This window comes from Taudactylus pleione, unplaced genomic scaffold (genome assembly GCF_031769625.1).
Source record: "Taudactylus pleione unplaced genomic scaffold, aTauple2 ptg000707l, whole genome shotgun sequence".
Taxonomy (NCBI): domain Eukaryota; kingdom Metazoa; phylum Chordata; class Amphibia; order Anura; family Myobatrachidae; genus Taudactylus; species Taudactylus pleione.
Genome location: NW_028285109.1, coordinates 15,973,522 through 16,117,700, shown reverse-complemented (window position 1 = coordinate 16,117,700; position 144,179 = coordinate 15,973,522). Strand labels below are relative to the sequence as shown.

General features: G+C 42.5%; 2 protein-coding genes and 1 pseudogene across 2 annotated transcripts; all 3 read left to right on the top strand.

Moving 5' to 3' along the window:
• The first annotated feature begins 24,969 nt into the window (after positions 1-24,969).
• On the top strand, positions 24,970-68,382 carry SLC39A9 (solute carrier family 39 member 9). The gene is made up of 8 exons (XM_088456573.1): positions 24,970-25,173; positions 31,884-32,007; positions 36,581-36,689; positions 38,446-38,631; positions 38,705-38,773; positions 38,885-38,970; positions 62,918-63,052; positions 65,940-68,382. The coding sequence occupies exons 2-8, from the start codon at positions 31,912-31,914 to the stop codon at positions 66,168-66,170; spliced, it is 912 nt and encodes a 303-aa protein (XP_088312699.1). The 5' UTR covers positions 24,970-25,173; positions 31,884-31,911; the 3' UTR covers positions 66,171-68,382.
• Positions 48,558-48,733, top strand: LOC148477592 (U2 spliceosomal RNA; annotated as a pseudogene).
• Positions 68,383-76,550: 8,168 nt separating the features above from the next.
• PLEKHD1 (pleckstrin homology and coiled-coil domain containing D1) lies at positions 76,551-122,010 on the top strand. Its single transcript, XM_088456489.1, has 13 exons — positions 76,551-77,318; positions 77,484-77,577; positions 79,626-79,715; positions 80,441-80,517; positions 82,052-82,143; positions 83,476-83,528; positions 86,041-86,135; positions 86,683-86,776; positions 88,813-88,985; positions 91,521-91,653; positions 92,847-92,991; positions 105,785-105,928; positions 121,341-122,010. Exons 1-13 carry the CDS (start codon positions 77,170-77,172, stop codon positions 121,496-121,498), a joined length of 1,497 nt encoding a protein of 498 aa, XP_088312615.1. The 5' UTR covers positions 76,551-77,169; the 3' UTR covers positions 121,499-122,010.
• Positions 122,011-144,179: the final 22,169 nt, after the last annotated feature.

Genomic DNA, 144,179 nt, shown 5'->3' with positions numbered 1-144,179 from the left:
TGCAATTTAATTTCAAAGTTACTGAGTCTGGGCACTGTACCTGAGGTGCGTCTCAGAGCCGGAGGCCGTCCCCTTCTTTCTCACTGGTCATCAGCATTGATAGGGCCCAGGGTATCTTCCAGCTCCGCCTCCTCAGTTGGATGACACTAGCCAGATATCTCTGTCCAAAACCTGTCACTCTTCAGGGGGAGATTTAATAAAGCATGGAGAGAGATAAAATTGGAGATAAATAGCACCAACCAATCAGCTCCCAATGTCACGTTACAGGCTGTGTTTGAAAAATGACAGTTATGAGCTGATTGGTTGGTGCTATTTATCTCCAATTTTATCTATCTCCAAGCTTTATTAAATCTCCCCCTCTGGCTCCACCTCAACTCCCGCTCTCACACCTCCATTGGAACAGGGCTTCACAGGAGCGACACGCCAGGCACAGCCTCTCCTGCAGGTAACCTCAGGAAAAAGACACTCAGGGTCCCAGCACATGCAGCTTCCAACTGCCACTTCCAACTGCCGCCCGTGCGCTGACAGCCCCATCTCCCACAGCTGCTGCATTGTTTGCAAAATAGTTTAAAAACATTACCGTTACCAGTGTGGGGCAGCTGTCATATCCATATGAGCCCCTTTTCAGTACTATCGTGTTATACTGTATACAGGGCTGCCAACAGAAATCTTGGGCCTCGGTACAGTCACTTCCCTCGGAGGGAGTGTGGCTACAGCATGTTGGGAGTGTGGCAGCACTGTGGCAAAATGTATAATATATAAATATGCATTATATATATAATATATACATATCTATATATCAATATATATATATATAAAATAAAATACTGGAACAGGCGTCACTCGCAGCGTCTAAGATAATCAAACTTCACATGCTCGTTGTGTAAATCATTGATTTACACAACGAGCATGTGAAGTTTGATTATCTTAGACGCCACGAGTGACTCCTGTTCCAGTATTTTGTATTTTCCTCTCCAAACTGGGAGAGGTAATAAGGAAGGCACCGGGCCCAGTATTTCATCTTGTACAGAGGAGTGCCGGCAAGACTGCATATTAATATATATATATTAGGGGTGTGCACCGGGCACTTTTCGTGTTTTGTGTTTTGGTTTTGGATCTGGATCTTTCTTCGTGTTTTGGATCTGGATTGGTTTTGCCAAAACCACCCTTCCGTGTTTTGGGTTCTGGGTTTTGTGTTCTGGATCTGTATTTTTTTTAAAAAAAAGCATAAAAACAGCTAAAATCACAGAATTTGTTGGTTTCTCTGCTCCTATGCTATTATTAACCTCAATAACCTTAATTTCCACTCATTTCCAGTCTATTCTGAACACCTCACACCTCACAATAGTGTTTTCATGTCCAAAAGGTTGCACCGAGGTAGCTGGATGACTATGCTAAGCGACACGAGTGGGCGGCACAAACACGTGACCCATCTAGGAGTGACACTGCAGTGGCAGACAGGATGGCAGTTAGAAAAACTAGGCCCCAAACTGTACATAATGCAAAGAAAAAAAAGAAGTGCAAGATGGAATTGTCCTTGGGCCCTCCCACCCACCCTTATGTTGTATAAACAGGACATGCACACTTTAACAAATCAATCATTTCAGCGCCAGGGTCTGCCACACAACTGTGGCTGAAATGATTGGTTCGTTTGGGCCCCCACAAAACAAGCTGGCAATTAATGTGTCCCTGCACAAACTGGCTCTACGGAGGCAAGATGTCATCCTCATCCTCCTCATCCACCGATTCCTCACCCTCTTCAGTGTGTACATCCTCATCCTCACAGAGTATTAATTCGTCCCTGCTGGAACCACAGGTCCCTCTGTACGTTCTGGAGGCTGGTCTCCCTGGAAGAGTTGATAATTCATTTTATGAACATCATCTTCTCCACATTTTGTGGAAGCAACCTCCTACGCCTTTCGCTGACAAGGTTCCCGGCTGCACTAAACACTCTTTCAGCGTACACACTGGAGGGGGGGCAACTCAGGTAAAATAGAGCCAGTTTGTACAGGGACCTCCAAATTGCTTCTTTTTCCTGCCAGTACAGGTACGGACTGTCTGACATGCCTACTTGGATGCTGTCACCGATGTAATCCTTTAACAGACAGACGCACGCTTGTCGCTGCTGCTTTGAGGATTCAAGTGCGGCTACAGCCCACACAATTCACAAAGACAGAAAAAAAAAAAGAATATTTTTATTGTTTGTGGAGCACACTTTGAGGGTTACACCACCCTTTAACAGACAGACGCACGCTTGTCGCTGCTGCTTTGAGGATGCAAGTGCGGCTACAGCCCACACAATTCACAAAGACAGAAAAAAGAAGAAGAATATTTTAATTGTTTGTGTAGAACACTTTGAGGTGTCACCACCCTTTAACAGACAGACGCACGCTTGTCGCTGCTGCTTTAAGGATGCAGGTGCGGCTACAGCCCACACATTTCACAAAGACCGAAAAAAAAAGAACAATATTTTAATTGTTTGTGTAGAACACTTTGAGGTGTCACCACCCTTTAACAGACAGACGCACGCTTGTCGCTGCTGCTTTAAGGATGCAGGTGCGGCTACAGCCCACACAATTCACATAGACAGAAAAAAAAAGAACAATATTTTAATTGTTTCTGTAGCACACTTTGAGGGTGTCACCACCCTTTAACAGACAGACGCACGCTTGTTGCTGCTGCTTTGAGGATGCAAGTGTGGCTACATCGCACACAAGTCACAAACACATTAAAAAAATAGTTTTTTATTTTTTGGAACACTTTGAGAGTTACACCACCCTTTAACAGACAGACGCACGCTTGTCGCTGCTGCTTTAAGGATGCAGGTGTGGCTACAGCCCACACATTTCACAAAGACCGAAAAAAAAAGAACAATATTTTAATTGTTTGTGTAGAACACTTTGAGGGTGTCACCACCCTTTAACAGACAGACGCACGCTTGTCGCTGCTGCTTTAAGGATGCAGGTGCGGCTACAGCCCACACAATTCACATAGACAGAAAAAAGAAGAAGAATATTTTTATTGTTTGTGTAGCACACTTTGAGGGTGTCACCACCCTTTAACAGACAGACGCACGCTTGTCGCTGCTGCTTTAAGGATGCAGGTGCGGCTACATCGCACACAAGTCACAAACACATTAAAAAAATAGTTTTTTATTTTTTGGAGCACTTTGAGAGTTACACCACCCTTTAACAGACAGACGCACGCTTGTCGCTGCTGCTTTAAGGATGCAGGTGCGGCTACAGCCCACACATTTCACAAAGACCAAAAAAAAAAGAACAATATTTTAATTGTTTGTGTAGCACACTTTGAGGGTGTCACCACCCTTTAACAGACAGACGCACGCTTGTCGCTGCTGCTTTGAGGATGCAAGTGTGGCTACATTGCACACAAGTCACAAACACATTAAAAAAATAGTTTTTTATTTTTTGGAACACTTTGAGAGTTACACCACCCTTTAACAGACAGACGCACGCTTGTCGCTGCTGCTTTAAGGATGCAGGTGCGGCTACAGCCCACACATTTCACAAAGACCGAAAAAAAAAGAACAATATTTTAATTGTTTGTGTAGAACACTTTGAGGGTGTCACCACCCTTTAACAGACAGACGCACGCTTGTCGCTGCTGCTTTAAGGATGCAGGTGCGGCTACAGCCCACACATTTCACAAAGACCAAAAAAAAAAGAACAATATTTTAATTGTTTGTGTAGCACACTTTGAGGGTGTCACCACCCTTTAACAGACAGACGCACGCTTGTCGCTGCTGCTTTAAGGATGCAGGTGCGGCTACAGCCCACACAATTCACAAAGACAGAAAAAAGAACAATATTTTAATTGTTTGTGTAGCACACTTTGAGGGTGTCACCACCCTTTAACAGACAGACGCACGCTTGTCGCTGCTGCTTTAAGGATGCAGGTGCGGCTACAGCCCACACAATTCACAAAGACAGAAAAAAAAAGAACAATATTTTAATTTTGTGTAGCACACTTTGAGGGTGTCACCACCCTTTAACAGACAGACGCACGCTTGTCGCTGCTGCTTTGAGGATGCAGGTGGAATCTAGATGGGATTTGGAACCGAGGACACACTACCTCCATCAATTGTCTAAATCCCACTGCACTAATGTCGGATACCGGACGCACGTCTAACACCAACATAGCAGTCAAGGCCTCAGTTATACGTTTTGCTTCAGGATGACTGCTGTCGTACTTCATCCTCATCGCTAGGGACTGTTGGAGGGTCAATTGTTTAGTAAAAGTAGTGATGTTCCTACTTCCTCTCTGGGATGATGAACAACTCCCAGCAGCAGCAACAGCACTAGGAGGAAGAGGTTCTTGATCTTTCCCTATTTTATTTTTATCGGAGAAAGTTTGGTCCTCCATTTATGTTATATTGATATATATACGTGCGGCTAAAGCGCACACAAACACAGAAAATATTATTTTATTTTTGCTGGAGAGTAGTGCACTTTGTGGGTTACACCACCCTTTAAGAAATGAGCCAGCCGGCTCTTTACTTATGGGACACAGGCGCACGCTTGGCGCTGCTCCTTTGTTGATGCACGTGCAGCCACAGTGCACACAATTCACAAACACAGAAAATAATTTTTTTTTTGGTTTGGACTGGAGTGTACTTTCGGGGGTTACAGCACCCTTAACGGTCAAGCCAGCCGGCCCTTTACTTATGACACAGGCGCACGCTTGGCACTACTTTGTTGATGCACGTGCGGCTACTGCGCACACAATTCACAAACACAGAAAATAATTTTTTTTTAGGTTTGGACTGGAGTGTACTTTCGGGGGTTACAGCACCCTTAACGGTCAAGCCAGCCGGCCCTTTACTTATGACACAGGCGCACGCTTGGCACTACTTTGTTGATGCACGTGCGGCTACTGCGCACACAATTCACAAACACAGAAAATAATTTTTTTTTGGTTTGGACTGGAGTGTACTTTCGGGGGTTACAGCACCCTTTAACGGTCAAGCCAGCCGGCCCTTTACTTATGACACAGGCGCACGCTTGGCACTACTTTGTTGATGCACGTGCGGCTACTGCGCACACAATTCACAAACACAGAAAATAATTTTTTTTTAGGTTTGGACTGGAGTGTACTTTGGGGGTTACAGCACCCTTTAACGGTCAAGCCAGCCGGCCCTTTACTTATGACACAGGCGCACGCTTGGCACTACTTTGTTGATGCACGTGCGGCTACTGCGCACACAATTCACAAACACAGAAAATAATTTTTTTTTTGGTTTGGACTGGAGTGTACTTTCGGGGGTTACAGCACCCTTAACGGTCAAGCCAGCCGGCCCTTTACTTATGACACAGGCGCACGCTTGGCACTACTTTGTTGATGCACGTGCGGCTACTGCGCACACAATTCACAAACACAGAAAATAATTTTTTTTTTGGTTTGGACTGGAGTGTACTTTCGGGGGTTACAGCACCCTTAACGGTCAAGCCAGCCGGCCCTTTACTTATGACACAGGCGCACGCTTGGCACTACTTTGTTGATGCACGTGCGGCTACTGCGCACACAATTCACAAACACAGAAAATAATTTTTTTTTTGGTTTGGACTGGAGTGTACTTTCGGGGGTTACAGCACCCTTAACGGTCAAGCCAGCCGGCCCTTCACTTATGACACAGGCGCACGCTTGGCACTACTTTGTTGATGCACGTGCGGCTACTGCGCACACAATTCACAAACACAGAAAATAAATTTTTTTTGGTTTGGACTGGAGTGTACTTTCGGGGGTTACAGCACCCTTTAACGGTCAAGCCAGCCGGCCCTTTACTTATGACACAGGCGCACGCTTGGCACTACTTTGTTGATGCACGTGCGGCTACTGCGCACACAATTCACAAACACAGAAAATATATTATTTTTTTAGCACTTGGGGGGAGCACCCCTGATGGACAGAGCACCCCCTGGACAACACTACAGCACTCCTTTAGGACTGGGACACTGCACAGGACTTTGGAGTGGACACAGCCCCTATGGAGAACTGACTGCACAACACAGTCCAGCCAGCCCCTATGGACTTTGAAGTAGTGGACACAGCCCCTATTAACAACAGCAGCACAGCACAACACAGCCAGCCCCTATGGACTTTGAAGTAGTGGACAACAGCAGCACTACACTACACTACACTACACAGCCCTAACTCCCACCCTCCCTCTTCACTGTCCACAGCCGAGTGAGAAAATGGCGCCGACGCGGGTACCTTATATAGGATCCAAAACCCGCGAGACTCGGAAGGCGGGATGATGACGTTTTGCCTCGATTTCAGATCCGAGTCAGGCGGGAAAAGTCGAGCCTGACTCGGATCGGACTCGGATCGGGGGGGCTCGGGGGGGTTCGGATTTCAGAAATCCGAACCCGCTCACCCCTAATATATATATATATATATATATATATATATATATATAAAATATATTTTATATATATAATTGGATATATATATATATATATATATATATATATACAGTAATATGTATATACTATATATGACACACACACACCACATCACATATATATACTCACAATGTCCATAAGGTGTATTGCACCGGTGCCCTCCACATTCCTGGCTCGCTGGCGTCAGGGAATAATGTGGAGGGCACTCGTGGCGACTTGTTTAAGATAGACACTTCAATCTCTTATTATATCAACGTTTCATGAATTTACCTCATTTCATCAGGATGATGACGAAATGAAGTAAATTCATGAAAGGTTGATATAATAAGAGATTGAAGTGTCTATCTTAAACAAGTCGCCTTGAGTGCCGCCACCCCCGCTATCACACATATATATATATATATATATATATATATATATATATATATATATATACAAATACACACACATAAATAACTCACAGGGGCGGCACTCAGAGAGCCTCCACAAGGTGCAAAAACTCTGTATTTTGCATCCTGAAGAAGGGACGTGTGGTCCCGAAACATTGATGTATCTGCAGTAAATGACTGTAATTTTTTTTGCACCTTTTGGAAGTTCTCTGAGAGCCGCCTCTGTGAGTTATATATGGTGGGGACGCCGTTTCCTGTAAGGAGGGCACTGGAGCAAGGATTTGTGGTTTTTCACACAGTGATTTCCGGATCACTTGTGTATCGCCACACACACACACACACACACACACACACATATACATACACACACATATATATATATACATATATACATACACACACTCACACACTCACGTTACTTTCTTTTTCTTTTGAAACTGCATTTTATTACTAATAAACTATAAACAAATGTATATTTTATAATATTAAGATTAGATAATTGAATCTTTTTCAAGGTTTAGGGATGTAAAAAGTGGAGAGAGGAAGGGCAATGCAATATAGAGGAAAGGATTGGTGGGTACGTAGGAAGCAGGCACATTTAAGGGTATGCAGTCATAACGTTGCCCATTAAAATATAGACATTCACAATGTCGACCGCAGGGGTCAACATTGGTAATGTAGGCATGGTTAACATGTCATCATTAATGTTGACACCTGCAAAATGTTGACATTGTCATAATATGAAAATTTCCATTACGGTTACTATTAGGGTTAGCATATGTTAAGCCTGTATTGTCCCGCAACCACCTTGAGGGCTGGTATAATCTTGGCTTGATGCGGCCGTGTAGCAGCGTTAACCGCTGAGATGTTTAGAATAGCTGAAGCCTGGACCAGTGCAGTGAGATGCGGCCTTTGGGCCAGTAGCAGCCTTGAGGGCTGGAACTGCCTTGGCTGGTTGTGGCCTGAAGTTGTGCCGACAGGTTGACACAAGCGCGAGTACACTGGCTTGTGTACAAAAGATGCTGGATTGCGGCCTGTGCTGCCGGGTTGACACAAGTGCGAGTACACTGGCTTGTGTACTGAGGACGCAGGAGACAATGCCAGAACCGGAAACACGTGAAACGCTATCACTGGCATCAGAGCAGCGTTCACAGCAAAAGGACATGGCGCAGGAGCCAATCCGGATCGAACCCAGAATGATGGACAGGAGGTAGGCGGAGTTTCAGCGAACGCTGGCCTGGTGTTTGCTTTGCACAGCATTGGCAGTGCGGCGGCTTGTGACAGCATTAAGCTGAGCACACCCTACACAATATATTGAACAATCATCCAATCCTCAACCAATCTGCACAACCATCTTATACTACATGCACTCAATAGTGTAAACACTCCTCTGGTTGCATCGTCCCATCGGATGTGCTGCACATTCCAATGGGAAGATGATGTGCTGTACAGTATTGTGTAACAATAGTAGTGTGTACACACAACCACGCAATATGTTGGACAATCAATCCTTTTGAGATGTCATGTGAACTGATTAAGTGCTAACGGTCCTGGGGCACTGTAATTGTGTGATTACAACAATTATTGTGGAGTGTGTAGGCTCAAAGTTGTGTGTTCTGGGATCGTATCATTGTTAGAGAAATTGGAAGGACTGTCGCATTATTTGTAAAATTGCTCAGGTGTCTACCCAGCCTTAGACTAAAAACACATGGCCAACATTATGAGTGTTGGCATTGTAAATGTCGACGGTTGACGTTTTCAATGTCGACATTAGGATTCAATGACGACAAAATATACCTCACCGTATTTAAGAACTGATCCAAATCCATTTTTTGGCTCATTTGTTTTCCAGATAAGGTGATAATTTGGGGCATTATGCTTATTTAAGGGACCATTAAAATATATCCATAAAAATAAACTATTATGCACAATAGGTACGGTGCCATCTCTTTTATATAACTCTAAATGTTGTCACCATGAGAAGTGGAATAGTGATGGGAAATCTAGTTAATTCTGGTGATTAGTTAATTATGATCTAGTTCACTCAAAAGATTAGTTCATGTAGTTCATTTAGTTCATTATTTCACTGGCTCTGAAACACTGCTGAAATACTAATGATGTATTGGAAACATAAAACTAGTCTATTACACATACAGTAGGCATTTCTACTACTAGCTCATTGGATGAGTTAGTCTTGTTGAAATGATCAGATATGTTTAATATGTCTGATCTTTTACTATTTTAAAAAAGCAATCACTTATACAATGAACTAGTAGGAATATGTTTAGCTCTGGAATGTTAATTAAATTTTTGTTATTTACTTCCATAGTAGGCAAGTAAGAAAGACCTAATTTCAGAATATCGTAACATGTCACTTTTTATTTGCTCTTAAAACACAGTAATTAGAAAAAACAACTTACCTTTGGGGCAGATGGGACTACATTTTCAGGCCTCCACATTAAAATAGGCCTATCATTACAAAATGATGATGCCCAGCTGCCTCGCTGGCACACAGTCTGCTCTAAATCAAAAGAATTAAAATTGCGTTAAAGCAGCACCCTCTGAATTGAGTTGACTAAATTCTGTTGATTCTTACAACACATGGTTGAAATCCATGAGAAATACTAATTTTGTTAAAATATAAGGTTAAGCCACTGTAGGTAATTTTATTGCAGCAAATTAATTCTTTCACTGTAATGTACTTTTTGACATATATCAAAATAGTGGTAAATTTTGTAGATTTTATCTGCAAGTTTGGAAGAGGATTATTGACAAACTTTCTTAACAGTTATATAACTTTTAGAAGTATTTGCTCCTTTTATTACTTTTCAGAAAATAAAATGTCTCAGCTATGATGTCATTATCCTCGTCTAGTATCTCACAGGTGTATGACTCCTGGTGGAAGGATCGAGTAGGTCAATTGCAATGTGCAAGTCTTCTGTATAGATATTGGTGAAATAGCTAGAGGACCATATTCAATTAGAGGCGAAATTGGCCGTTTTCACCGTCGTTTGCAAATCGTCCGTCCAATCATCCACGATCAGACGATTTGCGGACGATTTCGCCAATGATGAAAACTTTTCTCCAGCCTAGGGCAGGTGAAAAAATTTACAAAATCCCTATTTTTGGGTAAAAATGTGGGGATTTCTTACAGAACTCTTTGGACAGCCCCTCTAATGATACTTTATTGGAATAAAAAATCGTAAGTTGCGTACTTTGGCGAAAAGCGGGCTCTGAAAGTTTGGTCCAAATTTTTTTTTCCCATGAAAAATGCGTTTAACATATTGGGTCTGGTACTTCAGGGGCCCATAAGAATGCACCAAGTGTTTTAAACATTGCACGTGGCTGGCACAGGTGGTTTTTTAAAACCGCTAAAAAACGCCTGCGCCATGTGCGATATTTAAAACACTTGGCGTATCTTTATGTCCCTCCAAAATACCAGCCCCAAAACAATAAATGCATTCTTCACGGAAAAAAAAAATTCTGACCAAAATTTCAGCGGTCGTTTTTTGTCAAAAAATTTACGATTTTTATTTCCGCTAAAGTATCATTAGGGGAGTTGTCCAAAGGGTTCTGTAAGAATTCCCCACATTTTAACACAAAAATAGGGATTTTGCACATTTTCCCCCTTTTTTACATGAAAAATTGGAGATAAATTATCGCCGGTGCGATACTATCGCCGAAAAATACGGCCCTGAGTCGGTTACCCTAATCTAGAAGTGAGAAGGTCAGAGACCACATTACCAAACAGAATAAAAAGGAATGACATCTGTTAGAAGCAAATCTGGATGACAGGTTAAAATCTGCACCTGGACAAACCATGATGTGCAGAAAGGGGGCAAAGTATTATTTTTTCCCCATGTAGGGAACTGCTGGCTGCTTTTGTATGTATAACATGAGTACTGATGAGCTTTATTTTTACACTGCGATTTTGAGTATATATTTGTTCAAATTCTAAATCTGTCCATACATTTTACATTTGTATCAATCCCACCAGTGCCGTAAACAGGGTTGTGTGAGCGTTGCCGCCACACAGAGCGCAGGGCCACTCACCCACAACCCATGCATCTGTCTAACAGTGTGCCAGGAATGGTACCCTGCAGCTAGAATCGCTACTGCAGTGCCACCAGGGCATCTTCTGAACGCTCCAGGCCCACCCCCTCCGCATGACATCAGGCTCTCCGAGGGCATGGGCAGCACAGGATGTAGAAAAACCTGTTGCGATATATACTAGCAAACGGTATAGTCTCTGCTGCGATATATACTAGCATACAGTATAGTCTCTTCTGCTATATATACTAGCATACGGTATGTCTCTGCTGCTATATATACTAACATATGGTATAGTCTCTGCTGCTATATATACTAGCATATGGTATAGTCTCTGCTGCTATATATACTAGCATATAGTATAGTCTCTTTTGCTAGATATACTAGCATACGGTATGTCTCTGCTGTTATATATACTAGCATAATGGTATAGTCTCTGCTGCTATAGATACTAGCATATGGTATTGTCTCTGCTGCGATATATACTAGCATACGGTATGTCTCTGCTGCTATATATACTAACATATGGTATTGTCTCTGCTGCTATATATACTACCATATCGTATTGTCTCTGCTGTGATATATACTAGCATATGGTATTGTCTCTGCTGCTATATATACTAACATATGGTATAGTCTCTGCTGCTATAGATACTAGCATATGGTATTGTCTCTGCTGCGATATATACTAGCATACGGTATGTCTCTGCTGCGATATATACTAACATATGGTATTGTCTCTGCTGCTATATATACTGCCATATGGTATTGTCTCTGCTGTGATATATACTAACATGTGGTATTGTCTCTGCTGCGATATATACTAACATATGGTATTGTCTCTGCTGCGATATATATACTAGCATATGGGTATAGTCTCTGCTGCTATATATACTACCATACGGTATGTATCTGCTGCTATATATATTAGCATACGGTATAGTCTCTGCTGCTATATATATTAGCATACGGTATAGTCTCTTCTGCTATATATACTAGCATATGGTATGTCTCTGCTGCTATATATACTAGCATACGGTATAGTCTCTTCTGCTATATATACTAGCATATGGTATTGTCTCTGCTGCGATATATACTAGCATACGATATGTCTCTGCTGCTATATATACTACCATATAGTATTGTCTCTGCTGTGATATATACTAGCATATGGTATTGTCTCTGCTGCGATAAATACTAGCATATGGGTATAGTCTCTGCTGCTATATATACTAGCATACGATATACTCTCTGCTGCGATATATACTAGCATATGGTATTGTCTCTGCTGCGATATATACTAGCATATGGTATTGTCTCTGCTGCGATACATACTAGCATATGCTATAGTCTCTGCTGCTATATTAACATATGATATTGTCTCTGCTGCTATATACACTAGTATATGGTATAGTCTCTGCTGCGATACATACTAGCATATGCTATAGTCTCTGCTGCTATATTAGCATATGATATTGTCTCTGCTGCTATATATACTACCGTGTTTCCCCGATAATAAGACACTGTCTTATTTATTTTTTTGGTTCCAAAAAACACCATAGGGCTTATTTTCGGGGTAGGTCTTATTTTAACAAAATTTTACAGCAGTGCCCCTTATGCAGGCCCCCCCTGTAGCAGTGCCCCTTATGCAGCCTCCCTTGTGTAGCAGTGTCCCTTATGCAGCCCCCCCCTGTAGCAGTGCCCCTTATGCAGCCTCCCTTGTGTAGCAGTGCCCCTTATGCAGCCCTCCCCCCCCTGTAGCAGTGTCCTTTATGCAGGCCCCCTTATTGCAGTGCAAGTACGGTACTTACCTGAGTCACCGCCGTCCGGGATGTCCCTCTCACTTGCGCTCTGACTGGATCTAATATGATCCAGCAGGCGTGGTCGCACAGGATCCTCAGCGCGCGGGTGACGTCATGACGTCACCCGCGCACTGCATGACTGGGAACGCTGGTCTCTGCAGCGTTCCCAGCTCAAAAAGAAAAAAAGGTAGGTCTTATTTTCGGGGTAGGGCTTATTTTAGACCGGGCTACAAAAGTAAGGGTAGGGCTTATTTTCAGGGTAGGTCTTATTATCGGGGAAACACGGTAGTATATGGTATATATATTAGCATATGGTATTGTCTCTGCTGCGATATATACTAGCATATGGGTATAGTCTCTGCTGCTATATATACTAGCATACGATATAGTCTCTGCTGCGATATATACTAGCATATGGTATTGTCTCTGCTGCGATATATACTAGCATATGGTATTGTCTCTGCTGCGATATATACTAGCATATGGTATTGTCTCTGCTGCGATATATACTAGCATATGGTATTGTCTCTGCTGCGATATATACTAGCATATGGTATTGTCTCTGCTGCGATATATACTAGCATATGGTATTGTCTCTGCTGTGATATATACTAGCATACGGTATACTCTCTGCTGCTATATATACTAGCATATGGGCATAGTCTCTGCTGCTATATATATTAGCATATGGTATTGTCTCTGCTGCGATATATACTAGCATACAGTATACTCTCTGCTGCTATATATACTAGCATATGGGTATAGTCTCTGCAGCTATATTAAAATATGATATTGTCTCTGCTGCTATATATACTAGCATACGGTATACTCTCTGCTGCTATATATACTAGCATATGGGTATAGTCTCTGCTGTTATATATATTAGCATACGATATTGTCTCTTCTGCTCTATATGCTAGCATACGGTATACTCTCTGCTGCTATATATACTAGCATATGGTATACTCTCTGCTGCTATACTGTATATACTAGCATATGGTATAGTCTTTGCTGCTATATGTACTAGCATATGGTATAGTCTCTGCTGCTCTTTATACTAGCATATGGGTTGTCAAAGCTGGATAATTGGCTGAGACAAGATCAGTTTAAAATTGAAGCGTGCGCGACGCCATCTTGCGAATGGCAGCTAGACTCCATTTTACAAACAAGAATCTGCAAGACGCCATTTTGCGACCAGCGTCACTTTAAGTTACAACTCACGAGCTAAGAACAGATGGCAATGTTTTTGATAATCTACCAAGGGCAACTAGAAGAACAGCCTCATGCGAAAAAGTAAATAGAATAGACAATGCACCAGAAACTGTGAGTGTTTTACATACAAATTGGGAATCCCTGAATGCAGACAAGTATAGTTGTGGCAATTGTAATATAATCCAGGCATTGATCTACACAATTGAATGTGTCTGAATCCTAAACAGGTTTTAGGATGGACTTAACATATATATATATAGTTCGGGTTGGTCCACACTCACGTCCTCATAGTTAAATTGCTGGGGTAGCTTACCCAAAAGGAAGTCCAAAAACCACCCATAAAGAACAAAAATATGCAAAAAATGGGGTGCACTCACCAGTCTTCCAATAAAATCCTTTATTTAAATGTTACATAGCAGCAGGTATCATAGTATGTCGACGTTTCGGTCCCAAGTGTGGACCTTTGTCTTGACAAAGGTCCACACTTGGGACTGAAACGTCGACATACTATGATACCTGCTGCTATGTAACATTTAAATAAAGGATTTTATTGGAAGACTGGTGAGTGCACCCCATTTTTTGCATATTTTTATATATATATGTTAAGTCCATCATAGATGGGATCTCATGCATAAACACCGCACATTACGCACAATTGAGCTGCTAACATGATGCCCAGTAGCGAATGCACAATTATTAGCATCATGCGATTGCATCTTTCACCATTTCACATACACACATTATGCTTAAGACCCCGAATGAAAACACCATTTAGTAGCTAAATGCGCACGCATCTGTCCCCAGTTAACTAGCGTCTTCATATCAAACCCCGTACTCTCACACATTATATATTCACTTACAAGGTTCCATTAGAGTTAAGGTATAAGATTTAACTTTGTTCAGTTAATATAAACGCTGTGAAATAAAGATATTTGGTAACTAAGGTATTATACATGCTAAACAAGCCGTGTTTGGTTTTGTACTGATGCGTACTCTTTCCACAGTATTCCAGTGTAATCGGTGGGGAGATCGCATCATGCATTCTCGAGTTACGGACCGCAGAGACTTCAAGCAACAAAATGTATTAACTGTTATGATGTTGCAGGGGGCGGGTGGGCAGAGATCACCAGCTGTTAGAGGCTGGGTGAGTCTATTTGAACCAGCCTGTTAAATGCTCTGTAACAGATGCTTCTCCCCTGGGAACCAATGATATCAGCAACAAACGTCTCTATTGTCCTGTCTATTCTGGTGGGTATAAACATGTGTGCTCAAACATTGGGTCTTTTAGTCTTCTTGCTGAATGCTGACTGAGGGTTTTTTTTTGCTGATGCCTAACATCTGGTACCAGAAGCGCTGCGTATGTATACTGTACTTGGGTCTGTATAATTCCTTTGTGCCTAAATTGTGTCTGGATCAATTGCGTGTAACTGGCTGTACTTTTACTTGAATAATACTTTGTGCTTTGGAACCACAGATTCCAGGTCTAAGTCTTTATGTACTGTATGACTGCGTACGCAAATTAGCGTCATCCTTAGAAGGTATAGGCAGGATATTAGAAGGTATAGGCAGGATATTAGAAGGTATAGGAAGGTGTGTATAGAGGTTCTGTTCCAATATCGTCAGATGAGGGCTCATCGAGTGAAGTCACTTACCTACTCACACGGCACATACGGCTATCGATATCTCAGCAAAGGGTGGAGTGGCCACATGCAGGGTTTTCCTGCAACCGCTTTGTGCTGAAAAATCGCTATCCGTTTTCGTGTGAGCAAAGGAAGCTGACTAGAATCCAGGGACAAGAGAGGAAAAAGTTTGTTTTCCTTTGTTGATAGAACCTAGCGTTTAAAGGGGTGCCGCAGTACTGAGTACATGGCTAAGTTGCAGGTTTACGCATAGCAAAGCTGCACTTTTGTGTACGCAGCTAATGGTTGTCATACGGTTGTGTGGTAGTCGCATTATTGTGTATGCGACTGGTCGCACAATAGCGTATACGTACTTCCGGATGTGCTGCCACGTGTTTGAACAAAGCCATTGAGGTTTCCATTTTTTTAATTATTACCAATATCTGGGTTAACGTGTATTTTTCTGTACAGGAAAAGTGTAACAGTGAATATTTGTTGGACAAAGTTAAGGGTATCTTATGATCCTTAAGGGCTAGGTGCAAGGTTTAGTCTAGCCGCTCGGTAAGTAGCTTTACCGTTCTATACACAGTAGCAGGTGTACATGTTGTCTTTGTTGTAGAGATGTGCGTGTGAGTGGCCGACATATAAACTCCCATAGGTGTGGAAGTTGCCTTACTAAATCTTATCCGGGTGTGGAAGTTGCCTTTTTCAAATCTTATCCAGGTGTGTGGGTGCCGCCGACTTAAATCGTCCACAGGTAAGTGAAAGTATCTTGATTGTGTTTCACCAGTTTAAATCTTTATTGAAAAGCATAGGATTTTGTCTCAGAATGGGAGCCATGCAAACAGTAGAGATGTTAGACAATGATGTTCTGCTAATGGAGGCGCCGATCGGATCGGCCCGTCGTATTATGCATACTAAGTATGGTACTTATGCAATAAGGTATTGTGATGTATGGTTTAAAATGACGATGAAGAGTGTTAGACCGTTTCCCAGAATTGGTAGTTTTGATAGAAATGTGTTAGATAATATCCGGGATCACATCAGTCTGATGCGCTCCCGAGAGAAAAAGGTTAAATATTTTGAATGTTTAAAACTGTGGCAGCATGAAGGGGATGCGTGGCTTAAGAATGTGCAAACGACGCAAACTAGCGTCGCGAGCGCATTGCCAGAAAATACATCCGCGACCTTAAATTGCAATATGGGCGAGCCGCAAAATGGCGCGAACGTGCGACAAGGTAGCAGTGTGGAGAGTATTGCCAGCAGCTCACGCTCACCTCCCCCACCTTATGTGGATGGAGGTGCAAGTACAGTTACCAAAAATACCCATAAAAATGTAACAAGCAATTTGTACCCTCTCTTAAGTAACCATAAGGAAAATGTTTATGATGTGGATGATGAGCCTATTGTAATGTCTGCCATTTCCCATGCTGTGCAAATGATAAATGCTGCATCACCACAATCACGGGTGGTGCCGCCATCTCCATCGGTAACAGCAAGGGAAGTGTTAACACCCTCTGCACCCGTAGAGGAAGTTGTTCATACCATAAGTAGCAGCAGCAGATTAAACCCCCAGCTAGGTAACCAGGTCAGAGGTAGCAACGCTACCGGTCTGCATCCCATTCGGACGATAACTGTTCCGAATGGAAATGCAGATGCGGACGGTGTAGTGCCCACGAGGGAAGTGGTAATGCATTGTCCCTGGACAAGAGCAGAACTAAATTCCATCATAAATTATTTCCCCGATCCCAAAAAGGAACTAGCCAAATGTCAAAGATTTTTGAGAAATTTGGGTAGTTCTCATGAGCCAACTAATAAAGATTGGCGTGTAGTGTTAAGGGCCTGTCTGCCACGTAATACAGACGTGACAAAATTTATCACGGATTGTGTATTGGATGGTGACGTTCCCTTAACAGACCAAGTAAACCAAGGTAACATTTCCCGCATTGTAACTCAATTGGGTATATATTTTCCAGTAGTAGTTAACTGGAACAAAATTTTCACAATTAAGCAAAAGGAGAGTGAAACTGCAGAAGATTATTGCGACCAGGCTCTGCAGGCTATCACCCAGTACACTGGGTTAGAAGATATTAAAGATAGCACTCACCACAGGGGAATGATAGTCATGGTACTCATGGACGGTCTGAAAGACGACTTAAAGACTCGGGTTCAGACCTCACAACCTGGCTGGAGGGGAGTCACAATAGATACACTCATAGAATCTGCCATAGAGCATGATAAAAATATCACAAAGAAGAGAGAGACCCAGAGTGAAAAACTAATGGCTGTCAGTATCCAAGCTCTGGAAGGAATGACAATAACATCACAGCCAACAGACACACCTGCACCCACACACACACCTGCACCTAAACAGTTACACGTCCTCACCAATCCCACACCACAGCAAATACATCCTTACCCCAGATATCATACACCACAGGCCTCATACTACCCACAAACTTCATACCTCCCACAATACCCTTATCCTTCACATCCTTACCCATACCCACAATCTTTTCCTCTTGCTCAACTCCCACAACAATTCTTTCATCCAACCCGTTCAAAAATATGTTTTAACTGTCACCAAGTGGGACACGTAAGTAAGAACTGCAAAATGAAGAACACCACACAGGAACACGAGTTTCCCATGGGTTCATAGGTAACCCCAGTATCTTCTCCCAGGCCTTATATGACTGTTTGCAATCTTTTCAACCTATCAATGGATCTCTTCTAATGTAAAATGTGGACGATTTATTGTTGTATTTTAGGTCATGTTTAAATTATATTAAACTGTTGTGCTTTATCTCCCACTCATAGGACACAAGGTTGCTAAGGATAACCGGCAGCCATGCCAGGCTGATGTCGACTACTCGGAATACTATCCAACCCAGTGGCCCAGGCATTATTTAGAGCAGTAGCTATTAATAACAAGATTTAATTGCAGGAACCTGTGTGCAGATACTATAGCCCTAGAATTATTAAAAATGATGGGGGGACTTATGTTACAGGTGACGTTTCCAAGAACATGTGTAAGGTGATGGGTAACAACACAAAGATTATCCCAGACTGTCTTTTCCTTTATTTGCCCACCTTGGAGATACTGTTCAAACAGGCAGCCTCATGTGAAAATATGATAATGAGGTTACTGTGCAGGGTCTCACGAAGATGAATGCGAATAACAGAAATTGAAAGTGTTATTAACTAACATATTTAATGCAAGCTGTCATGATGTCAAACCTGGAGAATTTGTTAAGATCCAAATTTTTTTCTTAGCTCAGATTGTTTGACTGATCGGTGGAAAGGTCCGTATCTTACTATACAACATCCTCAAAGGGTGGCCGAGGAAGATACGTGGGTCCATTCCACTCACTATAGGGAGGTTAACCAACCGGTGGAGATACAAGGCAGAGACAAGGCCGATATCGTGGACCTGTTGATTGCGAGCTTGTGCCGGAAGGATTAAAAAGGTGACGGTGAGATATCTGAGATAAAGAAATGTGTAGATCAGTGCTTCCAGCAATGGAGTGGTCTGCTGTGGTCATCCTAGTTCTTTCCAGAGTTTTTGTCGTGATGATCTGTTTGGGGATACTCAGTGTCTGTGATGGAGGACCGATTGAGGAAATGGGAGCTGATGGCAGTGCTCATGGAGTGGAGTCAGGAAGAGTGCAATGCCAATCAGGGGAGTGATTGACCAATTTTAGTATTGTAATTGTTATGTTATTTGGGAAGAATACTTTCAGAAGCTATGACCCTCACACATGTTGAAATGCTTAGTATACATAAAAACATACCATCACCATATCTTCACACGCAATATGAACACAGAGGCAAAAGAAACATGATACCTGGTGATGTGCATAAAGCCACTCAGTTAATCAGTGAGACAACTGGCTTTCAAGTTTTAGTGGCACTGGATTCCACCAGGATCGCTCGGGAACACTAAATTTTAGATATATTCAGGAACTTGCTAAATTGATAGATAATATCACCGAGATGTATGATGACACATTCAGGTATACAGGGAGAGAATTGCAATCGTACAAGAAAGAACTGGTGCAGCACAGACTAGTGCTGAATTTTTTAACTGCTGTTACTGGAGGGTATTGCGTAACGTTAGCCACCCAGTTTGGAGTAAAATGTTGCACCTATGTCACCAATGATACAAGCGACCCCAAGGAGGTGATAGACCGTAAGAAGGATGAAATTCTGCAGCTAAAATGGGAGTTTCGTAAGAACCATAACGCTTCAGTGGCTGAAGTAGGAGAAAAAATAGAAGGATGGGTTTCTTGGCTGAACCCAGTGAAATGGTTCTCAGGTCTAGGGGAATGGGTCCAGGAAGTGATCGCATAGGCAAATTCTTGATCCTTATACTTATTGTCATCATAGTAATTTGCATATGTGTCCGGTGTGTTCCTATTGTGTTGAAGTGTGGAAAATGTAAAAATAGAGTAAAACAAAAGAATGAAATTATGATGGTGGCCAGTATGAATACTAAGGTAAATACAGAACTGCATTACAACCCTGAGCTAGGAAACACCATCATTTAATGTATTATATTTAGCCATGCATAGAATGTATTATTGAAATGCTATTTTTAAAACACCTCAGATAATGTAAAGTCTAAATTCCCCTTCAAGACTGCTTTTATAAGACTGGTGCATTCCCACACCTTTCACATGATCTTCCAAGATCCATGGTGTGCGTATAATAGTAGTTTTATGTCCCCATCCAGAGACACATTATTGATGGATTAAGAACCACCTTGTGCCATCCCACAATAACACTAAATAATATGTAAATGTAAGCCTAAATTAAATTCTAATAGCAGATTGTGATAGCATGTTGTTCGCTATCAAAGGGTGGACTGTCAAAGCTGGATAATTGGCTTAGACAAGATCAGTTTAAAATTGAAGCGTTCGCGACGCCATCTTGCGAATGGCAGCTAGACTCCATTTTAGAAACAAGAATCTGCAAGATGCCATTTTGCGATCAGCGTCACTTTAAGTTACAACTCACGAGCTAAGAACAGATGGCAATGTTTTTGATAATCTACCAAGGGCAACTAGAAGAACAGCCTCATGTGAAAAAGTAAATAGAATAGACAATGCACCAGAAACTGTGAGTGTTTTACATACAAATTGGGAATCCCTGAATGCAGACAAGTATAGTTGTGGCAATTGTAATATAATCCAGATATTGATCTACACTCCTTCTCTCCCCCTGGCGCCAGCGGCAGCCGATTGACGGAGCTCACTCCTGAGCTCCGGCTTCCGGATCCCGCAATGCACTATGGGAGTGACGTCATGACGTTGTTTTTTTTTTTTTTTTTTCCTTCTATTTCTTCTTTGATGTTTTTTTTTCTGGAGTGTATTTTTGCTCTGCTAGTGAATTATCTGCCTCATCCTATAAATTTTATTTATGGTTAATCTTTTTTCATTGAATGTAAAAGGGTTAAACTCCCCTAATAAACAATGTTTGGCTTTAAGTACTTTTTCTGCCCATAAGGCTGATGTGGTGGCTTTACAAGAAACACATTTCTCTGCCCTCTATCCCTATCCTGTTTGCTACACAGCCAATGGGCCATTTAAAAGAAATGGAGTTGCTATTAAATTTCACGCTAACTCCCCCTTCACCCTCTCTAACAAAATTGCTGGCAAAAATGGGAGGTATCTCATACTAGTGGGAACTCTTCACAATACACAGGTCAGCTTGGTTTTCCTATATGCTCCAAATTCCCAGCAGGTCTCTTTTGTGCGAGAGGTCTTTATTGAGATTCAAAGAGTTCAGAAAGGTTCCCTTATGATGTGTGGAGATTTTAATATTGCCCCTGATCCCTGTATTGATAGATCTAGTGCTTCTGGATTTGGTGACCGCCCTGGGGATTTGGGTCTGTCAAAGGCCTTTAAAAAATAGCTTGCTGAATTTGATATATATGATGTATGGCGGACCGAAAACCCTGAGGTGCGAGATTATACTTTCTTTTCTAATGTTCATAATACATACTTACGTATAGACTTTATTCTAGCTGATAAGTGGACCCTCCAGCTTACTCACTATAAAAATTCTACCCATTACTTGGTCAGATCATGCCCCCTTATTATGGATATGGAACTTATCCGCATCTGGCTCCTCAATTCGGCAATGGAGGTTATCTGATCACCTCCTTCAGTCCCCTGAAGTAGTCCAGGTACTTTTAGCCTCCCTTTCTCTGACACTAATTATCCTGAGGACACTTCTGTTTTTACCTACTGGTGTGCTTTAAAAGCTATGATGTGGGGTACAGCCATTCAATACGGGGCCCGTTTAAAGAAACAATATCTATGTTTACAGACAGATTTAAAATCCCAACTTGTTAGATCAAAGCTGCAGAAACTCTTTATGGATCGTATGCAGGCACCTCTTATGAAAAAGTAGGCATAAATTCTATACAGCAGGTAATAAAGCAGGTAGAATGTTAGCTCGCAGGTTACGTGGCCAACGGGCAGGAAATAGAATCCATTGCTTGATTGATGGCCAGAATAAAAAGACATTTAATCCCCAACATATTTACAACCTCTTTGCACAATATTATGCTGCTCTTTATGATTTACTTTCTGACACTGTAACCCCACAACCTACTAGAGATACTATTTCCTCTTTCTTTTCTAGTTTGAAATTACCATCTCTGTCTAGGGAAGATTTAGCCTCAGTAAATGCCCCTTGTACTCTTGGGGTTGAGCATGTTATTAAAAATCTCCCTAAGGCAGTGTTGGCTAACCTTGACACTCCAGCTGTTATGGAACTACATAACCCAGCATGCACTGCTACAGTTTTGCTATTAGGGCATGCTAAAACTGTGGCAGGGCATGCTGGAATATATAGTTCCACAACAGCTGGAGTGTCAAGGTTAGCCAACACTGCCCTAAGGGCAAAGCTCCAGGCCCCGTTGGCTTTATTAACACCTTTTATACTACTTTTTCTGCTGTTCTAGCTCCTATCCTAGTTAACCTGTTTAACGACACTACTAAACTATGCCGACTCCCTGTTGAACTTTTGGAATCCCAAATAGTTACTATCCCTAAACTGGGTAAAGATTTTTCAGATGTTAAGAACTATAGATCAATAGCGTTATAAAATACGGATGTCAAAGTATTTGCCCGGCTTATAGCAAATCAAATTTCCCCCCTTCTCCCACAGTTTATTCATCTCAATCAGGTTGGTTTTGTCTTGGATCGACAAGCCTCTGATAATACCCACAGAGTGTTTACTATAATTCAATTACTGTCTCAGCCCCAGGAACAATTCATCCTGCTTTCTTTAGATGCTGAGAAAGCCTTTGACAGACTTAATTGGGATTATATGAAGTATACACTGTCTCTTTTTGGTTTTGGCGGCGCCATTCTAGATTCAATAATGGCTTTGTACCAACACCCCTCTGCTCGGGTCTTTAGCAATGGCTTTCTTTCCAACACTTTTCCCATCTTTAAGGGCACTAGGCAGGGTTGTCTGCTTTCCCCTCTCATTTTTGTTCTTGCTATGGAACCCCTAGCTCAAAAAATTAGGGACTCTACAGAATTTCCTGGTTTCACCACTCAGAATGGTCCTCACAAACTTTGTCTTTGCTGACGATGTCCTTCTGTTTGTTACCAAACCTTTAACTTCTATACCTATTTTGAATCATTTTAGTGCAGCTTCTTTTTACAAACTAAATAATCTAAATCCGATGCCCTTCCAATCAATATTTCCCCGTCTGTACTATCCCTCCTCAAACTGAATTAAAAGTGAAATAATTATAACCACCTGTGGATCTTTTAAAATGTGTCAGTAAGTAATGACTACACCTGTGCACCTGCTGGGTGATTTGGAAAACGTGACCTGTGTGGGGTCCTGAGGACCAAATTTGAGAAACACTCGTTTTCTCACTGTACACATCTTCTATAATATCCAAATCTACCTCTCATTTCCTGACTTCTCACCTTCTCTACTGTTTTGTGTGGGCAACTATTTTTCTACACTGTTTTAACAGATTGCGTACGCAGCAGTTATTAGAAAATATGCAAATGTCACAGCCACTGGGACGCCGGAGCATTAACCACTGGCAGCGACACAACCCCAAAATGGTCGCGACATGACTGCATTTTTAGTCATTACTCCCCCGTTACGTTTCCACAAATTCACTGTCTGTCAATCACTCTGTGTCCTAATCCACAGTAGGACCACCATTGGAGCACGTACGCAGTGCGACTCTGACAGATGTGGACTGAAAACATTGTCCGCTTGCAACTGAAATCGACACTGCGTCCACCTCTGAATCGCATAAAATTTAACAAGTACCAATCTGGGGTGCTTTGTAAATGAGCTCATGTTGTTGGGGCATGCAAGGTCATCTCACAGGAAACATGACACAGCAATAAGATAACACTTTTATTTTCCTAGCTAGCAATGGAATATTTATTTATAAACATTTAGTTATATAGCACCAGCATATTCCATTGTGCTTTACAATTGGGAACACGATAGTAATAAAACAAGACTGGGTAATAATAACAGAGACAAAGATATGGGTGGCCCGGCTCGCAGGCCTCCAAGTACTTTACCTATTTTACCCGAAAATATCGGTCAATTATACTATGATCGTCAATAAATGTTATGCATACAAATATGAGCCAGCAAATGAAAAATATAAAAAATCTGCCCTTTGCATGATAGCTGGAGAAGAGCCAGGAGTTGTCTCACTGCAATTAGCACTGATTCACTACGGAACGCAACTGCGAATGCAATAGCAATTGCGCACGCAGTTCAACTACGATCGTATGCTAATTCATTGAAATCGCAATACCGCCGCTGCACTATATAAGGACGCCCACTTTACCTTACACACATCCATGTTTAGCAAGACTGCGAAAACAGCGGTACAATCGAGTACCATCGCAGCCTCACGCACACTTGTACAAGCCCTGACCTCAGAAATTGCCATCCTCATCGCTCGCAATGGGAGCTCAAGCTGCGTAGGGCATCGCAGTGGCTAATTTATGCACGCCCCTGCAACTGCGTTCAAACGTACTGTCACGCCAGCATTCGGCCGACCACCCCCTATTACCACCCACAAACGCCACTTCCTGTCAATCACTCTGCGATGGGTCTGCGTAGTCACTGCGATCAGTGGCTGGTTCGCGCATGCGCACTGCAATGCATACGCAGAACGCAACAATCGGCTGATTGTGTGATTATTAGCAATGGAGTTCCATGCTGAATGGGGCCCTGAATGCATTAGCAACTTCCAATGTACTTGACTGTGTTATATTATATAAAATAAATACAATATTTACATGAAGAATGCTGAAGTGTTTATGTAAGGAAAGTGCAGGAGCCGGACTGTTCTTTTAGTGCATAGCAAATTAAAGTGTAATGCTTGCCACGGCACCAGGGGCATATACGAGCATGCACTGTAGTAGTAGTGTCTGTAAAGCTGTAGGGTTACGTCAGCAGTAGCAGCAGCGATGTGACCCGGAAGAGCTGTGAGCGAGCGGTGACACCATGGCAGCAGCAGGCAGCAGCTAGAGAACCGGAGAAAGCAAGATGGCCGCCTGTCTGTGTGTGACCCGCTAAGGCCTGAGACAGCCGTGCTACCGCCGCCGGCGCCCATTAGGTCCCTGCGGGACGCAGACCGCATCGTCTCAGGACGAAAACCGTGAGCCCTGTAAGTGCCCTATAGCAGCTTGTCATTTCCCTCCCTGGCTTCTCCTGCCTCCATATTACCCGGGGCTGCTGTATCTGTCATTGTGCTGCCCCTGTCAGTGTAGCAGTGAGTGCCTAGTGTCAGCCGCCGCGGCGTGCTGCACACTGCTGTGTACTCCTCCCTGCTATAGTGACAGCAGTGCCTAGTAGAGTAGTGGAATATATCATGAGATCAGTTTGTTTCTGTAGTGTGTGAGATGTAGTTGGGGCCACACCATCAGCTGCTCCCCCTCCAAGCCTTGGAGCTTAAACAAATACTAAAGTAATAAAAAAAAATCTATATTTTTTTATTGATGTTTGCCTTGGCACCCTTTCCTAGGGCTAGCCATGTACATCTAAGCACCTATGAAATGCACAGATTTTTGATACTTCTACAAAAGTTGATTATGGCGGTGGTTGTCTCTGTTTTTACATTTATTTATTATTAAATGACTATATTTTGAACACTAGTTATAGCATGGGCCTACTTTACCTGTCTGCGTTTTGACGTCATGGTTCTGCTATGTACATAATAAACATAACCACTGTCTAGATTAGTGATGGTCAATAGGTGACCCTCCGAGCCGTCATTTGCTGTCTCCAGCTTCTTCCTACTTTGCTGTCATATTTATTTGTTTATAGCTGGTAATGTTTGTTTAGATGCCTGCTGATATGTTATTACAAGTAGGTGTGTCTTTCATTGATTATATTTGTTAATGTAACTTTTTGCTTTTGAGCAGTACGCAGCACTTTTGAAGGTTAGAGGGCCTCACGCTGCGGCCCCAGAAGTGTGTGAGGTTGCCTATCATTGGTCAGATGGTTGTACGTTTCTTGCAAAACTACAGGAAAACATCCACAGGAAGATAATTCTTTATATATATATATATATATATATATATATATATATATATATAAATGCAATACTTTTAAAAGAACTGCGCTATGTCGACCATAAGATAAAGCGCAGACAAAATTCCAAGAAATGGTACAATTTATTAAAATATTTACTTAATAGAATAACACTAAAGTATGGGTCCCAGCATATTAATAAAAATTCATTGAAAATTACATGAAATATATATTTATTTGCGCTTCAGGAGGAACTCATCAGGATGACTTTTAATAAATACACAAAGACTGCAAAGCTTAGAATGGACTTTTCAATGCTCACACCATTTTCTTCAGGAATGGGATTGAAATGCTGGCGGCTAATCATGACAGCGGATACCCGACAGGATCAAGATCCCGACAGGGGCAGGGAAGTACCCTAACCCCCGTGTCACACACACCCTCCCCCCTTAGTGGTGCCTAACCCTAATCCCCCTTCCCCCTTTCTGCTCCCTAAGCCTAACCCTCCCGGGGGGGTGCCTAACCCTAATCTCCCCCTAACCCTGGAAGACTCCGTCTCCCCCCCCCCCCCTCCCGCGACTAACGCTAAAGGCGCCCCGGACTTGCCTTCGTTTGCGATGGCGTTCCGGCGTCGGGATTATTATAGGTGTCGGTATGTCGATGCCTATCATAAATCCCTAACCGGCATTCCGCTATCAGGATTGCAAGGCCGCCGGTTACATGACTACATCCCTATATATACAAATAGTGGTATTCCAATATTATCAGCGGAGGATCCTAACTCAAATCCAGTTTGTTAGCTTGGAGAGTATGGTAGTATTGGTGTCCTATACTGTAGATGTCAGAGTTTTAAAAATAATGTTCCTGTATAAGCATGCCACAAAGTTCCAAGTAGTGGATATAATTGTTATAAAGTCATTGAAGGTCAATAAAAATGTCTCTTTGGATTGGTAACTGTGTCTCCAATAGATTGCAACAAAGTGATCACATAGCTTCCATAGAATTAATATGCGCTATTTGTAGCTAGATATTTGTGGCATACTTATACATTATCATTATTTTTAAAACTCTGACATCTACAGGACACCAGTACTACCATACTCTCCAAGCTAACAAATTGGACTTGAGTTAGGGTCCTTGTTGATAATATTGGAATACTACTATTTGATATATACACACAGAGAGAGAGAGAGATATACAATTTTTTTTTTTTTTCATGTCATTTTCAATGAATTTTTATTAATATGCTGGGACCAAGCAAGACAAACAGTTCCAGAGATCTAAAGGAGTGAGATGCCATATCACAAGTGATTACATTCTATCCACTAAGTGATTACATCCTATTGGTTGTGAGCATTCTTCCACCACTTAAAATCAGTGGGTGTGATCACCTGACAACTAAGCTGTGATACGTTTTGGTTATAAGCTATGACTGATGGTTCAGTATTATGTTGATGTACCCCTGATGAAGTCCTTTTTAGGATGAAACGCATTGGGTTTTCATCAATTTATATGAACTGACACTTAATGTAAGCAATATCTGACAGTTTTTTACTGTGTTTTATAAAATAAATATTGTGTTTTAAATACTACTTGTGCTTTCAAGGAAGTTTTATTAATTGTGGCCCTTGTGGCCCATTATGTCCGGGTGTATTTTGGTGTAAGCGTATTTTTCAGTGAGACCACAAAGATTAAGTGGACATCTCGAGTACATTTATAGCCACCATCTTTAATGGTAGTTTAAAGCACAGGTTCTCAAACTCGATCCTCAGGACCCCAAACAGTGCATGTTTTCCATGTCTCCACACTGAATCAAGTGAAATAATTAGCTCCACCTGTGGACCTTTTAATATGTCATTGATTAATGATTACACCTGTGCACCTGTTGGGTGACCTGCAAAACGTGAACTGTGTGGGGTCCTGAGGACCGAGTTTGAGAACCACTGGTTTAAAGGACCAACTCAAATGAAACATTAAGAAGTCTCTTGAAGAAAAATTCCACCATCTATTCTTCCATTTGGGACTGATTGACTAGGCACTAAGATTGCTTTTTATCTATATCTATTGTATTGTATGTCTGTCAGTATTCTTATTTTATAAATATTTATAAGGCGTCTATTTATGTGAGCGCCCTTTCACCCCACTTTTTTTGTTACTATCTATTATATATCTGCCTAAAGCTAGCCATCCACTATACAATTTTCTGTCAGATATCTGTCCAATCTGGCTGGTTGGAATGAAAACCCGGTAATGTCTGGGAGCAAATGACAATCGTCCATTTGCTCACAAACACTGGAAAATAGCCAAAAATGATTGTTCAGACAAACTGGTTAAAACACACAAATTTAACCAATTTGAACAATTTTTCTGTCCTTTTTTTTTTCAGTGTTTAAAACCATATGATCGACTGTCATTTGCTCCCATACATTACCAGGTTTTCATTCCAACCAGCCAGATTGGACAGATATCTGACAGAAAATTGTATAGTGGATGGCTAGCTTAACAGAGATATTTAGTGAGAGGAGCAGCCATTCAATATTAATTTGGGTATATTTTGGTTTTTATTATTCAAAATATCATTAAGTGCACAGGGGGGGCACCTGTTGGCCATATATAGATATAGATGTATATAATTTTTTTAAAAAAAATTTCATATGTCATTTTCAATGAATTTTTATTAATATGATGGGACCAATACATTAGTGTTATTCTATTAAGTAAATATTTTAATAAATTGTTCTATATCTTTGAATTTTGTCTGCACTGTATCAAATGGTCGACATGGCGCAGTTCTTTTAAAAGTGTTGTATATTGCCTTGTGGTTCATGTGGATCTGCAGAGTTCCATGATAGAACAGCTGCTGAGCCGACCTTAATGAAATAGTTTTCTCTAGTTAGTGATTATCGCCGACTGGTTTTCTGTTTGTGTGATTTATAAAAATGTAATTACCTCTTTTTACTAGCAAATGAATGTTCATCATTCACTAGTTATGTAGTTTCCTATATATGCATACCATGATTGAGAATGCTGTAATGTAAGCAATATATTTTTAAAGGGATATGTCTTGGCTTCCTTATTTTTGACTAGACTTAAGGCGGGTATCCACTTATAGATATACAAACGATAGCACGATTACTACATTGTTGTTGTGCTCTCGTTTGTATATCTAGTGATGTGCCTAGACTGAAGTTCACTTGTTCAGTCCAGGCACGTTCCTCATCCCCGCACATGCTGAACCTGACGAGATCGTCAGGTTGACCAGCATGTACGGGCGATGTCGGAAGCGACCAGCAGCCACGCGCATAGCTGGTCGCTTCCGACCAAAACATGCCCGATGCATGCGCGATTTGCAAGCGATTGCACGATAACGGCGTCTGATACTTCTTCTGTACTTTTTTTTTTTTTCTCTATATTTTATTCTTTTGTTATTCACTATAGTTATTGTTTTTTATATGAGTTTTATACTGGTTGACAATTGACATACATTTTGACATGGATTTACTAGTTTTTCATGATTCTGTATATCTACGTTTTCTTTTTGGAACCCTTAATAAACAGATTGCTCAAAGAAATATTTTTAAAGGTTTGTTTTTTCACTTTACCTTTTATGTTTCTTTGCGTTTGGTGATTTGAGAAGCTGGACATTGGGTTCATAGTCTCCAATGGAACATAACTCACTATGGCAACATAATCATGAAGCATTGCATAATGCTTGGATGACATTACCAAGTAACCTTTGAGCTTTTTTTTTTTAGCAAAATGGTTTATAGACGTGTGACTACCCTTAGTTTACTTTTGCAATTCAATTTCCGGTTAATAAGAACTGATTTACTGTTTTTGGAGCCTGTGCTGCTTATTGTTAGTAAGGTGCAGGTATACTCATTGTTTTAATCCACTTTCAATAAATACTGATAAGATGAGCACATATTGTTATTTATTCTGCTGCTCTAAGCAGGAAAAAAAACATTGACACTTGCAAGCACTCCCATCAGCACTAATGGGTACCTGTTGTTATTTTCGTGGCGTGTACAGTTTCCCAAAGATGAAAATTGCCAATCATGCCAGGATCCTATGCAGCTCTCATCTTGTGAGTAGGGCCGTTAGGGTGGTGTGAGTGCTCAGACTTTTAATATAACTGTTGGCCTATCTTTCCACCAGAAGACCACTGTTATAAGATGGAAGGATCCCTTTTATCTAGGCTGGGGAATCAATCAATGGACATCTCTATGGATAACATAATTTAGGTCAAGAGTATTAAGTGTAATTCTGTGATATTGTCATATTCTTCTAAGGCCTGTTTGTTCCCAAACCTCACTTGAGTAGACTAACTCAAATTGGTCATGTGGAGTGAAATGTATGTGGTCTTGAAGGGGTTAATCTCAAAGAAAACTATGGCATTATATTCATCTTAGGACAGAATTGCAAAGCTGCACGCTAGCCGCTTTGCAATTCCGTCCTTGCTATTATGGTAATGCAACAGGACATCACGCCTCCTGCATGCATTACTTATCCGAGCTGTGTTCTACAACACGGCATCGGATAATCTGTGAGAACATTAGCCGGCTAAGTGACACATGGGGTCAGCCAACAGAGATCCTGGCCTCTTCCCTCCACCTCCAACGGCGGCAACACGCCTGCAATTGGGGAAACGGAGGCCATCACCGTCCCCTCCCTGCCCACAATTGCAGCAGACCGTCAATCACCGACAGTCTGCTGCCGATCTATGTGCAATCACGCAGGACCCGCACTGCACATGCGCAGTACGGATCAGATGCCTGCACAGATTCCTGACCATCGTTCAGTGCACTGATGAATCAGGCCCATGGAGCGATAGAATGACAGCTGTTCTCATGATAATGTACTTTTGTGCTTTCTGAATGAGATGCATTTTTAATTTGCAATTTCTACTACAATCTCATGATGGTTGTAGCATTGATGTCTATTTAGTTTTATAAGCCATATGTCATCTTCATCATAGTTTATAAGGCACCACAATACTCTGCAGCGACAGTCATTATGACATCCTACAATAACAAATCTTGCCTTGCAAGAGAGCAGGACATAAGAGGTTGATGGAGAAAGTGCAGATATGAGATCTGGTAGAGCATGCAATAAATGTATTGTGCATACAGGGCAAGGAGCACAATACTTTCCATTTACCCTTTCTTTACATAGTTGATGACTTGCTGGTTGACAAACCTTGAAATTATTAGCGGCTTGTTGTAAAGAATGACTATATGCTCACAGGGACCGGCAAAGACTGTGCTGAACTACGGAAAGTTACGAGACATTATTCTATTTATATAAATCCATATGTAGTCCGCTTATGCACCAACGCTGATATTGTTGTTTATGTTACTATGTTGTTCAGTTTTCATTATTGTATCTAATTGAAACATTACTTCTTTTATGAACATTAAAGTGAAATGTTGTATTAAATGTTTCTGCCAAGTTAAAAATGATCCACCTATGTTGTAATCAGTGTAAAGTTTAAGGGGTTTATTTACTAAGTCGTGAACGGAGATAAAGTCCCAACCAATCAGCTCCTAACTGTCATTTTTCAAACACAGCCTGTGACATGGCAATTATGAGCTGACTGATTTGGACTTTATCTCTGTTCACTTTATTTCAATCCAAGGCTTAGTAAATAGACTCCTACATTTCCACTATTCTCCTGTGAGTCAGCACCTGATGAAGAGTCCACTGCCGCCGAAACGTTGGTGCCTCTACCCCCCGGAATAAACACTCCCCCCACTGTAGGATGTTGTACTGCTGTCTGTGTTTTTGTTAGTTTCCATGTAATCTGCTGCATGATGATATAAATGTTACTTAATTTTGTTTCAGAGTGGACAATTGAAGGACAACAGCAGCCATGGATGACTTCACCTCTATCAGCCTGTTGTCACTGGCTATGTTGGTGGGCTGTTACGTTTCTGGGATAATTCCACTAGCAGTCAATTTTTCAGAGGTATGAAAATCTGTTTCCATGCATGTAGCACTCGCCATGTTTCCAGTTTAGTGCTCATACCACTTGTAACCCTGGCAGAACCTGAGCTTTGTCATTCCTAGAACAGGAATGTGATTTGCTAAACTTTGTATTTATTTATTTAGGCAACAGAAAAAGTAAGACCTACCTATTTTATATGTAAACATACATTTGTATATATATATTTGTGAATATGTTTTGTAGCTATTTTTCATAAGATAATTTATTTTAGATACAGGTTTAATTCTTCTTTTTGAAGCAGGCATGTCGGTTTGAAATAAAAACGAAAGGGAATGTCTTGCTTTATATAGCAAAGGAGCACACATTTTCTATTATGCATATTAAAGTTTCCTATATAAGCAATGCCTAGTATTCTTTTATATATTACTAAAGATAAGGGTAGGAGATCCGTTTTGTGTTTTTTTTTTTATGTTTTTTTTTTTATTGTAATATATAGGCACTTGTTGCAACCCAGCTTTGGTTGAATGGTTTTAGTTTACCCTTCTTTATTACTAGATTGAGATGAAACTCGACAATATAGACAGGTTATGCAAGTAATGCATGCAAATCCAACCATAAAGTCATGTACTGATTCCCTAATATTCTACTTCATGTGGTATTACTCAGCTCCCCTTTACTCCAGGGTAGGGAGTCCTAAGCTGTATTCTTCGCTGCAGGAGAGTATTTATCGGAGTCCCAATACAGTTCAGTTACCTATATATTATTGCTGGTAGTAATTCGCAAGTAACCAATATGATAGGAAATTTTCCACCTAATAGGCTATTAAGGCTGAAAATGTTCCACCTTCATAGCCTATCTCCGGTATATGTATACGCCATGCAGCGTGACTTGCCTGGGGTGAGTGAACTGCCAGGTATCTTCCAAATCTGCTAGCGTTTAGCATCTTTTTTTTTTTTTTTTTTACTGAAAGTGTCTAAGTCGCAATGAGATGCGTCTAGGACCCTCCAGCAGACTGTGCTGATTAATCTGATACACGACACTTGTATATCTGTGCACCTGAGTCTGTATATGAAGCACAGCAGAACTTGTAATGAAAAAAGCTGCGGCCGTTACATCGTAGCACTTCATATACAGGTTCAAGGACTCTCACACAGATATACAATCTCTCGGGACCTGCTGCGACGAAAAGGGCTTTTTGGCACGACTGAAGCAAAGAAGTGTAAGGATGCATCTGTGTGTGTATGTATATAATTTGTCTTCATTCTAGCACTCTGCATATGTCACAGCACATGCAGTTCCTCTGTCCTGCCTGGGGTGTCGTTCTGTGCTCTGGTGTTTTTAGCACACTCAGCTGATACAACAAACTGCCGACGTTCACCGACTTATCACGATGAATGCTGACGTTCACTGACATATCGCGATGAATGCTGACGTTCACCAACATATTGCGGGTACACACTGGCCAACGGCCGGCAGATATATTGGCCGATCAATTGATCGGCCAATGTATCTGTCAGTGTGTACCCAGCCTAAGAGAATTGGTTCAAGGGGCACAAAGTTCAGCCATGTAGAAAAGCTAGAGATGTGTTGATATTGCTTCACCTCCATCTATAAACATAATTACCACCTTCTAGAATTAAGCTGTAGAAAGTAAACACTGCTGCGTTGACATTTCAGTGATTTAGTAATCCCCTTTCTGTGAAACAAACCCAAGCCCTAAATTACGGTGTGAGATTGACCTTTGAAATTATATTATTTGATCCTAATGTGTACAAAATAATATAGAATTTAGGATCCAGTCGGTCCAATCTAGAAGACAACAGGAACTTTTAAGAAGCCAGGGAATGTTTATATCAATAAAAATGGCTTCCAAATAGCCTTTCAGGTGCACTTTACCTGGCTCCCGGGATGTGCCTAGCGCTGGTTTTATTGGTCATGCAAGAACTCTTAATTTGTAAAGTGCACTTGAATTTAAGGATATTTAAACTTGTGTATTTCTATTTTGTGAACATTTTCATGTCATCATAAGTAACGCCTTTTGTCCAGAAAAGCACAGCTGTTATTTAACCTCATTCTTTTAATACATATATTTTGAGTACTGCAAATTATTACTTTTCAGTAGAGATCTAAGTAGTTAGGAATGATTTAAAGATCAATGGTCATGCATACAGTTGAGGCGGTCATCTTGTGGACTGACCTAATATTCACGCGAATGCAGTTAATTAATTCTTTAGGAACCTGTGTCATCACAGAATAAAATTCACAATGTCTGATTAAGATTCATCAATTACTGGGTTCCATGTGATTTGAAAGGCTGCTTTATCATGAATATTTGTTCAATGGCTGCTTCCTATTTATTAATTCAACAGATAACAATAGCAATGCTGTAGTACAAAATATTATACCTGTATAAAATAGAATTACATTTGTACAAATTTGGACAAGAAATGTAGGGACATCTGTCTGTTTTAATCTTTACATTTCGTGGTATATAAGCATTCTATTGGTAATTTGCACAAAATCTGGCACAGAGACAAAATGAATGTTACTCTGTACAGGTTCCCGAACAATTCCGTCCAGGCAGCGTATTGCTGTAGGTACAGGATAGACACCCGTTTGTTTGCCATCTTGCTTGCACAGTATTTTTCTGCAGGCAGCAAGCCACGAGCAGCCTCTATGATCTTCTGCAGCATGCCTGTATATCCCATGAAATAGTGCGCACCCCTGACCAATCATGTGACCTAATGCGCTTCTCCATGTCTCTTCATCTTTACAGTTATAGAGAGAGACTGACTGAGAGGTCCTTAATCATGAACCAAATTCCGCACTTGTCCTAATTTTAAGGTTGAGCGCTCTCTGATCAAAAAGAAGTTGCTGATCTTGCACTTAAATTATTTAATAGATCAATCAGGCTGGAGAGTTTTTTTCTTTCTTTCAAACTTACATTAAAGGGCATACTTTCCAAGAGGTCAACTTTTTTTTTTTATTCATTTTATTTTTATTCCTTGGAGGCATTTAAAAATTCAGGCGGTGTTTATATTTGTTTCCCTTGATTATGATACAGGTCAAGTGAGCTTTATGCATTGGTTTGTCCCCACAAAGCAGTTATTTAACTTGACTGCCCTAGGGAAAGAACTGTCTAGATAAGTGATGGGTAAAAGGTGGTCCAGTAAGCCTTTACTCGCGACCCCCAACTCTGTGACTATTCTCTGCTTAGTTATAGAGCGGAGAATAATACTGAATAGCAGCATCTAGCTTCCACGTCATATGACCTCCTCTACAACATGCAGGGAGGTCACACAGTGCAACCAATCAGAGCAGGTGGAGCCTGTGCAGTGCATTTTGCCTCACTTGCAAGTAATTTTCGGCACGTGGCAGGAGGTCTGTGGGTCATCGAAGCTCCGTGGTCTGGTGTTTTGGTAACTAAGAATTCTGAGGGGAATTCAATTAGAGGCGAAAAGCCAAATTCGCCTGTTTTTTTGTGAAAAATTTGCCTAAAAAAAAAATCGCCAAATTCAATTCCAGGACAATTTCGCCTAAGTGGAAACAATTCTCCAAAAATGATTCTCCAATCAATAGCTGGTGAAAAGAAATGCAAAATCTTTATTTTGGGGTGCAAACGTGGGGAAACAGCCCCCCAAAGGACAAATCTGCAAAAAAAATCAGAAACAAAAACCTAAGAACACCCCAAAAAAGACATGTCATTTTTGGGGTGAAAATTTAAAAAGTGGGGGGATAAACATAAAAGTAGCAAAATAGACTTCTTGGGGGTCCCCAAGTATGGGTCAGGTGTTTTTGGGATTGCAGGTGCATGCAGCAGGTGGATTTTTCATGTTTTTTAAAAGTTCACTTTAGAGACATAAAAACACCCATTTTCAAGCACCCCAAATTTGACAGGAATACTTATTTTCACCAAAAAATACTGCTTTATGTCATTCTTCACCAATTTTACAAAGACGCTAATAGCAAGCAATTTACACAACTTAAGTACCCAGAATAGTCTTATTAGGGCTATTAGTACATATCTATATTGATTCCCTAAGTTAGAGCATCTTTTTCTGGGGTACAGACTGATTTCCCCAATTCTTTCAGTACTTTTCGCCTGTTCCGCATTCGCCTATTTCCGTTTTCGCCTGTTTTGCAATTGAATTAGGCGAAAAGCGGGGACGAGCACGGAATAAATTCGCCTCTGAAACAGGTGAATGAAGCGAACAGTTGGACAGGCGAAAACTTCGCCTCTAATTGAATATGGCTCTCTGAGTGGAATTTTGGAGCAAGTAACAGGCATGTGAAGGCATTTTGGGATGAACAAAGTGATGATGCCGAGGTAGTTTTGGGTCTGTTATTGTTTTCAGTTGTAAAATTAAAGGTAATGGCCAGCACTTTGGAAGGATCTAGAATAGCACATGTGGCTTTAGAAGTAAATTGGGTTGCCCAACACTGGAATAGAAGATCTAAAGTATCTTGTGTAAAATTTAGAGGGTATCCAGAAAAATAGTTTATGTCCAAACCAATCAATTATTATTTCCTGTATATGGAAAGCAAGTAATGCATTCACTCAGACTCACTTTCTGTCATATCCTGGTCTCTGTAGGAACGTTTAAAGCTGGTGACCGTGCTTGGTGCAGGACTGCTTTGCGGAACTGCGCTGGCAGTCATTGTACCTGAAGGTGTCCACGCTCTCTATGAAGAAATACTGGAAGGTAAATGTAATTTTATATCATCCCAGATGTCTTGTGTAATTATGGCTTATAATGCAGTTTGTTGCCCAGATACATACAGTTGAATATTGCGATTAATTACTACATGTTTTCACTATAAACCAATATATTTTATTAAGCTTTGGTTTTGTGAATTTAGGGCGCATAGAAAGAGGGAAATGAGGGATTTATTATTTTAAGGATTAGTAAATGGCGTACAAAAGCTTAACATTTAAATAAAAATAAAAATAACACCTGGTTTATAATTTGGTAATCATGTCGGGCAGAACGACTCCTCTATATAGCTCTTGACTGATTAAAACAAGTTTCACACAGTTTTGTTGTAAGAATATGATTTTCAATTTGTTTGCCAAGTTGGAGACTTCTAATAATAAATAAACTTGAAAGAAAGTTTCTTCAGGAAAAAATTATAAAAAAACATGGCATAGAGCAACAGTAATCCAAGTTAATAATATATGTGATATGTAGTGTGACCGATTCGGGTGAAGGTCCCACAAAGTACTTTGTTTGACCTAGTACAGCAAATCTCCAGTAAACATTATGATAAAAGACAGTTAATTGATGTGATTAAAAGGCAGTTATATATGCACAAATTGGTACAGGGATGGAAGATCTACAGTGTCTAGATACAGGGCCTGTTTCAGCAAAGGACGGAATTGCCCCCCCCCCCCCCCCGCGCGCGCCAACACGTCTCTGTTTTGATTAACTGAGGCTGTCGTCACCCCCTCCTCGTCCACATATGGCAGCAGACTGTCAATCCTTGCCAGTCTGCTGCTACTCTGCATATAATCACACAGGACAGGACACAGGACTGCATGCGCAGTTCCACGTCGACCATGTAACAGTCAACCTTTTGATCTTGTTAACCATTTGACCATGTCTACGTCTTGCCTGTATCTTTTGACTGTCTATCTAAATAATTTAGATCTTGCTATCCACACCTGCATAAATCCTAATTCTGTTAACTCTTCAAATTTAATTTGTAATGTGTGTTGGACTGTTCTTGGTCTTCTATATGACCATTATGTGGGCTTCTCATCCATCCTCTGTGGGTGTAAGTGTATTTCTGCCGTGGAAGAGCATCATTTAGCATATCACACTGCACTGCTTTATAAGACACCTGTGTCCTCTTTGTTAACGTTATTCCAAGCATAAAAGAGGGTCATAATTAGTAGAGTTCTATGGAATGCAGTGAGCTATGGTCACCAGAACGCTGAATAGTGACTGCCTGACACACAGTTACACAGGTAGGGCTATCACACAAGATAGTATAAACTGCCATTATGATCTGCATCTTTTACACGGGAGGGGGGAATATTTAGTAGTCAGTGGCTTGGCAAAGCTAAATCTGGCTTGCTTAGCAATTATTTATGTTGCCATTGTAAATCAAATGTGCTGATGATAGGTGGCTTTGACAACACGCAGGTTAGTAAATATACCCATGGTATTCTTGTCTAACACGCAATTTAGGTACATAAATGTGGTTTTTTCTGCCTATAGGGGTACAAAGGAGACAAATTTCCAGTACATTAAGATTATATAAATATAGGGCGGTATAATGTCTGTTCCATATGTCTACTGGTCTTTTAGTAAAAGCATTTTCTGACATTGAGCGTCCTCTACTACCACCAATTTATGACCATGTTCCTTTGTTCTGCTGAACCTCATTGAACTTTGCAAGCCCTTTTGTACCCCAATTTTAGTTGTGCTGAATTGTAATATGTTCTGTTCTGTTCAGCGAAACACCATGAAGTAGGGGAAAGCCAGAAAGTGAAGGAAGCAGAGACTGGGCCCGAGTTATCAGAAGTACATGAGCACGACCATTCTAGACTACATGCTTACATTGGTGTCTCTCTGGTACTTGGCTTTGTCTTCATGCTCCTGGTGGATCAGATTGGAAGCTCTCACATGCACTCCACAGAGGGTAAGTGTGGATGGGCCGGGTGTGCATTCTGCCATCCTTGTCCTGTGCATATGACTGATTTGCCCTTTCTCAGACCCAGAAGCAGCTCGGGCAGCCAGTTCAAAGATCACCACAACACTGGGCCTGGTAGTGCACGCTGCAGGTGAGTGGGACCATAGTAATCTCTTTATTGTAGCATAATCAAGGCCGTTAACATACAAAAAGTATGCAATTTTCAGCGTTGCTCAGCTAAAGTGTCTCATTTGCTTTATAGCTGATGGAGTCGCTCTAGGGGCTGCTGCTTCTACATCCCAGACTAGCGTTCAGCTTATTGTATTTGTGGCCATCATGCTGCACAAGGTAAGAACACCAAAATATTCCTCCCTAACAGATATACAATGTCTACCTGAAAACACAGAATCATTTGCATGTAGCTCAGCAAGGTTTAGCTCCACCATAGCAGGCTTAAGCAACCTGTGGATCTGATAGTGGTGTAGCAATAGTGGGTAGTAGATGTGGCAACCACTGCTGGGCACACAGGATCTGTGGACCAAGAACTGTGTATTTTCTGCTATTTCCTAGTGTCTTCAGCATTGTATTTTTAGCATTTATCGGAGACTACTGTTCTAATATCTGAGTTAGAACAGCAGTTTGAGAGCCTGCTGTTATCTTACATCTGCATTATACCATTCACAGTGTTCGATAATGCTACAGTATGTATGTTTGTTTGTGTTGTCCTGAAAGCGTGTTGTTGGGGCTGAGCAAGGACTAGAGTTGGGTCACGCTAGAATTTAGTCGTTGTTAGTGACCACTTTTTTGTCAAGTGTTATCATATTAATTTCCATAATAGAATAATTTAAAAATTTTATACAGGAAACCATCTTGTTCCTTTGGGTTAGGCTGATTCGCTAAAGTACAGATTACATTATTACCCATAAGAGCATTAGATCTAGAACTGTAGACCATTACATTGTCAATGCTGCAAAATAGTTTATACAGCAACTACTGACTGCATTTCTTTAGAAGTATTTAAAGGGCAATGCCAGGCAGAAACCTAAAGCCACCACCACCTTTTCCCTGGCTAGTAGGATACTGCCAGTCCCGCATTTCTCAAGATATTGACCACCACCACTAACGCCTCTAATGGATTATTCTCCAGGCATGACAGCCTGGAAACCTTTGAATGCATTGGGGCTGATTTAGTGTTGCAATGCATGTTTTGCACACTGATCTTGCATTTTTTTAGCACTGCACATGCTCCTTGTACACAACTATGAGCAACTGCGGGCAGTTCAGAGATGCACACATCTCCGTCGTATTTCTAATTGCAGCTGAATGGGTATAAGTGGGCTGCAAAGGGACATGCGCACGTAGGCTAAGGGCTCTGAGAGGATCATTGAGGGCTACACTGAGTTGAATGTACGCAGAGATCAGTTTGATTTCGGATGGATCTCTTACACTTGGCATTAATAGTGATGACTGCTACTTTCACAAGCAGATGGATGGAAGCTCTATGGCAGCATAGATGCGTGCAACGCTGCATACAGGCGAATATATGCATTTATTATGCGTGCAAGTCTGATTCAGCCACTATATGAGGAATGCAGGGTGGTGTCCTGGTTTTCAGAGAGAAGCTGTTTTATAGAGTGCAGGACACTACTGGCATGTGAAATGTGGGGAGATTTCCTATATGGTTGTCTATTATTGTATGCATTATAGAGATTGTTGGTACAGAGCATTATCTGTGTAACATCAGGGATCCAGTTCATGTTATGTGGCTTTCAAACATTATTGTTCTTATGAGTTTAGTCATGACATTATGAAACACTTTTTTCTTTTCTCCTTCATCTACTAGGGGACACTGGAGTATACACAATGGGGTATAGACAGGTGATGAGTGGAGCCCGGCACTTTAAATTTCTTCAGAATTGTAGCTGGCTTTCCCCCCTGTATACCCCACTCGAACTAGATTAAGTGCCGAGGGAGCCGGATGCAATTCCAGGGCTGTCCTCAGCCAATTTTTTCCTGGGGCCACTTGGTCAACGGACCCTGGGAAGATCTGCCACAGCTGCCTGCGACTTGTGTCCTGGTCCCCACATACCCACCGCGCACCGGCCAGCTATCGCAGTGTTAAGTAGCAGGCGGGTGGGTGCACTGTAAGTCGCGGATTCTACAGAAGCGGACTCCCAGCTTATCCTATGTGATGCAGCGCTCCTGACTGGCTGCACAGGGTCTCGCGGCTGACAGAAGATGAGCGCAGTGCTTAGTTTGAGGCTTCTTCTTCAGAAGTGAATCAGCGCCTCTGTTCTGGCAGAGCTTATAGAATGCTCTGCCCGGAACAAGATTTAGTACAGCCTTGTCCAGAATGCGGCTGGGTCCGCTACACTGCTCTCCTGACCAGCGGCCCCATAAGAAATTAATTGGCTCCTGCGTGCCTGGTGGAGAGCGCCGCGTGCTCCCGTAGCTCGCAATAAACTGGCCCCACCACCCGCAGCACGCCAGAAAAAAGGCGCAAACCAGCAGAGATAACAGCTGAGATAATATACTGACGGTGGGACCCCGCCGCCGCTTCTTGAGGCGCGCATCCCGGTCCCTGACCTCAGCACAATTCAGCCTCACCGGAGGGTGCGGAGTGCGCTGGGGACCCGCCGCGGATGGGTCTAGGTCTGCCGCGCACCAGCGGCATGGTGGGGTAAGTTGAGCCAGCCTTACCTACTAGCAGGGAGAAGGCTGCTTTACTATGAACCATGGCTCTGCGAGCACAGCACTAGCACAGATATATATAATAATGTGCCCGGCTAGTTTGTTGTTCATGGCGTGCCTTTCAGGGCTCTGTGTCGCGCCATGGAACGTTACGTGATGGCTGGACTTGTGGCGTACAGTGGTATTCTTCATCGAGGCATACGCTACGGCATGTAATACAGCGCTTAACCGCTGGGTGGTGAATGCTCTACTGTTGTAATTTGTACTGAATACCATACTGTTAAATTGGATGGATATCACATTCACGCACTGTACAGTATTTGCATGTTTGCACAACCAATATTTTTAATATCACATACAGTAAGCTCTTAGAAGGGGACGCAAATCAGTACACATATTGTACATAACTGTATAGTAGTGTAGTTGCCCGAGTTATCACGGTACAACTGATACTGTAGATTAATGAGATGCACGCACAGCTTTCAATGAGATGGGGTGAATTATTCTCTAAATGTGGGGTACTGTGTATATACAGCGTGTGCTAGTACTGTATAATATCTGGAAAGGAAGACAACTTTTTTTATTATTAAAAACAGCAGCGGGTGAGTGGAGTGCACAAGGATGAGCCCGCTACAGTATGTGCGGTTCTTCATATACTGTAGCTGGCTTGTGGGTTAGTGGTTAGGTGATCGCTTTGCAACAATGATTTTCCCGGGTTCGAGCCCTGCAAAATAATAATTTTTTTTCGGCACTGTCGGCTCTGGACACTATAGTGAAACTACTGTAGTAGTGGGCTGTTTAAAAGTAAGGCATTACAAACTGTGCGTTTAAAAGTGCAAACTTGCGTCAATGTCTGCGCTGTGGTAGCTGTCAACTCCGAGGGTTTACAATGGGATCTCTGGCGCATGTCCAGTGGAGGGGTTACAATGGAATCTGTGGCGCATTCCCAGTGGAGCCAAGCCATACGCCATGTAGCGCTATGCCATGGCATATGGAAGATCATTGCACTGCACATGCCCAGTTGTCTGTATTACTGTTGAATTTTCACACTTGCGCCACTCTCTGTGCTGTCCCAGACTTGTACACTATAGTGATTTCATGACTTCAGTAACTGGTAGTGGGCTCTGGGCCTGATTCTGACCCGCTCGCGAGCGCTGGACGCTTGCAAGCGGGTCGATGGTGCCTAATTGCGCATGCGCACGACAGAGGGAGCGCCGTCGTGCGCATGTGCGAGACCCGGCGAGCGACGGGGAATCCATCGCTCGTGGTCTCACACCAAAGGGGGCGTGCTGTCGATGGTGAGTGACAGCACGCCCCCTTTGGTGGCCTTGCCGGGGGCGTGGCTGCCAGACAGAGGCGTTCCCATGGGAAAGCCTACCGTCTGAGTCCGGCCCCACTGATATAACTAGTGATGTCAGTGGGAGTGATTTTGGCTCTGATAGAGCCAAAATCACTCCAGGGCTTGCGGCAGCGAGACCCTACCGCAGGGTCTCGTCGCAAGCCCGATGGTCGCGATGGTCTTGACCATCGCGACCATCATCATGGACGCTCGCTATAGCTGTGGGTGGTAACCCACAGCTATGCGAGCGTCCATGAGGCCGCTCCAAAATGAGGTAGGAGGGCCCTGATTCAGAGCGAGCGCTCTGGTCAGAGCGTCCGGCTCTGAATCAGGCCCTCTGTTTGAGAGAGAGGTCTCTGTATTACAAACTGTGCGTTTAAAGCGCAAACTTGCGTCAATGTCGGCGCTGTCCCAGACTAGAACACTGTAGTGCTTTCTCATGACTTCAGCAACTGGTAGTGGGCTCTGTTTGAGAGAGAGCTCTCTGTATTACAAACTGACTGTGCGTTTAAAGCGCAAACTTGCGTCAATGTCTGCACGGTTGGCTTTGAGGTGGCTGTGACCTCCGAGGGGTTACAAATGGGATCTCTGGCACATGCCCAGTGGAGGGGTTGCAATGGGATTTCTGGCGCAGCCCAGTGGAGCCAAGCCATACGCCATGTAGCGCTATGCCATGGCGTATGGAAGATCACAGCACTGCGCATGCACAGTGGGTCGGGAGTCACACACCATGCATCAGGTCCCTTCCCCCAAAGCAAACAAGAGACTTTCATAATAAAGGACGCTCTGTTAGCCATTTACTGTAAGCAGTCAGCTCTGCCCTTGTGTCCTGAAAAGGCTACGAATGGTGACCATTGCCAAGGACACCATCCCCCATCTGCTAGGACAACTAGTGTGCCAGTATGAATGTGTCTGTACTGTATATTAAAAACTGACTATGCAGTTGAAGTTGCACACTTGCGCCACTGTCAGCGCTGTCCCAGACTTGGACACTATAGTGATTTCATTACTTCAGAAACTGGTAATGAGTGGCCGCTGCTTGAGAGAGGTCTCTGTATTACAAACTGACTGTGCGTTTAAAGCGCAAACTTGTGTCAATTTCCGCACGATTGGCACTGTGGTGGCTGTCAGCCAGCTCCGAGGGGTTACAAATTGGATCATGCCCAGTGGAGCCGCTCCGTAGCTGTGGCGTAAGGAGTCTCATACAGTAGTAATGCGCATGCCCAGTGGGTCAGGAGTCACACACAGTGCATCAGGTCCCTTCCCCCAAAGCAAGCAAGAGCCTTTCATTACCATAATAAAGGACGCTCTGTTAATCCATTTACTATAAGCAGTCAGTTCAAGGTCTGCCCTTACCTGTACGTCGCTGCATTTTGTACAATACAAACAATACAATGTGTAGTGCATTGTGGTTTCATGTAAAGTACAGCTGGGTGGCATAGAGTAGCATACAGTAGAAATGGCAGGTGGTGGGAAGTTGAGGAGAGTCTACTGTACTGGATTAAACTTAATATTGAACTTCAAATGCTCTATATTTCTTCAATGTTGTTTGTGCGTCGATACCTGTATGTGTTGGTATAAATGACAGAATTCACACACCACCAAGTGATTTCTGTGTAATCCTGTTGTGAAGATTCAAATAAAAATAATAAAAAGATGAAAAATTGTAGCCTTCCAGGCTTCGATCCCGGGATGCAGACACTGCTTTGCATTCTAACCACTACACCACAGATGTCTGCCATAACGAGTGACGCACCTGTGTGTAATGAATGCGTTGTGCATCGTACTGTACGTGTGTGTGTTTAAGATAGCAACAAGAAGAGAGGAAGTTTTCTCCAGGCGAGCTCTTTCTCTTGGTGAAGTGGAGAGACCAACCATTCACCAACCAAGAGAAAGCACTCACGTATAGGAGAGCAAGAAGGGTGATTTTTGAAAAATATGGGCGCCGCCGGACCATCAGGGCCCTCCAACCGCGGTGGTCCGACTTGCTGCGCAGGGATGCGCCTCGGCTCCGTCGCATCAGGAGGCACCTCCTGCATAGTAAGTACACCATTGCTGTACAATTACATGAATTACAGTATACAGTACAATGATAAATACAATGCACTACTGTGACATACAGTACACTGCACTGTAGGGTGTTGGATATCTGACGATGACTGACAGTTGTTGCCACACACTCACATGACTGGCAGAGATTTGATTGACAGGGTCATTAAATCTTCATGGACTAAAGGGCGACACACTATTGATCGACATGGCTTGTTTGTATAGTAAACTTACAGTAACACAAGGCAAGTTGATCCACCATACTATATTTGGTTGTCAAAAATATTTTGGCAACATTTCATCCATTATTATCTATTGCCATGATGGCAAATACTGTGTGTGATTGAGTCACAGTCAACCATTTTTCCTGGTCGACCTAATGCCTGTCAACCAAATTAATGTCGACCTATACACTATTTATCTGTGCTACCCTTGCCCCCTTTAAGTCTGATATTATTACGTCACGGACAGATTCCAGGGGTCTATTTATTAAGCATGTTAGGAGACAGAGTGAAAAGTGATAAGAAAGTGATAAGGTGCCAGCCAATCAGCTCCCAATTGCCATCTCACAGGCTGTGTTTGAAAAATGACAGTTGGGAGCTGATTGGCTGGCACCTTATCACTTTCTTATCACTTTTCACTCTGTCTCCTAACACTGCTTAGTAAATAGACCCCCTAAATAATTTTAAACGCCAGAGTGTGCCTATAGCGTCCAAAGTATGCAAAGGGCAGCAATTCTGGCAGCAGGGTGCCGATCCTGGCACCCTGCAAAGCAAAAGTACAGCTTGTGGGGTGGCAACAGTGCGCTTATTTGCATATAGAGTTTCTATCACACACCGTATACCGCTGATCGTTTCCTAGCCTCCCGCTGCCCCTTTTAGTCTTCCCCCCACTGCCCCTTTTAGTCTCCCGTGGCCGTCTTGTCCTAGCGGCCATCTTGTGTTTGCTCAGTGGGCATCTTGTTTTAGTCGCAATACTGCTGTCTAATGTCCCGCTGCCACAGTATGTCTCGTCCTTTGCCCGTAGATGCTTATTTGCGTGTAGAGTTTCTATCACACACCGTATACCGCTGATCGTTTGCTAGCCTCCTGCTGCCCCTTTACAGTCTCTCATGGCCGTCTTCTCTTCGTGGCCATCTTGTTTTAGTCGCAATACTGCTGTGTCTAATGTGCTGTATAATGTCTCCTTCGTAGACTCATCTTTGCATATTAAGAGGCATATGTATCAAAGCTTGATGTGAGATAAAATTGGGAAATATATATCACCAACCAACCAATCAGCTCCAAACTATCATTTATTAAACACAGCCTGCAAAATGTAAGTTACAAGCTGATTGGTTGGTGATACATATCTCACAATGTTATCTCACATCAAGCTTTGATACATACTGTTTGCCCCTTAGTTTCCATCAAGTAGGCCACATTTCACATTATCTGCTGGTGTAAATGTGATGAAATTTAATGTGTAATACTTTTTAGCCTTTACTGTACAGTATGTTCAGCCCTGGTCCATACAGTATGCCTGGTTCACCTAACCTCTTGCCCACCAGCCTGTCCTAAATAATTTTAAACGCCAGAGTGTGCCTATAGCGTCCAAAGTATGCAAAGGGCAGCAATTCTGGCAGCAGGGTGCCGATCCTGGCACCCTGCAAAGCAAAAGTACAGCTTGTGGGGTGGCAACAGTGCGCTTATTTGCATATAGAGTTTCTATCACACACCGTATACCGCTGATCGTTTCCTAGCCTCCCGCTGCCCCTTTTAGTCTTCCCCCCCACTGCCCCTTTTAGTCTCCCGTGGCCGTCTTGTCCTAGCGGCCATCTTGTGTTTGCTCAGTGGGCATCTTGTTTTAGTCGCAATACTGCTGTCTAATGTCCCGCTGCCACAGTATGTCTCGTCCTTTGCCCGTAGATGCTTATTTGCGTGTAGAGTTTCTATCACACACCGTATACCGCTGATCGTTTGCTAGCCTCCTGCTGCCCCTTTACAGTCTCTCATGGCCGTCTTCTCTTCGTGGCCATCTTGTGTTTGCTCAGTGGCCATCTTGTTTTAGTTGCAATACTGCTGTGTCTAATGTGCTGTATAATGTCTCCTTCGTAGACTCATCTTTGCATATTAAGAGGCATATGTATCAAAGCTTGATGTGAGATGAAATTGGGAAATATATATCACCAACCAACCAATCAGCTCCAAACTATCATTTATTAAACACAGCCTGCAAAATGTAAGTTACAAGCTGATTGGTTGGTGATACATATCTCACAATGTTATCTCACATCAAGCTTTGATACATACTGTTTGCCCCTTAGTTTCCATCAAGTAGGCCACATTTCACATTATCTGCTGGTGTAAATGTGATGAAATTTAATGTGTAATACTTTTTAGCCTTTACTGTACAGTATGTTCAGCCCTGGTCCATACAGTATGCCTGGTTCACCTAACCTCTTGCCCACCAGCCTGTCCTAGCAAGAACTGCATCTGTCGTGTATGTGATGTGATGGCTGCGAATTACAGTACGTGTACTGTGAGCCTCCTTGTAGCTCGACTGGAGTATGGAGTGGCTCCATTGTGTGTGACTCCCGACACACTGGGCATGTGCATTACTACTGTATGAGCCTCCTTATGCCACAGCTAAGGAGCAGCTCCACTGGGCATGCGCCATAAATTCCATTGCAACCCCTCCACTGGGCATGCACCAGAGATCCAATTTGTAACCCCTCTGAGCGGGCTGACTGCCACCACAGCGCCAACCGTGCAGACATTGATGCAAGTTTGCGCTTTAAACGCACAGTCAGTATGTACTGTAATACAGACATCCCACTTTCTCTGTGTTTGACTCCCACACTGGGCATGCGCAGTAGAAATAGACTTGAAATGCCATACTGTAGCACGACTAGCTTTGTGCTACGTGGGAACTGTATTGGAGTGCCATACATCCCTTTCTTGAACACACAATGGTATAAAGTAGCATAGAAATGCCAGGTGGTGGGAAGTTGTGGATAATGTATTGAATACTGAATAAGGGAAGAAAAAAAAAACAATTCTATATTTTCAAGGTCTCAAACCCACGGGACAAGCAGATGGGAGAAGCAGTGAGACTATAGGCATTAGCCCACTAGGCCACATAACTCATCCCATTACTACAGTAGTTCCTAAAGTAATGAAATCACTACAATGTCTAAGCCTGGGAAAGTGCCGACAGTACTTACATTGGCACAAGTGTGCAATTTCAACCGCACAGTAAGTGTGTAATACAGAGCTTAATGATTTCAAACTTTATTGGACATTCTTCTACAGCTTTATTATACATTCCTGATTCCATGTGGAAAACGCAGTACTACTGTATAGTGTACCGAATCACTGCTTCTGTCAGCCAATCATCGGGTGGTGATACAGAACATGCATTGGAAATCAAACGCATGCTCTGTGTAGTTTAGGAAAAGTGACACCTGGTGGACAAAAAGTTGTATTACACTTTATGACTTTATTCCAGCGCTACGCTACATATTACGAAACTTTCTATGTAGCGCGACTCATGGCATGGTGTGTGGCACGCCTTGTGTGGCGTGCTACATAGCGTATGGAGCAACAAGCTAGCTGGGCACATCTGTGTGTGTGTATGTATATGTGTGTATGTGTGTGTGTGTGTGTGTGTATATATATATATATGTGTGTACTCCAGGTGCTCACTGTTCAGTAGGGCAGCGCAGCATTCGGGCCGTGGGTTTTTCCCACCTCGACCCTGGCTGTGTGGATTTTGTGTGTTCTCCCTGTGCTTGGGTGGGGGGGGGTTTCCTCTGGGTGACCAGGTTTCCTTCCACAACACAAGAGATTGTAATGGTAGAAATTCTGCCTCATAGATCGATTCTCGACCTTTTGGCTAAGAGCAAGTGTAATATCTGTTATTATCAGTTATTATCTGATACTCTCTCTTCTAGAAAGTAGGCAGGAAACTCATGTTAGTATGCAGTATTATAAGACAACCAGGTCCCTCAATACATACATGATCGGGAGACCGCCTTGTCGTGTGTGTGTGTGTGTGTGTGTGTGTGTATATATATATATATATATATATATATATATATATATTGTGTGTGTGTACATATCCATATATCTGTAATTGTACATCCCCTATAGAGGACTCTCAGGTTATGGAGCTGTGAAGCCTGGACCTTCCCTCTAATCCAGTTTATTTAGCCTGAGAGTTCTTTTTGCCTCTTTTGGGACTCTCTCATTGCACTGTAGTGATTCTGAGAGTTGTGGACTGTGGCCCCTACTTCGGACCATTAATGTCTCCACCAACAGCTCTGCTAGTCTTTTCACACAGGGTGCAACTTTACAGAAGTAGTACCAGTCTCCAGGACCAAGAGGTAGAGGGTAGAGTCTCACACCAGCTATGGAACTTATTGGCAGTCTACCTGCAGGGGGGTGTTAGTGTCTGCGACGTTGATGAGAGGTCAGTAGAATCCACAATGGGACCGTAGGACTCCAGGTCGCTCGCAGGTAAGGAGCTTGTTCCGCAGTCTTAGGCTGGCAAGTTTGACACTGATCCCTTTACAAGGGTATCAAGCTCACAGTGGGACATCGCACACATATCATAGCACCTAAACGGCTGTAAAAGCAGCCTTCTGTCCCTATAGGTACCTCCTTTCTCATCTGTTCCTGCATTCTATATAGCCTTATACTTTGATGTTTGCCCTGTTTTGGCGACCAGTACCTACTGCATCCGGTTACTCAGCAAATTTGCTATTCCCTGGTCAAACTAGCTAACGATTTTCAATTTTTGTCTCTGTTATATATCTCCTTATGGTATTGTATCCATTTTTGGATAGAGTATGATTATCCATATTATTAGACTCGCATCTCTTGGAAGATAGGTCTTCTCTATGGTACATATGCGTCCATGGTTCCTATTTTGGTCGTGCACTGTGTGTTTTGGATCATTCTGCCAGCGTTCAACTGGACGGCTCCCTTTAGGGTGCAGGTGGCACATGATTGCTGGGTCAGCCATGGTATCAAGTTCCAGTATCCTTGCTTAGCCTCATCCTTTTCTCAAGGGTGTCATTCTCCACCTGTCAATAATCATTCCTTCTGTTCTGCAGTAATGTGCTAAGGTGTCTAAATAATGCACCTATGTGGCAGGACAGTTCTACTCTCTTCTTGGTGAAGTGAGCACAAAGTGTTGATTCTAGGTGGCGGCAGCTGATTACTGTCTGTTCCTTTTTTCATCTAATTCAATGAAATTGGAGAAGTGGGTTTTATTCAGAGCCCTGGGTTGCTCTGGTTTGTATCTATTACTCTAGGGGTCGTTCAGTTCCTTACTTGGGGCATTACTGAATGCGCTCTATATTATTCCAGGCTTAGTTTCCCTCTGGTTGGCTGTTCCAAATATGAAGGAAAATTAAGGATCTTGGGGTTTCATGTACTATCTGGCCTGCTCGGAGTTCTCTTCAGGTCACACCTGGGGCATATTATTGCTACCTGACCTTGTTATCGTTTGACTTTGATGTTTTCATCCACTTCTTGGTCCCCTCTGGGGACAGGTGTATGATCCTAGATAGCAGGTGTCACCATCTTCAGTCCATCTATAGGACATGTGATCCTAGTTTGTGAGTTCTAGTTGGTGTTTACCACTTAGTCAATGTCTTTTCCCAGTTTTCTGCTAACTCGGGCCTCTTCAGTGCTTCTCTATGTCAGTCTTCTTAGTGACTCCGGTTTGAACTCGCTGAGTGTGGTGCTTACTTTCCGGTTGTCTTCCAAGCAACCCGTGACTGTTATATGATGGCCGGACCATCTTCTCCAGGTTTGGTGTATATTCCTTGCACTACTGCTCTTTGGTTACCAGTGAGGCTGTTGCAGCCGTGGTTGTGAGGAGTTAGGGTAGCCTGATATAGGTTTTTCCTCCTTGTCTTGGGCCAGGAATTGCTGTCGCTTACAAGTGTCCAACTCATTGTAGGTCTCCTGTCATTGTTTTGTCACAACGTGGTTCGGTTGTTTTGGCTTTGTCGTTTGCTTCCTGATCTACAATACTTTTGCAGGAAGTTCTTCAGTCCATTTATATTTTATTCTCCTCTTATGTGTGGACATTTCAGCCTGGTGGTATTTTCTGATTCAACCTGATTTCTTCTAGCTTAGGTGGATCTCTAGATGAGTTTCACCGACAGTTCCGCGGTTTGCTCTTGCCTTCATTTGGTAAGGTCAGAGGTTGAGGTCCGGTCCTTCACTATCCATACTTGTTCCTAGCAATCAGGCTATGCTTGGCTCAAAGCCGGTCTTCTTGTATTGGGATGGCCTTCCACGATGGTTTGTCCTTGTGGTTTTTCTTGGTCGACTGCAGCTACATCTTCTGGATGTGGTTCCATTTTTTCTTGTTCTTATATTGCTTACAGAATAAGACTGAGTCTTGTTGGTGCTCACTGAGACTGTTTTCAGTGGGGTTCTCAGGGGCAGTAAGACAACGTGTTTCTGCTTGTTGGCTTGCCATGTGGCTGTTTTGTGCACAGTTCTTGATTTTGTTCTGAGATAACGTTTGTCTTGGTGAACCCTATTTTCTGTTGGTCGCAAAGTTCTGCAAGTTTCTCAGCGCCTTCCAGCTGGGTCCGTTTTGCTACGTCCCCATCGTGTATACTCCAGTTTCCCCTAGCAGATGGAGAAAATAGGATATTGGTACTTACCGATAAATCCCTTTCCTCAAATCCATAGGGGACACTGGATGCCCTCCCGGCGCTGTTCCTTGTTAAAGTGCTCCTCTGGTGAGTTTTTTTTTTTTTCCAAGCTGCATATAGTTTGTCTGCAGTGTGTATTTCAGGTCGATGTGTTCACCGTTTTGGTCTTTGACATTTTTAGTTGGTTCCTCCTTGTCTCTCCTCTTATGTTGCTCTTCTATCAGTCTTCACTCGGACTTGGTTAATCTTAACTAAGTTCAGGTGGGGTATAGAGGGGAAGGAGCCAGCTACAATTCTGAAGAAATTTAAAGTGCCGGGCTCCACTCATCAACCGTCTATACCCCATCGTGTATACTCCAGTGTCCCCTATGGATTCGGGGAAAGGGATTTATCAGCAAGTACCAAAATCCTATTTTCTGTAAATGGTCATATATTGAGGATATAAACATTTGAATGTTGGATTTTTATTGTTTGTTTAACCAATAAAAGAAATGTCAATCAATATCTAATGTTAAACAATGATGGCAAATACGTGCCATAGCGCGTATTTTACCCAGTAATGAGGACCAGGGACTCTGTTATAAAATGGCTGGGTCCCCGGGGACGCGCTCTGCTGCGGCCAATCTTTGACAGCTGCCTACAACCCTTGAGACAGACAGACAGCGCTGTAATTCAAATAGGTGCCGGTCACTAGCCAATTGGAGCTTGCGGACTGGCAGCCAAGCGGCAGCGGCTGTCTGGTTGCGAGCTCCAACTGGCTCGCGACCAGCGACAGATTCAAATGACGGCAGCTGCCTGCCGGTGCTAGCCTGCGCACCATATCCAGCTCAAAGGCTGCTAGAAGGACACAGCGGGAGCTGGCATAATGTATAAGGGGCACTACTACTGCGTGGCATAATGTGTTATATGGAGCACTACTGTGGTGTAACGTACATAAAGGGCACTACTGTGTGAAATAATGTGAATAAAGGACACTACTGTGTGACACGACATCTACTCACACTGCGGGGAGAGCTTGGGGGCAACCCAAGATCTCCGGGAGTGCTGGGCACACCCCCCCACAGTGATGAAAAAGTGGAGCGTCTCAAGGACACGCACCCTTTTCAGAGTGGATGCACCCCTTTCTTGGGCGTGCGCTGAAGTGCTTTTTTTTTTTTTTACAGGCACCCTGTCCCCCACCTGCCCTAACATGAAGACTAGGGGATTGTAGCAGATATCTCAAATATACTGTAGATCCTAATAGTCTTTAATATTCCTCTTTCATCCAATCTGGGAAGCATTGACGCTGGGATATGAGGGAGGGGCAGAGGAGTAGGCACTAAAAATAGACTGACTGAAACACCCCCTCCCTTATATACCCTGCCCTTTCTCTAGCTCTCCAGTTATTTTTTTTTAGTGCCAGCAGGGGCAGGCACAAAGAAGTATAGGGCTTTGTTTGTTTCTAGCCTAATTTTTTTTTTACCCTAAAGGAATCTTAGAGCCTGAATCCCCTTATGGGATCAAGGCTGGAGGAGTGGGAATTAGGAACAGTGCTGATAGTCAGTATCTGCTCACCCCCTGCTGCATCCCGCTCCGGGCCCCAGAAGAGGGTCACCGGGCACCAATGGGTGTGCTGGGATCCTAGGATATTAATAAAATACCCTCATAGTAGCCGTTTACCAGGAGGCTGCAGCTGTCACCGGCTGCCACAGTTTACTTGGAGACTAATGCTGGGCAGCTAAACGACAAACTAAGTGCATGGGCAGGGTCTGATTCACTCTATGTGAGCTTCGGTTTTCTTTAAAGGGAGCACAGGAGGCACTGTAAAGGCCTGGAGAATACTAGGTGCTGTAGTTTAAAGGAAAAAAAATGTGCTTACTAGGGATTACAGAGGCACCATCTGGTAAGGCAATGTCTAAATCCCCTTCTCTGAGAGGACCCTGACGTCATCAGCCAGTGTTCAGCGTCATTCCCTACCATCCAAGTGGGCATAGAGGGGGAATATAACCATGTGGCGAGAATAGCGAGCCCGTGAGGGGATAACTTTTCCTCTTTAGGTGGGGACAACTAGGTGCCCTAATGGGCATGGAACTGCACTTCCGCCCTCACTCACGTCACTTTCAGGTCCCTAGCATGAAGGGGAAATAAGCTCTACCTGTCTGGTAATGGTGGATGTCTTCTTGCCCACACTCCTAGAAAGCCTGTGGGAGCTCCTTCCAGATCGGGTGATTTCCTGCTACTTCTTGGAGGACTGAATAAAAAAGTAAAGACACCTGCTGCTAATGAGTCTGGAGGCTGGGGAGTGTGGTATAGTACAAACTGAAAAGTGAAATTGTTTTTCTCTTTGCCTTTTAAAATTGCTAGAGTAGAGGAGTTAGGTTAGTTTTTTTTGTTGAATAAAAAGAATCCTCTGGCACTTTCTATAGGCCCCGTAAAAACAAATAATGCAGAATCAAGTATATAGAATATATAAAAATAATGTGATTTTTTGGATAGATAAAATACACTAGTGATCGTATTAAAATGGACGTACTGACTTTCAACATTTAACAAAAAAAAAAAAAACAAACATGCAAGTATATGAAGGAGATAGACACGCTATTGAGCGTATTACTCTATTCTCCTATATTGATCTAATATGGTGGTGAATTACTAATTCTCCTTTGATGGGGGATTCCTCTTGTGGATATAATTCCAAATCAATAGGTAGGTGAATCACCATATGTGGGGAAATGTCGCCAAATAAAATCCAATACAAAGTATGGTCAGTAGGATGGTTTGCCAGCAAACTTAAGGGTACCTTATACACTGCAGATGTACACACAGGTCCCCCTCCACTGTCAACGCGTTTCGCCTGTAGTTAGGCTTCCTCAGGATGGTATGTGGCTCTCACTCCTACTGCCTTATATACTCTGCTTCCTGTCCCGCCATGCTGAGTGTACTTCCGGTCCGCGCGGCGTCATCGTCACTTCTGCTTTCCGCTTGACTGCTCTCCACTCACTTCCGGTCAGCGGAGTCCGGGTCCTAACGTGACTTCCGTTGTAGTCCGAGATGCGGCGATCACCTGCTTTGTTCTCATCTGGCATCGTCATATCCTGTAAGGGATTGCCAGGAGATGGGATGGCTGCACATGATCGCTACCTGTCCCATCTTTTCAGGTCATCCTATATGGTTGATAGCGCTGTAACTTTCATTCGCTCCTTTTCATAAAGGTGCCCATATCTCATTATTGGTGAAGCCGTAATAGTCATTAACCAATATATGTATTGGTCCAGAAATAATATATAATTAAAAAGGGGAATATTTAAATATGTACAAAGACTACATAAAACATATACAAACAACAAACATGACAAACTAACATTCAATAAAAATTAAAATAGTTATCTATCAGGGCAATATATATCGTTTCTGAAAGGAGAAAGGGAATGGGATACCAAATGATCTCCATAGCGATATTATAGCTAGATCTTTACATCTTCAAAAAGGGTGCTAACTCAAAATCAATGTTGAGGCCCTTGGGTTGTAATGTTCCTAATTCAAACATTATCCTGGTCTCTTCTTTTAGTAAATTATCATTGAGATTCCCTCCTCTCCATGGTACTGTTACTTGTTTTAACCCTACAAAAAATTATTTTGAGGGATCGCTGTTATGTTTATCCTGAAAATGTTTGGATACACTATGGTTCTCCTTATTATTCTTAATATTGTTTAGTTGCTCATTTACACGTATAGATAACTTCCGTATCATCTTCCCTATGTATTGATATCCACAAGGGCATGATAATAAATAGATGATTCCTTTTGAATCACATGTCATTTTATATTTGATCTTAAAGTATTTTTTTGTGGTGTAGGATATAACATTCTGAATAGGTTTAGTAGTGTGGCTCTTGGGCTTTTTACATGCACTACATCTTCCACATTTATAGAATCCTGGGACATTCCCCTGTAGCCATGCATTGCTTTCTTCCTTTTCCTTATGGATGTGGCTCTTAACCAGAGTGTTTCTTATAGTTGGAGCCCTCCTATATATAATCCTTGGTAGAAATGGACTCAGTTCTTCATCTGCTTTCAGTACATGCCAGTGTTTTCTGAGAGACTTTTCTAGAAGTTTACTCTGTCCTGAAAAATCCGTAATGAACATAACATATTCTTCCTTAGTTGTCTGTTTTTTCTCTTTATATTGTAAAAGAGTATTTCTCTCTAGTTGGTGAACTTCTTCTCGGTCTTTCTCCAATTTCTCTCTGTCATAATTTTTGTCTTCGAATTGTTGGATGAGAAGTTTTGACTGTTCGTCCCAATCTTCTGTTCTCGAGCAATTTCTTCTTACTCTCTTTAATTGTCCTTTTGGGATGTTGCTTATCCATTTGCGATGATGGTTACTGTTAGCATTGAGGTAACTGTTGCAGTCCACCGGTTTTGAGAAATCTTAGATTCAATATTGTTATTTTCAATGAAGATGGTGAGATCCAAGAAGTTGATATCCGTTTTACTGATTTCGCTGGTAAATTCTAAATTGTCATTGTTCTGATTGATGGTGGAGATAAACTTTTCCAATAATGTTCTTTCTCAATTCCTATAATGGTAATGTCATCAATATAACGTGCCCACAAAATAAGATTTTTATGGCAGATGTTATTCGTCCAGATTGCTTCCTTCTCCCACTTCGCCAGAAAAAGATTAGCATATGATGGCGCAAAAACAGTCCCCATCGCTGTTCCTCTCTTTTGAATATAAAATCTGTAGTTAAACCAAAAGAAATTGCGTGAGGATGAATAGTATTCCCTCCAAAATGTATTCAATTTGTTGTGCATTTAACTCTGAATCATCTTCTAGGATCTTCCTCACGTTTCTATCAGATCATACAGACTATCGAGTGGCAGGAGTCATATTCTAGCTACATGTGATGTCAAGTCCCTCTACACGTGTATAGGACACGATAAAGTCTTTAGAAACGTGAGGAAGATCCTAGAAGATGATTCAGAGTTAAATGCACAACAAATTGAATACATTTTGGAGGGAATACTATTCATCCTCACACATAACTTCTTTTGGTTTAACTAAAGATTTTATATTCAAAAAAGAGGAACAGCGATGGGGACTGTTTTTGCGCCATCATATGCTAATCTTTTTCTGGCGAAGTGGGAGAAGGAAGCAATCTGGACGAATAACATCTACCATAAAAATCTTATTTTGTGGGCACGTTATATTGATGACATTATCATTATATGGGATGGAGAAAGAACATTATTGGAAAAGTTTATATCCACCATCAATCAGAACAATGACAATTTAGAATTTACCAGCGAAATCAGTAAAACGGATATCAACTTCTTGGATCTCACCATCTTCATTGAAAATAACAATATTGAAACTAAGACTTTCTCAAAACCGGTGGACTGCAACAGTTACCTCAATGCTAACAGTAACCATCATCGCAAATGGATAACCAACATCCCAAAAGGACAATTAAAGAGAGTAAGAAGAAATTGCTCGAGAAAAGAAGATTGGGACGAACAGTCAAAACTTCTCATCCAACAATTCGAAGACAAAAATTATGACAGAGAGAAATTGGAGAAAGACCGAGAAGAAGTTCACCAACTAGAGAGAAATACTCTTTTACAATATAAAGAGAAAAAACAGACAACTAAGGAAGAATATGTTATGTTCATTACGGATTTTTCAGGACAGAGTAAACTTCTAGAAAAGTCTCTCAGAAAACACTGGCATGTACTGAAAGCAGATGAAGAACTGAGTCCATTTCTACCAAGGATTATATATAGGAGGGCTCCAACTATAAGAAACACTCTGTTTAAGAGCCACATCCATAAGGAAAAGGAAGAAAGCAATACATGGCTACAGGGGAATGTCCCAGGATTCTATAAATGTGGAAGATGTAGTGCATGTAAAAAGCCCAAGAGCCACACTACTAAACCTATTCAGAATGTTATATCCTACACCACAAAAAAAGACTTTAAGATCAAACATAAAATGACATGTGATTCAAAAGGAATCATCTATTTATTATCATGCCCTTGTGGATATCAATACATAGGGAAGATGATACGGAAGTTATCTATACGTGTAAATGAGCATCTAAACAATATTAAGAATAATAAGGAGAACCATAGTGTATCCAAACACTTTCAGGATAAACATAACAGCGATCCCCGAAATAATTTTTTGTAGGGTTAAAACAAGTAACAGTACCATGGAGAGGAGGGAATCTCAATGATAATTTACTAAAAGAAGAGACCAGAATAATGTTCGAATTAGGAACATTACAACCCAAGGGCCTCAACATTGATTTTGAGTTAGCACCCTTTTTGAAGATGTAAAGATCTAGCTATAATATCGCTATGGAGATCATTTGGTATCCCATTCCCTTGCTCCTTCCAGAAATGATATATTGCCCTGATAGATAACTATTTTAATTTTTATTGAATGTTAGTTTGTCATGTTTGTTGTTTGTATATGTTTTATGTAGTCTTTGTACATATTTAAATATTCCCCTTTTTAATTATATATTATTTCTGGACCAATACATATATTGGTTAATGACTATTATGGCCTCACCAATAACGAGATATGGGCCCCTTTATGAAAAGGAGCGAATGAAAGTTACAGCGCTATCAACCATATAGGATGAACTGAAAAGATGGACAGGTAGCGATCATGCGCGGCCATCCCATCTTCTGGCAATCCCTTACAGGATGTGACGATGCCAGATGAGAACAAAGCAGGTGATCGCCGCATCTCGGAATACAACGGAAGTGACATTAGGACCCGGACTCCGCCAACCGGAAGTGAGTGGAGAGCGGTCAAGCGGAAGTGACGATGACGCTGTGCGGACCGGAAGTACACTCAGCATGGCGGGACAGGAAGCAGAGTATATAAGGCAGTAGGAGTGAGAGCCACATACCATCCTGAGGAAGCCTAACTACAGGCGAAACGCGTTGACGACAGTGGAGGGGGACCTGGGTGTACATCTGCAGTGTATAAGGTACCCTTAAGTTTGCCGGCAAACCATCCTACTGACTATACTTTGCATTGGATTTTATTTGGAGACATTTCCCCACATATGGTGATTCACCTACCTATTGATTTGGAATTATATCCACAAGGGGAATCCCCCATCAAAGGAGAATTAGTAATTCACCACCATATTAGATCAATATAGGAGAATAGAGTAATACGCTCAATAGCGTGTCTATCTCCTTCATATACTTGCATGTTTGTTTTGTTTTTCTTTGTTAAATGTTGTAAGTCAGTACGTCCATTTTAATATGATCACTAGTGTATTTTTATCTATCCAATAAATCACATTATTTTTATATATTCTATATACTTGATTCTGCATTATTTGTTTTTACGGGGCCTATAGGAGGCGCCAGAGGATTCTTTTTATTCTACATAGGCTATTAGGAAGGTGAGCCCCTATTCTTTTTCCTCTAGACGCAGCCATCCTTTTAGGATCTCTAAATACGAGCGCTACCTTCACCCCTCCTTTATTCTATAGTTTTTTTTGTTGTTTGCTTATTTGTTTCATTAGATTAGTTAATTTATATTAATTTCTTTTTTGTTTTATTTAAAAAATATATATTTTCTTTTTTGTTCTTTTTTTTGAGTTGCCGTTGGTGGTAACAGCCTGCAAAGGAGGACCAACCTCCCAAGCATAAGCAGGGTGCTGTATTACATTATACATGTTTTATATGTGCAGCCAAGCTCCCTCAGGGGAGTAGAATGCAGGGAGCCCTGTGTGTCGACTTTTGAGGTTAAGATGCCCGTGCTATGCTTATTTATGGACGCTCCGTCAGAGGAGGTGTTACCGGTACGGGCAAAGGTTATGGCTCAGTCCATTGCAGATCTGGCTAAGGAGCTATAGTTCCTGGCCAGGCTAATGTTAGTGCATCAGCCTCTATACCTATGCAACAGGTTCCACCATCATAGATTCCTTCCCCTAAGTTAGCTAGCACCCCAGTGAATAGAGAGATATCTATTCAGATGGATAGGCCATTCTAGTTGGGAAGACAGTTCTCCCGTTAGTATGGGTGTTACTGAGCTTATCCATTCGCCAGTCTTTGAAAATTGAAAACGAGGAACCCTATGATGAAGCAGCTTCTGCAGCGTTTAAAAAAACATGTTTTGAATTTTCTTTATTTTATGCATTTTTCTGATGTGCGGGGGGAATCCTGGGCTAAGTCAGATAAACGTGTTAAGCTTCCAGGAGGATTTAAGTTTTACTTATCCTTTTGCTGAGAAATATATGGCTCCATGGGAGGTACCTCCAGCAGTGGATGCACTGATTGCCCATTTAGCAAAGTCTATGGTTCATCCAATGGTTACTGCCGCCACACTGAAGGATGCTACGGATCTTAAGTGTGAGCATCTGCTCAAATCCTTGTTCTCTTTAACAGGTACTACCCTGTGTCCGGTGTTGTTGGCAGGGGCCTGGAATACCAAGGTCATGGAAACCTGGTCAGACCAATTAGCAGAAGCTATTCAGTCAGGTGCAGATTCTTCGGATATCCTTACCCTGGTGGACAACCTGAAACAGACTTCAATTTATGTGAGTCATGCGTCTTTAGACACTGTTTCTCTTCTGGTAGGTATATCAACCTTATCTGTTTCGGCCAGAAGAACGTTGTGGTTACGTTCTTGGCAAGCGGATAGTGATTTCAAGAAAATTTTGGAGGGAGTTCCCTTTACTCTGTTTGGTCAAGAGCTGGAACGAATTATCGCTCAGGTGAATGGCGGAAAAAGACAGTTTCTTCCAGTTCTTACTTTCCGCTGTAGGTTTTCTAGGTTTCGGCCCTTTCGGTACTCTGGTAGGTCCCGGCCTCTACCTACCAGAGGCACGACAGGAGGTCAGAGAGCAGATCCGTTCAGAGGACGTATGGCCATGCGGTCCCGTCGCCCGGGCACCCGTAGGGGTGACAGATCCTTCCAATAACTTGTGTCAGCAAGATTTCTAGCCCATTGATATAGGCGTCCATCTGATCTCTTTCAGGGAGGCCTGGTTTCGGTCAACCACAGACCTTTGGGTCAGAGGAGTCCTCTCCAGAGGTTACATATTGGATCTGGAGGGACCCCGTCCACATCGGGGTTTTTTTTAGAAGCCCTCTTCCTCGGGATCAGCTCAGAAGAGGGGCATTAAGGGGGGAAATTCTCTTCCTTTTTAGATTCAGGGGTAGTGGTCCCTGTTCCGATACATTATCCGGGGCTAGGTTTTTATTCAAATCTGTTTCTGGTAAAAAGCCAGATGGTTCTTTTCGCCCCATTTTGAATATAAGTAGTCTCAACCTGCACGTAATGGTGAGAAGGTTCAGGATGGAATCCTTATGTTCAGGAATTGCGTCAGAACTTTCATGCAAGCAGTATGGCATGTCCAGCCCCCTTATATTTCACCAGTCCCGCCTTGGGACCTTCATTTAGTTTTGGCTGCTCTTCAGCGGGCTCCTTTTGAGCCACTTGAGAAGGTGGAATTAAGGTGGTTAACTTGGAAAGTAGCTTTTCTTTTGGCAATCGCCTTAGCTTGCAGAGTTTCGGAGTTGGCGGCTTTGTCAGCTAGCTTTCCCCTTTTGATTTTCATAAGGACTGAGCGGTTCTCCGCACTCGGTCATCCTTTTTTCCTTAGGTGATTTCAAGATTTCACCTAATCAGGAGATTGTGGTTCCAGTATTACATTCATCTGATCCAGAGAGTCCTGTCCGGTTTCTGGATGTGGTACGAGCACTCAGAATATATGTGGATAGGACTTCTGCCTTGCGTAAGACAGACAGCCTGTTAGTACTTTATGACGTCCATAAAAGAGGCTGGCCAGCTTCTAAGCAATCTATTGCTCGTTGGATTACTTCCGCTATCAAGCAGGCCTATATAGCCTTAGGCGATTGAGTACCTGATCCCATTCGCGCAAATTCGACTTGGGCTGTGAGTGCTTCTTGGGCAGCTAGGCAGGGTGCCTCCATTGAACAGTTTTGCAGGGCGGCCACCTGGTCCTCAGTGCACACATTTACCACATTTTATTGGTTCCACACATTTGTGGCTAAAGATGCAAGTTTTGTTTGCAAGGTTTTGCGTACAGCATTGCATGTGCGTAATCCCCCTCCCTCTTAAGGCTTGCTTGGGGAAGTCCCAGCGTCAGTGCTTCCAAGATTGGATGAAAGAGGAAACAAGATTCTGGGTTACTCATCGTAGAATCAATTCCTCTGAGTCCATCTGGGAATCACTGAGTTCCTTCCCTGATATGTGTGATGGATTCTTAGGTTCATCTCTTATTCTTCTCCTTTTGGCTTTGCTAGTCCGATAACTGGAGAGCTAGATAAAGGAGAGGATATATAAGGGAGGGGGAGTCAATTTTTTTTAGTGCCTACTTCTCGGCCCCTCCCTCATATCCCAGCATCAGTGATTCCCAGATGGACTCAGAGGAATTGATTCTACGGTGAGTAACCCAGAATATTGTTCTACGTACCACCTCCGAAAACGGTGGTTTTCTGGGATATACTACACACTTTCTTTGATAAATATGCCTCTTATTACCTAATGTCTTTTTCACTACGAGTTTTGTGCACAGACAAGTCATATCACAGGATCATGGCGTCATTAAACATGCAATTAAGGGGCATGTGGAAAGGTCTGATGCTGTTGAGGGTATCAGATGGGCATTCTAGGGGTATGTGGGGATGTGTGGTGGCATGTGGGGAGGTCTTAGAAGCATATGGAGAGCTCCAAAGCATAAACATTTTATTATTTTTTTTAAAGTGTAGGGACCCACATATTATGCCACTCAGCGCGATCACTGGTTAAACCTTCTACCACCAACCTAGTAGAATGGCAGTGGTAGGCTTTCCCACTATTTGTGAAATCCCCCACCCACAGCGCTCCAGTCAATTCTTTGGACATGAGGTATGCCCTTATGTGTCAGAGGCTCTGATGCAGAATTGCTCTGCTCACCGTGGCTGGAGAATGAGCTGTTACAGGGAAGTCAGGAGGGCGAGCTTTCCCAGATTGTCGAACCACTGCTATTCTCCAAGTTAGCTGGAGTTAGGTCTTAACAATAAATGCCTAATGTGGGAGGACCACCCATTTTTAGCAGTGCATCTTCTGTGCCAGTAATGGAAAGACTAAAGCTGCATACACACACACAACGATTTTGTAAATGAACGATTTTATTAAACGATTTTCGTAAATTTTTTCAAGGGAAAAATTAACGAAAATCGTGTACTAAAATCGTTCATTTACTAAATGTAATGAACGATTTTTTTAACTACAAACGATTTTTGCATATTCCCTTAATGAAAATCGTTGAGTTGGTCAGTCTGACTGAACTACAAACTACAAACCATAATCGTTCATCGTTTTAACTTGGAAAGTGAACGATTTTTTGAACGATGATATAGTTTATCGATAATCGTTAAAAAAATCGAGTGTGTGTGCACCTTAACTGTTGTTGCAATAAATAAAAATAGGACACTTAATTTAACAGTAAGTGTGACCTAATAATCCAAGTTATATTTATATCCTATTATGTATTGGGACATAAAAGCAACATTTGTTTTTTTATTCTCTTACAGGCTCCTGCAGCATTCGGCCTGGTGTCTTTCCTAATGCATGCCGGGCTGGAGCGTAACCGCATACGGAAGCATTTACTTGTATTTGCTCTGGCTGCTCCTGTCCTGTCAATGCTGACGTACGTGGGACTAAGCCAGGTTAGACAAGTGTGTGTGTGTGTGTGTGTGTGTGTGTGTGTGTGTGTGTGTGTGTGTAAATTTAGCAAATTAATTATAATCAAGAGGCTGTTTGGCATGAAATCTATATGATTTAATTACATTGATGCACAGGTTAAAGTGCTTTGCAGAGCAAAGTGTAAGTGCTCACAGTGATACATATGTACACACACAGACCCCTACAGAGTGATACACAGAATTAAGCCCAACTCTTCCAAGGAAAATGGCAAGGAACAGGTTACACTGGTTTTACAGTTCTTCTCCAAAATTGAATGAATGGTGTCACTTCTGTAGAGTTGGCACTTTCCTCTGTGCTTTGCTCTACTGCCTCTTACGGCATGGGACAAGCCTTATGAAGCTGCAGAGGATGACTGGGCCTCTACTTTCATCACTCCCAATAAATTTAGAATGGTGAGGAACGATTGTTCTCCACAATCGGGTATATCTACCTTGATAAGAAATATGGTATACATATAATATACATATAATTTGAAATTAAAATATATCTTCAATAAAAAAAAAATCATTATTTTAATAATATTATTACAAACCCCAAGCGGGCGCTGATAGTTAATTATGTTCTAACAATAACAAAGCTTCAGTGTTATAGAATATGCTAAGGGATCGCAAAATCATATAGAAGACATTCAGCAACTATAAGGAAAGTACTGTAGGTTCCTAACCACTTAACTGTTAATTTATTTTTTTCCCCAAAAAAAAAAATCTTGTTTTTTTTTTATAATTTAATAAAGATTAAAGTATTTTTTTAAATATCTCCACCACCTTCCTCGTGTCCATAGGCCCCAATTATAAAATAACCTTCCACTACCCCTTGGCAATAGACCCCCAGTGGTCCTAAATCCTTATAATAGTACACCCTTACACCCCCTTTTAGTAAAAAAAAAACAATTTTATAAACCCCTGTAAAAACAAATAAATACCTGGATTTTGCAATTCCCCCAACCCCCCCCCCCCCCTCTACTCTCTGATCTGAGCAATGTCTTTTTTTTATTTATTTATATATATATATATATATATATATATATATACTCTTTTCCATACTCCAGCCTCATAGTTCTTTATACTAAACCACCCCTACTGATTCTAGATCCCCTCCCTTCCCCCCAAATCAAGGGCGTGGTGGTGCGTGCCTAGGAGGACTGATGATCAGTCCCCCCTGCTGCGGCTTGTCTATGCACTTGCAGAGATCAGTCAAATAGTGCTTCGAGGAACCAAGTTCCCCTCCTCATACTGTGATCCCCAGCACATGTTCGCACGGCATTCTGGGGTGCGAATCTCGAAGTGATGTAGGTGGTCACAGACTGTTGCATCACTTCCTGGGAGTCAGAGGAGATTTATTCTGCATTTGTGCAGAACGTATCTTCTTTTCTAAAGCCGTGGGGACACAGCGTGGCTGCTTGATCGCATTTGATGCAGCCTAGCCAGCTGAAGCACTACTGGCTGCGGTTGCATCATATGCGACATCACCAGGTAAGTTGTTAAAAGGTGTCAAATGGATTTTTTTTATTCGTAATGGCGGAAAAGCAATAGTGAGCAGGTGTTTTTCAGAAAGTTGAAGTCTTTCCAGCTTTTTGGGAGTACAAATAAATATCTGGAAAGTTAGTTTTTCAGTGTTTCAATGTAACATCCAATATAACTGTTTCACATCATTTGCACCCCTTTTTTTTTTCTTTTCTTTTTTTTTAAGCTTTTTAAAGAAATTATGCTATTTAAACCAGAGGCTCTGCCCTGTGTCCTGAGATTTTTACCTTAAAATAAAGATTTTTTTTTTTTATACCTTTTTATCTGTTCAAGGGGGTATTTGCTGTGAAAATGGATTGCAAGCTTCCAGGGCCCAACTCACTCCTAATTGAATTGACCCCTAAATGCATACTTCAGAACTCTTGTTTAAATACTTATCTGAATAATCTTTGTGGGATCTTCCTGGTGAGATTTATGTTGGCTTCTCCTCCTGATTGAAGCTTGATTGAGTTTAATTGGTACTGCAAATACACCCTCATACATAATGCACCAGACAGAGCAACCAATGGAAGTACTAATAATGTAGTATGGCTAAACTCTTTGTTCACATCACACCACTTAATATATGCTTACTTAAAGTTTTCTTGACTTGCTTCTCTAAATAGACTTGGATCCTCACATGGGGTTATTCATACAAATGCACCTCAGTCGTGTCTTTCAAGTCCTGCAGAAACACCCTTGCACCAAGAGCACCCAACAAAAAAGGCTGGAGGTCATTCATTGCGTAGCATAACAGTTTAATAAAAAAATGTAAAAAAAATGGATTATCCTTACGTAAAATCATCAATTCCATAGCATGTAACCAGCAGTCCTACCTCACACAAGGAATGGGAGTGCGCTCACAGGGAGATGCAATGATCTCCTCTGTAGACCAGTAAAGTTCAGCCACCTGAAGGCTTAGGTGCAATTGGATACATAACCCTATGTTAGGGTCCACCTCTATTCACGCAAGTCATCAAGCAAACCTTAAGTTCATGTGTGCTGGGAAAATTCAACAGTTTGTCCTTTCTAGTGCATTTAGTAAAACAGTGTATTTGTAGGAGTAATTAAACTCAATTAAGATGCAATCAGGAGGAGGAGCCCACAAGGAGGATCCAATGAAAAGATTATTCATATAAGTAAATAAGAGCGTTTTGAAGTACATGTTGATACTAAGTTGCTATAACATACTACACTGTCTGTGTTTGTATTGCATGTGATTTCTTCTAGATCTTTTCTGTCAGGGATCTGGTCTTGAAATAGATTATTATATTGATATATATATATATATATATATATATGTGTGTATATGAGCAATACTTATAGTTTTCTTTGTCTTCACCCACAGAGCAGTAAGGAAGCGCTCTCGGAGGTCAATGCCACTGGCATCGCAATGCTTTTCTCTGCGGGGACATTCCTTTATGTAGCCACAGTCCATGTACTCCCAGAAGTCGGTGGGATGGGACACAACCACAAGGCAGACTCGGGTGCTGCTAAAGGACTGAGCCGCACAGAGGTGGTGGCCTTGGTTATGGGCTGTTTAATACCTCTGGTATTATCCATAGGACATCAACACTGAAATGTGGAAAGAAGTCAAAATCTGTTTGCTCAGAAACTAATAACACTGGACACATCCAGGGACACTTTCATGAGAATGCCTGTGTCTCTTAAAGTTAGGTCTTGTGTTGTCAGAAATGGACTTGATGGAATTGGAATATCCTGCTGGGGTGGTTTTAATAGTCTTACAATTCAGTGACAGCCAGACTTTCAACCTGTACATATGTTTTATGGGCTTTTTTTGTTTTGTTTTTGTTAAATCATTGGTTTGCTGTTATTTAGGATACTATGGATTCAGAAAATTAGAATGACAACATTTGGGAAAAGGGTAAACTTTTTTTTTCCCCCTCTTCTGGCTATACTGGAGGAGCTCTGTGCCCACAATAACCAAGTTAGCATTCCTCTTTGTCTGCTTGAGGTTTCATGATGGTACTAAGAGATATCTTTCTACTATTACAGGAGAGCTGTGAGCTTTATGCAGCTGCTAAGTGAAGACTTACCAGCATGCTCAGTGTAGCTTGCTACGGCCACCTCCATGCTATGTTCTGCTGTCAACTAGAATATAGGTATATATAAAGGATTAATGGCCTAGATTAACTAATTGGCTGCAGCACATCAGTAGCTCTTGATGTACAGATATATTCATGTGAAATAAGATTGCTACTGCAGCAACTTCACTTCACTTTGGAAGTGGACTCACTGATACATTGCTAATTTTGTGATTATAATTTTTGTAGGAACGTGTCTTGTAGGTAGCTGATGGAAAGAAAATGCTGGTGTTATTCCAGTCGTTATCATGTAAAATAAACCTCAACTAATTATTTTGTTAGATTAACTGTAACCTTGTCTTTAGCACGTCTGATGTAGACTGATTATTACAATTTCTCTATGTGCCAATGTTCTCATGTCTGATCAGTCTCTGGACTTTAGTATCATTACAGTTACTCTGAAGATCAGTTTTAAGTGCAGAAAATAAAAGTGATGCTTTGACATGTTCCCAGTTAAGCATCTCCATAATGGACTTGTAACTGTGCAGTGTTTGATCATTGTCTGCCTTGGCCAAAATTCAATATCCGTTTGCTTGCGAGGAACAATATAGTGTTTTCAGGACAGATATTATTTAGCTTTGTTTTATGGCAGATATTTTGCACTGCAGCTGTGCTCTTCCCATGATTTTCATACAATGGCTGTTATAATTGATTTGGTTTCCTAACATATCTGTTCCAGAATGGGCACCCAGTTACTGCGATGTGGCCTATGTTCCAATGATGGATGCAAACAGGAAGGGTATTGGTTACTAATCCAAACAAAAAAGAACGGTGTCTACATTCCGTATATGTATCTGCTTAATTTTTTTTGTTTGAATAGCTCTTTGGCTGGTCTCTGGGAGCCCATGAAATGCGATTAGGCCATGTGATTTGAGTAAACAGGATTGCAGCTCTTTTCCTGAGAGTGTCTTTAGAAGTAAATGGATAACACAGTGGGAGCAGCCATTTTTTGAGCTGATGTGTTATGCAGCCTGTCAAGTCACTGAAGCCTGAGGTTTGATGAATTGACAGGCTGAAGAAGTGGCTGCCATCACTATGGATAATTCAGAGGTACATTTTAATAACATCACTATCTGCCTTAATCTGGTCATAGTGGTTTCCAGGCACAATCCTTTTTCTGCTCTGTGACCTAACAATTACTCCATTTTTACTTTTGATCAACTATCTTGATTGTCAAAATAGCAGTTTTATTGTTTTATAACTGTTCATGGGTATAAGATGTGTCCTGTGATATGCTGTACTTCTGTCTGCCTGCGTCACACGCGTTTCACCTCATCGAAAGCAGGACCCGGAATAGAATGCATGAAGTAAAAGAAGACATCTTTAAATGGTCTCTGTCTGCGTGCATTGCATTTCTGGATTCTATTGACTTACTAATGTGCAATATTGACTGGCTGTTTCTGATGCTTGTCACTCGGGCCCTGAGGATGGAAGTGAACTCTTGTTGTGAGCTGCTATCTAGAAGGACAAATGTGCTTTGAAAGTTGTAAAACTCCCTTGGATTGGGCTGGCTATTTCCAGTCAGAAACTCAATATTTTACGTACATGAAATCATTCCAACATTAACTGCCTTATTTCTTTTTTTCACTTTGATTGTGAAAAGTAAATTGATTTTTTTTTTTTAACTATACATTTTATGTATGTTCTTTTAATTGATTAAATGTTAAATCAAATCATCTGAATAAAGACCATTTATTTACTTTTTTGGGTACGGGATGATGAGAAAACATCAGGTATGTGTGTTAGCTGAAATTTGAGGTCTAATTATTTAAAGTTAATAGCTTGACTCAGAATTAAGGGGAGATTCAATTAATGTGTGGCTGCGCACATTGCAGGTAATGACTGGAGGAAAGCATGGCCTTATTCTCCTTGCACCGCCATGAAATGTAAAAACAAACAAGATTTTCCTGCTGTATAACTCGTGTTTTATTAACGCATCATGATCCGAAGGACCTTCACTGCTCCAGTGTAGTCCGTTCTAAATATAGCCCATCAACACAGGAGGAATGGCAATAACCCCTTCTTAGCCTGTTTCCAGCATACTTGCTTAGTATGAGAGGAGATTGTAGATACACGATTACAAAGCATTCCGTCATCATCTGTTTCAGGCTGAGAAGCTGCTTTCAGGGTCCTATTAAAAGGTTTACAGACGAGAACCCTGACGAGCAGGCTTGCCTCAATCACTGTATATTTTATTCTGATCACTCAAAACTTTAATATATATATATTTGTAAATACTACTTTTATTTCCAGTTTAGCCATTCTTTTTGCGGTGGGCACAATTACTTTTTCTGTTAAAAAGCCGTCATTTGCTGATTGCTGGGAAACAACTGTCTGTTTTGGTTTTTTTTATTCAATATTGAAAGAATTGTTGTGAAAGGAACATCGCTCCCATAACAATATTATAAACTATTTAAGGTTAATTGAATTATTCATATTAATGGATAAACTTCCCAAGGCAATGGGATAGAGTAGCTGGAGTGATTGCTGATCTATTTATACAGGAGAACAGTATATTCATTGCAGAGCATTTTGTTCTAAAGAGCATTAACTAGAGCCACAGAGAGCCTGCACAGGATGCATTCAGGAAGCTGACGGTCGAAATGCCGGCAGGGGTCTAATGACAGAAGTTGAAATCCTGACTCCTGGCATTTTACTTACGCCGGGAACCTGACACCCGGCTTAAAGATTTAAGGTAAGCCCGGTGGTGGGTGCGGACAGCTGCAGGTTTAGGTAAGGGGCTCCCAGGGGGGACATGGAGTTATGGGGTTAGGCACGCCCCGGGAGGGTTAGGCTAGGGGAAGGGGGGGTTAGGGTCAGGCACCCCTGGGGGGAGGTTAGGCACCCCCCCGGGAGACTTGGCTTTAGGCTGTGGGGAAGGGGGGGTTAGGTTTAGGCACTTGGGGTCGAGGTTAGAGTTAGGCACCCCTAAGGGAGGGTTTTAGGTTAGTAAATATAGAAAATACTTACCTGTCGGGATCTTCACTGCCGATGTTCCAGCGTTGGTCCCTCCTGCACCTGCTTTAGCCCAGGCTTACCAGAGCAGTACGTTTTAAACTAGTATCTGAAGTGCCACATAAATCACAGGTCTACAGAACGCAGGGTTTGACCTGCTTATAAATTGTTTTCTGAGGCATATTCTCCAATTCACTGACTTTCTCATTTTACTGTAAGAGTTTAAGGATAGCCCTCAATTTACAGTGATGCAATTTGGCATTAGTGCTAGCAGTACATGATTCTCCAGTTATATAGTCGGTTGTCATTTCATGTTCGCGATAATGTAGGAATTGTAAATGTTTTGCAAGTGGTACCTGGAATCCTGTATAGATATGCAGAGAGCCATTTCAAAGACCTGTATTCTACATATATATATTTTGAGAACCCCGTCATGAAAAGTTAATTTGTAGGAGTCAGACACACGTGCCGAGCTTTTAGGCAGATTTAAAGATGTACAAAGAAAATAAATTATATATATATATATATATATATATATATATATCTTTGCAATATACTATTATCTGATGAATCACGATTTTAGGCAATGTTATGAAATAGGCAGTAATGCCGTTCACAAATAAATTGGGAAAGTTAACACCTTTTATAGCTGAATATTTTTTTCCAATTAGAATGATTATTATGTATGCATTTACACACTGCTCAGGGTATGGCATGAAAAGAATGTGTCATAATAAGTACAAATGTCATATGGCTGCTGCATGGCCATGTAGCCTGGCAGTTATATTTTTCACTATGAGGATAAAATTACTGTATATACTGTAAAGTGCCGGTTTGCTAGTACTCTGTCTTTCTGGATATAGACTTGTGATGGATTTACTTCCGGTTGGGCGTGATTTTATGATGGTACGTAGACCGTAACGATAGCCATAGAAAATGAGAAGATGAGACTTGATATATCTCAGAATGAAAACCAGATATCAGGCCTAGGCAGTATGTTTCACTCCATACCTTGATAGATCTTGGGATTTCATTGTGCCCTGTACAGATTTAAGGTAGCCCCTTTCAGACCCAGCAAAGCAGCACTATAACATAACCGAGCCCCCTCCATGTGTCACAGAAGGTAAGGTGCTCTTTTCTTTGAGGCTTAATTTCTTCACAGAGTTTACCCTGTCCAAGGACATTCTCCCATATGCAATATTTGGACAAGGCACAATGCCTGTGTGTATATATATGTGTGTGTGTGTGTGTGTGTGTGTGTATATATATATATATATATATATATATATATATATATATATATGAAAAAAAAAATATCATACAAACTCGGCACTCACATGCTTTTCAAGCTGCAACTCCTTTGAACATAGGGAATGTTGGTTCCAAAATATTGCAATAATTTGTTAAGCTGGCCACCGCTTCACGGTCATTCCCATCTAGCCAGTCCCTACACTGATTCTCAGATAAATGAACTTGATCTGCCATCTTGGCCTCAAGCTTGCATACATTTTAAACAGAAAACTGGGTCCTGCCTTAAAGAGACAGGACCACACCCAGGGCTATCAGTTAATAAGCACCTGGAAAAAGAAAAAAGTTTGTCTTACAGTTATTTATATATAAATATTATAATTTATTTAGCAAATTCCAGTCTGGCTTTATGATTTATCAGAAGTGAAGTCCTCCTTGGTCTTCTTCAATGGAGCCCACTGTCAGACAGACGTACCTTGACTTTGAAGTCCAACTTGTATTTATTTTGGCTACAGTCCCATGGACTTTCAACTACTTAATATTTGCAACTGTAGTCACAGAAGAGTCAAGCTGCTTGGATATGTTCTTATAGCCTATACCTTTAACATGCTTGTCTATAATTTTCTTTCTGATCTCCTAAGACCACTTTCTCCTGTGTTTTCTCTGGTCCAGGTTCAGTGTAGTACGCACGATGATGCCAAACAGTCATTTCTTTTCTCCATTTACATAGGTTGAATGTCTGATTAGAAGATGCCAAAGCTGGATAATTGGCTGAGACAAGATCAGTTTAAAATTGAAGCGTGCGCGATGCCATCTTGCGAATGGCAGCTAGACTCAATTTTAGAAACAAGAATCTGCAAGACGCCATTTTGCGACCAGCGTCACTTTAAGCTACAACTCACGAGCTAAGAACAGATGGCAATGTTTTTGATAATCTAAATAGAATAGACAATGCACCAGAAACTGTGAGTGACTTACATACAAATTGGGAATCCCTGTTGGCAATTGTAATATAATCCAGGCATTGATCTACACAATTGGATTTGTCTGAATCCAAACAGGTTTTAGTTTCATACCCAGACAGGATGGTTTAGTTTCACAGCTGGAAGTCACATTTGCATTGCAGTCGTCTGAAACTGTGAGTGAGGAATGATATGTGTGTGTATGTATATGTGTGTATGTATATATGTGTATGTATATATATATATATATATATATATATATATGTTAAGTCCATCATAGATGGAATCTCATGCATACACACTGCACATTACGCACAATTGAGCTGCTAACATGACGCCCAGTAGCGAATGCACAATTATTAGCATCATGCGATTGCATCTTTCACCATTTCACATACACACATTATGCTTAAGACCCCGAATGGAAATACCGTTTAGTAGCTAAATGCGCACGCATCTGTCCCCAGTTAACTAGCATCTTCATATCAAACCCCGTACACTCACACATTACATATTCACTTACAAGGTTCCATTAGCTTTAAGATATAAGATTTAAGTTTATTCAGTTAATATAAACGCTGTGAAATAGAGATATTTGATAACTAAGGTTTTATACATGCTAAACAAGTCGTGTTTGGTTTTGTACTGATGCATACTCTTTTTACACTATTCCGATGTTATCGGTGGGGAGGTCGCATCATGCATTCTCGAGTTATGGATCGCAGAGGCTACAAGCAATAAAATGTATATTTCATGAACAACTGTTAGGATGTTACAGGGGGCTGGAAGGGAAAGACACCCAGCTGTTAGAGGCAGGGAGAGTCTATTTGAACCAGCCTGTTAAATGCTTTGTAACAGATGCTTCTCCCCTGGGAACCAATGACATCAGCAGCAAACTTCTCTATTGTCCTGTCTATTCTGGGGGGGTATAAATATGTGTGCTCCAACACTGGGTCTTTAGTCTTCTTGCTGAATGCTGACTGAGGGGTTTCTTGCTGATGCCTAACATCTGGTCCGGAAGCGCTGTGTATGTATACTGTACTTGGGTCTTTATAATTCCTTTTGCGCCTAAATTGTGTCTGGATCAATTGTGTGTAACTGTCTGAACTTTTACTTGAATAACACTTGTGCTTTGGAACCACAGATTCCAGGTCTAAGTCTTTATTTACTGTATGACTGTGTACGCAAATTAGCGTCATCCTTCGAGATTTATAGGAAGGATTTTAGAAGGTACAGGCAGGGGAATATAGAGGTTCTTTTTAATATCATCAAAGACGTGTGATGCTAATTCAAGAAAGCAATTAGTTTGAAATATTACTATAATAAACTTATCTTTTCTAATGCTGGGCACACACTGGCAGATATATTGAGCCAGTGTGTATCAGCGATATGTCTGTGTACGACATCGTTCAGACATATCGCGTCGGGTGTGCTACACAGCCGATGCTCAATATATCGGTTCATCGTGCGGTGTGTACAGACGGTCAGCTGACCACTCGCAACAGAGGCCACGGGGAGAGGGGCGCAATGTGCCCCCATGCCTGTGGGACCCGCGGCCAATGACAGATGTTTGTTCAGTGTGTATGAACAATAATCATCTGCAGGTCACTCGATCTGCAGATATCTGTTGGTTGTGTACCCAGCTTAAGTGGTACCAACAAATCTGTCCAGGCCATTTTAGAATATTTTCGATGAATAAGCAATTTTTTATCTCTTCAGTTTCTTTGCTTTATTCTATGACCTAGCAAAAGCATGCAGGTATACACGAGACAGTAGCTTTTATTTAATCACATTTTGGGAGGAATGAGCAATGTTTTATTAAGCTGTAAGGGTACCAACATTTTTGTCCACGTCTATGTTATCCTGTACCAGAGTGTGGACGACACTGAAGTTAAATTCTTCTTTATAGTGCAGTCTTAGGGGATATATTTACTAAAGATCGTTTTTTCAAAGTCACTGAGAATCTTTGGCTTTAAGTGCTGGATTTAAAAAAGAAATAGTAATACACACAAAATGAGCCTGATTGTGCATGTATTACTATTGCCCTTTTACATCATGCATAGCTGCTGAGAATCGTCTGGTTTGCAAAACCAATCTTCAGTAAATATATTTCCTCAGTGTCTGTAGTGGGGAGTAAGGCATCCTAATATAGGATTGCCCAACCCAAACCCAGCAGCTAAACTTTTCTATTATGCTGGTATTAACGTGTCCAAACTCAAGTCTAAATTGAAGTGCAAAAATAAAGTGGTCTAGCAGTTGTGGGCTACATGCAAAAGCAGCCAGTGTTTACCATGCTTGCAAAACAATAAATGTTTTTGTACTCCTTGCAGTGCAACATGGTTTGTCCAGGTGCACAGTTACTTGCTCTTTTTTGCTTTACAGAATCAGCCTCATTGGGTGCTATAGTGTACATCAGGACTATAGTATCTACAAAAGTATGTATTTGGCATAAATTGCTCTGTGTGGTCTAAGGGCCTGATTCACTACGGAACACAGTTGTTAATATGCACTCCAGCAATTGTTGCGTTCCATAATCAGCCGAAGCACTGACAACGTGTGTGGATGTTACCAATTTCTGAGTGAGGTCAGGACTTGTGCAAGTGTGTATATGGGTCCGATGTTAACGATTGTTTTTCTATGTTGCCCTAGTATACGGATGTGAGTAAGGAGAAGTGGGCGTCCTTATGTATGACTGCGTTCGCAATGTGAATGCAAGCAGTTAAATAGCAACTCTGATATTAGCAACTGCGGTGCCTGCGTATAAGCAGAATTGCGTTCCGTAGTGAATCTGGCCCGAAGACGAGCACACAGAGCAAATATGCCTGAAGTACAATAACAAGCTAAATTAGTTAGCAGCACAAGGTGTGCAGCAATGGAATTCCTAATTATCATTCACTTTGTCAGGAACTAATGCTGTCCATTGTTCCACTAGAATTAATGATGTTAAATCTCTAAGTATTATGAAGCTGGTGTATACTTTGGAGATAAATCCATGCGCTCTAGGAAGCCTAGCAAAGGGTACTCGGGGTGTCTAGGTGGCTTAGCCTCCAACTGAACAGATATCCCATATCCCAATTAGAGATTAAAAACAACAAAGTATTAGAAGCACAAATTCAATATGCTGTTATTGAAACTTCCTGCAATTGGCCATAGTAATACTCTGTTTTGATTAATAAGACCAGATCTGTTTCTTTATAGTAATGTGTACAGTGGTATGCGGTAATGGTTATAGAATATCTTGGTTATTTTTAATATTGATCTAATAAAGTTAGAATGAATTTGCCATGAATAACTGGGATGTTGTTATGACAGAGTTTACCCTAAAGGTGAACATCTATATAATAATCTCCTAAATAATTTCCCGTCTCCAACAGGCAAGCACAGCGGGAGCGGGGGTATGAGCAACAGGACAGACCTTAGAAGACTGCTCTGTATCAGGAAGGGGGAAGTGCGGAGCAGTGGGCATACTGCAGTGACCTGGCATACGCCGGATCCCTTTACTAGTTATGTGATGGTGCTGACAGGAAGGTTGCTCTGTTTGATGTTGGCCAGTTTTAGCCTTGCCAATAATGAGAAATACTGATTTGTGGGGGATGTTCTGTGGTATAGCTTTTTTTCTTGGTATGGCTTTTTGTGAAATAGCATTGCTGATTTCATGTGCAATGCACCAGTTAAGAGGAATTAAGGTTTGGGATCAAGAGAGCCAGGCTCATGACATGAAAATTTGCTGAGGGAATGGAAACAGATTCTAAGACATCTAAGGGCTAACCCTAAGTCCCCCCAGGGGTGCCTAAACCTAACCCCTCCCTGCGGCTAACGGCTACACTGAACGGACTTAACTCGTTCGGGATTCCAGTTAGATGGATTCCGGTGTAAGGATTAAGATAGGCGTCGGTATTTCGACTCCTATCTTAAGACCTGTGCCGGACTTTTAGACCGGAGGCATTCAGTCTGCCGGTCACCTAACTACATCCCATTTGAATCATATTGAAATGCAGCTTTCAGGTGGAAATCTTGGGGGCCCTACTCCCACTTCTCCCTCACCTCTGCTCAGATAGGGGTTTACTTGGCATAAATATACCATGTATAGATTGTTAGATTATCCACACCCCTGAGCGGTTATGCCTATTTCCATGTTGAATTGTTAATGTGCAGAGTTGTAAAGTGGTATCTCCAACCCTATGTACAATATTTATTCCTCCACTTCCCTGTCTGCATGTTTTGCATCTATTTGTGTCATTCCATGTCAAGTTGATGTTTACTTTAGATGTTTGTCTTTTCTTTAGCTTGTTTACCTTTCCTCTCTCTTTTCTTTTCTGTACCCCTTTTTAAAATCAATAAAAATTGCTGAAAATTTTAAAATTGATTAAAATTAGCATCTCATAGAGTGCCTGCAGTTGATTGGCTGCCCTTTTCCTACTTTCCAAACTTGACTTAAGGTTTCGGTTATTGTATTCTCAGGGCAAATCCAAATTGCTGTATAACTTGTTTTTTTGTTTAGACATTTTATAATCCCTCTGCACACACAAACTATGCAGGAAACAAAATAGAAAATAACTTCTGTGCCCTGTGCTGCAATAGCATCTCCGATTACAGAAGCAAGCTCCAATAAACTTTAGGTACGTCTCTAAATGAAGTATTGTGTCTGCTGAAGGAAATAGTGTGCTCAGTGACTATCCCCAGCATACTGTTCCCTTGCCCTCTGCAGCCTGGGAGAGGCAAGTCATAGTAAGATTTGAAGGCTGCTGCTTTACAATTCTTGTGAATGGACCCTGGTGAGAAAACAGGAGATAAGCAGTCTATTTCATAGTGTGCAAAGAAGACGACTGAAAGGATGCTGGAGGTCTGGACAAGCAATCAAGAGGAAACTTGCATGTAGCAACCACTGTGCTTTAGAGCTGTAGATTGCAGTGCCAAAACTGAGTGCGCCCCTCCCAGCTGGCTGCTCGCTCCTGCCTTTATGTGTCATTAGACAAATGATCAGAGATGGCCATGAACTTTCATTACTGAGGCATGTATTGACTCAGCAGAGCAGATATTGATTGGAGTAGAACCTTCCCATTGCTCTATTCTAGCCACCGCTCTCCTCTCTCCAGTCTATTCCAGTGATTGTTCTCTTACAGTAACACCCTTATGCTTCCAGCCTTTGTGTTTCCCTTCTTTCATCTCTTCCTCCTGTCCTTTTCCCAGTGCTTTTATATATTATTTGTATTCCTCCCCTTCCCTCTGTGCCGGTCTCATCTTACCCCTCACTGTCAGGCCATCGCATCCGGCTGGCAGCATCTGTTAGGACCACGCCTGGAATAAGATGTTCACATCCAAATCAAGCTCCGTTTCCCCCTCTCCATCTATGGAGCAGACAGACACAGATAATCTGGACATTAGAACCAAGGTGCAGTTGCAGGGGGTGCTGTGGAAAAGACCCTTTGGAAGGCAATCAGCGAAATGGTCCAAGAGGTAAGAGAAGTTGCTGGATACAGTGTTTTCCATGATAACCCAATACGTCTATTACAGCGGTTTGTTAGCAGAATCTGATTGTTGTCTACAGTATCATATAATATATAAATCCCTAATAATTTACCATGCCAGGATCAGTAAAATGCACATTTTTACTCTTTACAGGTTCTTTATAATAAAGGACAGCTTTTTGCTTTATTATGCAGAGAATGAAAAGAGAAACTTTGAGAGCAATAGATATTTTAATATACACCCCAAGGTGAGTTTTACGCAGCTGTCAAAATATTCATATCCACCACCACAACCAGAAATCTCATGGTTAATAATAGTGATCTGAAAATGTTATTTGAGGATACTCCGTTTCTGAGATTTGGAGAATAATGCCTACTACAAAGACAGGCAAATCTTGGCTAATGTTTAACAGCAACTCCTAAGATCTTCAGCCATCTAACCCTAGGAGCTCTAGTCCCAACAGTGCTGATCATACCTAGCTCTGCCCAGAGCATGCAAAAGTCAGAGGGGGAGACGTACTAAGCCCTGGAAAGTGATAAAGTGGAGAGAGTTAAAGTACCAATCAATCAGCTCCTAACTCATGTTACAGGCTGTGGGGCAGATGTACGAAGTTCTGGAAAGTGATAAATTGAAGAGTGATAAACTACCAGTCACTCAGCTCCTAACCATCATTTTTCAAGCACAGTCTGTAACATGAGAGGAGCTGATTGGTTCGTACTTTGGCCCCTATTTAACAACAATGGTAAACACCAGCAGAATTTTTCGTTTAGTATGACTGTGATACTAACAAAAAAATCCACTTGTATTTACCAATACTTACCCCTCCGGCGAGGTCCTCCTCCTCTGCGAGGTCCTCCACTGGGATGCTGGCAGCCTAACGCTGCCAGCGCCGGTATAATGTGCATGACACGGGCACCCGACAGTGCCTGCAAGGCTTCACTGAAGCCGGAAAGCCACCTCTGGGTCTCCATTGCCGGCAATGGGGACCGCTTCGAGCTCGCTATCTAAAAGATGGTGAGAGCAATGCTGTGACAAACAGCGGTAATCTTAGATTACCGCTGTTTGGTAAATCCAGAAAGGGTGGCATAATTCCTGTAGCGAGAACTAAAGGGGTTATGCATCGTTGTTAAATAGGGGCCTTTATCTCTCTGCACTTTATCACTCTACAAGGCTTAGTACATAAATAAATTATGTTAGATCAACTAACATAATTTATTTTATAAATAAAATGTTGACTTTATTCTGTAGGTGTTTATAGTTGTAATGTTTACGTGCAATTCTAGCCTCTGTTTATCACTAAGTAAATATCAGTTCACATTAGGATTACAGTTACCTGAGTTATGCAAGGATGATTACTATGCATAGTGGGGTTGGGTACAGGGTGCCGGCGGTGAAAATCCCGACGCCAGGCATCCCGACCGGGTTAGAATACATACACTTGCTGGTCAGTATCCTAACTCTCTCCCTACCCCTAACTCTCCCTCCCCGGTACCTAACCCTAACCTCCCCCCCTATCACCTAAACCAGAGGTTCCCAAACGCAGTCTCCAAGGCACCCCAATAGTTCAGGTTGTAGAGATATCCATGGTTGAGCACAAGTGACTTAATTAGTACCTCAGTCAATTTGATTTAACCACCTCTGCTCAACCATGGATACCACTAAACTCTGAACTGTTGGGGAGCTTTGGGGATCGCGTTTGGGAACCTCTAGCCTAAACCTAACCTTCCCCTCCCCGCACCCTAAACCTAACCCTCCCCTATTAGTGCCTAACCATCCCCCTAAACCCGCTATTTAACTTCGGAGAGCCTGCGGGCGGGATTCTGACAAGTGCCAGAATGCCGGTGCCGGTGTTCTAAGCACCAGCATCCCTGTACGTCGGGATTTTGACCGCATCCTGTATAATGCTATTACTTTATTTTTTCACTTGTTTCTTTGTTTTCTTTTATCTAAGCCAGTGTTTATCAAATCCGGTCCTCATGGAACCCTTACAGTGCATGTTTTCCAGATCATGTAGCTGGAGCACAGGTGTGTTAATTGACTAACACAATAGTTCTACAGGTGCTACTGATTATTCCTGAGGATACCTTGAAATCATGCACTGTTAAGGTTCCATGAGAATCAAGTTTGAGAAACACTGTCATCTTTTACTTTTGAGGTCACTGTTATTAAATAATTTAGAATAAATCTGTAGCTTTCCAGAGGGCCACACAAAACATTAAACTGTCTCAGAATAATTATTTTTTCATATTAAATGTCTGCAACTTATTTCTCATGTTTAACGTGGCCTTTCCTCAGGGAGTGATACCACTTGGTGGCTGCCGGGTAGATGCTAAAGAAGAGCCTGGTATGCCTTATGCCATTAAGATCTCGCATGAAGATTTCCATGTATGTATTTAGCCCAGTTTGATCATTTACCCCCACTATAGTGGTTTCTGGTATTAGGTACCTCGCCGATGTTTCCGGTCATTGTACTGCAGTCTTATTTTCAGCAATCATCCGCGCTGAGAACACACAAGCAGAAAGGTAGTGACCCCAATGTAGCTGGGTTGAAACTAAGTAACCTCTGTGAGGCTAGACAGAAGGATTGTTGGGTTCACAAACATGAACAGAACATTCTCAGCTTTACTATGAGCAATCTAACTATTGCCTGAAAAGCCCTTATGCTAAATGTCCTAGGATCCCGGCGGAGAATTATACAAGTAATCTACTTGCCAATCTCTTGGGGGGGCATAACCTATCATGTACTACCGTTCCCTGGCACTTATAATGCCCTTTTATGTTCCTAATAGTGTATATGTTCTAAGATTGTAGTCCCATGATGGTCTTCTCTTTTTCTATGCTTCATGTGTGCTCTACATTTAATGCTAGATGCAGAACCATCCACAAGTAGCCAGCAAGTCCCAGGAACTAATGTAGTTCTCATAAAACATTCTTCCAGGTGCCCATGGAATAGTCAATAGAACTTATATATATTTACGGACCGTGCTTGCCCTGTAACAATGGATTGATGTTCAGTCTGAGCCCAGAGGTTTCTTGCTAGAACATCGCCATCACATAACGCTGTATATTACCCGGCCTCATAGGACTGCAGCTCTCTTTCCACTCTGCAGGGGAACATCTTGCTGGCAGCAGAGTCCGAGATTGAGCAAAGTCAGTGGCTGGAAATGCTGCATGAATCTGGCAAAGTGTAAGTACGAGAGTATGCATTCTGCCAAATGGAAATTGTGAAAGGAGTAGAATCACGGGGACATATCCTACCGAGTATGCAATGACGTGGAAACCAGTGCTAATTAGTAAATTATAATACATTATTAGAAACGGATGTGTCACAGAATAATGATATCACATTTATTACATTAAAATTGATATGAAAAAACTGAGCTTATATGTGAACATCTGTATATAGATCTCAAAAACGTTAAATGACCCTCCTATGGGACAGTTGTTATAATTAGGACTTATTTATTGCCAGTTATTTATATAGCGCTTTACAGAGAATATTTGGCCATTCACATTAGTCCCTGCCCCAGTGGAGCTTACACTCTATTCCCTATCACATGCTTACACACACACTAGGGTTAATTTGTGTTGGGAGTCAATTAACCTACCAGTATATTTTTGGATTGTGGGGAGAAACCCACGCAAGCACAAATGTTCAAGTTTTCGCATGTGTAAACCGTTTGCCCGAATCTGCCTCTTTTCGCACGTAGGTGCACTCCAGTTATTTGCACTATTCTGTTGCAAAAGACGCCATGCGGTTTTCGTGTGAAAATTCCCCATGCTGTCAGCAGCGAAAAAAAAGGCCAACTAATCCTGGGTAACAGGATAGAAGTCTGTTAATGAACATAATCAAAGGGTTTAGGGTTCTTACATTGTGGCAAGTGGCTGTTATATAGTATGCATTTTTCTGTAACAGTGAAAAAATGATAGAAAGCTATTGGGGGTACATTAAAATGGGGGTACATATATTTGTTTGTATCATAAAACTGCATATTTAAAAAATGTTAAAAATACACTGTCAGACAGTCCTAAAAACACCTGTCCCAGTCATAGACCCCCCAAATACCAATCCCACTACTTTAGACCCATTTTACATTTTAACCCCAAAATTACATCTCATTATTGGCCGAATTAAGCCAATTAAATAATTATATTTGCCTAATTAGTCATTAAGGGGTGTGTCCAAGGGGTTCTAAACCCAGTCCCCACTTTTTTTAGCCAAAAATAAGGGTTGTGCACAACATATCTCCTGCTCTGAGATAGTGAAAACGTCTCGCAGCTTTTGATTATGGACCCGTGCGAAAAGCTGTGGCTAATAGCATCGGTAAAAACTTTTTGCAGCGAATTGAATGTGGCCCTAAATGAGATACAGAAAACTGAGGGATGTTTGGCAAATTGTTGTCTGACCTGATCATACAATGTTTCTATGATCTGCCACTTTGTATTGACATTGATTTTTTAATAGTTACAGCACTAATGATTAATCATTTGATCTGAAACTACAAGCTGCACATTTTTATATATATATTTGCTTTCCATATTAAAAAAAGGCAAACCTAAAAAAAATTCTAAAAAATTACATATACAAGAGAGAATGTCCTTTATCACTGATTATTACATCGCCTCCGCTGTATACGTTGCCTGACAGCAGTTACATTAATGTGAATGGAGGAGTGGCCGAAACAATGTTCTAATTGTATTATGTATTCCTTCACCCCCAGGACATGGCAGAATGCCCAGCTGGGAGAGGCTATGATCGGGAGTCTGGAGGCCCAGGGTCTGCAGCTAGCTAAGGAGAGGCAGGAATATTTTGGTTAGTGTCTTTCTAACAATTAGAGGGTGTTCTCTTCTGTATATAATACAATGTACAATAAACCACAACATACATCATTTACCATGATATGTGGATCACATTATGTATATTCTTTGCATGTTAAATAGTAACATAAAATAAATGTCTACTTATTCTGGGCATAATCTATATCCGCCCGGGCCAGATAATTGCACAGTGTATACAGGGGAATCAATAAGAACATATTGATCAGTCGGGCATGCCGGATGTCCAGCATGCCCGTTCCATCTGATATTTTCAAAGTGAAAGTTGGCCGCATTGGAAAGTGTATGCCCAGTCGCAGCTGACTGACGGACATTTCCTTGTTCCTTCACATGGAAGAAATGGGGATATGTCTCCTCCCCTGGGGATGAGTGCAAATTCCTGGCCCATACACTGTGAGTTATCTCACGATATCAGGCTGTCAGATAAAACGCTTGTCGGTCCGAGATAAAAGGGAGGAGATGGTGTATTTTCAGATGTGTCCCTTACCATGCAGGGTTATTCCTACTCCGCAAAAATGATTAGGTATTAAATAGCTATTATGCTCCCCCACTGCAAAAGCTCAGGTAGTCCCAGTGCAAGACAACCTGGGCTGGATTGCATGATAACAGAGAGCACTATGTTACCACCAGGCTATATAGCAAAATCTGTGGCTGTGGCGCAGTCCATCCTCCCAGGGCCTTATATATTGTGTGCATTTTGGGGGCCAGCGCATGCACAGTGAAGACACTCAGCATAAGTTTCTGCAATAAGGAACAAGACTGCATTAACATTTAAGTTAGGGTTGTTCAATTCATAGCCCGGGAGGCAAGTTGTAGCCCTCCAAGGCTCTGTTTGATAAGAGTAATATGTCGTACCGCACATGCTAACAAATAATGTGTACGCCTACTGTATGTCCAGGTGCAGATTCACTTTGCAATTCCTTCCACAGGATGTAGAGGGATGGACAAGTACGTGCAGACAGTGTACAGCAAAAGCATGTACACACAATAGCGGCCAGCCCAGTTCTAATCAATACCGAACGACTCCCCCCTGAGTGGTCAGAGTGTGGGAAAGTTGCTCTGCAATAATTTTTTTTAGAACATTTATTTTTATTTTTAAACTACATTTAAAAACCAGCCTCCATCATCAAAATTATGATGACTGGAGTAATAGCAGCATGATGATACACTGAATACCATATCATAATTCTTTTAGCCGTCAGATGCATTCTCCCAGCATATATGCGTAATAGTTGTGTGTCTGCATTTTATGGACGCAAATAAGTCCAACTTTGCTTGTACACTTACTTCTCATGTTATCTTTCTGCAGATAAACTGATGGAGGAAACAGAGGAGCTCTGCTCGCAGCGAGAACAGAAAGAGGTAACATACTGTGGCAAGCTAAAGGAATAGCACCTTATATCCATTGTTGGTCTAAGATGGGTTTGTTCATAGATGACCATTGTGGTCCCTAATATATGTGACCAGTATATTGTTTCCCACACACCAGGCTGGCCCAGTGCATAAGAATGTCACTTCACTAGCATTGCTATGCTGTGCCCCAGTGTTGTCATAGTTTCCCTAGTTATTTCCTGATGCTATCATGAGATGTCTTATATCACATACATGCGGGAATTACCCCAGTAGTGTAATAAGGCAGATGTCACTGAGTGTCTTTGTGCTTTGGGTAGGAAAGCTCAATAAATCATTTCCATTCCAGTTAGACAATCAGTTATGTAGACAAATCAGTAATATTATTTATAACCTTTCTTTGCGTTCTGTCAGTAAAATAACAGAAAGTTAAATTTGCCAGATTGTCTATCTGACAGTACACTGTTTTACATGTTACAGGATATCAATAATAACTTAAAGATACTGCGTAGATGGAAATTCAAATGACTTTAACATATAAAAAGAGATGTTTCGAAAGTTTATCTTAATGCAGAAATGAACTAGTCCTGGATCGTCCACTGCTATGCCCAAATAAAAATTCTATGTAAAGCTCTTTAACATATATTTAGGCTAAAAATTAAATGCCAATCACCATGTCATCCTCTGTTAGTTACTCAGTAGTGGAGACTCAGTTTAAGGTCCTTACCAGCTGGTATTGATGCCCTTTGGTGCACGCTAAAATGTACACAGGGGTTCCTGCCACTTGTTGGCGATGTGCCTCAGCTGTTGGCACCCTGCTCCACTTCTGATGAGACTGTGTAACACTATGCCCCTTATAGAATTTAGTAATATCTCTGTCTAAAGAGATGTTGGGCCCGGAAGTCAATTAGGAACCCGTTTTTTTGGCTTCTCAATTAGATTACCGGCCCTGTGTAGTCTTGTAAAAAAGTCACTCCTGAAACATTTAAAAGGGGCAAATTACACAAATTAAACATTTAAAAGCTGTAATTACAGTTCATTGGAGATTCACGACTCCCCTTACCATAGTAGAGTTGTTCACAAGACTGGAGTTCTATACGATTATGGACAACCTTATGATGACCGGAGCTGCTAAATTTAGAGAGTTTAGTGCAATCTGGAGTCCATGGCTCCAGTTTAAAGATTCTCCCTCCTACCTTAATAATGTCCAGGGTGGTCCCTAATACGCTTAGCAACCTCTTTACTTCATCAATCTTCTTCTTGGGTGGTTCCCCCGTCCATCTTTTTTCCCTCTGTCTCTTTTTTCCCCCCCTCTAAATCCTCTCATTTTATTTTCCCCTTCTTTTCTTGTCATTTTTATCACTACTCGTCCTGAGAAATTGGTGCCTATGTTGTTTTTGTTTTGTTCACCTCAATGTGGTTAACTTGCTTTTGTCTATTTTATTCGATGTCATCTGTACTATGTTTTATGAGGATGCTTTACACCCTGTGTTATTGATTCTGGTGATTTCAATAAAAAACTTTTATTGTACAATTACATTTTATTTTTTTTAAATATCAGAGGTTGGCCTGCCACCAATATGTGAAGGCAGCACATGGCATTGATACAGCTCAGTATAACTTCTCTGGAGTCAATTTTGCCTAATGACAGAACACTAAAAGGATGCACGGAAAATATGAACAGTGCTAATACCCAATCTGTATTACCTAGAACTCCATATTGGTAATATGGCAGAATAAAAATATCTAAAGTTTTGCCAATAAGACATAGGTGTGTACTTACTAAAGTGAGAGTTTCTAGAAGTGGAGATGTTGCCCATAGCAACCAATCAGATTGTACTTAACATTTAACTAGCACCTTCTAGAAAATAATAGCTAGATTCTGATTGGTTGCTATGAGCAGCATCTCCACTTCTAAGAACTCTCACTTTAGTAAAGTTACCCCACAGCTTTAATAAAATACAGTTAAAAACACTCATGAGATACTCTAAAGAGGATATTTAACTTGCGGCATTTGCGCGGTCTCTCAGAAATCTTGCAGACACAAACATCACTGATTTGCCCTTACAACCCATAGAGAGTGGAAAATCTGCTATGTTAGGCTACCGTAATTAGTGGTGATGTGCGCAGCCGAACACTTGAATGCCCCTCCCCCTAAGTGTGTCTATTTCAATTGGTCTCAACTGTCCATGAAAACCAGCAGTCTGAATGCTTACAGCAGGAGATGTGTGTTCTGACTTTGTGGGTGGCAGCGACCTGGCAACTTGTGTGATTGTATGAAGACAGGGCTGTCTGTGGCACTGTCATGATATGATACAAATATTGAGTCCATATATCCAACTTGTTTTAAATGGCACTCAATTCTCTCAATTTCTATAGCAATACCACACCTGGGCCTAGATTGTAGTATGTTCCTTTAATTCTATATATTTAGTGTCTGCTAATAAAATAGATTTTAGGATAAAAATGTTTAGCACATCCAATCATCACTGACACTTGTTTGTTGGTGACAATCTGTCTGTAGGAGTTGGAGAGGTTAAACCAGATCCTGGAGTCTGAAAAGAACCGGTTTGAGGAACTTGTGCAGGAGCTCAGATTGGAGCAAGAGCAGATCAAGCAGTTAAGTAGCTTATTCATACAATCATATCTGTAGTATAGTATGTATAAATCAGCCATGCAGGCAGAACTAGGAAATAAGTATTCAGAGGAAGCAGGAGTGCCAAAGGGAAAAATAGCTATTGCTGGATCTCCATGAAAAGAGAGTTTAGCTGAGCCCAATGCCACTGACAGTGTGTGGCCTACACCTGAGCAGTACTATTTTGGGACCATACTACCTTCTATCCTTGTCATGGTGGTGCTCATAAATGCACAAGCCCCTGGAGAGAGATAGTCCATGGCCAGCATTGGGAGGCACTGTTTACAGGTTACTGCCCAGTTGCATTTTCCCATTTTCTATATCTCACTTTTTATATCTGTTTGTGTTAATATCTGGTATCATCAAAATATCATGACAATATCATTACCTCTATATTTGGTGTGTTTTTTAAACAATATTGTACATCACTATTACTTAACCACTGCCCCCCCTCCCTCTCTATCCATACCCCCCCCCCCCCCCTCCCCAACCACTCTCTTCCTCTCTCTCCTTTCACCCTCCCATACTCAGGGAGCTAGAGATGACTGTCCACTGTCTGCAGGGAGTAGGAGAAGAGAAGAAGGAACTGTGCAGCCTCACACAACACCTACAGAGGACAATGGAGGTAAGTACTTGACTTGAACTTTGGAACAATTAATTTAGTGGTCATAATTTTTAGAACTGACCTTCCAGAGTCTTTATTTCTGGTTTAAGTGGCAGAAAGCTAGGGAAAATATAATTCATAAAGCCCCAAAGATTTGGGTATGCCTCATAATAGACTAAATGAATTGTATTCTAAAGCATATAATGTACCATGATGAACAGAATGGCAGGAACTCCTTCAGAGCCTCCATTATTACCAAGACCTCTACCAACGTCTGGGGTGTATTTTCCTTATTGTTACACTGATTTCACAGTGACCGCAGTGTAGTAATAAGTGGTGCTGGTTTGTTTTTGTTTTTTATATTCATAAGAATTATGTGAATATCATGTATAATCTTGTTACACTTCTCTAATTATAATTAAAGCAATAAATATAAAACAAAACAGCATAACATAGAATGCTACAGTCTTAAATGTATTCTGCAGTGAATTATAAATACTTTAAATTTAAATAAATGAATAGTTTAATTATACAGTATAATTAGTAAATATTCATATTTAGCAGATGCTGCCTAATACATATGCAATGAGTCACCGCGCATGGGTGGGCAGGACCACTGTGTATGGTCGGAATGGAGACAGCCCATACAATGCAACTGGGTGCAAAGTATGTGGTACCAATGTATATTGTATATGGACCTGTTGGACTCCTAATAGACTACACAGCTTAGAGGGGTATTCAATATGAAACGTTAACTTCACTGTCGAAGTTAACGTTTCATATCAGAGTTTTTACCTGCGTTAAAGTATCGGGCGCGCTCCCGCTTATACCCGTATTCAATATAAATTTAACGAAAACGGGAAACTCCGAAGTTGGATTTGCGTAAAGTTACGAATTTTTCCTTAAAAAAATTGTAAGACCCCCCTAAAGTAGTAAAAACATAGGGGGGACACTATGGGTACCCCCGTTTTAGCCTTTAATTGAAAATCGGGGATTTAAATAGCCGCAGCAGGTGTTTTTTTCCGACATTGAAGAAGTGATGCAGAAGAGCACTTAGGTTATTTTTTTCATTTTTTTAAGTGGTCCCATCAAATTTTGGGGTACATGAAAATGGGTACTAGCATATTTTTATGTCCCTAAAGTAAGTTTTTAAAAATTCTGCATTTGTGCACCTGCCGCTATAATTCTATTCTAGAAAACACCTGCCGCATACTTGCAGAATAGCCCTGAACCTATTTCCCTATTGTTAAACAATTTTTTCCAATTTTTTTTTTTCACCCCAATTTTTAAATGAATATTTTGGGGTGTCCCTATTTTTTTTTTAAACTTTTTTTGACACAGTTCATTTTTAAATGTCATTCCCAGGGGTGCAGGCTATTTTTTTTAAGCCTGCACCCCTAAACCCCAATTCTGCACTTTTTTTCAACACCTATTCAATGGTGAAAAGTTATCCCCGTTTTTTATCAAAGACTTTTCAAAACTGCGATAAGTCTTTGAAATTGAATACGGTGTAAAAGTCAAACCTGCAATAATGACGTCAAAAGTGCGATATTAACGCAAAAACGATGTTATCGCTCCCATATTGAATACCCCTTTAAAAGTTTAAAAACTAAGAGCATAGGAAATGACAAATATTTAAATAAGCCAGTTTCAAACTTTAGGGGTATATTTACTAAAGTGAGAGTTTTTAGAAGTGGAGATGTTGTCCATAGAAACCAATCAGATTCTACTTAACAGTTAACTAGCACCTTCTAGAAGATAATAGCTACAATCTGATTGATTGCTATGGGCAACATCTTCACTTCTAAAAACTCTCACTTTAGTAAATATACCCCTAAAGTTTGAAACTGGCTTATTTAAATATTTGTCATTTCCTATGCTCTCTACCATAAGCTGATATATGCATCAGAAAATATATGTATAAGATAGTCGCTCTATGCTAACATGCAGACAGGTGGCTTCTCCTTTCCGCATGTATAGTCTGTACATTTGATATAGGTGCTGTGTCTCTATGAAATCACATGCAAATGAATCGCATATACATCTGTACATTTCAGGAGCTGTCTGTAGAGAAGCAGAGGACTATAGCCATAATGGAAGCCAGTCGGAATCACTCCCAGGCAGCAGATAATTACAGTGAACATCCCAGACAGGGTCTCCACGGCAACCTCCAGCAGATTGAGAGCAAGATGCAGACGTTACTAGAGGAGAAGCTTCAAGCCGAGAACAGGTGGGGCAGTCCTGCTTTTGCACAGGACACATGAATGCACAAAGGCTCTGGTGCTATATGGTGCAACACTCCTTAAAGCTAGGTTCACACTAGACGACTTGCAAACGATGCGATGGTTGTCTAGATTTCCTTTGAACTCCCGGACAAACGATCTAGTGCATACACACTGTGCAATCTTCCAAACGACTAAATGATATATTGTGCATCGTTTGGTGGTTAGATCGTTAACTATATAATGTTAATAAATCGTCTGGTCATCCGGTAGTGCTAACACACTGCACGATTTACGGGAAATCGTTAACGAGATTGTCAGATTGAACTGCATGTAGGGATGACCTGAAGACTCTGCAGGAGCACACATAGTCCATACACATGTGACGATTTCAACGATTTGTCGTTCCGATGCGTTGGAATCAGCCAAATCGTTAATGAAAAGTCTCGTGTTCCCAGCCTAACAGTAACAGAGAAGTATCAAATATAAATATGATACTGTCCCTCACACTGACAGGACAGGTGCACAATAGGTCACTTTGTCATTTAGAAAATGAACCCTTTAAACATCAAAGCATAAAATATAAATGTACAAGTAGATTCGTAACACATTTGTTAAGTGAGATATGTAATTAATAGATCAGATAATAAGGATTATATAATAAGGAATGCTTGAGGGTTAGGGACTGGACGGAATGCACTAGGCCTTATACTCAAAGGCGTTTGCTTTGTATTAAAAACACCAGTGAATGTGAATGGCATGTTGGGTTTCTTTGCCTTTGGAAGGTCATTGGAGGTTGCCTAGGCTTCCCCAGAGCATAAACTTTAAGCAAATTAAAGCTAATGGCTCAGAAAGCATTAGGAGAAGAAAACATAGCAGCTATGCACCCGAACACAAGTGGGAATGTGTTGATTGTAGAGTGGTTTCCATTTTTAGATTAGCTTACATGTCTTGCACATTAAAAGCATTAGTGCAACACACACAATTCATGTCAGTAGGAGTTTATCGTTCACACAAATACTGCTTAACTAAATCAATCCTCTGAGAATAAGTAAATATCAAGTCAAGTTACGTGGGCAGGATGGGATACGTTCAGTATCCCGGCACGGAATGACGGCGCTTAGAATACCGGCGCCGGAATCCCGACTCCTGTCAGAATTCTGTCGCTGGCATCCAGAAGCTAAGTAGCGGGGTTGGGGGGAGGGTTAGGGGTTAGGCACTAGGGTGGAGGGTTAGGTTTAGGGTGCAGGGTGGGGATGTTAGATTTAGGCACTAGGGGGAGGAGGTTAGGTTCAGGCACCGGTTAGGGCACGGAGAGGGGGAGGGTTAGGATACCTACCAACAAGTGTCGGTATCCTAACCCTGTTGGGTTGCCTGCACCGGGATTTTGACCGCCGGGATCCTGAGTGCCGGCATTCCAGACCCATCATGGACAGCATAAAAGACTGCAGCCACACACTAAACCAATGAGGATTTGATCTGCATCCTTGAAGCACATTTAAACATCTCACCCTGCATCACAATTATTCATTTGCCTGCGATATGAGACTCATTTTAGTGGCTTGTCTGCATTTTGCAAAGAATGGCTCATTTTCCCAGCTACCATCAAAAAGAAAAATTCGGCACCTCCATCTGTTGTGATGTGCTAGGCCCCATATTCCTTACCATACAGGGAAGACCACCAGACACAAATGTGCATTATGTTACATAACCGCATTAATGCTGCAGGCCCACAATATTGTTAATTACCTCTACTGTCAATATCCATCCGGAAAGCCCAAATGGAGGAGGCTGCTAACAGGGTGACATGTATTTCAGGTATAGGTGGTAGTTATTGGCTGATGAGATTTCACAGTTATTGCAATTGTGGAGTCAAAGCAGCAAGTACACCATTTTTTTTATTTATATAAGTAACAAGTTAATTAACTGTTTTAGCTATCTTCCTACAAATTATTATCTACTTTCAACACCTCTCTGGAGGGAAAAGAGTATAGCTGCCAGACACACACAATGGTACACACAGCTCTGAGCATGTCATGTGATGGCAGGGGGAGATGGAAGTGGGATGTCAACATGCAGATAGAGCTCAGAGGGGCGTTCCAAAACCTCTTTGACTTGGCCACATGACTGTGGTTGCCATGGTAGCCAATGGCACTCTATGGAATTATAAATCCTTAATAGCAGCTTGAAAAATTCAAACCAAGGAGAAATGTTTTCATGGGATTACTGCTTGAAGTCAGTATGCCTTAGGTCAGAAGCAATGAAGTGGTGGGATGTTCAAGCCATGTTTATCAGACCTTGCCAAATATATTTGAACAATGGCTCTCTGTATAGTATATACTATTTGTTTGCACGTGAAGGAGTCATTAACATGTTCGAGCCACTGAATGTGAGTGGGGGCTCTGAGGAATAAACAGCCGGTGACACTCAGTTTTGCAGATAAAAATACAAGTATACAGTACATATGAAAACTTGTTAATGACAGGGTGAATTGAAATTACCTTAGTAATGTGTCTTTTATCCTTTATATCCTGCTTCCCCAGGATGAAGGAAAATGAGGAGCGATTTAAAGTGCTGGAGGAGGAGCGGGCATTCTATGTTTCTGAGTCTCAGGCCCTGCAGAACTCCTTAACTGAGCTAACTGCTGAGAAGGAACAAACCGAGCGGGAGTTGAAGGTAGAAAAGATACAAACTTAAGGGGTAAACCTGCTGGTTTTTTGAAGTGGTGTTGTTGCCCATAGTAACCAATCAGATTCTACTTATCATTTATCTAGCACCTTCTAGAAGATAATAGCTAGAATCTGATTGGTTGCTGTGGGCAAAAACTCCACTTCTAAAAACCCACACTTTAGTAAATATACCCCTAAGACCACAAATAGCAGTTGAATCAATCCAAAGATGCAAAACTTTGGAGATCTTTAACTTCTTGTCTGTCCAAGCTTTCCTCTACTTACAAATTAAGGGGGCATTCAATTAGGTATGGGGTTTACTGCGCGGGCAACAGATCTGGGTTTCACTCCTGGTGCAAATCAATTAATCAGCATTTTCCCCGCACAGTAAACCAGGGGTCAACACGCTTGAACCCATAGATTCCGAGCAGAGTGCTGGAATCTATTGGTTTCCTTGCATGTTAAAATGAAGAATCCTGTCTGGCCGAGATTGTATCCACTGAATTTGCAACTTGGAGATTTACTAAAGACAAGCACGTGTGCAAAAACATGATCCTGCACAGAAATAGATGTCAAAACACTCAAATAGAAGTTAATAGACCATCAAACCAACCCGTGAGTACTTTCCATAGATGTGAATACAACTCACAGATTTACTAAGAACCATGTTTCAAAACCCTATAGAACATGGAGCAAAATAGAGGAAATCAATAGACCTGCCTGTGAGCTGCGTGTTCTGCCAAAGCACTGCACAGATCAGTCAGTTCTGTGCAGTGCTTTTGTGTGTGACCTGTATGAATAAAGGGTTAAAAATTTTAAAACACTCAGCGTAGCTTCCCCCCCTACCAAAAGCATAACCATCACTGGACCTCTGAGTCCGTTCTGGTACTGGAAATTCGGGGGAAAATGGCATGGGGTTTACAGTAACCAGCATCAAGCTCAACCAATCTGGGGGTAATGCCATAGCGGGGGGACACACATCCACAGGGTCAATCTACCATCACATTAACCAGCCCCAACTGGTCACCCCAGCCCTGGGATTTCCACAGAAAGTGGGGACCTCCCCAACAAGCCCCCCCCCCCTCCTCCCGCAGATAACCAAGGGCTGGGGTGGAGCCCCGGGCTATTCCCTGCACTCCTGGTGGTTATTGTATATAGAGATAATTCACAGTTTAGCAAATATCTCTGTTGCTTTCTCAGCTGCAGGTGAAAGTGCAGTTGGATCTAGAGAGGAGGCTACATGAAGCAGAGGAGGCTCTGAGGAGGCTGGAGGTGGGCCTGAATTCTGCCATCCTAAACCAGGACAAAGGGGAGAAGATGAGAGCAGATGTCAGTCACCTGAAGAGTGAGTATAATCATGTGAACATGAAATACCAGCCGTTATGAAATGTATTAATTATTGGGTTTTAGACTGGAAAATTATAATTTCGTATCGCAGCAATAAGAAATGATGGATTGCTGGAATGAATCATTAAACACATGCAGGGATAGAGGCTTCAATAGGAGCCCGTTCTTGCGATGTGTTAGAAGTGGAGATGTGCGGCTTCGTTTTTTATCGGTAAGTTCGGATTTCTCTTATTAGCTATCCAAAACACGTGACAGCCGGATAGCCAATACGATGCTGTTTTTGAGATCTGAACATATCCGAGTAAAACCTAACCGCACATCTCTAGTTAGAAGTGATCGCTAATGCTATCGATTTCTTCTTCTTTGGGACCCGGTGCAGTACTACGCATGAGTGGACTGCTATGCATGTGCTGGTGGCCATTCCCAATGAGGGATCTTACGGATCATTCTCCCGGTAAATGATGTGGAAAGTAGCCCAATGGCTAACGCTATCTAAAGATGATTGCTACAGGGGCGTTTCTAGAGAGGAGGGGACCCGTGTGCAGTCTCCGACACGGGCCTCCTCCTCTCTGTCCGGCGGCCGGCAGTGCACTGAGCTGTGCGCGGCCAGCGCCGGAATTATACACTCTGGGCACTATAGTGCACCCAGAGTCTATAGAGGATGCGCTAGTCACTGGGAAAATGGCCGCCGCGGCCATTTTCTTTTCCCTGTACTGCGCATGTGCAAACGACGGAAAAATGGCTGCAGCGGCCATTTTCCAGTTGTTTCTACAGCGCCCGACCCTCACGCCGACATGGGACTGTGGAGAGGTAAGTAATTCTATGCAGGGCCAGATTAACAATGGGGCGGATGGAGCTACAGCTCCAGGCCTCAACATAAAAATAGGCCCATTGTCATGACAACATGATGTTGACTGACCATCTGCTCTCCATATGGTCAGCCATAAATCATAAGTAGTAAAATTGTATTTCTATTTACCTCACAAAATTAAGCATTTGTTTTCTTTTACATATTTAGGGAGACATTGGGGCTGAGAGTATTGTGGTGTACACGCCCACACAGCACTGGTCACACCCACACAGCACTGGTCACACCTCCTCTGCTTCTCAGAATAGGCCCTTAGTCATTTTCAGCTCCAGGCCCATGTGGCCCTTAATCCGGCCCTGATTCTATGGGTGCAGGGTGTGCGGTGCGGGGCCCCCCTGGACCCAGGGGCCCGTGTTCCCTGCACCCTGGTTAGCTATCGGGGCCCAGCTCTTACCAAACACGCCACTAACACTCATTGCTAAGCCTTTATTTACCACTTCTGGGGTATCAACCAAGTTACAAATCTTTGGATTTATTTACAAAAAATCTTTTTTTTCCGCAGGATTTACAGCAAGAGTTTTTTTCAAAGGCAATGCGCCGCAGTTTAGCAAATATACCCCTTTGTATCGCCTGCAAAAAGACTTACCTTCCTGTTTTGGCCGCAAGTAATACTACTAAACAAAAAGGTTAAACAACAAGAGAACCAGGACTGAGCCATGTGGTTCTCCACTAGTTACCACTCCTTTGTCTGAGCTTACAACTCTTTGTCTTCTCTCCTTTAAAGAAACCTATATCCATATCACTATCTATGGTCCAAATCTACAGTCTCAGAATTAGATTATTGTGGCACACTGTGTTAAATACCTTGCTTAATGTAAAATAAATTTATATTCATACAGGCCTATCACTTAAGTTACAGACTCAAAAGAAAATCACTGGATCTCCCCCCAGTAATCCTGTGCTGCTTTGGTTGATTCCATATACTCATCAAATCTTTTTATTCTTGAGTGATGCCAATAATTTCCATACTACTGAGTCAGACTCATAAATCTGTAGTTGGCACTTTGTTCGCTGCTGCTTTTCTGTGTAGTGATACTACATTTGCCATTATTCAGTCAGTTGGAATTACACCTGTGAGCAGTGATTGATTAACAAGTCTGGTTAATGGCGCTGCAAGCACTACTCTTAGTTCTTCTAATACTCTTGGATCTATACCACCTGAACCCACTGACTTATCTAGTTTTAAGCTTGCAAGCTCAAGTGACACCTTTCCTGTAATGCAGTAGTGTATATCATTCACCTCTAGTGTAGGTGACCCTTTCAGTTTTCACCAGTAAGTACAGTACAGAACAAAGGTCATTATTTACTCCCTTTGTATGTACTGTACTTTCACGAATGTATCTGAAGCATAGTCTGTCATCCTTTATGCTAAAATAAATGCACACAGGTATTGTAGGAGACACAACTGCTATATACACAGAGAGAATGATGCAGAATAGATCCTATGACCGTTTGAGTGTCCTGTCTGGTTTTGCACTGTACATTCCTCAGAACTGAGTCTATGTGACTATGGGCAATGTCATACCCATTTCAGTCACATCTATGCTTGTAGAGGAAATGTGGAATAGTCCTGGCGCAGATAGTGTGCTGGTGTCAGTAGTCTATGTGTGAATCATAAAAGGTGAAAAGTATTTATAAAAAAACACATTCATTTTAAAACAAATAGTAAGAAATACATGCGTGTAAAATTAATCAAAACATGCAATGCTACACATATAAAAAGGGGTTTCAATTGATACAATGTTACATTATAACTCTATTCCAAAGTCCTGTGCAAAGCATATGAGATTATATTAGAAGCTTTAAAGTTCATTTAGGGTAATAGATGTAAAGTCAAATAGAAACATTCTGGTCTCTGTACAGAGTAGAAGAAATTGAAGACAACAATGCTGTGTTATTAGGATCTCTGAGCTTACCGGTTAGCCTGACTGGGTGAAGTCCGCTCCTTTTCCCCACCTCTCACAGGTCCGGATATGTGGGTGTCGTGCCTTCTATTAGGGTCCAGACGGGTCAATCACTGGTGGTTGTTAGCAGATGGCCAAGTCTTCCTTTAAGGTGTGCGGCTTGGCGCTATCCCTCTGCACTGCAGATAGTCCCGTCTGCAGTCTTGGCGGCTGACAGTACCTCACTTCTAGGATATGGGCATTTGGGCTTCACTTCTGGCAGTTGCTTTATCAACGCGTTTCCCCCCGTCCTACATCAGGGCTGTAGTTCACTCACTTCAGTGGGCTCCATTTATGGATTATTTCCATTAAGTGATTGTTATCATAGTCAGCCGCTTTTCAATAATCAATTGAGTATTGCTTTTTAATGTATGATAAAAGACTAAGGTCTAATTAGACTAGTCATTTATCACTCTAGCATTGCTTAACATAATAAAAAAAACAATTGTGATCCTTATATGAAAATGCGGATAAAGAAAACAAGGGGTTTAAACAGGCTCTAGCCTTATATATTTCTTATTTATACATCCCCCGTTGTATCCGTCAGGCGCATGTGTTTATGTTAATAACTGTGTGATGGAAATGAAAGGATACTTTACCTTAGAACAGTGGTCGCCAACCCATAGCTCGCGAACTACCAGTAGTTCGTGATCATAACTTCGGTAGTTCGAGGGCAACTATGAGGAAGTGACCTCTGATGCGCGCTCCCTTGTGGCGTCTACACCGTATGGGAAGCCATGGGGAAGCACGTCAGGTGATTGGCGTAGTTGGGTGGCACAATACATGATGGACACAGTGAGTGACTCCTGTCCAGCACTGCCTGGATTTAATTAACTTGATAAGGCAAGGCATTCTCCAGAATAAGAGCCTGCATTTTTACAAAGTGAGTTGCTAGACCACTTAATGTGTACACTACAGATTTTATATTCTAGAATTTTAGTAGCTCTTCAGGAGATTTCATTTATCTCAAGTAGCTCACACCTCAATTAAGGTTGGCGACGCTGTTGCTCACATGTTCTAGTTTAAAATTAGTATCCTAAATAAAATTGCAATATATGTAACACCAGGATTTGATGATCATATAATATAAATGATATATTGTATCATCAAATCGTGGTGTTACATATATTGCAATTTTATTTAGGATACTTATTTTAGACTAGAACATGTGAGCAACAGCTTAAATGTTCTAAATGAAAGTATCCTTTAATTTCCATCACATAGTTATTAACATAAATATATGCACCAGAGGGATACAACAGGGGATGCATAAATAAGAATTATATAAGGCTAGAGCCTGTTTAAACCCCTTGTTTTCTTTAATGCCACAGGGGATCGTGCATCAGAGGTCACTTCCTCATTACTTCCTCATAGTTGCCCTCAAACTACCGAAATTATGACCACGAGCTACTGGTAGCTCGCGAGCTATGGGTTGGCGACCACTGTTCTAAGGTAAAGTATCCTTTAATTTCCATCACATCATTATTAACATACACATGCACCTGAGGGATACAACGGGGGATGTATAAATAAGAAATAGATAAGGCTAGAGCCTGTTTAAACCCCTTGTTTTCTTTATCTGCATTATCATATAAGTATCGGAATTGTTTTTTTATTATGTTAAGCAATGCTAGGGTATTAAATGACTAGCCTAATTAGACCTTAGTCTTTTATCATACATCGAGCAATACTCAATTGATTATTGAAAAGAAGCTGTCTATGATAACAATCACTTAATGGAAATAATCCAGTCAGGCTCCTGATGAATGGAGCCCATTGAAGTGAGTGTACTACAGCCCTGATGAAGCCTGCAGGACAGGGGAAATGCATTGGCGCTGCTGTTTTCAATTTCTTCACTCTGTACAGAGGGCCTGCTTTAGCAAGGAACGCACGGATGCAGACGCACGCACCCGACCGCTGAGCGAATATGCAATGCATGCACAGAGGAAAACCATCGACCGATGCATCTGCATCCATGCTGTATCAGGCCCAGAGACCGGAATGTTTCTATTTGGCTTAATATCTTTTACCCTAAAGGAACTTTTAAAGCTACTTATTTATTCTCATGCTTTGCACTGGACTTTGGAATAGTGCAATAATGCAACATTGTATCAATTGAAAACCATTTTATATGTGTAGCATTGCATGTTTTGATTCATTTTACACACATGTATTTCTTATTATTTGTTTTAAAATAAATGTGTTTTTATAAATACTTTTCACCTTTTATGATCCACACATAGAATACTGAGAAATAGGGTTGCCTAAAATTGGATTTAAAAAAAAAAAAAGTAAAAAACTGATTTATTTGATTTAAATAGGATTTTTTATTATCAATTTTTTTAAACGTTTAAAAATTTAAAACGTTTACTTAAAAAAAAAATGTAATCAAAAATCCTATTTAAATCCAGAAAAAAAAAATCTGATTTAAATAAACTAAATCCGTTTAAAAAAAAAAAAAAAAAATCCAATTTTATGCAACCAGTGACACCAGCACACTATCTGCGCCAGGACTATTTCACATTTCATCTAATTTTCTATCTATAAAGTGGGGAATCTTTATTTTAGTCTGATCTAGGCAGCATTTAGGTGGTGTTCATATAAAACATAATAAAAATAACTAACCTTTTTGTGCAGGTGACTATATAACCTATTACATCTATGCTTGTGACTGAAGGGATGTAACTGGGCAATAAAGGGGATTCTCACATAAGCAATGTCCAGAGATGGTGTGTTAAAATTGAGGGCTATGCAAAGTTGGCTGTAACCAAAAACACAAGGGAGTTATATAAAACAAAACTTAACTTGACACATCAATATTTCATATGCATTCTTGTCTTCTATTCCACTGATGATCACATGGCTTTAGTGACTTGAACCAACTTTCAGTCCGGCTGAAGTGCCTCGTAGCTCCTGAATCCATATACCAACAGTCTTTGCAGTGACTGTCTGCTACATTGAATGCTGATTAATTTCTTCTATCACACTTGTATGATGAAGTACCACTTGGTTCACTTGCTGTGCACTGTGAGGCCTTATGTCCTAACTTGTGACACTGGAAGTATTTATACATTGGCTTTTTGGGTTTTAAACTTTTTGACAGCATAATAGAAATCTCAGCATTGGTCTCTACAGGAATGAGTACTTCAAACTGCAGTAGCTCGATCTGTATAATCTGTTGATAGCTTCATAGAACAAGACTATAAAACCAGTACTAGGAAATTATACTTTTGCTAAGGTTTTGAAGCATTGCCATTGCAACCTCCTCCTCGTCTACTTGGATGCCTACCGATATCAATTGCTGAGAGACAGACGGCATTTTATTTATATATTCATGCATATTCTTGCATGCACTCAGTTTCGTGCCATATAAAGTATGTCTGTGGTTAATTCTTCTCATTAAACCTTTCTCTTCATAAGAGAAAGCCACCCACATATCACATGCTGATGTTTTACTATGGATTTTGAAATATACATGCTATTCCACAGCTAAATCTATTGTCCCAATGGCTTTATCTACATCATCTGGGTTAGGATTATCATTCAGATCACTGGTATCCTTCCACAGCTTTTTCTGCTTTAACTGCATGGCAAACATCCATGTTGTGTGCAATTTACTGAAGCTCATACTAGCTCCTGCACTATTCATTTTCCTTTGTATGAATAAATAACTTTTCATACTCAGTTCCTCTTTTTCCATGTTGCTGCAGTCTTTTTTCTTGGCATCGTTTATCTTTACATGCTGGTGCCTGTGCTCATAACCTGGAGATTCTACTATGGTAGTAGGTGGCAGAAGTGGGTGATGGAGGTTAGTCCACATGGCAGATAAACTAAACCAGGGAATGGGCTACTAACCGGTAGAAACAGGTGCAGGATAACACAGGGACAAACAGTGTGCCACAGGTACAGGATGCAAGGATATCCATTTGTAGCCAGGAGCGTATAAGGGTAATGTTGGTACTTGTGGTGCGCCTGCATGCACACAAACTGCGAGCAAATATGTGCAGTGTTGGCAGCGGGATGTATATGAAGTATAGCAGTGCTGACACAGTGGTATATGAGGTCTTGGTACAGCAGCCGCAGTCTCTGTTAATGTGGAGATACTCAGGAGCACGTTCTATAACCTGCAGGACAGAAGGAGAAAGAGGCTTTGAGAACTGTGCATGCGCAGTAGCGCTTTTGTCTGGACGGAGGTCGCGCTTCTAGCTGTGGCAGGTCCTAGTGCCCGGAGGACAAAGTAGAGACAGTGCACAGAGCAGTCTTTCCCATCTAAGCATACAGAGGGCCTAATTCAGAATTATACCCAAACCTGATGGTTTACGCACAACTGTGATGTTTTGTGATCTGCGCATGTGCAGATCTGTGTCTGCGACGATGGTCGCATGCCCCCTAAACTACAGCATGATTAACATGCTCTGGCCATTTGGGAGCAGGGAAGTGGCGGCAATACAGAGCGTCTCAGAAAACGGGTGTCGACCCTGTTTTCTGTTCATGTCGAAACCAGTGGTTGCGTCCTTTGATGCATCTTTACTGGCCCTTGCAGCGTGATTTACCTGGACATCTTGAGTAACCCGAGGGTTACTCAAATGCCCAATAGTCACGCAGTTGATCCGATGCTGCGTCTGCGGACGCATCATCAGATCAGAGAAGCCGGCAGTGTTTTTTTTCTACTTAAGACTCCTCCTGCGGCTTTTGCATATCATAGCACAAAGCGTACACCGTACACCTCTGAATCAGGCTAATGGTGCATACACACGGTCAGATCTGTCAGACGAACTATGAACGATTTGAACGATTTTACCAACGATTTCATGACCTTCGAACGATTTTTGACTGTATTAAAATTAATGAAAATCGACCAAATCTGGGGGCGTGGCCTGACCGTTAATGGAGGAAGCCGCATCCCGTTGGAGCTCCGGGCCAGCACAGAGGAACTCTAGCCTCTATAGCCCCATCCCGGTTAGCGGAGACCTCCAGACCCTCACTTACCTTCCCCTGGCTTGTCACTGGCCCAGCGGGTGAGAGCTGCGGAATCGGGAAGCGCAGTAGCCGCTTTCGCGGGTTGCAGCTGGCCTGCTGCCCCTTGAGCCGGGGACTGGAGCGCACAGACTGGCGGCTGCGGACTTCCGGCGGCGTCATCTCTGTGGTGGGCGCCCGACGGAGTCCTCCCTGCCGCACATCGCGTGACCCCTCTCCGGCCCTCTAGCCTCGGCTGCCCCGCTGCTGTGTCAGGGCTGGTGTTCCTGCTCCTGGGGACCCCCGGGAGACAACTCTGGGAGGAAGCCCCAGCGTCCTGAAGCCTCTGGCGGCCATCTGCTGCTGGTTATTGCTGCTGGGATACTAGCAATGAAACCCCCTAGCTGACAGGAATATCTGCTGCCCGTGACTCCCTGGAGTAAGGGGAGGGTGGTGAGTCCCTGAGGGGAGATTATATTGCATCTCTACATACCACTGCTTTACCTGCTCCATTGTCACGTGACCTGTTGGCCCTTCTCTCTATGTCTGGAGCTCCTGTATGACCATCTACACATACCCAGTTTATTTTTCACTAGCCTAACAGGTTCAATCAATCTCAGCTATTTAGCTTGCTCTGACATTTTTTTACTTTTGTGCTGGTGGATATTTGCCATTTACTCTACGCTGACTCCCTCTTGTGGTCTTTTGTGATAATTACATCAAGTACTAATTGCAGCCACAATTAGTGAACCTCCATGTGCTATTATATTTTCTGCCAGCCTCTCACACCCTTTTTTCTGAGGCTAAGATTCTCTTGGATGGTGCATCTCTGGAGTTAAAGATGTTCGCTTAATATTATCACCCAACCTGCCTGGATTATTATTGTAGAGCCCTGTGTCTCACTTTTTATACCGTAGTTTTTTTAATTTTTTTTATTATTTCACTATGTCGCAGAGAGGTAAGAAACCTCCACCATCCTCTGCAAATTTCTTCAGATCTAAATCCAAGGGTTCACGGAGTTCGTCATTACCCCCAGAATCCCCCTCCTCCCCTTGCTCATGCGAAGCTGGCATTGATCCTCAAATTCAAGCGGTTATGACTGGTTTATTGGAGGGAGTTCAATCTGCATTCAAGCAAGAACTGTCAAAAGCTATAACAGAATTTAAATCAGAATTGACATCTCTTGGCAACAGAACGGATGTGCTGGAATCTAAATCGGATGACTTATGCCGTTCCCAAAATCGTCTTGATAAAGAACTCTCTAGACTTCATGACGAGGTGGAGACACTCAAAGAAAGACAAGAGGACCAAGAGGATCGTTCTCATCGCAACAACTAACGTATCCGTAATATAGCAGAATCAGTCCTTGGTCCCTCCTTACCGTCATTTCTAAAAGACTTTTTTCAACACTTAGTCCCAGCTCTTACAAATGAAGATTGTTTATGTGATAGAGCCCATAGAGCACTCCGATCGAAGCCCTCTCCTACTCAACCTCCTAGAGACGTCATAGTTCGCCTGCACTATTTTCGTTCAAAGGAACGGATCTTGTTAGCTACTCGAGACTCTCCAGTGAGACTGAAGTTCTTGATTTCTACATCCCTGCTACCCTAAAGCAAACACTAGAGGCCATGCTCCCTTGTACCTGGCATAAAAAAAAGATGAAATATCTTGGTGTTTTCTTAACTCATCATCATCATCATCAGCTGTTTCAGGCAAATTTTCCCCGCCTTCTAGATTGTATTAAGTCTGATTTGTATGACTGGTCCAATTATTTTATTTCTTGGATAGGTAGAATAAATTCAGTTAAGATGAGCGTTCTCCCTCGGCTCTTGTATCTATTTCAGACCCTTCCGATCTACATTCCTCCATACGTGTTCAAATTCCTTCAGTACCAAACCTCATATTTCATATGGAACCGGAAACGTCCGCGGCTCAGACTAAAGTTGCTTCAGCGGCCTTCCAGGGGTGGGGGTTTGGGTATTCCTGATTTTAAAAAATATTATGCTGCGCAGCTCTCTCATTGTGCTCAGTGGTGTAACTTCGCTGCGGGGAAGGTCTGGGTGGCTATCGAGGCCGAGGAGCTGGGACTGGCTACTGTATCCTCCCTCTTGTGGATACCTAAGATTCATCGTCCCCGGACAGTTTCTTCTCATCCTGTAATTTCCCGTTCTTTAGCAATTTGGGATTTAGCCAATAGATGTTTTAAGTTAGCTCCAGCCCCGTCCCCTTTGATACCACTACTTCATAATCCATATTTTCCTCCTGGTTTATGTAAGTCATCTTTTACTGCCTGGTCATCGAGTAATATCTGTTATGTAAATGATATCACTATAGATACTAATTTCCCACAATTTTCTGAAATACGGGATAGAGTGGCAATTCTGTCCAAAGATTTTTTCCGGTTCCTACAAATTAGACATTTCCATTCCAAAATTAGCTCGATTCTGATTAGCAGATCTTTGACTTCTTTTGAGTCTTTATGTTGGAGACGACCCTCCACTAGGGGTCTTATTTCTACTATTTATTCCTTACTAGGGGAAGAAGTAAGCTCCAATCGGGATCCTCATGAGTTAGCGTGGGAACGAGATTTGGGACACACTATAGATGCTGAGGATTGGACGGAGATATGGGACAATGCTGCCACTAGTTCTATTTGCGTCAAAATTAAGGAAAATATTTATAAATTGCTACACCGATGGTATTATGTACCATCGCGGCTACAAGTAATGTTTCCCGATGCTTCGGATAGATGTTGGAGGGGTTGCGGTGGAGAGGACAATTTTTTGCGTATCTGGTGGACTTGTCCCAAACCTACTAGTATATGGCGGGAGGTTCTCGCTCTCCTCTCGCACCTCTTCGATATTACGATTCCCTCTGATCCTCTGCATTTTCTGCTTCCCTTGAGTCTGCCTTCTCTGTCCCGGTTTCAGAATAGGTTATTCCGACATATAGTGTCTGCTATGACCTGCCAAATTGCAGCGGATTGGAAAAACCCTCATCCCTCTCCGATGCAGGCAATATTATCACGTATCTGGTATATATACAAGATGGAATACATGACAGCTTTATTACGTAATACATCCAAAACCTTTGATAAAATATGGTCCCTTTGGCTGACATACCAAAATGTTTCCTCTCCATTTAACAATTAATTTTTCCTTTTATATTTTTTTTCTCTATTATGTTTAGTTTGAAAGAGAGTGATCCTATATGGAGTCCACCCATTCTTTTCTCCTCTTATTCTCCTTTGTCTTTCCTAAAGTCTTTCTTTTCCTTTTTTCTCTTTATTTTTTCTCTATTTTTAAACGGATTGCCACACCGTTGCTGCAAGATTTTTCTCTTGCTTCTATATTCCTTCTTTTCTTATAATGAGAAAATCTTCTATTATATTATATTATTATTCTGAAATAGTACAGTTCCCATTATAAAAGTATGTTATGTGCTGTACCTTATTTTTTAATATTGGTATGTACTGTTTTCTTTGTGATTTGCTCAATAAAAAGAGTTTATAAAAAAGAAAATGAAAATCGACCAAATCTGACTGCAAACACATCAGATGTCATATATCGTTATCTGACAAACGGGAACGCTCATCGTTGCAGGGACATGTCAGATTTTTTCCTTCAGTTACGAATGATTGATCGATTTTTAAAATAGTTATTGTACAAATCTGAAGGAAATCTGACCGTGTGTATGCACCATAAGAGAGTGGTGGACTGCTCACAGATACAGGTGCAAATATGTATTTATGCCCAGATTTATCAGTGAGTAATATTCTTGTTATCACTCGTTACTAATCTTAAATGGTGCTCCAACCAATCAGCTCATGTGTTTGAAAAATGACAGTTAGAATCTGATTAGTTGGAGCATTATTAAAGATTAGTAACGAGTGATAACAAGAATATTACTCGTTGATCAATCCGGGCCTTTTTTCCACGCACTCAGGGGGTCACTCAGACCCGCTCGCGAGCGCAGGACGCTCGCAAGCGGGTCGATGGTGCCCTACTGCGCATGCGCACGACGGAGGGAGCTCCGTCGTGCGCATGCGCGAGACCCGGCTAGCGATGGGATAGCCGTCGCTCCGGGTCTCGCACCAAAGGGGGCGTGCTGTCGATGTTGATTGACAGCACGCCCCCTTTGGTGGGCGTGCCGTGGGCGTGGCTGCCAGACAGAGGCGTTCCCATGGGAACGCCTACCGTCTGAAGCCGGCCCCACATCAGTAGTGATGTCAGTGGGAGTGATTTTGGCTCTGATAGAGCCAAAAATCACTCCAGGGCTTGCAGCAGCGAGACCCTACCACAGGGTCTCCGTCGCAAGCCCAATGGTCGCGATGGTCAAGACCATCGCGGCCATCATCATGGACGCTCGCTATAGGGTGGGTGGTCACCCACAGCTATGCGAGCGTCCAAGAGGCCGCTCCATTTTCATGTAGGAGGGCCCTGGTCAGAGCGTCCGCCTCTGAATCAGGCCCTCAAAGTGGGAGCGGAGGTCCAACTTGTGTTCAGCTCTGCCTCAGCCCCAGACTGTCTATATATAATCATTGATCTGCTGTGTTAACTGGCATTCAAGGGGTCCATAAAAACAAATGAATGAAAACAGGTAGCAGAATTTCCCAGCCGGGTGATTTAGTGCTATAGAGAAGATCAAATCAAATTTTTTTTTTTGAGGCACCATAGATAAGTTTATCATCCCAAAATACAAATTAAACATGGTTGATACATGAAACAGATACGTGATTCCTTACAGTATTAACAAATATGGGCTACACAGACTAAAAGAACTTGCAAAATCAAATTGTTTTTGACATTTTATAAAATATGCATCATATGGTAATTGCATTTCTTATCATTTATTTATTTTTTATCTCATGCACTTACAAAGTCATTCAGAATCTTTGTATAGTACAATGTCTCAGGAAAGAGTAAAGATGTCTATAAGAAAGTAGGAGTCTTGAGAGAAAAAGTTGGGCGTGTGAGATATCTCACAAATGGTCATGACCCCGTCTCTTTCTGTGTTTCTTGCAGAGTTTTTTGAAGAATGTATAAGGAATTCAGAGATTGACGCAATGAAACCTGTGATTATGAAGAATTCTGTCTATGTGCCAAGAACAGCCACCAGGCGCATTAAGAGCTGCCGCTTTCATCACCAGAGACCCAGCTTCTCTCGATGTGAGTCACTTATTATATCTCACTTATGTTCCTTATTCTACTGACGTTAGTATGTGAATATTCAGAATGTGACTCCGCAGCTATTGTTGAACTACATGTCTTATCATGCAGTGACTGCGAGGCTTCCTCAGTCCAATCTTTAAGATAGGTATTTGCAAACATATGCAACAAAGACCTCTGGATTTATATTATCATGTAGTATTTAAGCCTTTTTACTGTTTTTTTTTTTGGCAGTGTGCTGGAGAGAAACTTTTTTTTCTTTTTTTTTTTCATGCAGTCCAGAGTAATCCCCCCCCCCCTTTACAAGCACCTGTGAAACACCATTAGTTTGATATGAGCAACCACTAATTTTGTATTGCAATCTTTAGGATGTATCTGATAAGCAATCATTAATGGTAATATATTAATTGCAAAATATGTGATTGTGTGTACAAATGTGCCAGCATCACCACTTTGGCAAACATAGATGCACATATGCTTTCCAATTATTGGGAGTGCCCTGTGTGGATGTTTTGTGTGGCCATTTGTAGGATTGTGGGCCCAGATGGGAAAGAACATGCTGGAAAAAAGTGACTGACATATAACTTGCATGAGGAAACCCTCACAAGCTAGGGAAGAATATATAAACTCCACATAGGGCCGTGGTGGGGATCGAACCCATGATCTCAGTGCTGTAAGGCAGTAATGCTAACCATTACACCCTCTGTGCCGCCCTCAAATTGACTTCTGCTTTACTGTATTACTCTCCCTAGGCCACATTTAATGAGGTTGCCTCAATCCACCCAACCCTTCTGATTACAAAGAGGAAATATTCGAACCACTGATTGAAGCCATATTGATATGCTAAACCAGGGGTAGCCAACCCTGGTCCTCGTGAGCTACCAACAGTTCACGTTTTCCAAACCACCTAGCAGGTGCACAGGTGTATTCATTACTAACTAAAGGCCCCCATACATCAACAATTGATTGCAGCAATCGTGCAATTTGCAATCGATTGTGTATAAAAATCTTTCCCTTTTTCAATCAATTGTGGCAATTCTGCAATCGATTGAAAAAGGGAAAGATTTTTATACACAATCGATTGCAAATTGCACGATTGCTGCAATCATTTGCTGATGTATGGGGGCCTTAACACATTTGAAAAATCCACAGGTGGAGCTAATTATATCACTTGTGACTCTGTGAGGAGACCTGGAAAACATGCACTGTTGGTAGCTCTTGAGGACCAGGGTTGGCTACCACTGCGCTAAACCATGCAGTTGTGCAAGCATTGGCACATGACTCTAAAACAGCTTTTTTTTCTTTGCAGCGCTATAAATTAGCTGAATTTGATCTCATTTAGGGTTATACTAATCTTGGCCTAAACATAGGCAACAAAAGGTTGTTGCAAAAAAGTGTACTTTGTGTATATGTTGAGTTGTACTAATCTCAATATTCTATCAACTCAAAATACAACAGTATCAGGTATGTCTCAGTTGTACAAATGTGTAATAGGAATTTTAAAAGGGATTTTGGTGTGTTCTAATCCTCAAGTGTGTCATGGACTCTAATTGGAAGGTTATTATTGGAACACCCAAAAAATAAAACAGTCATAACCAGTAGTGTACACTGTGTGAGATAGTTGTTGTATTTGTTCAATTTCAGTTAGTATTTACTACACACACCCTTCAAGTCCAAAAAGCATGCCTTGGATGAGTTTTTGATGCTGCCCATTGGTGGTTGTCATACAGTGACATTTGGCTGGTGTGATATATATTTGATACAGCATGTCAGTGTTGGACATTCATTTATAAGCCTCGATGTCTATTGGTGTCTGATTAAATATTTTCTTTAAAATAAATCTCGAATGAAGGAGCTATTTTCCAATACACAGGGAAGGAGGACTAGCCCTGATGGAAATCAATCTGACAGCATATTTGCTAAAATAAAATGCATTGGGTGACACCTCTGGGACTGGTGTTTCTGATATTGGCTGATGCTCCAGACTTGATTGATCGTGTTTCAATGCATTTATATTGTCACAATCCCTGGCTGCGGCTTATCTCCTTCCGGCTCTGAGCTTCCACTGACTGGAAATGCACAGGATTCCATTCCGTTAGTTGCTAGGCGCTCTGGACGCCGCAGGGTGATCCATGGTTTCAGATGTTGCTGATGATTGGTTCCCTCACCTATTTGTATCATCTGGACTTTTGCCACCTTGCCGGTTATAGCGTTTCCCATTAACGCTCGGCTCTGCTGCACGGTCAGCGCTCCTGTGTCTGTTTAGTTCAGTTGCTCCTCTCGTCTACGGCTTCTCAGCCTTGCTCCAGTCTGTTCCTGTTCATCTCCAACCAGGGGCTGCTATATCGTCCCAGCATGTAGCTGCTTGTGCCAACCTGGCGGCACAGGACGCAATCCTGCGTACCACCGCCTGTGTCAACCCGGCGGCACAGGTCGCACTCCAGCGCCCAGCCTGCTTGTTTCAACCCGGCGGCACAGGTCGCACTCCAGCACCCAGCCTGCTTGTGTCAACCCGGCAGCACAGGTCACACTCCAGCGCCCAGCCTGCTTTTGCCAACCCGGCGGCACAGGTCGCAATCCAGTATCCTAACTACTCAATCCAGCTTATCCCCGTTGTGTCAATACGGCAGCACAGGACGCAATCCTGCGTATCACCGCCAGTGCCAACCTGGCGGCACATTCTCCAGACCATCACAGCCTGCCAAGGCTGCTACATGGCCCAAAGGCCGCACCTGGATCTATGGCACACAGGCTACAGCCTGCCAAGGCTGCTACTCGGCCCACAGGTCGCACCTGGATCTATGGCACACAGGCCATAGCCTGCCTAGGCTGCTACACGACCCAAAGGCCGCACCTCGATCTACGGCCCACAGGCCACAGCCTGCCTAGGCTGCTACACGGCCCAAAGGCCGCACCTGGATCAATGGGCCGCAGCCTGCTCAGGCAGCTACTCGACCCAAAGGTCGTACCTTGATCTACGGGCCAAAGGCCGCATCTTACCACACAACCCTCGGGGCCCGACTAGCCAAGCATGCCAGCCCTCAGGGCTGTTGCGGGGCTATCTATACAGCATTCCTCAAGGGGTACCCCTGACCTAGCTCCTCACATGTTCCTCCGCTCTGCACAAATAACAGTCTATTCCCTCCTGAATTCGTAACATATATTCAGATAAGCAAATTGATTTTTCTAAATGTACGAGCAGTTCTTTAGAGTCTGATAAACTATATTCTAATGGAACACATACTATACTACAGTATGTGTTTGCCGTTTGTCTTCCTCTGTTGATAAGGAGGAGACCTCATTGGAAGCTCTTGACAAGTGGTTCAGATAAGCTATTTATTCATATCATTTTGGTACGAGACTTGAGTGCTGTCATGGTTCCATATTGGGTTCAGGTAGTTTAGAGTCAGCAAACAAGATTCCCCGCACAGGCAGGTGTCTTATAGATGAGGTGTGTATAGGTGAGACAGGTGAAGTGATGCACACACAGATTATGAGAATAAGGAGAGCCAGGACATATTCTGATGTGAATAAATTGGGGAAAAATGTGTCCTAAATTATGAATTTAATGTGGCTTTATAATAAATTTATCAAGGCAGTTATAAAAATTTGGAATAATGCAATGAGGTCTTACACATTGCAATGTACAAAGAGAGAAGAAAAAACAATGTTAATGATAAACCAGTTAACATCAATCAGAGATATGGAAAAAAGCAAATTACATGTAATTTTAAAAACTTATGTTATATTGAGCTAACAGAGTTAACTGTGCCCTATACTTGCCATAAGCATAAGAAATATTATCATGGTTAAAAGTAAAAATCCAGAATATGAACATGACCTCATCACAATTTTACTATGGGAAAACTAGGGAAAGGGGCGTGGCTTAATGGATCAGCCATTCAGGGAGGTGAGTGTATGTTGCAGGTCACGCCGGGGTGGAGTGAAGCTCCATGCATTGGTGGTGACACATCGGATCTCTGCTATCGATGGCAAAATCATAAACCATTGATAGTTGTTAAGCATCGATGGTCAATAGTCAGCCCTGGATATATAGTGTAGATTGAGAGAATAAAATATTGTTTGGTTTGGCACATTATTTATTACAGCATGCAAATCTATCTAGCTGCTCAGGCATACACTATGGGCCTGACGTGAAGTTGGACAGGAATCCAGTGTATATGCTGCCACATTGCATACAAAAAAAAAAATTGTATACTTTCTCGTATGCAGAGAAGTATGCATCTTTCTGTCTGCACACTCAGGACCTCATTCAGAGCCGATCGCTCTGAATGAGGGCGGCCGCATCTAAAAAATGATCCGGCCTCCTGGCTGCTCGGTGGGATGTGGGTTACCACCCACAGCTTTAGCGAGCGGCCAGGATGCTTGCAACGAGACCCTTGTGGTAGGGTCTCATCTGCCGCAAGCCCCAGAGAGCTTTCGGCTCTAATAGAGCTGGAAGCTCTTCCACTGACATCACTGGTGATGTCAGTGGGGCCGCCCACAAACGGCAGGGGTTCGCTTGGGAACGCCTCCGTTTGTGAAGCCACCCCCCGCCACGCCTACAAAACGGGTCGAGGTGTCGATCAACATGGACAGCCGCCCATTTTGTAGTGAGCCACGGAGCGAGAGAATTTCTCTCTCGCTCCGGGGCTTGCGCACAGCCAAACATCGACCCGCTTGCGAGCGCTCAAGCGCTTGCGAGCGGGTCTGAATGAGGTCCTCAGCCTGCTACTAATCATCATCAGTGAGCACTTGCACCAGCCTTTATTTGGTATAAATACCTCTGGAAATAGATGTACTTATGCTTACTGCCAGCTCTGCTTGGCCCACAGATGCATCCTCTCTCCCTCGCTGGCATTTGCCTATGTAAGAACGCTTCATTATAGGCCAGTTACACCTCTTGATTGTGCAGATACAATCATAATACGTATAAGTCTGCATTGCCTGCAGATGCATTGGCTCAGGTCCGGAGTATGTGCAGTGCGATAACACACACAATATGCTCTTCAAATCACATCAGTCTTTATTCTTTTATCAGCAGCAGTGTGGAGAGCAGGGGCTGATCCAGGATGGGGACGATCAGTGCGATCACATTCCCTTGTAACAGTTCTTACCTGTCCACTGCTGCTGGCCGCTGTATTACAGAGTAGCTACATCGGTACTTCATGTGGGGGGAGAGAGGAGACTGCTGCGGCTCAGCGGCATGTGCTGGGCTGGGGAAGGAGGCAGCATTATATTTTATATGTTTACTATTGCACTAACATTCTGCTTCTTAAACATTTGTATGAACTAGGGGTGAGCGGGCTCGGATTTCTGAAATCCGAACCCCCCCGAGCCCCCCCGTTCCGAGGCCGATTCGAGTCAGGCTCGACTTTTCCCGCCTGACTCGGATCTGAAATCGAGGCAAAACGTCATCATCCCGCCTTCCGGGTCTCGCGGGTTTTGGATCCTGTATAAGGTACCCGCATCGGCGCCATTTTCTCACTCGGCTGTGGACAGTGAAGAGGGAGGGTGGGAGTTAGGGCTGACTGGGCTGTGTAGTGTAGTGCAGTGCAGTGTAGTGTAGTGCTATGCTGTGCTGCGCTGTGCTGCTGTTGTCCATAGGGGCTGTGTCCACTCCAAAGTCCTGTGCAGTGTCCCAGTCCTAAAGGGGTGCTGTAGTGTTGTCCAGGGTTCTGTCCGTCAGGGGTGCTCCCCCCAAGTGCAAAAAAATAAATATTTTTTCTGTGTTTGTGAATTGTGTGCACTGTAGATGCACGTGCATCAACAAAGGAGCAGCGCCAAGCGTGCGCCTGTGTCCCATAAGTAAAAGGCCGGCTGGCTTGTCCGTTAAAGGGTGCTGTAACCCCCAAAGGGCACTCCAAACAAAATAAAAAAATATTTTCTGTGTTTGTGAATTGTGTGGGCTGTAGCCGCACGTGCATCAACAAAGGAGCAGCGTCAAGCGTGCGCCTGTGTCCCATAAGTAAAGGGCCGGCTGGCTCATTTCTTAAAGGGTGGTGTAACCCACAAAGTGCACTAGTCTCCAACAAAAATAAAAAATTATTTTCTGTGTTTGTGTGCGCCTTAGCCGCACGTATATATCAATATAACATAAATGGAGGACCAAACTTTCTCCGATAAAAATAAAATAGGGAAAGATCAAGAACCACTTCCTCCTAGTGCTGAAGCTGCTGCCACTAGTCATGACATAGACGATAACATGCCATCAACGTCATCTGCCAAGGCCAATGCCCAATGTCATAGTAGAGGGCACATACAATCCAAAATGACACAGTTCCGGAAAATGACCTTTAAAAAAACATTTAAATCATCTGAAGAGAAACGTAAACTTGCCAATATGCCATTTACGACACGGAGTGGCAAGGAACGGCTAAGGTCTTTCCCTATGTTCATGACTAGTGGTTCAGCTTCACATGACGATGGAAGCCCTCCTCCCGCTAAAAAAATCAAACGAGTTAAGCTGGCAAAAGCACAGCGAAGAACTGTGCGTTCTAAGAAGATATCACAAATCCCCAAGGAGAGTCCAAGTGTGGTGGCGGTTGCGATGCCTGACCTTCCCAGCACTGGACGGGAAGAGGTTGCTCTTTCCACCATTTGCACGCCCCCTGCAAGTGCTGAAAGGAGCACCCACAGTCCACTTGCTGATATGCAAATTGAAGATGTCACTGTTGAAGTACAACAGGATGAGGATACTGGTGTAGCTGGCACTAAGGAGGAAGTTGGCGAGGAGGATTCTGATGGTGATGTGGTTTGTTTAAATCAGGCTCCGGGGGAGACAGTTGTTGTCCGTGGGATGAAAAAGCCCATCACGGTCATGCCTGGGCAGAAGACCAAACATTCCACCTCTTTGGTCTGGCAATATTTCTATCCAAATCCGGACAACAACTGTCTTGCCATATGTACCATATGTAAAGGTGAAATAAGTAGGGGTAGGGACGTTAACCACCTAGGAACATCCTCCCTTATACGGCACCTGCAGCGCGTTCATAAAAAGTTACTGTCAAGTTCAGAAACTTTGGCTAAGACTGTAAGCAGCCAGGGACACCTAAATCCCTTTTTCCTGTTTTATCCAAGGAATCGGTGGATGAGGAGGATGAGGACGACATCTTGCCTCCATAGAGCCAGTTTGTGTAGGGACACATTAATTGCCAGCTTGTTTTGTGGGGGCCCAAACGAACCAATCATTTCAGCCACAGTCATGTGGCAGACCCTGGCGCTGAAATTATTGGTTTGTTAAAGTGTGCATGTCCTTTTTATACAACATAAGGGTGGGTGGGAGGGCCCAAGGACAATTCCATCTTGCACCTCTTTTTTTTCTTTGCAGAATGTACTGTTTGGGGCCTAGTTTTTCAAACTGCCATCCTGTCTGCCACTGCAGTGCCACTCCTAGATGGGCCACGTGTTTGTGCCGCCTACTCGTGTCGCTTAGCATAGTCATCCTGCTACCTCGGTGCAATCTTTTGGCCATAAAAACAATATTGTGAGGTGTTCAGAATAGACTGGAAATGAGTGGAAATGAAGGTTATTGAGGTTAATAATTGCATAGGAGCAGAAAAACCCACATTCTGTGATTTAAGCTGTTTTTATGCTTTTTTTCAAAAAAATACAGTTTCAAAACACAAAACCCAGAACCCAAAACACGGAAGGGTGGTTTTGGCAAAACCAATCCAGATCCAAAACACGAAGAAAGATCCAGATCCAAAACCAAAACACAAAACACGAAAAGTGGCCGGTGCACACCCCTAGTATGAACAGGGTACCATGTCCTATGGAATATGAGGGTGACTATGAAAAGGCCTTCTACAATCTCTAGTGAACACCAGATTAAAAGGGGAGAGTCAGCTGGTTTCCACAGTTAGGGGTTGCCAGGTTTAAAATTCAAATAAAGTTTATAGAGACAAGGGTCCAAAAAATATTGCCAGCCATACTGTAAAATAGGATATAGGCATATCATATTACACAATAAAACATCATCAGTATATATATACAGTAAATAAAAACTTCAGAATTGCACTGCTTTATAAATGGTTTAAAATGCCAAAATGTTTGTGTCTAGCAAGCACAGTGACAGTATTTCATACCTGTCGGAGACCTCCGATATAGTCAGGCAACAACTCTGGGCCTCATAGACTACAGGTGGATGCAACCCAGTCACACTGCAGTGGTCGGGGCATGTCATCAAATCCTGTCTTTCCCCAACTTTACAGAGCTACAGTTCCCTTAACATCTCCTGGTGAATGTTGGCAATTATGGAGTAAAAATGTGTACTCTTCTCTGATAAAGGAGAACTAAAGTTAAAATATGTAACAAAAAGCCAGAACTGGAATGGTAATAAAAAAGGTGTGTGTGTGTGTGTATGTATGTATGTATGTATATATATATCTATATATCTATCTATATATCTATATATCTATCTATATATCTATATATCTATCTATATATATATATATATATCTATATATATCCCTAAAAAAAACAAGTATTTACTGAATCCCTGATTCAGCATAAATTGAGAAATAAAGTAATACATATGGTCAGAGAAATACAGATCATCAATGATTATAGATAACACACTATATGGAGTAGCCTCAGCTGGAAAGAAATCCCGTAATTGTTACAGACTTATATTGTATTCATTTGAGGTGTGACATTTTTAAAGTGAGATAGTGTGCAAAATAAAATAGAGACCTGCCCCATTCTCTCACTGTCTATAAACCATCTTATCTCATCTGTAGGGTGTTTGGGGCTGTAGGCCGGAGGTCCCGATCTGTCATCCATTAAAATCTGCCACTGCCAAACCCCCAGATTGAGGTACTCTATACCCACTTCTTGGTCCCCAAGTATGCAGTATACTGTATATCTGTACCTGCTCCCTTCTTGGTCCCCATGGATACAGTATATATCTGTACCTGTCCCCTTCTTGGTCCCCATTGATACAGTATATATCTGTACCTGCCCCCTTCTTGGTCCCCATGGATACAGTATATATCTGTACCTGTCCCCTTCTTGGTCCCCATGGATACAGTATATATCTGTACCTGCCCCCTTCTTGGTCCCCATGGATACAGTATATATCTGTACCTGCCCCCTTCTTGGTCCCCATGGATACAGTATATATCTGTACCTGCCCCCATCTTGGTCCCCATGGACACAGTATATATCTGTACCTGCCCCCTTCTTGGTCCCCATGGATACAGTATATATCTGTACCTGCCCCCTTTTTGGTCCCCATGGATACAGTATATATCTGTACCTGTCCCCTTCTTGGTCCCCATTGATACAGTATATATCTGTACCTGCCCCCTTCTTGGTCCCCATGGATACAGTATATATCTGTACCTGTCCCCTTCTTGGTCCCCATGGATACAGTATATATCTGTACCTGCCCCCTTCTTGGTCCCCATGGATACAGTATATATCTGTACCTGCCCCCTTCTTGGTCCCCATGGATACAGTATATATCTGTACCTGCCCCCATCTTGGTCCCCATGGACACAGTATATATCTGTACCTGCCCCCTTCTTGGTCCCCATGGATACAGTATATATCTGTACCTGCCCCCTTTTTGGTCCCCATGGATACAGTATATATCTGTACCTGTCCCCTTCTTGGTCCCCATTGATACAGTATATATCTGTACCTGCCCCCTTCTTGGTCCCCATGGATACAGTATATATCTGTACCTGTCCCCTTCTTGGTCCCCATGGATACAGTATATATCTGTACCTGCCCCCTTCTTGGTCCCCATGGATACAGTATATATCTGTACCTGCCCCCATCTTGGTCCCCATGGATACAGTATATATCTGTACCTGTCCCCTTCTTGGTCCCCATGGATACAGTATATATCTGTACCTGTCCCCTTCTTGGTCCCCATGGATACAGTATATATCTGTAGCTGCCCCCTTCTTGGTCCCCATGGATACAGTATATATCTGTACCTGCCCCCTTCTTGGTCCCCATGGATACAGTATATATCTGTACCTGTCCCCTTCTTGGTCCCCATGGATACAGTATATATCTGTACCTGTCCCCTTCTTGGTCCCCATGGATACAGTATATATCTGTAGCTGCCCCCTTCTTGGTCCCCATGGATACAGTATATATCTGTACCTGCCCCCTTCTTGGTCCCCATGGATACAGTATATATCTGTACCTGTCCCCTTCTTGGTCCCCATGGATACAGTATATATCTGTACCTGTCCCCTTCTTGGTCCCCATGGATACAGTATATATCTGTACCTGCCCCCTTCTTGGTCCCCATGGATACAGTATATATCTGTACCTGCCCCCTTCTTGGTCCCCATGGATAGAGTATATAACTGTATCTGGCCATCCCTTGGTTCCCCTGGATACATACTGTATATTTCTGTACCTGCTCCCTTCTTGGTGCCCTCGGAGAGAGTATAGAATTGTATGCGGCCTACCCTTGGTTCCCCTGGATACATATATATCTGTACCTGGCCCCATCTTGGTGCCCCTGGATAGAGTATATATTTGTAAAAGTTACAAGATGACTTTTTAATATTGAATCAAGAGCACAAAGCCTGACATACTGCCCATATTGTTTTCTGGTAAATCTGTCCTGAAGCAGTGAAATGTATCCCATAAGCGAGATATTCTCTTATTGCCTGTAGATGAGAGTATTAGGTACATTATGCTTGTGGAGAAGGCATTCTGTAATAATATCTGTTCAAAGTCTTATAAATTTATGGCGCTTTGGAGATTAAAGGGATTTAGGGGAGCAGAATCTCAATCATAAGGTCAATCCTAACCGTCTCATGTTACCTCTCTCTCTTATTTGACAGCAGCAGGGAGCGACCCTGACAGGTGGGAGATTACTTCATTGTAACCCTTTCCATGCCTGTCCTGGCTCAGCATGCCCATTCACTCCATTACTACCCAATTTAGAGAGACCCTATCTCCAAATTGTGCATATTTGGGTATCTGTGACAATGAGTTAATGGATTATGTCATCAAATATTCATTGACCTACATAACGTGCCACCCATCTGTTACAGAAATGCCACCTGCCTCTTCCTTTTATTTTGTTGTTTCCTAATATACTGTAGATACCATTCTATGCAAATTATAGGAACAGACTAAGCAGTCATTCTAGAAGTGTAACTAATACATGTCTTACAAATGGATGGGAAGCTACTGTACTGTATGCATAAATGTATAAATGATGTGCTGAACCCACTGGGCCTGTGTCAGAGGCGGATGCAAATGTCGCTGACGCTGCATATTTGTATGTAGCGGCTGTGCGAAAATACGCAAAAGCCGCAGGAGACACCTTGTGTAAAAAGATAGCTACTGTCGATTTCTCTGATCCGCTGCTGCATCCGAAGATACAGCATCAGATCAACATTGGGACCATCGGTTGCAGCATCAGACCTCTGAGTAACCCACAGGATGCCCGGCAAAACTGTGCTGCTGGGGCCAGTGAAACTGCTTCCGAGGATACAGCCACTGGCTTTGGCATGCCCAGAAAATGGGGCCTATGTCCCAATTTTTTGGAATGCTCCCTATCAATCAAGCTGCGGGTAACCGGGCACTGTGACCGGAGCAGCAGCACCATCGCGAGACGTGCACTGAGGCTCCGGCACGTGCGCAGACTCGACAACATCAGCCAATTGCGACAGGGTTGCCATGTATTTTATGATAGGCAGCCACCAGCACTGGTTTTGTCATCACGTTGACCAGAAATAATTTGATTGGGGCACAAACATCTGGCACCCCTGCAGCAGCCCTGCGGCACCCAGTTTGGGAGCCACTGGCCTAAGATATAGTGTGCTATAAATCCTAATAGATAATATTATGCCTAATGCTGTGTCAAAAGGAGGATGCCATTATTCACTCCCGGTCTGAGCTATACACATGCATTTCTGATTTCTCTTGGCTTAACCCTTTATTAAGTAAGACAAAACAGTGAAAGAGTCGTTTCAACAGACATTAGGCTCTTCACTACTTAATAAATAGACCACATAATTATCCAACTTTCACTTGTCCTTTGGTATGTGTCATACAGGTCTAGTTACTATAGGGAGAGAGCCTATGGGGGAAATGTAATAGCCTGTGGACTGCAGGCATCAGTGAGTTCCGTGCGAGACTGCCCGATGTTTTGAAGGACTTAGTATGATTTACCGCATGGCCAGCGGTTCTAATCCCATCAGCGGCAGCCCGACAGCGGAGGAAATCCCGATTGTCCTGAGGGTAAGTATAACTAACCTAATTCCCCCCCCCCCAACCCTCCCTTAGGGGTGCCTAACCCTAACCTCCCCCCGAGGTGCCTAACCATAACCTCCCCCTGGGGGTGCCTAATCCCCCCTTCCCTAGCCTAAACCTAACCTCCCGTGGGGGGTGCCTAACCCTAAATCCACCCCGGGAGCCCCTAACCTAACCCTCCCCCTTCGGGCTCCCCGGCGTAGGTCTAATGACAGGCGTCGGGACAGCGACACCTGTAATTAGTGCCTTGCTGGGATTAGACAGTCGGGAAGCCAGCGGTTGGGATTACGTCCGGCTTCCCGACTGCTTCCCGTTTTAAAGTATCATTCATTTAATAGGCAGAACCAGGTTGATTTTGCATTTAAATGACTGCTACTTTAAAACATTGGGCAGTCTCGCACAGAAGTCACTGATGCCTGCAGTCCGCAGGCTATTATCTTTACCTCTATACCTACTAAAACTATAATTGATAGCTATTGCTGGTGTAAGAAGGATACTGGAGGTAAAGTTACAACCACAATCCTCTTATCGCTATCACCAACTCAGGACGGCAATAGCGGATGTTTGGTAGAGGAAAAAAGGCTTATTACCTAACATTTTTCCCAATTATTTATTAAAATATTTATTTTCTTTTGCATTTTTTCATCCATGTTTTGATATTATTTATGTAATACAGGTTGGGTCTCCCATATCCAAATATTCCGAAATACAGAATTTTTTTTAGCATGACTGAGATAGTGAAACCTTTGCTTTTTGATTGTTTAATGTACACAAACTTTATTTAAGGAACAAAATTATCAAAAATATTGTATAAAATAACCTTCAGGCTGTGTGTATAAGGTGTATAGGAAACATAAATTAATTTCATGTATGTACACAAACTTGAGCACAAAATTATTGAAAATATAGTATAAAATGGCCTGCAGTCTGTGTGTATAAGGTTTATATAACACATAAATGCATTCCGTGTTTAGATTTGTGTCCCATTACCAAGATCTCTCATTATGGTATACACGTATTCCAAACTACGGAATATTCCGATATCCACAATATCCCTGGTCCCGAGCATTTTGGATATGGGAGACTCAACCTGTATTGAAAATAGAATTGGAAGCCCAAGTCCAGGCTTCCAGTCCATTGCACATGTGTGAGCAGGCAAAGCTGAGTCACACATGAACAAAGACTTATAAGGAGCTGGATGATGTAGTGGTAATAATACTCTTAATGATGCTAGCCAGTATTATTGTGGAAGTTAGTATCGCTCAGTATTTTCTTGAATATGTTGTAATAAATGGAAAGACTGTTATCTCAGATGGGATACATACACATTAGGGATTGATATTTTAAGATGCGGCCAAATACACTCCATCCAGTTACAGAACATTCTGCCAAATACAAAATGGGACTGGAAAACTAATTTGCATAATGCATAAACAGGAAGGAGTCTAAGTGATAAAAATGTGTCTCTATTATGTCTCTGGAGTCAATCACTTCATAACTTTCACAAATGGTTGCACTAAACGTTTGCATGGTTTGCATGAGGGCTTTTCCCGTACGGATAGATGCATCTGCTAGTTGTGGATATAAATGCATTTCAACATGATTAAATGTGCTACATGTTCCCATATTGTGCAGATAGAAAACACCCCTTTATTTGTTCAAATAAACAGATAAAAACTATTTTTCTGTGTAGGGTAAATTGTGCCATATACTGCATGTTGTCAAACTAAGTGAGAGTATCATATGCATCGTATAAAAGATATAAAGAATGAATATCTTAACATCTTAGCTCCCAATATTGGAGCATACTTGTCAACATTGGGACATTGTATTCCAGGAGTATTGGGGAAGTGGGCATCCAGGTGAGTGGTACGAGGACACGGCGCCAGACTTGGATTAAGACTCCATAGAGCCTAGGCCACATACCGATTTGGGACTCACTCCCTAGTCAGATCAATCCATAGCCCTATTTATTTAACCCACAGGTTCTCAAACTCTCTCCCCAGGACCTCAAACAGTGCATGTTTTCCAGGTCTCCTCACAGAACCACAGTGAAATAATTAGTTCCACCAATGGAACTTTTAAAATGTGTCAGTGAGTAATGACCAGCAGCTACCACACTCTTACCTGAGGTCTGCTGCAGCCGGCCGGGTCCCGGCGCCTGTGCAATGAATCTGGCAGATGCATGCACATGAGTGGCAGTGGCGCCGCGCATAACAACGGCTTCTGGGAACTGCATTGGTTGCAGCCCCGAGAAGCCCTGTAGAGCTGCCCGACAAGCAGAGCAGCTCTCTGCTAATTGGAGTCTGGACCGGCAGTCCCAGGGGGAGGAGACACCTCCCCCTGGGGCTGCCTGTCCTTTGCATGACTGGCAGGTAGCGCTTCCAATGACAGTGAAGCCAGTGCAACTGGATCACTGAAGTAGCGGATTTTACTGGGGGGGGGGCACTGGTAATGACTGTAATGACAGGTGACCTGGAAAACATGAACTGAACAGAACTTAAATGTGTGGGGTCCTGAGAACAGAGTTTGAGAACCACTGATTTCACCTTATATGCATCAAATCCCTCTCCCCCTGCATTCCATCAGACCTCCACACATGACCACACGCATGTCATCTGACTTCTCCACATGCCATTAGAATACCCCACATGCCGCTTACATGCCATCAGTTCCCATCCCACCAGACCTCCATACATCCCCATCAGGAATCACGGCATTGTACAGCAGGAACACACACACTCACCACACACACACTCACCACACACACACTCACCACACACACACTCTCACACACACTCACACTCTCTTTGACTTTTTCTCCAGAGTCTGCATTAAGGAGTCTCCAGGCATGGTGTAGCTTTTCTTCACAGAGGAGCCAGCCATTTTCTGGGTTGAATCAATATTCATGAGCGCACAACCTATACATTTTCTAGAATCTATGTGCAGCATTGAATTTGTACCTCAGCGCTGCCACTACTGTATAGATAAACCGCATTCACATAAATATTGGTTCAGCCCCCAAAAATGTGACCTCTAGAGAGGCCTGATTCAGAGTCACAAGCAAAGTGACTGCATGGTGTGTGACTCTGAATCAAGCCCAGAGTGTATAAGTTATACTTTAAGACTTGCTGGCACACTGTACCTTGTTTAATCACTCTCTCCTTCTCTCTTCCAGTGAGGCACTCACATTCCTTCTTAATGTCTCCGGCTGAGACCAGTGACATCCAGAACCTCAAAGAAGCCGCCATAAATGTAACTAAGGACAAACATTTCAGAGAAACCCTCTACAAGATCATTGCACAGAAGGAGCCCTCACAGGGACACGAGAAATAACTACTGAATGCTTACTGTACAGTGAACGCTGCAGGATCATTGCAAACAGATGCCAAACACTTTTCATCCCTTTTGTCACATGTTATTGTATTGTTACATATAGCACTGATATACTGTACTCACATCTCCTACTATAGGCATGTTTATGTGGGTATTATGTACAGTTTTCACGCCACAACTTAGGTTTTTGTTGCTACAGCTATGTCCATGATGGTTATTTACAAACCACAATACAAAGTGCAAGTGCAAAGCCGCGAAAATCGTGTGTCACACTCTTACTTTTGCGTGAAAGTACCTAGTTTTGCAAGAAATGGCATCAGTCTGTTGGCCAAAATGGCGAGTTCGGCAGGGTAAAAGGGTTGTGCGTACTTAGTACACAAAATCATCCGGGTTTGCACTGACATCAAGTGATGCCTGTAATACTCTCCTGATTCATTTGAGCGAGGAATGACACCAATTCAAGTAGTGCTTAAAAAAATGTTTGAATTAATAAAAGAGATGGTCAGAATGTAGGCTGGATAGAATGTGATGTATTTACTGTTTCCACCAAATAGATTTAGCAGATTTTCACCAAATCACAAAACTAGGTGAAGTTTCTATTACTGGGGTGTTTATAAAGACCATTAAGTGGGCATGCATCTTCGAGAGTGGATATACTCCTTGGAATGTTCTAGCAAGACAAACTAATGCAAGAGTGTCCATTTAGAAGTTTTGTGGGTCCACAGATTGCAGTTCATAAATTAGAAAGATTTTATACATCACTATTATTAGTGTTAATTATTATTATTATAGTGACAAATATGATCAACTAAAGTTTTTAGTCTTATGTTGTTAGAGTTGAAATCTGCCTTCCTCATAGTTTCCTATTCTCCACCATTGTCTGGGAGGCTCTTGAATTAGGGCGAGGCATTTTGCACTTCAAAGGGTATGCAGTCGAAATGCTGACCGCCAGCTTCCCGACTGTGCATCCCGACAGGGGACTAATGATAGGCGTCAAAATCCCGACGCCTATCATTATCCCTATGCCGGGAGCCCGACGCCCGGCATATCGACTGAAGGTAAGCTGGGGGGTGGGCACAGACACCCGCAGGGGGGGACTTAGGGTTAGGCACCCCCCTCCCCCCGGGAGGGTTAGGTTAAGGTTAGGCACCCTTAAGGGAGGGTTAGGGGGGGAGAGGGTTAGGTATAGTTAGATTACTTACCTATCGGGATCTTCACTGCTATCGGTCTTACAGCTTCGGGATTTGAACCGCCAGACATTGGTCCCGCGGTCATTCATACCAATTCCCTTTAAAGAGGACAGGGAATTCTACAGGAGAAACACCTTTGTTTACCTTGTTTTACAGTGTACTGAGATAAGTTGTTTATATAAATTAGGGGTGAGCGGGTTCGGATTGCTGAAATCCGAACCCCCCCGAGCCCCCCCGATCCGAGGCAGATCCGAGTCAGGCTCGACTTTTCCCGCCTGACTCGGATCTGAAATCGAGGCAAAACGTCATCATCCCGCCTTCCGAGTCTCGCGGGTTTTGGATCCTCTATAAGGTACCCGCATCTGCGCCATTTTCTCACTCGGCTGTGGACAGTGAAGAGGGAGGGTGGGAGTTAGGGCTGGCTGTGTAGTGTAGTGTAGTGCAGAGTAGTGTTGTGCTGTGCTGCGCTGTGCTGCTGTTGTCCACTACTTCAAAGTCCATAGGGGCTGGCTGTGTTGTGCTGTGCTGCTGTTGTTAATAGGGGCTGTGTCCACTACTTCAAAGTCCATAGGGGCTGGCTGGACTGTGTTGTGCAGTCAGTTCTCCATAGGGGCTGTGTCCACTCCAAAGTCCTGTGCAGTGTCCCAGTCCTAAAGGGGTGCTGTAGTGTTGTCCAGGGGGTGCTCTGTCCATCAGGGGTGCTCCCCCCAAGTGCTAAAAAAATTATATATTTTCTGTGTTTGTGAATAGTGTGCGCAGTAGCCGCACGTGCATCAACAAAGTAGTGCCAAGCGTGCGCCTGTGTCATAAGTAATGGGCCGGCTGGCTTGACCGTTAAAGGGTGCTGTAACCCCCAAAGTACACTCCAGTCCAAACCAAACAAAAAACAATTTTCTGTGTTTGTGAATTGTGTGCGCAGTAGCCGCACGTGCATCAACAAAGTAGTGCCAAGCGTGCGCCTGTGTCATAAGTAAAGGGCCGGCTGGCTTGACCGTTAAAGGGTGCTGTAACCCCCAAAGTACACTCCAGTCCAAACCAAAAAAATATATATTTTCTGTGTTTGTGAATTGTGTGCGCAGTAGCCGCACGTGCATCAACAAAGTAGTGCCAAGCGTGCGCCTGTGTCATAAGTAAAGGGCCGGCTGGCTTGACCGTTAAGGGTGCTGTAACCCCCAAAGTACACTCCAGTCCAAACCAAAAAAACAATTATTTTCTGTGTTTGTGAATTGTGTGCGCAGTAGCCGCACGTGCATCAACAAAGTAGTGCCAAGCGTGCGCCTGTGTCATAAGTAAAGGGCCGGCTGGCTTGACCGTTAAAGGGTGCTGTAACCCCCAAAGTACACTCCAGTCCAAACCAAAAAAATATATATTTTCTGTGTTTGTTAATTGTGTGCGCAGTAGCCGCACGTGCATCAACAAAGTAGTGCCAAGCGTGCACCTGTGTCATAAGTAAAGGGCCGGCTGGCTTGACCGTTAAAGGGTGCTGTAACCCCCAAAGTACACTCCAGTCCAAACCAAAAAAATATATATTTTCTGTGTTTGTGAATTGTTTGCACAGTAGCCGCACGTGCATCAACAAAGTAGTGCCAAGCGCGCGCCTGTGTCATAAGTAAAGGGCCGGCTGGCTTGACCGTTAAAGGGTGCTGTAACCCCCAAAGTACACTCCAGTCCAAACCAAAAAAATATATATTTTCTGTGTTTGTTAATTGTGTGCGCAGTAGCCGCACGTGCATCAACAAAGTAGTGCCAAGCGTGCACCTGTGTCATAAGTAAAGGGCCGGCTGGCTTGACCGTTAAAGGGTGCTGTAACCCCCAAAGTACACTCCAGTCCAAACCAAAAAAATATATATTTTCTGTGTTTGTGAATTGTGTGCGCAGTAGCCGCACGTGCATCAACAAAGGAGCAGCGCCAAGCGTGCGCCTGTGTCCCATAAGTAAAGAGCCGGCTGGCTCATTTCTTAAAGGCTGGTGTAACCCACAAAGTGCACTACTCTCCAGCAAAAATAAAAAAATATTTTCTGTGTTTAGCCGCACGTATATATCAAATTGATATAACATAAATGGAGGACCAAACTTTCTCCGATAAAAATAAAATAGAGAAAGATCAAGAACCACTTCCTCCTAGTGCTGAAGCTGCTGCCACTAGTCATGACATAGACGATAACATGCCATCAACGTCGTCTGCCAAGGCCGATGCCCAATGTCATAATAGAGGGCACATACAATCCCAAATGGCAAAGTTCAGGAAAATGACCTTGAAAAAAACATTTAAATCAGCTGAAGAGAAACGTAAACTTGCCAATATGCCATTTACGACACGGAGTGGCAAGGAACGGCTAAGGTCGATCCCTATGTTCATGACTAGTGGTTCAGCTTCACATGACGATGGAAGCCCTCCTCCCACTAAAAAAATCAAAAGAGTTAAGCTGGCAAAAGCACAGCGAAGAACTGTGCTTTCTAAGAAGATATCACAAATCCCCAAGGAGAGTCCAAGTGTGGTGGTGGTTGCGATGCCTGACCTTCCCAGCACTGGACGGGAAGAGGTGGCTCTTTCCACCATTTGCACGCCCCCTGCAAGTGCTGAAAGGAGCACCCACAGTCCACTTGCTGATATGCAAATTGAAGATGTCACTGTTGAAGTACAACAGGATGAGGATACTGGTGTAGCTGGTGCTGAGGAGGAAGTTGGCGAGGAGGATTCTGATGGTGATGTGGTTTGTTTAAATCAGGCTCCGGGGGAGACAGTTGTTGTCCGTGGGATGAAAAAGCCCATCACGGTCATGCCTGGGCAGAAGACCAAACATTCCACCTCTTTGGTCTGGCAATATTTCTATCCAAATCCGGACAACAACTGTCTTGCCATATGTACCTTATGTAAAGGTGGAATAAGTAGGGGTAGGGACGTTAACCACCTAGGAACATCCTCCCTTATACGGCACCTGCAGCGCGTTCATAATAAGTTACTGTCAAGTTCAGAAACTTTGGCTAAGACCGTAAGCAGTCCAGAGACACCTAAATCCCGTTGTCCTGTTGTATCCAAGCGCCTACAAACCACACCGTCAACTCCCTCCTCGTCAATTTCCTCCTTAGTCAGGATCGGAAGTAGTCCTGCAGGCCATGTCACTGGCATGACTGACTCTCCTATCCCGGATTCCTCCGGAGGATCCTGCATTGCTACGCCTCCTGCTGCCGCTGCTGCTGTTGCTGCTGCTGGGAGTCGATGAAGTAGGAACACCACTACTTTTACTAAACAATTGACCCTCCAACAGTCCTTAGCGAGGAGGATGAAGTACGACAGCAGTCATCCTGAAGCAAAACGTATAACTGAGGCCTTGACTGCTATGTTGGTGTTAGACGTGCGTCCAGTATCCGCCATTAGTGCAGTGGGATTTAGACAATTGCTGGAGGTAGTGTGTCCCTGGTTCCAAATCCCGTCTAGATTCCACTTCACTAGGCAGGCGATACCGAGACTGTACAGAAACGTCAGAAAAAGTGTCCTCAGTGTCCTGAAAAATGCCGTTGTACCCAATGTCCACTTAACCACGGACATGTGGACAAGTGGAACAGGGCAGACTAAGGACTATATGACTGTGGCAGGCCACTGGGTAGATGTATCACCTTACGCAGCAACAGCAGCAGCGTCACCAGTCGCAGCATCTCAGAAACGCCAGCTCGTTCCAAGGCAGGCTACGCTGTGTATCACCGGTTTCAGTAAGAGGCACACCGCCGACAACCTCTTAGAGAAACTGAGGGAAATCATCGCCCAGTGGCTTACCCTACTTAGACTCTCCTGGGGATTTGTGATATCTGACAACGCCACCAATATTGTGCGGGCATTACATCTGGGCAAATTCCAGCACGTCCCATGTTTTGCTCACACAATAAACTTGGTGGTGCAGAATTTTCTGAAAAGCGACAGGGGCGTGCAGGAGACGCTTTGGGTGGCCCGAAAAATTTCTGGCCACTTTCGCCATTCAGCGACTGCGTGCCGAAGACTGGAGCGCCAGCAAACACTCTTGAACCTGCCCTGCCATCACCTGAAGCAAGAGGTTGTGACGCGGTGGAACTCAACCCTCTATATGCTTCAGAGGATGGAGGAGCAGCAAAAGGCCATTCAAGCCTATACATCCACCTATGACATAGGCAAAGGAGGAGGTATGCACCTGACTCAAGCGCAGTGGAGAATGATTTCCGTGTTGTGCAAGGTTCTCCAGCCCTTCGAACTTGCCACACGTGAAGTCAGTTCAGACACTGCTAGCTTGAGTCAGGTCATTCCCCTCATCAGGCTTTTGCAGAAGCAGCTGGAGAAAGTGAAGGAGGAGCTAAGACGGAGCGATTCCGCTCGGCATGTGGGACTTGTGGATGAAGCCCTTCATTCGCTTTGCCAGGATTCCAGGGTGGTCAATCTGTTGAAATCAGACCACTACATTTTGGCCACCGTGCTCGATCCTAGGTTTAAAGCCTATGTGGTGTCTCTCTTTCCGGCTGACACAAGCCTGCAGAGGTGCAAAGACCTGCTGGTGAACACACTGTCAGCTGAAGCGGAACGTGACACGTCAACAGCTCCTTCTTCATTTTCTCCCGCAACTGGGGCTGCCAGGAAAAAACTTAGGTATCCTAAGCAACCCGCTGGCGGTGATGCAGGGCAGGCAGGACCAAGTTTGGACATCTGGTCCGGACTGAAGGACCTGGCAACAATTTCTGACATGTCTACTGTCACTGCATATGATACTGTCACCATTGACAGAATGGTGGAGGATTACATCGGTAACAGCATCCAAGTAGGCATGTCAGACAGTCCATACCTGTACTGGCAGGAAAAAGAGGCAATTTGGAGGCCCCTGTACAAACTGGCTCTATTTTACCTGAGTTGCCCCCCCTCCAGTGTGTACTCTGAAAGAGTGTTTAGTGCAGCCGGGAACCTTGTCAGCGAAAGGCGTAGGAGGTTGCTTCCACAGAATGTGGAGAAGATGATGTTCATCAAAATTAATTATCAGCTCTTCCAGGGAGACCAGCCTCCAGAACGTACAGAGGGACCTGTGGTGGTGGATTCAAGTGGGGATGAGTTAATACTTTGTGAGGATGAGGATGTATACACTGAAGAGGGTGAGGAATCGGTGGATGAGGATGACATCTTGCCTCCGTAGAGCCAGTTTGTGCAGGGACAGATTAATTGCCAGCTTGTTTTGTGGGGGCCCAAACGAACCAATCATTTCAGCCACAGTCGTGTGGCAGACCCTGGCGCTGAAATGATTGGTTTGTTAAAGTGTGCATGTCCTGTTTATACAACATAAGGGTGGGTGGGAGGGCCCAAGGACAATTCCATCTTGCACCTCTTTTTTTTCTTTGCATTATGTACAGTTTGGGGCCTAGTTTTTCAAACTGCCATCCTGTCTGCCACTGCAGTATCACGCCTAGATGGGTCACGTGTTTGTGCTGCCCACTCGTGTCGCTTAGCATAGTCATCCAGCTACCTCGGTGCAACCTTTTGGACATAAAAACACTATTGTGAGGTGTGAGGTGTTCAGAATAGACTGGAAATGAGTGGAAATTAAGGTTATTGAGGTTAATAATAGCATAGGAACAGAAAAACCTACAAATTCTGTGATTTTAGCTGTTTTTATGTTTTTTTTCAAAAAAATACAGATCCAAAACACAAAACCCAGAACCCAAAACACGGAAGGGTGGTTTTGGCAAAACCAATCCAGATCCAAAACACGAACAAAGATCCAGATCCAAAACCAAAACACAAAACACGAAAAGTGGCCGGTGCACACCCCTAATATAAATGTACATTTGTCTTATGATCTTCCATTCTTAGTGACAAGAGTCTCACATCATTATTCTGTACTGTTGGAGGACTCTGCTCCTTATACTATCTAAATGTCTTCAGACCACTATGTTTATAAACAGAATAAGGATATTCAAAGTTGATGAAGGAGCTGCAGACGTGAGACAGATGGTAGAGAGGGCACATTTTGTCAGAGCTTACAGTCTAGAGGATCTACCATACCCAGACCGATGCTGCATACCTCTCAACATTTCTGAATGAAGTGTCGTGGCATAGTGCACACTTGGGGAGCGAAGCAAAAAGCAAGCAACTTTTTGTATCTGGAACAAACCATGTTGCAATGCAAGGGGTGCAAATACATTTATTTTTATTTTTTTTCCATGCAGGGTAAATACTGGCTGCTTTTGCATGTAGCTCACAAATGATGGACAACTTTATTATTACACTTTATATTATAATTTGGACGCACCCCTCCCAAACCTACATCTCTTTGCACATTTTACATCTGCCTCACCTGCAGTGCAGCTTGGTTTATAACCAAGGTGCCAAGTTACTTGCTCTTTTTTACTCTATTCCCTACTAGGTTCAGTCCCTAGGTTGAATCTAAGGCTGAATTCACTTACAACAACTCTGAATACAGCTGAATTTCCCATAATATTTTCTTTGCCAACTTAGAATTCCACTCAATGTTTATTTCGAATTTCCGAGTGTCTACATCAATTCCAACTGTAGCCAAAGCAATCACTATTTATACAAGACATACAAGGGAGGTTGAGTTTTTATAGTTTATTTATCTAGTAATTCTGTTTATAAAACACAATAATGTGCAAGGTTGGACCCTGCGATCACTAGATATTGGGGTGTATGTCGGTCAGCAGCAGGACCTATAAAGGGTAACCCGTCCCTAGTTTTCAGTATTGGTAAATAAATAAATAAGTAAGGAAGGTGTGTGATATTGTATCTGTGTACATAAATTGTAAAGAGGACAATAGTACAGAGTGATGTAAAATTACAAGTTCCTTTTATTTTATTTAGGTACTGGATCTCATAGGAGTCACAGTTCTCCTCTTCAGTATTAATCTAAATTGTAATCATTATAAATCCCCATATGGGGTACATGGTGTCAGTTTATGTATAACAATATGTGAAAAAAGGAAAAAAAAAACCCTGGTTTTCTGGCTTGCTCCTGCGCCACACTCTGACTTCTCATATAAACCAGGTCCAGTCACTTCCTCTTGGCCTGATTATAATGCTACTGCCAGTAAACGTATTGCTGCTGCTTTCTGACATTGTTCATGGTCAACTTGTGTACCATCACCCGTGTGTTCTGGACTTAACCTGTGCCACAACCTTGATCTGCTTTACTGTGTTCACAGAACTGTCCCTGACCATTCTTGATTCTAGAAAACCTATATCAGCCTGCCTTACATTCCAGCCACTGGATTGTGACTCCGCACCATCATACCCCTCAAATACGGGCTGTCCCCTTAAATTGGGTCAGTTGGGGGCTAGCTTATTACAGTGATAGTATACAACTAAGAAACCACACAACAAATAATATAATTATTTTGCTAGGTGTTCCCACATGGCAATAATCATTAAAGAATTATAATAAAGTTTTGTTTCAAAAGAGGTATTACATTTTTTTATGACTTTTTTCATTAGGTTTGATGGACATATTCTAGTATATTGGTAAGAGACTGCAGAAAGCATCAATTGTAAAGTAGAAGATAATAAAACAATAAGCATAATTACTGTCCACCATAAATAGGGATTCCAGTCCCAAACTCATTTTGTAATCCTATGATTGTGATTAATGAATAAAATCTAGAAAAAAAAAAAACATTTTTAAATATATTTATTACAAAACAGTGTGTAGAATAAACTTGACAAATATTATTTCAAACTGGTTAAACAATTATTTACACTACCACATAATTAGTATTGCATATAGCAATAAAATATTAAGAAAATAAATGTAAATATCTTTATTTTTACAATGATACTTTTGTCAGTTTGTAACTAACATGAAAAAACATTGATAGATATTATTTTTTGTTTCTATCTAAACATACTTGAACACTTGATTGTAAAAAATAAAAGTGGAAAATTCCTCTGACAAATAATTAGATAACTTGTGTTGACCCCTACTTCTACTCCTGTCCTCTTCTTTCCTCTACCTTGGAAGTTTGTTGACTGAACAAACGATATTCTAAACTTTATTTTCTTTATTTTTTCATCTGCTGAAAGTGCAACGTTAGAAAACGTAGGGTTTCCAGGGTATCATCACTAAATCAGCTTCGTATTTTAATTCCCAATATACACAGCTGCAGAGAAATCACATTCTGGCTCTACTCTAGTGGGTAGAATAGACAGTAGGTACTGGTAGGTCCAAGTGGTGGCCTTGTTTACCTCCTCCCTTCTATAGTGCCATTTTTTATTTTTTTTTGCATTATCACTGCTTTTCTAGCTACGGTAATTGAGGTTCTGGCTGTGCTGGTTTTATTGCTTTTTGGATGTCAAGTTCAAACATTTGCTTTATAGTACAGTAAGGCTGTATCTGGGGTTAGGCCTGTGTTGTTTCTTGCTGTTCTTCCTGATTCTTTAGTGCTTTTGCATCTGGCTCATTTGTGCATATTGCTAGCCTCGACTATTTTTATTTTATTTTTAATTTGCATCCTTATTGTTGTTTGACTAGCCATAAAAATGGCTGAGAAATATATTCTTCCTCATACACGAGATTCTGCAAATATTCAAGATGCCTGAATTGTCTTCTTTTTGCACTGTTGATATATATTCAATCATTTAAGGTGTGAAACATAATATTTTCAAAAGTAGATTTATTTTATTTCATTGATACCTGAGAATCTTAAGGATGGCATCTGCCATATACAAATTTGCATCCTGTAGACACAATGCTTCTACAGAACTTTTTATTGGAGTCAGTACATCCACTATATCGGCAAGTAGATTGAAATTGTGTTGTTCTTAAGTTACAGGATCGGTCAAATCAATCAGTGCTTTTTGAATGGTGGTCTTTAAAGTGAGAAAGCGTTCAAGCCACAGTGAGATCCACCTAGTTTTTTAATCCACTATTAGTGATTATACCTTTCTCGGCTCTCACATCTTTTAATAGAATAATGTTTTTTTTGTCAGAGACTTTTTGAACACAACAGCAATTTTCTGTAACTTTCACAATTGAAGTTTTGCTCATCAAATAGGTAATAAAATATTATTATTATTCAAGGCTGTAAGTAAGGTTAAGGTTCAGCTGTGATTTACATTTTTTTCTGACTCATTATCATCTTCGTCATTTGCATTGGGCAAAGTTACATGATCATTGTCGTTTACATCAACACAAGAGGATCAGCCATTGTTATGGATGAAGAGGGCTTTGTAGATTGTGAATATTCAGTAGCGCTATTTAGTGTGGAGAACATCATAAACTGCAAGGTGACAACCGTTCACTAGGCAAAACTGGTCCCACAGTGTCTGCGTAGAACAGCTTGCACCTGCAAGTATGCAACTGCAAGTACGGACACAGATCGAGTGATTGTCAGCCTTTGCGCATGGGTATAAACCACACTGCGCGTGCGCTACGATCGCACTGTGACAACGGACACGCACAAAAGTCCTTTGCAAAATGGGTGACAGGCTGTCAGAGTTTGGGGGGTGGTCAGAAGAACGGAGGAGCGTCTGTCCGTTTCAACACCGCTTCCTGGGCATGCGTGAATTAGACACTGTGATTGTATACCCAGCATGAGAGCTCTCTGAGTGTGAAGAGACCTGCAGTGTCTGCGGCTGGTCAGATTGGTGTAAATGTTGCGTGACGGGGTGATGTACGTTGATGGTACCGATGTTTACACAGAAGAGCGACATTGGACGGATGTGAGAAAGCAGTATGTATTGAGTGTTCCTAAATGATGATAGGGAGGAGGATAATCATATGCACAAAGATATTCCATCTGATGGGTGTTATGGGTGTGTTACAGGGGTTGCGAACTCAGACGCTTACTTGCGTACATTGAAGACCATACTCTAATGGAGATTCTGCACCTAGCATGGGGCTGGTGCAAGTCCCGAAGGTGCTTCCGATGGTTGCGACTGAAGCCACTCAAAGTGGGCGTCACAGCCCTCACGCATTCAGACACTCGCTTGTACACCAGAGGACGGGCTTTTACTAGCATTGGCATAAAGTCACAGATGCGACTTCGGCATTAGCCAATAAAGTGGTCACAGCAGCGAGTGACAGAATAAGTCACTTAGGGGGAGAATAGAGTGACAAACATTTATGTTTTGCTTCCAATGGGTGATATTTGTATTTTTTATTTTTTTCCAACGAGTGATGAGTTTGCAATGTTTACGCACCATCGATTGTTTTCTTTCGATGCCTTAAAGTCTTTGTTCTGGTTCGCTCCAGTGGCTGGCCAGTCCCTGCATACTTCTTACGACTCGGGAACATTCTGCACGCACGCAGCAGCAGCACTCGGCAGTGTGGCCACTAATTTAGAGATATGAGACTCGGGGATCTACAGACCTGATTCAGCAAGGAACGCACAGGAGAGAACGCACGCACTTGGCCAAGGTTTTTGCTCTGCGCATGCGTATGCATCGCAATGTGCATGTGCAAACTTGCCAGTGCGATTAGATTATGGTACGCAGACTACACGTAGTGTGTACGCAGACCCTTCCAAAAATGATTGTCATGTCACCGCCCAGAAACAGCACTTCCTGTCAATCACTCTGCCATGGGTCTGCGTTGCCTCTGCGATCGCAGTGGCTAGTTTGCGCATGCGCACTGCGATGCACACGCAGAACAATCAAATGCGTTCCTTGCTGAATTAGGCCCTGTATCCAGAACATATGTTCTGCATAGTCTGCATGATCCGTCGTGACTTACGTCACAACTGGGCGATCATTTACATGTCTATTAGGTGTGTACCCACATTAACTGTCACTTTACAGTGTTTGGAAAACACTGGGGAGGTAGCAGGTAATGGCTAAACAGATGCGAGCGTGTGGCAGGCGTGTCACTGTAAGTGGGTACATACACACCTGATAAATATATCTGCAGATCGACTGCAGATGATGGTTGTTCATATCCACAACCTTCACTGTCATCTAAAAATATATCTGGCTAGGGGGCCCGCTGGCCAGGAGTCATGTCGCACCCCCCCTCCCCGGCAGCCTGTGCATCAAGTGTATGGTCGGTCAGCTGACCGCCCGTACACCCAGCACGATGTGCAGATATATCTGCAAATATGTCTGTCATCAGCTGTGCTGCACAGATGATGCGATATGTCTGTGAACGACGATGTTCACAGACATGCTAAGCCTTGAAAAGGGATAAAGTGGAGAGTAAAGTACCAACCAATCGGCACCTAACTGCCATTTTTCAAACAAGCCTGTAAAGTGACAGGAGCTGATTGGTTGGTACTTCATCACTCTCCACTTTATCACTTTTCAAGGCTTAGTACATTTCCCCCATTCACACTGGGCAACACACACATGATATATCAACCGTTTCGTTGAACGGCTGATTAGTCGGTCAGTGTGTACCCAGCATTAGGAGCTGATTGGTTGGTACTTTATCGCTTTACAAGGCTTAGTACATAGACTTTGTCACTGCAGTGCCACTGTGACACATTGGGCCTGATTCTGAGTCGCACGCATTGACGATGTCACATGCAGTTGCCCGATGTTTTAGTTCTGTGCATGTGTTCCAGCCACACAGCGCATGTGTCCCGATTGTTAGGAGACCAGACAGAATCGAATGCACGGTCTGTGGAATTCAGTGGGTGCTTCTGGGAGGTAGCAGGTAATGGCTAAACAGCTGCGAGCGTGTGGCAGGCGTGACGCTGTAAATGGCTGTGCCCAAAGACTCACAACCTTTCACATAGGAGACCATACTCAGAGGGGGAAACGCTCTGCAGTGGCTGTAGAAGCGGGCGGGCCCCCCACCTTTCAGCCAGGGTACGGCCCGGGACTCCAGTTCCAGCAGTCCCCCCCCTGATGGCGGCCCTGCTGATGGAAGTTTCAATGGTGCGTCTAAAGAAGCTCCGCCGCAAGGTGTTTGAATCAGCCGCAGCATTAGCGTCTGTGTGTGACATAGGTTAGTGAGTGACATGAATTACATGTTTACTAGTGTACTATGTACAGTACAGCACAGGTTCTCAAACTCTGTCCTCAGGACCACAAACAGTGCATGTTTTCCAGGTCTCCTCACAGAAGTGAATAATTAGCTCCACCTGTGGATCTTTTAAAATGTGTCAGTAATGAACACACCTGTGCACCTGCTGGGTGACCTGGAAAACATGACCTGTGTGGGGTCTTGAGAACCGAGTTTGAGAACCTCTGCAGTACGGTGTATGAATACTACTGTTAACTTTTTGGTGGAGGTTTCCCCCAAACACTATTTATGGAGCACAAAAATCGATGATTAATGAGCACATGTTCGGTGACCAATTGCTGACTTAGTATTGATCTGAACCTACCCCCCACCCCCTAGTGCCTAAACCTAACCTCCCCCTCACCGTACCTTAAACCTAACCCTCTCCCGAGTGCCTAACCCTAGTGACTAACTCTAAACACCCACCCCCCCTTTACCCCAGTACTTTTATGCATTCTGACCGTCAGCAATGGCTTTTGTATGACCTTTATAGATAGGTTTATGACTCAGCACAGACTAAGAAATTGTCAATTTATTTATATAAAAATAATATTTCACAAACCAATATAAATCAACAAACAGTGGAAAGTGATTGTACAAAATTCTGTGCTTAACAGAGAAGTCACGGCTCCAGCTTCCATAAAGCTCTTCACAGTAGCCGTACATGCTGTCTGATGTGACTATTATCTGCAAATATGAGTAAAGGGGAGAAAAGCATGGACATAAAGAGTGCAGCAATTTTATTAGCTGTTCAAGGTCATCTATTTTCACGGCGTTGGAGCAGTTATTATTATACTCAGATCTCCACAAATCAATCACAGAACTCTCATACCAATGTGATATTACAAATTAACAAGAAACTCATGCTGTTGTACGTCACATATGGAATACATAAGACTAATTTAGTGATTATGACGTATTTTAATTTCTAACCATTATTTAGTGACATTTGCAGTGCACACTAAGAACCATGATATCCTATTCCAAGTTCCTGTGCTCAGTGTACGTAGGGGCTTTAACTTGGGTCTTATGAAACAGTAACTATGGAAGATGTTTCCAACACTCACCATGCAACAATTACAACTGTAAATAAAAGGTATTTTTTAATAAGTTGGATGTATAATTTTTTCCCGATAGTGCATACTTGCCTACTCCCTTTGGATGTCCAGGAGACTCCCAAACTTTGGGGCATTTCCCAGACTACCATGAGAGAAGGTCATCCTCCCATATCCCAGGAGATTATGGAATTCTCAGCAAAATGTGTCATCACAGACCTGCTACCTCTGCGTGATGTAGGCAAGTGTAATCTAGTGGTGTATTACACTGCAATCTTTCTGCATCACTGTACTTTTCTTGCATCAGTGTGATAAGGACCTCACAGCATTAACCTCTGGTTTCCTGCTCCCCTCTAGTACCCTGGCCTCACATTATGACATCATACCTCACAATTTGTAGATTTCCTAATCGAGACAGTGTGCGAAATACGCCAATGTATGCCAATAGAAGCATGGTCATGTTACATGGGGATGCAGTCATTAGCAGCCCTCCTCCCCTCTTACGAAAAATTCCCATCAATGCCACCTGACGCTGGTATACACAGCTTTGAACTAGGAGCACCCTCAATACGGGACTGTCACACCAAAATAGGAAATGGCTGGGACAGGGCCGTAATTAGGGTAGTGCGGCCTGTGCCATGGAACAGGGCACCGCAGGGCAGGGGGCACTGTTTGGGCCTGTCAATTTTCTGTTTATTATCATTCTCACTTGTAGTTTCCTCTTCTTTTATCCCCAGCATCTCCTGGCCTCCCCTATCTCCTCCCTGGCCCTTCCCCATGAGACCATGGCCCTTTTTTCGGATGCATCTCTTATGTCTCTATTTAAAAACTAATGGGGGGGGGGGGCAATGCTCTCTCTGGCACAGGGCACCAAAAAGTCTAGTTACGGCTCTGGGCTGGGAAGCATGATAACACATTCAGCTCTGTCCTATTGGATATAAATCACGTGAGTGGACAGGTTGCAGCCTCCCACAAAACCAAATCACTTTTCTACTAAACTACCCTCTGCTGCTATGAACATTACTATTCCTGATTATCTAAAGCAGGGATGGGGAACCTCAGGCCCGGGGGCCACTTAAGGCCCCCGGAATAATTTGGTCTGGCCTTCTGAGCTTTTTTCTGCTAGCCTCATCTGGCTAGCAGGGTGCCTAGAATGGCACCCTGCAGCCAGAATCTATGCATCAGTGCCTCCTGGAGCATCCTTAGGACACTTCAGATGGTCACGCCGCTGCCCTTGGAGCATCCTCAGGAGGGGGTGTGGCCTTCACCGGGCCCGCGAATAGTGTTATAAATCTCAAAATGGCCCTCGGCAGAGAAAAGGTTCCCCACCCCTGGTCGGTTGTATGATTCCTGGTCACTTCAATACTGTCAATGTAACAGATGATCGGGAGACAAAGACAAGAAGGTGCTCTGACCATAGCAAAAATCACCTGCTCTGAACATTTATAGCCGAATTCACAAAAGTGATGTTGGGAAAAGATTCTGTTATTAATGTTTTATGTGTTGTTATAACACATTTCTACTGAATGGACCATTTACAAAGACTTAATACACCTTTTTAGAATAATACCCCTTTTCCACCAAAATTCCGGGTCTGACCCAGAGTTGGAACAGGGTTCCCATCCGGATCAGACCCGGAATTTAGCCGGCGCCGACTTTTCCGGCGTGAAAGTGAACGCTTGGAGATGACGTCATCTCCAAGCGCCACTGAAGCCATACCAATCGGCCGGCTTGCGGCGCACTGCAGGTCATCAAGACCTGGAGTGCGCCGTACACACAGCAGGGTTTCACGGGTTACTCCCGTGTTAAACCCTGCTATTTACCTGGGTTGGATTGCCGGGTCACTCGACCCGGCGATCCAACCCTCACCCCTTTTACACCAAGGAGCTGCCCGGGTTAACCCTGCAATAACTCGGGTTTTAGCTCCGGTGTAAAAGGGGTATAAGACTGAAAATGTGGATGTGGCTATGTCATCTGAAAACCAATTTTAAAAGTAAAAATATGTAGCTTTAGCCAAAAACATGTAAGGACACTTAGTATATGTCATGTACTGTAAGAAGCTGATTTACTACTATTACATCTGTAAATCAAATGGCAGTATGTACCAATAGCTAGTTACTTATAAATTAAATTAATATTATGTAATATTCTTTATAATCAACTGTTTAATGAATAAATCAATGGACAATATGAAGAAATTGTTATGTTCTATGTAAAAACATGGAGACAAATTAAAGTTAAGCATTTCAGAAATTGTTAACATTATTCAGTTTTTTATACAAATATTAGGACTTCTGATAAGACAATTTTAGTGAATTTGAGTATACAGTAGTTTCCACAGGTATGCAATCGGGAAGCCGACTGCCTAAATACCGGCAGCCGGCTTCCCAACTGTCATATCCCGGCAAGGGTGAAATGCCGGGCGTCTAGATGTAGACGCCCGCATTTCCCCGACGCCAGGAGACCGGCGTCCGGCATCCCGATCGTAGTGATGCCGGGCGCCGCGAGCGGACAGCCGCGGGGGGGAGGGTTAGGTTTAGGGCTCCCTGGTGGGACTTAGGGTTAGGCACCCCCCTGGGAGGGTTAGGGTTAGGCTAGGGGGAGGGAGGGTTAGGGTTAGGCACCCCCCCGGGGGACTTAGGTTTAGGCAGCGGGGAAGGGGGGTTAGGGTTAGGCACTTAGAGGGGGGATTAGGGTTAGGCACTTGGCGGGGAAGTTAGGGTTAGGCACCCCTAAGGAGGGTTACGGTTAGGTTAGGTTAGTAGATACTCACCTATCCACGATCGGGATTTCCAGCGCTGTCGGGCTTCCGCTGCTTCGAACTCTGCTCATGTCGGGCTGCCGCTGACGGGAATGCGGCCGGCGGTATTTCATGCCCATTCCATTTCCACATGTGTATGGTCTATGTATGTGGCAGCACACAATGTACACAGAGCTTTAAAGAATACACTATTGGATGAAACAGTAAGTACAAGCATTCCTATATAATAGAAAGAAGTTCCTTGCATAACGAGATTACAGTCTAGTTATAGGTAGGTAGACATATCAATAGGTAAAAATGTCAATCATTCTCTGGTATTATTGATTAGTACAATAATGTTACAGTAATGTGCTTTACAGCACTGCTAGTGATCTAGAAAGTTGTATTTAAGTTTACCTTTAAATAAAGATGGTGGTAATGTTTGACACCCTTTGATTGAGCGGGAGGGAATGTCAGAGGTAAGGAGCTGTTACTGAGAATGGATTAAATTATAATTCCATCTGAAAAACACATTTTCAACTAACATTAACAGTCTCTCTCCAGTTACCAGAGCTGTCAGGGGTCTCACATACCTGCAGATGTCCACCTACTTGTAGATTGTAAATGGCAACTGCTTGTGCACTAACCAATAACCAATTGCATGCCACCCACTCCCTCTGCTAACCTTTATTAGCCAATCAAAGCAAACAGCATTTACTGCATATCAGACTACAATCCCTGTAAAGGTAACTTCTATGCAATTCCCAGAATTTATATATATATTTTTTATTCCAATTTCATAAAAAAAAAAAAAAAACATCTGTAAGGCCAGTTTCACATTTGTAGGTTTTGGCCGGCTCGGGAAGAGCCTGGCAGTAGCTGGCTGGCTTTTTTCAGGCACCGTGTGCCTTTTATGTGTTTTTTTTTTTTTTTTAATTTAAACCAATTGGGCATGCGCAGCAGCAGCTGCTGCACAAGTCCGGCCGGCAGAAGCCAGTTTGTAAAAGGAAACATTGTTTCGTTTACACCACTGGCATGCAGGGATGGCACGGCCACGGCACGGCAGCCGTCCTGCACAGTAGATATTCCCGGCTGTAACACGGCGACCATGGCTATGCCATGCAAAAGGACCCAGCTGTTTCCTTGCATTACTATATTTCACAGCCGGCTAAAAGCCGCCCGGCCAGAACCGGCAAATGTGAAATAGCCCTAAATACACCAATCAGTTTTGTCTCGGTTGAATCGGGGCTAGGCCAGACATGGGGACATTTTCAGACACCTAGGGGTTTATTTACTAAAGTGAGGGTTTTTAGAAGTGGAGATGTTGCCCATAGCTACCAATCAGATTCTACTTAATATTAATCTAGCATCTTCTAGAAGATAATAACTAGAATTCAATTGGTTGTTATGGGCAACATCTCCACTTCTAAAAACCTCCACTTCAGTAAAGTATACCCTTATCTTGTTGAGTGATGTGCTGCCTAGGAAATACAGCGGATTATCCAATCTCAAAAGGAGAGACAGTGTATGGTATACATGATCCCAACAACTGTGTTTTTTTTTTTTTTTTTTAGAAACAGAAACTTTCAGTGTTTTTCTTCTGAAAATGTAGACGGGGCATGGCAAGCCTGAATTAATATACTTATGAGAAACAAAACAAAATCATACGTGTTTCACTGGTAACACTAGATTAGATGCACCCGTGGCCGTAGAAACCTGACCAGGCCCGTATGAATGGGGTGTGGCTTATTCAGGGGAGATGTTGCAGTGCCCCCTCAGGAAAAAACTTTTTGCAGCGCAAACCGAGGAGTGTGGCACTGTGATCCCCCAGTGCAAATCTGGGGGGGTGTGATCACTCCCCCCCCCCACAGACCGAGAAGACTGCTGCTGGTGCTTTTTTGCAGCAGTGAGCAGTCTCCCGCTGCAGCCCAGCACACAGTAGAGTTGTGCACCTCTCGGTGTCATGACTGCCCTATCCGTATACACCTCATTTCATAGCCGTCATCAGTATCAGTGTGCACTTGCTCCAGCCCTATCCAAAAACAGGTGTAATCAGAGTATGTACAAATCTGCACAACCCACAGTTCTGACAACATGCCCTCAGCGCACTCTCCCTGTGTGAGAACGCCCCATTACAGCGATAACTCGCAAGATACGCCCACAAACGGCCTGGCATTAATTTCCCTATTGGTTATTATATTTGTCTGATACTTTCCATTGAAAGCAGTGACTTGCAGCTATAACCACACAAGAAGGATGCATGCCGTATAGCTGGAATGGGAAGTCTTCCACACAAGTGAAAACATTGATGTATAATAGATTTGCCCAGTTACAGCAAGCTTTACCCGACACTGGGCCTGATATAGAGGTGGGCGCTAATGTAGCCGCCATTTTATCTTTATGCTAATGCCGCAGCTGATGGGATTCCTACAGAGACGCACCCTCTGTCCCCCACCATCAGACATTGCACCAGCCCTATAGAGGCGCAGAATGGCCTTCTGAATATGGCTGTCAAAATCGGTGCCACTGTGAAAAATGCTGTGATACATACGCATCATTTCTAGCCACTCCTCTGTTATCACCCAGGAACGCCCACTGAAATTGCCTCTATCTACTTCCAAATTCATTCTGCATCCCCCTGTGGTAACTATTGGGACTCATGCGCAGTGCAACATGGACACATGAATGTGCAGACTTAAAACATCGGTAGCTTGTTTCTAACTTCGCCGCTGAATTAGGCCCACTGTCCTATATTCACAGAGCAATTGCAAGATGTAGGTCCTTATGTAGCCGTGTCCCAAGCTCTCGGAGCTTCCTCTTTTACCGCTTGGAGGCCACGGATAATCATTGCTCCAAGAAGTTTAAAGTATTTGCCCCTAGCTTATTGGTTGCTTTGGTGAAGATTAAAATCAAAGCTTGAAGCTGTCACCTCTTGGCACGCAAATATCTCATCATAGATGGTGCTTAAAGTTTTGGACATGCCCACGATTCAGGAACGGATTGCTACGTCTTCCATTAATTCCATAAATTCCTATAAAATGTATTGCCAGCCACTGGTATATGGTTCCCACTCAACTCAATAGAATTTATAGCTCTGCCTCTCCCCTTTGTTGGAGGGGTTGCGGATCGTGGTACCTTTAGTTTATTCACATTTGGTGGACCTGTTTAAAAATAGTTCTATTCCAGCATTCGATTGCGGCCTTTTGAGTGCTGCATTAAATTCTCCCATAATCGTTGACCCATGGTCCTTTCTCTTGGGTCTCCTGTTGGAGTCCTTAGATAAATATGAGGACAAATTGACATCCAAAATCCTTAATGCTGCCAGATATCTCCCACTGTTAAAATCCTGCCCCTCCCTCTTTTGACAGAAAGTGGCACTTTGCTGCTATGGAGAAAATCACAGCTTATCTCAACTTCAAGTCGACACAATTCCTTTGGGTATCGCTAGACCACTCTCCAACCACCTCTCCGCATACAGCCTGTCAGACCTTTTGTTCTGATCCCTCTCTCTGTTTCTCTTTGTTTCTAGATTTATACTTTTGGACAACCTCCCCCTTTTGTTTTTCTTCTCTCTCGTTTCTTTAAATTGTTCTATTTGCTGTTCTTCCCAATGTGCTGCTTTGCTTCTTTACTATGTACCGTTATTAACTGTTGCTGATGAAACCATAAATAAAATATTATATAAGAAAAAAAAGTTTTGGACATGCCATTGAGATTTTTTTTGTTCAGTTTATTATTTAAGCCGTATATTGATCTAAAAAAGCAATTTAATGCAATACATGGCTTTCAAAGGGTGATTAAAAAAATAAAATGCATTTGGGCTGATGTAGAGTTGGCCGCAATTGCTCCTTGAATCACAGATACAATTTCTGTTCATTAAAAAGAGTCACAATAGCATCTGTGTTTGGTTTATGCCAGGCATACGTTACATACACTTATGGCTTATTACACCCATGTCCATAACTATTTATTATATTTGCAACAAACGTATTTGGTTTTAGGCCTCCATAAAACGGCTTAAATCGCTGTAATACAGAGGAAACAGCTCCATGTACACAACAAAAATAAAGTCTTTTTCTTAAATATGCACACAAAAGTATAATATATGCATAGCAACAAAAGGAATCGCCAATCAGCAACTGCAGAGTGTCCACAGACAGCCAATCAGAAGCGCTATTAATGGGAATCGTCTTCATCATTAACCATTATTCACATGCCCCTGACCACCCTCAGACAATAATCATTTCTCAGGAGCATATATACGTCTTTGTCCCGTTCTGCAGCTAATAGCAAATTCACAAACACATTGTTACTGTACTCACCCTATGCTAGAAAACATCCATCCTGTCTATGCAGGCACAAGCAGATGTCAGTGTCATAATTACACAAATCTGTGTGGACACATATGCGTGTACCCGATTTTCTGGGCATGCACAAAGTGATTTCACACAAGTACACATACACCACATAGACTGGCATTGTGCTCATCATCAACACCATTGTGTAAAGTTCAAATAAGTTAGCATAGTCTTAAATACACATATTGCTTCATTATCTACATATAACTATCCTCTGAGTGGTTTAGCAAATGCCTAAACATTTTCGTAGACAGCAGGCTGTTCAGTGACTATAGGTCAAGATCATTGTTAACTGAACTTGTTATTTATTATACATTTTTAGAAGATAAAATGACTTGGCTTAAGTCTTAAGTACACTACACACATTCTGCAATCAAGCCCACCCAACAACTGGACATAGAACCGGCCGGGAGATTTGCCCACTTTTCCCGGTGGCCAGACGCACCACCTGATTTTCTGGAGCCTACCAGCCATCCAGGAGAGTAGGCATGTATGCAACTGGATCAGCGGGCAGTTCTGGCCACATGAATTTGCAATAGTCTGGATGTCTAGTTGCTATATTCAGCAATCAGATCACAAAGTCATGGTCGCTTCTATGAGTGTAAGAGGCTAACTCTGAGTCAGCGCATCTTTTTTACGGATGTAAACAGCAGTTTAACAAGCTGGCCTGGCGCCGGGAAGTGCTCTGAGCGGCTGCACAGACTGCAGGGTGTCTGTCTGGAGCGTCTTAAGGACGCTCCAGGTGTTACTGCATCAGTGGTACTGGCTGCACAGTGCCGTTCCAAGTTGTGGAATGCCACCCCCTGGGCGCTCCACCCTGTGCAACAGCACATGTTGCACACCCCTAGTTATGGCCAATTACAAGTCTTAGCATACGCAGAAGTGAAACTGGAACTGAAAAGTGAAACATGGCTGGATCTATCTTTGCGTGAAATGAGCATTTCCTGGCAGGAGCTGGGTGAGGACAATGTGATTACATGGAACTGTTCTGTCTTGTATGTGTGTATATATACTGTATATGTGTTTGTATGTTGTAGGTTTCATGCTATTCTGACTAGTGCGTACGGGGAAGGGAAGACTGGGTCTGATTCAGAGCCGAACGCTATTTGTGGACGGTCGTTCTGAAAAAGGGGCCGGATATTTAAATTAAGCGCTCGCTCTTTGCGGTCTGTTGATGCCTCTATGTCTGAACGAGCGAACAAAACATGCGCTCAATATTTTGAAAAAAATGTCCCCTGGCCACTCTCATCATACGTCATCTCCGCTATTTATTACATTAATCGAGTACATCGAACGGTGTATGAACTTCTCGCTATTCTTGTGGTTGCATTTTCCTACCGCAATCATGCGAGCAGTTCAGGCTAAAAGACAACCAAGT

What these genes read in the sequence shown, in the direction of transcription:
- SLC39A9 (XM_088456573.1), top strand. Translation starts at nt 31,912, where the DNA reads ATGGATGACTTCACCTCTATCAGCCTGTTGTCACTGGCTATGTTGGTG. An exon ending in CTATGAAGAAATACTGGAAG is followed by an intron (nt 36,690 to 38,445) that starts GTAAATGTAATT and finishes TGTTCTGTTCAG; the next exon opens with CGAAACACCATGAAGTAGGG. An exon ending in CCTGGTAGTGCACGCTGCAG is followed by an intron (nt 38,774 to 38,884) that starts GTGAGTGGGACC and finishes TTTGCTTTATAG; the next exon opens with CTGATGGAGTCGCTCTAGGG.
- PLEKHD1 (XM_088456489.1), top strand. Translation starts at nt 77,170, where the DNA reads ATGTTCACATCCAAATCAAGCTCCGTTTCCCCCTCTCCATCTATGGAG. An exon ending in CTGCATGAATCTGGCAAAGT is followed by an intron (nt 80,518 to 82,051) that starts GTAAGTACGAGA and finishes CTTCACCCCCAG; the next exon opens with GACATGGCAGAATGCCCAGC. An exon ending in CGCAGCGAGAACAGAAAGAG is followed by an intron (nt 83,529 to 86,040) that starts GTAACATACTGT and finishes ATCTGTCTGTAG; the next exon opens with GAGTTGGAGAGGTTAAACCA.